Source organism: Acinonyx jubatus, chromosome A2, assembly GCF_027475565.1.
Source record: "Acinonyx jubatus isolate Ajub_Pintada_27869175 chromosome A2, VMU_Ajub_asm_v1.0, whole genome shotgun sequence".
In the NCBI taxonomy this organism is placed as follows: domain Eukaryota; kingdom Metazoa; phylum Chordata; class Mammalia; order Carnivora; family Felidae; genus Acinonyx; species Acinonyx jubatus.
The window spans coordinates 105,907,722-106,015,665 of NC_069383.1; the positions used below are offsets into that span (position 1 = coordinate 105,907,722).

At 53.7% G+C, this 107,944-nt stretch overlaps 2 protein-coding genes and 2 long non-coding RNA genes across 11 annotated transcripts; 2 read left to right on the top strand and 2 right to left on the bottom strand.

Annotated features, from left to right (window-relative positions):
* The first annotated feature begins 1,151 nt into the window (after window positions 1-1,151).
* Window positions 1,152-17,034, top strand: NPC1L1 (NPC1 like intracellular cholesterol transporter 1). Of its 2 annotated transcripts, XM_027046045.2 has the most exons (19): window positions 1,154-1,434; window positions 2,256-3,784; window positions 5,654-5,754; window positions 6,229-6,401; window positions 6,597-6,725; window positions 7,009-7,191; window positions 7,639-7,753; window positions 7,860-7,987; window positions 8,289-8,426; window positions 8,549-8,638; window positions 12,390-12,580; window positions 12,695-12,819; window positions 13,320-13,446; window positions 13,532-13,587; window positions 14,329-14,479; window positions 14,590-14,821; window positions 14,909-15,022; window positions 15,103-15,265; window positions 15,473-17,034. In XM_027046045.2, exons 1-19 carry the CDS (start codon window positions 1,381-1,383, stop codon window positions 15,667-15,669), a joined length of 3,996 nt encoding a protein of 1,331 aa, XP_026901846.2. In that variant the 5' UTR covers window positions 1,154-1,380; the 3' UTR covers window positions 15,670-17,034. The 2 variants fall into 2 exon arrangements, with proteins under 2 accessions (XP_026901847.1, XP_026901846.2); XM_027046046.2 differs by lacking the exon at window positions 8,549-8,638 and having other exon boundaries at window positions 1,152-1,434.
* On the bottom strand, window positions 9,458-20,596 carry LOC113595580 (uncharacterized). 3 transcript variants are annotated; one of them, XR_008296954.1, is made up of 9 exons: window positions 20,057-20,596; window positions 18,021-18,201; window positions 15,130-15,949; window positions 14,618-14,787; window positions 13,937-14,040; window positions 13,604-13,664; window positions 12,702-12,872; window positions 12,399-12,538; window positions 9,488-12,058 (listed from the first exon to the last, which is right to left on the bottom strand). It is a non-coding gene; the product is annotated as an uncharacterized LOC113595580 (long non-coding RNA). The 3 variants fall into 3 exon arrangements; XR_008296953.1 differs by having other exon boundaries at window positions 12,702-13,664; XR_008296952.1 differs by having other exon boundaries at window positions 9,458-12,058; window positions 12,702-14,040.
* NUDCD3 (NudC domain containing 3) lies at window positions 20,304-82,500 on the top strand. 4 transcript variants are annotated; one of them, XR_008296951.1, is made up of 7 exons: window positions 20,310-20,802; window positions 25,830-26,128; window positions 58,421-58,553; window positions 71,432-71,575; window positions 78,890-79,078; window positions 81,148-81,376; window positions 82,381-82,500. XR_008296951.1 is itself a non-coding variant. In XM_027046049.2 (6 exons), the coding sequence occupies exons 1-6, from the start codon at window positions 20,611-20,613 to the stop codon at window positions 78,891-78,893; spliced, it is 870 nt and encodes a 289-aa protein (XP_026901850.1). In that variant the 5' UTR covers window positions 20,304-20,610; the 3' UTR covers window positions 78,894-78,908. The 4 variants fall into 4 exon arrangements, 3 of the variants coding, with proteins under 3 accessions (XP_026901850.1, XP_026901849.1, XP_053074752.1); XM_027046049.2 differs by lacking the exons at window positions 81,148-81,376; window positions 82,381-82,500 and adding an exon at window positions 78,084-78,181 and having other exon boundaries at window positions 20,304-20,802; window positions 78,890-78,908; XM_027046048.2 differs by lacking the exon at window positions 81,148-81,376 and having other exon boundaries at window positions 20,307-20,802.
* On the bottom strand, window positions 67,477-71,433 carry LOC128314836 (uncharacterized). 2 transcript variants are annotated; one of them, XR_008296956.1, is made up of 3 exons: window positions 70,857-71,433; window positions 70,561-70,645; window positions 67,477-70,236 (listed from the first exon to the last, which is right to left on the bottom strand). It is a non-coding gene; the product is annotated as an uncharacterized LOC128314836 (long non-coding RNA). The 2 variants fall into 2 exon arrangements; XR_008296955.1 differs by having other exon boundaries at window positions 67,477-70,645.
* Window positions 82,501-107,944: the final 25,444 nt, after the last annotated feature.

The following is a 107,944-nucleotide window of genomic DNA, read 5'->3' on the forward strand; positions in this document are numbered from 1 at the left end:
GCCTCCTTCATTTCTGCATGGCTCTTCCGTCTCTGGGGCCTCCATCTGCCAGCCTCTGCTGGGACACAACTAGGACTAAGGGGGCAGTGGCTCCACACACCAGAGAAGCCTGGGGCTAAAGCTGTCACAGGTCCCCAACCGGCCACTGGAGGAGATGCGGTATGTGCCCCACAGTCTCCAGGAGTCCCTGGCAAGCCCCGGGGTGCCCATGTGGCTTCCTGCCCTTTCCCCGTCCCTGCTGGTCCCATGTGGGGTCGCCTCTCAGTAAACTATTTGCAGGGAAATCCCTGTCTCGGGTGGGCTTCTTGGGGAGGGTACGCAGGAGCAGAGACAGAGACCCCAAGTGGGGCTGGGGTCTCAGCATCTGGCAGCAGGTGTACAGGGGGCTGGGCCCACAGGGAACTGGATGGCGGCCGGCAGCCAGCACAGCCCCGGGCTGGGCCGGATTCTTCCCCAACCTGTGGCTGACTCAGGGCCTGGGGAGGGGCCTGAGCCCCCTCAGCTTGTCTGGCTTGTCAGCTTGCATGGCTCCTCTGAGTCAGGCCAGGATCCATGAAATACGTTTCCTTCCTGCTGTGCGGAGGCGGGCGGGCGACAGGAGTCGCTCCCCACAGGCTCCCTTATCAGCTCAGCCTTGGCATGGGGGCCAAGGTCTGGCCCATCTGGTGATAGGGAGAGCCCGGGGGAGGGAGAGAAGGTGTCTGCTGCACACCTGGGGCTCCCGCTGACACTCTGCCCCTGTAGGGACAGTAGAGAGGGGGACGAGATGGGAGAGCCGGGCAGGCAGAGGAGGGCTGTGGCTGTCACATCTGGGACCTCTAGGACTGTCAGACCCCTCGGGAGATGGTCTGCCCCCTCCACCCAGAGGGGGCTTTGTCACTGGTCACTCCACCCATAACAGTCCCCTCTGTTATCAGGCTGTTAATATTAATTAACTGTTGCTAAGCTTGACGGTGCAAAGGTGTGTCCCAGCTGGAGCTGTCTGGCTCCCAGGACGGGGCTGAGAGAGAGGGGCTCTGGGCTGGGCTGGGTGAGGGGGGGCAGGCTGTGGCGAGCAGGGGTTCTGGGGGCCAGTCCTTGCTTTGGGAAGCGGATGAAGGGGAGACCCCAGCGCCTCCCCGGGAGGCTCGTGGAGAGGGTGGGACTCAGGTGGGAGGGCAGGAGAAGGTGGATCATTAACCAGCTGGGAGCTGTGGGGCTCAGCCCCATTGGTCCCCGACCAGTCAGGTCAGGCCCTCCCCAACGGGGACGCTGCCTTGCTGAGCACCCCCGGGTTAAGTGTATGTGCTGCCTGGATCGGCGCTGTGTGTCCCCAGGAGCCAGCCCTCAGCTGTCCCCGTGGCCTGGCCCCTCTCCCCTAGACGCCTTCCCAGAGCCAGGATGGCGGAGGCCGGACTGAGGGGCTGGCTGCTATGGGCCCTGCTCCTGCACTCGGTGAGTCCCGGTGCCAGTGGTCACCCCTCCACTGCTGCCCGCAGAACTGTCGGGCAGGGGGCTGCTTGGCCACAGTGAGAAGGGCCTGACTCTGAGGGGCTGGTCTGTGGATAGATGAGGGACCCCAGGCGCCCCAAAAGAGGAGTGTGGGCGGGGGTCCTGGGTGGCCCATAGCTCAGGGTCATAGGGTGAGGTGGACACGAGTGCTGGGGATGGGGGGTGCCTGTGTGCCTCCCATCCCTGGTGCCCGCGGATGTCCTGGCCTCAGGTGGCCAGTGGAGGGATGAAGGAGGGTCCCATCGTGGGATGCCTTTGGGGTGGGCTGGGGGTGCATGGGAATCACCCAATGAGGGTTGAACGCTAGGTGGGGAGGAGTCCCTGGGCTGTGGCACGTCTGGGGGGGGCGGTTGAAGGTTGTCAGCCCCAAGCAGGTGAGGGAAGGTCTGCACAGAATCTCCCAGAGGGGCCCTGGGCCCCCAGATGCAGCCTGCAGCCCCCCAACCTGTCGTGGCTGCCGTTTCTCAGCAGGACTAGGTGGCAGCCTCCAAGGGTGTCCCCGCCCTGCTCCGCCGTTCTCCCCACCTGTTTCCTCACCCTCCGGCATGACCTTGCTAAATGCAGGTCTGCCGGTCACCTCCCTCTCCTCAGTAACCCCATCACTTGGGACACAGGCCTGGCTTGTCCAGTCATCACGCCCTGAAAACTGCGGGAGCGCCCGTCCCTCCCCAGGTCCCCGGGCTGTGCACCCCATGCCCGCCCCTGCCCCGAGGCCATCCGCTGCGAGTGGCGCTGGGCCCCATGGTGATGGCATCCCGCCGTAGGCCCGGGCCGAGCTATACACACCCATCCACCGGTCTGGCTACTGCGCCTTCTACGACGAGTGTGGCAAGAACCCAGAGCTGTCCGGAGGCCTGGCTCCCCTGGCCAACGTGTCCTGCCTGTCCAACACACCCGCCCGCCTCCTGGCCGGCGAGCACCTGGCCCTCCTGCGGCGCATCTGCCCCCGCCTGTACGCTGGCCCCGACACCACCTACGCTTGCTGCTCCGCCAAGCAGCTGGTGTCCCTGGAGGCGAGCCTGGCGGTCACCAAGGCTCTCCTCGCACGCTGCCCCGCCTGCACCGACAACTTCGTGAGCCTGCACTGCCACAACACCTGCAGCCCCAACCAGAGCCTGTTTGTCAACGTGACACGCGTGGCCCGGCGTGGGGACGGCCGGCCGCCGGCTGTAGTGGCCTATGAGGCTTTCTACCAGAGCAGCTTTGCCAGGCGGACCTACGACTCATGCAGCCGGGTGCGTGTCCCTGCAGCAGCCACGCTAGCTGTGGGCACCATGTGTGGCGTTTATGGCTCCGCCCTCTGCAACGCTCAGCGCTGGCTCAACTTCCAGGGGGACACAGGAAATGGCCTGGCCCCCCTGGACATCACCTTCTACCTCTTGGAGCCTGGTCAGACGCCGGGGAGTGGGGTGCAGCTTCTGAACGGGGAGGTGGCACCATGCAACGAGTCCCAGGCGGACGGCGCAGCCGCCTGCTCCTGCCAAGACTGCACCGCCTCGTGCCCCGCCATCGCCCGGCCCCAGGCCCTGGACGCCACCTTCTACATGGGCCGGATGGCAGGCGGGCTGGCCCTCGTCATCACCCTCTGTTCGGCCTTTGCTGTACTTACCGCCTTCCTGGTGGGGCCCCGCCTGGCCTCACACTGGGGCAAGGGCAAGATGCGGGACCCCACGGTGGGCACCAGCCTCTCTGACAAACTGAGCCTGTCCACGCATAGCCTCCTCAGCCGGTGCTTTCAGGGCTGGGGCACGTGGGTGGCCTCGTGGCCGCTGAGCATCCTGCTGGTGTCCATCGCCGTGGTGGTGGCCTTTTCAGGAGGCCTGGCCTTCATGGAGCTGACCACAGACCCCGTGGAGCTGTGGTCGGCCCCCAGCAGCCAGGCCCGGAGAGAGAAGGAGTTTCATGACCAGCATTTCGGCCCCTTCTTGCGGACCAACCAGGTGATCCTGACGGCACCCACACGGCCTGGCTCCAGCTACAACTCCCTACTGCTGGGGCCCAAGAACTTCAGTGGGGTTCTGGCCCCCGACGTCCTGCTGGAGGTGCTGGAGCTGCAGGAGACGCTGCGACACCTGCAGGTGTGGTCACCCGAGGAGCAGCGCAATGTGTCGCTGCAGGATGTGTGCTTCGCGCCCCTCAACCCACACAACACCAGCCTCTCCGACTGTTGCGTCAACAGCCTCTTGCAGTATTTCCAGAACAATCGCACGCGCCTGCTGCTCACGGCCAACCAGACGCTGACCGGGCAGACCTCTCAAGTGGACTGGAGGGACCACTTTCTCTACTGCGCTAAGTGAGTCCTCGCTGGCTGGCCCTGGGGAGGGAGGGGGACTGCCAGGTGCAGCGGCGCTTGGCCCGGCCCCTGGGGTCCTGTGTGGCCCCGCGTCTCTGTCTCAGGGGCTGCAACACACCCTTCCTCTCCACACTCCTCCCTGCCACCCCCGCCGTGGCTCCCACTGGCTGGCGTGGGTTTGCGCGTGGCCATCATGGCCTCCCTGGTTCTGACCCCGCTCAGACAGAGCAGTTGCCTCCTTGCTGTTCTTTCTTTGAGTGTGATGGAGCGATGTGATGTGTGTGCGTCCATGCAGGCCCCCAGCACCGCAGGGTCACCCAGCAGGGGCTGGGTGCCCCTGTGCAGGGTGCAGACACACACCGTGGTAATCTTGGGGTCTGGTCCCCAGCTGCCTCCACTCTGCTGTGCTGCAAATGAGACAGTAGTGAGACTGCTGGGCCTTGGGGTTGAGAGTGAAGGCTCACCCGGGCGGGCAGTGGCCGAGGCTCCCTGAGATTATAGCGTGCAGAGGTCCACAATGCCTGGTCTGGGCCTGCTGACACTGTCACAAGAGACCGAATACCCCGGTTTGCTCTGGCCCAGGTAGAGGCTATGTCTACTGACATCCACCACATGATGAGACGACAGTAACAAGCCCCATTACATGTCAACATGAATAGCATACTTTTATACAAAATAACTATTTTCCAAACAAGAAGAGTCAGTGATAAGAGCGACATTGTTTTACATCTTTACAGATCTCTTTGTTGTCTTGTTTAATGGGGGATAGCTGGCTTCTGGCTTCTGCGTGTGGCCTGCTGGCTGGGGCTGTAGTGAGAATCTCTGACGTCACGCCCATGTGGCTGGACGAGGGGGGAGCGTCATGAGAGCCTCCCCATGTACTTGGCGGTTTTCTTTGATATACACCCAAACTCAGCATGTGGTTTTTCCTAAATGTTACTTGCGATATGGACTCTGAAGGCGCATCAGCAGACTGTCTCTATCCCTTATACCCGATGGCAAATGAAGGGGAAAAGGTGGAAAGCATCTTATATTATTATGAGATTGGTTTTGACCTTGCAGACCCTCGAAAGGGTGTCTAAGACTCCCGGGCCCTGACACCGCACTGAGAACCACTGCATTAGGTGAGGGACCCAGGGTTCCACCCCTCGGGCTGCTTCCCAGAACTGGTGTCTTGGTCCTGGCTGGCGCTCAGAACTGGCGAGTCAGGGAAGGAGCTCTGTCCCCAGGTCCAGTCCTTGTGTTGGCATTATTTTGATTTTGGATGTTCACAACATCTCTGGGGTCGTCTGATTATCTCCATTCCAGAGACAGGAAAACTGAGGGCCAGGGGTGTGGTGAGCTGCTCAAGGTCACATAGCAACCGGCATGCCCAGGATAGCTGGTGACCCACGTGCTCACTCACAAAGACCACTTTGTCAGGGTACCCGACACGCACTTGCAGGAAGGCTCAGTAGAGACATGTCCAAGGGGTCTGGGCTAGTAATTTTTGCACAGAAAGGAAGATCTGGTCTCAGGGCCTGGGGGTTCCAGGCTGGCGGGGGTACAGGCTGAACACTGCGAGGCTGTCTTGTAGGAGTGGAGCTTGTGCCAGATTCCCAGGGCTAAGTCCTGGTGACCCCCGGCAGTCCACGTGTGTGACGCTCATGGACCTGCCTTGTCTGGGATGTGGTCTCGAGCCTGCAGAGTCCGCAGGTGTGAAGGGAGAGCTCACACAGCCCTGGTCACAGAGCTCTGCTCCACTCTGGGTCGGGCTGAGGGAAATTTTTTGGGGAAAAGTGGTTCTGACCATGGGTCAGGGGACAGTGCTGGCAGTCTGGGGCTGGCAATGGGCACGGGGCCAGGAAAGGTCCTTCCTTCTCCCCCCAGTGCCCCTCTCACCTTCAAGGATGGCACAGCCCTAGCCCTGAGCTGCATGGCTGACTACGGGGGCCCTGTCTTCCCTTTTCTTGCTGTGGGGGGCTACAGAGGTAAGCCGGGTGGCTCTGGGGAAGGCCAGTAAGGAGGCAATATGGGGCAGGGACGGTGGGTGGGAGGGTGGGAATACTGATGGGCTCTCACTGCCTGGGGTGGCCAGGCTTGTGGGGGGCTGGCTGGGGCCAAAGGACTGCTACCTTTTTCATCTTCTCCCAGCCTGCTCAGGCCCTCTGGTTCTGTGCCTGACTTCACAGGCTTGCCCTTGGCTAAAAGAGGGAAGTGGGGTGGAGGGGTAAGACAATGACTTGGATATGGACGGTTGGGGAGGGACGAAGGGGTGCTGCTAGAGGCGGGGGGGCAGGGGTGAGGCTGGAGGGGGAAGGGGAGCAGGGGTGAGGCTGGAGTGGGGGAATGGAGCTGGAGTGAGCAGAGGTGAGGCCAGAGGGAGGAGGTGAGCAGGGGTGAGGCTGGAGTGGGGAGGGGAGCAGGGGTGAGGAAGGAGGGTGGCTGAACATTTCTTATCCCAGGGAAAGACTACTCTGAGGCAGAGGCCCTGATCATGACCTTCTCCCTTAACAACTACGCCCCTCGGGACTCCCGGCTGGCACAGGCAAAGCTCTGGGAGGGGGCCTTCTTGGAGACGATGAGAGCTTTCCAGCAGCGGACAGCCGGCAGGTTCCAGGTCACATTTATGGCGGAGGTAGGCTTCAGGCTCCCTGCCTCTGGAGGGGCGGGCGACCCAGGTGGCTTTGGTGGGTCACCGTGTCCCCCTCCTGGACCCCCCACCCCGGGCGACCCTGGGCCTGCAGCTGCCCACGAGGAAGACAGGACCCAGCGGCCTGGCTGGGCTCACGGAGCCTTCAGGTCAGCGGGGCCGGGGGGTATGCATCCACAGCGCTCCCTGGAGGACGAGATCAATCGCACCACGGCCCAGGACCTGCCGGTCTTCGGGGTCAGCTACATTGTGATCTTCCTGTACATCTCCCTGGCCCTGGGCAGCTACTCCAGCTGGCGCCGGGTGGCGGTAAGGATCTGGAGGGGCCCAGTGGGGTGGGCTTGCCTGTCGGGGCATCCAGAACCTTCCACAGAGCAACCTGTAGACATCCCCGTAGTGGCTCCCCAAGGAGTGATACTTCTGCTCAAAAGGCCTCATGATCGATTCCCATCCTCCTGGGGCAGGACCTGTGCTGGGGGATGCGGGAACGCAGAGACCCCCAGCACGCCTGCCCCAGGCCTGTCACCCTTCTCCAGCTCGGGGTGGGAGGCACCTGGGGCAGCTGAGGAGACTGAACCCCGCTCCATTGCAGGTGGATGCCAAGGCCACGCTGGGCCTGGGCGGGGTGGCCGTGGTGCTGGGAGCAGTCATGGCAGCCATGGGCTTCTTCTCGTACCTGGGCGTCCCCTCCTCCCTGGTGATCCTGCAGGTGGTGCCTTTCCTGGTGCTGGCCGTGGGTGCTGACAACATCTTTATCCTAGTGCTCGAGTACCAGGTGAGAGGGCGGGGCTCTCTTCTTTTCGCAGACCCAGCCCTGTACGGGTTTGGGCCTCTGGTGCACACCTCTTCTGCACCAGCATTCGTGTCCACAGTCTGTGCAAAACGGAGCATCCTGTATCTTGCACACACGTGCGTTCCTACCATGTGTGCCTCCTTGCCCTGTGCTGAACGTCATGAGGCACTACTTGGCCTCCTCTGTAGCAGTCCACGGACATGCAATCCCCGTGGATTTAGCCTCTCCCACTGGTGCACTTTTAGGGACCCAGGGATGTATTGGAAGGAGTGTGCCGTGCATGGCCTGGAACACGCCAAGCACATCTCCCAGCCAGACCCTGAGAAGCAGGGTGTTCGCAGGGTCTGCTCCTCACTGGGGCAGGGCCTTCCTGCCAGGGCTGTGCCCTCCCTGCTGGCCCTGGATGCTGTCCCTGGTGTCCCCACACAGAGGCTGCCGCGGAGGCCTGGAGAGCGGCGAGAGGACCACATCGGCCGCGCACTGGGCAGGGTGGCCCCCAGCATGCTGCTCTGCAGCCTGTCTGAGGCCATCTGCTTCTTTCTCGGTGAGGCTGGGCAGACCCTCCCCACCGGGGTGGTGTGTGTGGGCGGCCCCTTCCCTCCACTGTGGCAGCAGATGCCGCGCCCTGAGATTTACCCCTGCACCCCCAGGGGCCCTGACCCCCATGCCAGCGGTGAGGACCTTCGCCCTGACCTCCGGCTTGGCTGTCATCCTGGACTTTCTGCTGCAGGTGTCAGCCTTCGTGGCCCTGCTGTCCCTGGACAGTAGGCGGCAGGAGGTAGGGCTGGGGCAGGACCTGGGACCTGCCCAGCAGAGCCGGCTCACAGAGCGGGGCTGGGTGCAGGGACGGCATGTGGGGTTGTGCGGGCCACGCAGTCCCTAGGACCCCACGGAGAAGCAAGTTTGGTTTGATAACTTAGGGGAATAGGATCAAATCTGCAAGGTACAAAGGGCCAAGAAAAGCTAGAAGTGAGATGTTGAGAGGGACAGTGCAAAGTGTGGCGGTGTTTCATCACCGTGGAAAGTAAAAGTTGAGAACACAGCACGCTGGCATGTCCCCCCACCCTGCGCCCCTGCAGGCCTCCAGGATGGATGTGTGCTGCTGTGCTGGCGCTCGGGAGCTGCCTCCCCCGGGCCAAAGCGAGGGGCTCCTGCTGCGATTCTTCCGCAAGGTCTATGTCCCACTCCTGCTGCACCGGGTCACACGTGTGGTTGTGGTGAGTGGAGCGGGAGGGTCTGCCTGCCCGCAGGGACCTCGAGCTCGCCCGTGTGCGGGGTGGTTGGGACGCCATCAGCCCAGCTCCAGAGTGCCCCCCCTGCCCCCCCCGCCCCCCCACAGCTGCTGCTGTTCACGGGCCTGTTTGGAGCCGGGCTGTACCTCATGTGCCAGGCCAGTGTGGGGCTGGATCAGGAGCTGGCCCTTCCCAAGGTGAGCTGTGCCCTGTGACCTCCGCTCAGTGGCCCAGGGTTCAGGGGGGACAGGGCACACCCCCGGGGGCCAGGTGTGGGCGGGGGGACCTGGTAGGCAGTGTGGGGCTGTTCACGACGGGGACCCGGGAGAGCAGCTGAGCCGGTGTGTGGATGCACAGGGGCGGCGCCAGCCCCAAGGCTCCTGGGGGGCAGAAGCAGGCCATGGGGGGCTGGCCGTGTGGGGCGAGCATCCAGGCAGAGTGACTGACGGCTCACCTCATGCCTGCCCTGTGCTGGCACACCACCTCCTCGGGCCCGGGAGACATGGAAGGTCAGGGGCTCTGTGGAAGGTAAGACCTCCATGGCTGGAGGGGCCAGATGGCCTCGTGAGTGGAAGAGAGGCATGCGAAGGATCTGAGGAGGATGGCAACGAGGGTGACTGCACCGACTCCCCCTGCCCTACCCACCCTGGTACCCACCGTGTCCTCTCTGTCTCTGTGGACTGGACCCCTCTCAGGACCCCCCCCCCCCCCCGTTCAGTGCGTGTCCTTCTGTGTCTGGCTCCTTCCACTTGGCGTCAGGTTCTCCGGTGTCAGAGCGTCCTTTCCTGTCAAGGCTGACGATGCTCACACATTCATGCGCACGCGCACACACACACACACACTCTGCATTGTCTTTACCCCTGTCTCTGCACAAGGCTTCTGTCCTGTCTCAGTGTTTGTAATGAGGCTGCTGCAGACGCAGGTGCACAGAGATCTCTCTCCAAACCTGCATTCCATTCTTCCGGGTGTGTTCCCAGAGGAGGAACTGCTGGGCCACGTGATAACGCTAACTGTAATTTATTTTTAACTTTATTTATTTATTTTGAGAGAGAGAGAAAGAGCACAAGCAGGGGAGGGGCACAGAGAGAGGGAGACAGAATCCGAAGCAGGCTTCAGGCTCTGAGCTGTCAGCACAGCCTGACGAAGGGCTCGAACCCACCAACTGTGAGATCATGACCCAAGCTGAAGTCAGACACTTAACCGACTGAGCCACCCAGGCACCCCCACCCCCCCTTTTGATAGTACCATCCTGCTCGGTGTGAAGGGGCATCTCACTGAGGTTTTGATTTACATTTCCCAGATAATCAGTGATGCTGAGCATCTTTCCATATGTTTATTGGCTATTTGTGTGTCTTCTTTGGAGAAATGTGTGTTTAAGTCTTTTGTTCATTTTTTATCAGATTGGTTGTTTTTGTTTGTTTGTCTCTTTGCTCAGTTTTGGGAATTCTCTAGATATTCTGAGTATTTTTAATCAGATACATGATTGGCAAATGTCTTTTCCACTTCTGTTGGTTGCCTTTCTACTCTATCAGAAATGTCTTTTGATGAACAGAAGTTTTCAATTCTCACAGCACCTGGCTGGCCCAGTCGGAGTGTGCAACTCTTGATCTCGGGGTTGTGAGTTCAGGCCCTGTGCTGGGAGTAGCGATTACTTAAAAATAAAACCTTTTAAAAAACTTTTTAAAGTTTTCATCAATTCCAATTTGCCTATTTTTCCATTTGTTACCCAGGCTTCTGGGGTCATTCAAGAAATAATCACCAAACCCAGTATCTGGAAGGTTTCCCCTGTGCTTTCCTCTCCGGGAGTTACAAATTCAGCCCTTAAGTGTTGGGTCCGTTGGAGTTAATTTTTGTGCATAGTTATGTATATTTTTGAAGGTCCAACTTCATTCTTTTGTGTGTAGACGTCCTGTGTCCCCAGCAGCAAGCGTTGAAGAGACTCCCCTTCTCCACAGAATGGTCTTGGCACCCTTGTCAGAGTCTATGTCGCCATACACGCAAGGGTTTACATCTGGGCTGTCTTCTGTCCCATCGGTCTGTGTGTCTGTCTTTATGCCAGCACCTCACTGCTTAGATTACTGTGCTTTTGTGGTCAGTTTTGAGATCAGGAAATGTGAGTCCTCCAACTTTTATTCTTTTTAAAGATTATTTTGGCTCTTTGGAGTCCCTTATGAATTTTAAGATGAATTTTTCTATTTCTGTAAGAAACGTCATTGGGATCTTGATAGCATCACACTGAAGCTGGAGGCTCCTTGGTGGCCTGGATAATATTCATCCTCCCAGCTCGTGGGCACAGGCATCTCCCCATTTATTTGTGTCTTAATTTCTTTCTGAGATATGGCATGGCTGTCAGCATGCGGGTCTTTCCACCCTCGGTAAAGTTAATCCCTAAGTACTTTATTCGCTTTATGCTCTTATAACTGCACTTCCCTTGGCTTCCTTTTTGGGTTATTCATTGTTCGTGTATAGAAATGAAACTGATTCTTGCGTGTTGATCTCGTAACTTGCCACTTTGCTGAATTTCTTTACCAGTTTTAAGGGGTTTTTTGGTGGAATGTTAGTTTTATATACATACCATCATGTCACCTATGAACAGAATTTTTCCTGTATTTCTCCTTCTCTCCAGCTCTGGAATTTGTTCCTGGTCTCCGTTTTATGTCTTCTATTTGGTGGTCTTTCCACTTTGTCCATACTTTCTTTTCTTGACTTTGTCCGTATCTTATTTTAGCTCTGTAAGCATTCCCAAGACAGATGTTTTAAAGTTTCTGTCTGATTCTGTCTGTTCTTTCTCAAGATCATCTGTTGATTAGTTTTTGTTCCTAGGTATGGGCCACACTTTGATTCTTTGTGTGTCTTGTGATTTTTGTTGTTGTTGAAAAACACACAGTTGAGTTGTATCATATGGTAACTCTGAAGATCAGATTCTCCTCCCTTCTCTAAGGTTTGCTTTTTTTTTTTTCCCCAAATGTGACGTTGCTGTGTCTGTGTCCGGGAGATTAGCCTGTGGTATAAAATTAAAGTCTGATGAGCCTGTGCCTTTCCCTGGTAATGTGCGGTGACTTCGGTATTTGCGTTTGAATGTCCTATTCCTTAAATGGCTGGCTCCCCAAAAGAGAAAAAAGGGAAACATGAAGCGGAAAATAAGCCAGTCACTTGCCATTTAAATATCCTGGCAGTCGGGCCAGCTGGAGGCGGGGGAGACCACGGTACAGCCTGACTCTGCACCACCGAGATCAGAAGCTCAGTGACCGGCAATCAGAACGCAAATCCGCCCTGTATAGAGTGCGGGGTCCTTATGTCCCACGCTGGACCCCGCAAGCGGTATACAAACTGCCCCTGGGACACCTGCATGTGCTGGGAGCTGAAGGTGTTGACACGAAGCACAGTTCACCATCCAGGCCTTTCCCTGGAAGCTGCGAGCCCTCAACTGCCCCCAAGGGCTGCAGACCCCATCAGATGGGTTGTGCAGTTGTGTCTAGGTTGGGGGCGGGGGTGGACTCCTGGCTTCTCGTACTCCGTCTTCTCTTCCAGCGCTCAGAGGTTTTGGGAGAAAGGAAAAGGCCATGCAGGTGCCTGACACACCGCCTGTCTGCACGTGCACACGCCTGTGGGCTGTGCTGGAAGGGAGATAATAGGAAGGGATCGTGTTACACGTGCATGCATGTTTGTATGCCTGTCAGAGTGTATTCACGTGGGGCGGAGTATGTCGCTCTGTGTGTGTACTGGTGATTAGGATACGATGTGCACACGCACCTCTGTGAGCACGTCTCTATGAGCAGGTGCGCCCATGTGTGTACCTCCTGCACACACTTCTGTGAGTGTGTACGGACCTCTGTGAGCATGAGCTGGATCGCGCCCCTGGGTGTGCGGCAGACCTCGTGAGCACCAGCTGGAGTGCGCCCCTGGGGTGAGTCTGGCCCCAGCCTCACTGGCCGTCCTCTGTTCCAGGACTCCTACCTGCTCGACTATTTCCTCTTTCTGAACCGCTACTTTGAGGTGGGGGCTCCAGTCTACTTCGTCACCACTGGAGGCTACAACTTCTCCAGTGAGGCAGGAATGAATGCCATTTGCTCGAGCGCAGGATGCGACAGCTTCTCCTTAACCCAGAAGATACAGTTCGCCACTGAGTTCCCCAACGAGTGAGTGGCCAGCTGCCCCCTCCTGACTCTCCGAGGAAGCCCAGTACCTTGGGGCCACCAGAAGAACTGCCCACCTGGTCCCCCTACCCCAGCCTCCTCTCTATGTGCCCTCAGGTCTTACCTGGCCATCCCTGCCTCTTCCTGGGTGGATGACTTCATTGACTGGCTGACCCCGTCCTCTTGCTGCCGCCTGTATGCCTTTGGTGCCAACAAAGACAAATTCTGCCCCTCGACCGTTAGTGAGTGCAGGGCCTCTGGGGGCTCATGGCCTACCTAACACAGCTTGGGGAAACTGAGGCAAGAGAGGAGCGGACTGGCGAGGCCCACTTGCAGGGTCGATTGGGGTGGGGGTGTGGGCTCAGAGCACACGTGTGGGTGACCACGCCCCACTGTGCAGGCGCCCCCTGAGTGGTGATCTCTGGGCACACCAACACTCGAGGGTGGTGGGTGGTGGAGGGCCAGGTTAGCATGTGGCTCTGGTCCCAGAGCAGCTGCGCTTGTAGGGGAAGTGGGGAGGCCCAAGGGGGTTGTTTCTTTGCCCTGCACATCTCTTCCTCACCTGCCTACAGCTGCCAGCAGTTTCCACAGCCCTGTCCTACAGAGACAAGGGCAGACCCCTCCAGACCACACGTGTCACATGGCTGTTGGGTGGTGGAAGTATGTGGGGACCTTGGTGGGAATGGAGCCAGAGGGGGCTCTGTCCAGACGCCTCTGCCCAGAGCCCCCGCTCTCTTTGCAGACTCCCTGGCCTGCTTGAAGAGCTGTGTGAACTTCACTCTGGGCCCTGTCCGGCCATCAGTGGACCAGTTCCACAAATACCTGCCCTGGTTCCTGGAGGACCCACCCAACATCAAGTGTCCCAAAGGGTAAGCCTGGGGTGGGTGCTGGCGGGGGACGGTCCCCGAGTGTGGCCATGGCCTTGATGAAGCCTTCGCTCTGACTTTCTGGCAGTGGACTGGCAGCGTATAGCACCTCCGTGGATTTGGGACCTGGTAACCAAGTTTTAGGTAAGCGTGACCTCACCTGGCAGGGAAGACCAGAGTCAGCTGCTCCCAGGGCAGTGGCGGGGGTGGGGGGCGGGTCCCTGCAAGCCCCGGGGAAGAGCCTCTCAGCCTCCAGTCTTCTCTCCTCCCTCCTTCGTGGGGGCTTTGGCCTGCCCTGGCCCTGTCCTCAGAGGTCGTGTTACCTGGCTCCACGTTCTCAGACTTTACCCCTGTGTGCCCTGCTTTTTTCTCCCCCACGCCCTGCCCCAAATCCTCAGTCGGTGAGACATTCACGGACTCTCACCAGTTGGTGCCGCACCAAGCCACCCACACCCCTTCCTCACATGCACAAATCACGCCCAGAGGCGGTCACCTGGTTAAGTGAATGGCTATTGCACCTGTCCAGGGGTCACCCACAGCACAGCCCTGTCAGGTGAACTACTTGCAGGGTTTTGTCTCCCTTTCTGGATCTTCCCTCTAGGAAGATGCACATCGAAAAAGTAATTGAATTAATCTGAAACATCCGATGCATGTTTTGAAACCCCGGACAACAGCATCTGGGTTTATCTTGGTGTCTTTAGGCTGTGCCCATGGCAGTCAGGCTGGGCGGGCCTCCCACAGGGGTGCAACCCCCAAAGGCAGGGCCCCTCGCTCACAAGTTAAGAATTCCATCCTGGTGGTTGCCCAGCCCCATCCCCCAAGTGTCCCTGGGGTTTGAGGGCGCCTGCAGTGACCTTGACCTTCCTTGGCCCCGCGGGGGCGCAGCCTCGAGGTTCATGGCCTACCACAAGCCGCTGCGGAACTCACAGGATTACACGGAGGCCCTGCGGGCGGCACGTGCACTGGCGGCCAACATCACCGCCCACCTGCGGCAGGTGCCGGGCACCGACCCGGCCTTTGAGGTCTTCCCCTACACGTGAGGCCTGTGGCAGGGGTGGGAGGGTCCCCGGGGAGCCTGGAGCCTGAGCCGGAGGCGGGAAGTGGCGAGCCCCCAGCAGTGACAGCGCTCCGCTGCCCCGCCCACAGGATCACCAACGTGTTCTACGAGCAGTACCTGATGGTGGTCCCCGAAGGCCTCTTCATGCTTGCCATGTGCCTGCTGCCCACGTTCGCCGTCTGCTGCCTGCTGCTGGGCATGGACCTGCGCTCCGGCCTCCTCAACCTGTTCTCCATCGTCATGATCCTCGTGGACACCGTGGGCTTCATGGCCCTGTGGGGCATCAGCTACAACGCCGTGTCCCTCATCAACCTGGTCACGGTAATGCACCACGCCGGACACTCTGCTTCCTTCCAGAGATCCCACGCCCCGGCCCTCACATGCCTTAACGCCCCTCTCTGCCCCCAGGCGGTGGGCATCTCCGTGGAGTTTGTGTCCCACATCACCCGCGCCTTTGCCATCAGCACCCGGCTCACCCGGCTGGAGAGGGCCAAGGAGGCCACGATCTTCATGGGCAGCGCGGTGAGTGGGCCGGCCACCCCCCTGCAGTTCCCGTCCCCCCCCACCCTGTGCCCCCGTCTCACGGGGCCTGTGACCCCCAGGTGTTCGCGGGCGTGGCCATGACCAACCTGCCGGGCATCCTCGTCCTGGGCCTGGCCAAGGCGCAGCTCATCCAGATCTTCTTCTTCCGCCTCAACCTCCTCATCACCCTGCTGGGCCTGTTGCACGGCCTGGTCTTCCTGCCAGTCGTCCTCAGCTTCGTGGGTGAGTGCCCAGAGGCCTTCCCGCACCTGCTGGCCTGCAGCACAGCAGGGCCCCTCCCCCACCCGCTCCCAGCAGTCCCAACCCAGGGGCCCTCCCCCACTCACTCCCAGCAGTCCCAACCCAGGGGGCCCTCCCCCACCCCCGCACCATCTCCTGCCCAGCACGTGGCCTCCCTGATCTTGGGCCTCTGGGGCTGTTCCTCTGCAGGGCCCGATGTCAATGTGGCTCTAGTGCTGGAGCAGAAGATGGAGGAGGCCGCCAGGGCCAGGGTGGCCTCCTGCCCGACCCACCAGGCCCCGACATCCACAGCCAGCAGCACCTACATCAACCATGGCTTTGAACATCCTGCCAAGAGCATGGGTGGTGCTGTCGGTTCTCTGTCCCGCGGTGGGCAGGAGTTCTGAGGAGGCCGGAGCTCCTGTCCTGGCTCACCAGCCCTGACCCCTGGGGCTGTGCAGCTTCCCTAATGGGGGTCCCTTCACCCGTCCTCCCACTCAGGGCCTAGGAGAGGCAGTGGCCATGGGAGTGCCTAAGGCGGGTGGTTGGTCTCTGGCCACCAGGTGGGACCCAGGAGGACAAGATTAGGATGAAGGAGGCATGTGGCAGCATGGGTGTGGTCTGTTCCTGTCTCTTGAAGTTGACGTATGTCTTCCCGGAGCAGGTTTTTACACTCTAATTCCGTGTCTATATGTGAACAGAGATAGAGAATCATTCCACGTTTAAATGTCTTCCGTAAATGACTTGACACATCCCTTCACTAGCTTCCCCCATGCCCCATGCATTTTGCATTTATTCACGTTGGTCCCTGTGGTCCAGTCACTGCGACTGCCCTGGATTATTCCATTGCATGAATGAGCACGATTGCTTTATTTTTAGAGGTTTCATTTCTAATCCCTCCACCCACTGTGGGGCTCGAACTCACAACCCTGAGATAAAGAGTCAGGTGCTCCACCGACTGAGCCGGCCTGGCCCCACGAACACCATGATTCTGTTTGTTCCCTGCTGATGGGCAGATTGGTCCCAGTTGTTTTCCAGTACAGTGCCAATCACTTCTGTGGAATCTCCAAATCCCCAAATCTCTGCAAACTGCGTTTGCTTTTTTTCTCTTGTACATTTGGGACAATCTCATTGGACCAGATGAGAGGTGTTTATTTATACCTTTACGACTGGGGTCCTTACGCCCTTTGTCTCCTTGATGTGAGCGGTCAGATATTTTGGCACGTTTGTGACTTTGTGTGCTGTGTGCAGCCCCAGGCCCTGATGGGGGGTAATATCTAAGGCAGCGTAAGCATCAAATTACTTTCCTAAAAACCTTCTGAATTCTGAAATTCATCACACCAAGGGGATCTCAGGTGCAGAAGATGAAACTCTGTGAGGCTGAGCAGGCATTGATGTGTCTGTAGGTGTGGGAGAGCTGCCTGGAGGCAGTGTCGCCGAGGGACTGCAGGGGACCCACAGCTGCCTCTGGAAAGCGCTGTCCTATTCACACCCCACCCGCCGGCCTCGGTGAGGGGCCTCCCTCCCCGTACCAACAACACTGTATGTCCACTTGCTCTTTGGGGGAAAGGGTAGCATTGTGGGTGATAATCATTTTTAAATACATTTTTCAAAAGAAACCTTTTTACAATTTTAGAATAGTTTTAGATTTACAGGAAAATTACAAAGATAGTACAGAAAGTTCCTGCATACTTCACGTCCAGTTTACCCTATCAATATATTAGTATGGTACATTTGTCAATATACAATTAATAAACCAGTATTGATAATTACTACTAAAGTCTATACTTTTATTTAGATTTCCTTAGTTTTTATCTAGTGTCCCTTTTTCTGTTCCAGGATCCTGTCCAGGAGAGCATGTGACATTTAGTTGTTACGTCTCCTTAGGCTCTTGGCTGTGACAGTTTGTTAGACTTGTTTTTGATGACCTTGACGGTTTCGAGGAGGACTGGTTGGGCATTTTGTAGAATGTCTATCCCTCTAACGGGATTTGTCTGGTGTTTTTCTCCCGATTAGACCAAGGTTATGGGTTTTTGGCAGGGAGACCTCAGAGGTGCAGCACCCTTCTTGGCACACGTAAGGGGTGCACACTGTCCCCATGACTTCCCACCATTGGCATTGAGTCTCCTCATCTGGCCAAGGTCATGTCTGCCTGGCATTTCTTCCACAGTTATCCTTTGCCCCTGTCCACACTGTCCGTGCTGTGCATCTTGGAGGGAAGTCACTCTGCACAGCCTACACTTAGGGAGTGGGGAGTTACGTCCCACCTTCTGGAGGGTGGAGTATTTACATAAATTTGGAACTCTTCTTAACAGAAAGATTGTCTATTCTCCTGCATCTATTTATTTATTATGACATATACAGTATGGACTCGTGGATACTCATTTTTGTGCTTTGCGTTCTAATATGGCACTACTTTATTTTCTTGCTCAGATCGCTCCAGCTTGGGCTATCGGGAGCTTTTTTTTTTTTTAAGTTTTATTTATTTATTTATTTGAGAGAGACAAAGACAACGCGAGCAGGGAAGGGGCACGCAGAGAGGGAGAGAGGATCCCAAGCAGGCTCTGTGCTGCCAGTGCATATCCTGATGCGGCGCTCGAACCCACAAAACTCTGAGATCATGACCGGAGCCAAAACCAAGAATTGGACGCTTTACCAACTGAGCCCCCCAGGCACCCCCCCCAGGGGGCTCCTTCTGTTGGCTCCTGTCCCTTGTCACACCCCCAGCATGGAGGGTTTTCCCATTTTGAGAACTTACCTTGCTTTCTGGCACTACGAGTTGGTCCAGGCTCAGCTTGTATATTTTCTGCCCCCGTCCTAGGATCAGTCATTTCTCTAAGGAGCCCTGGCCGTTCTACTGGAGATGGGATTAGAACCCAGGATCTGGTGTTCCATGTGTGCTTTGCTGCTGGGGCATTGTTGCTGTTGGGCTCTCTCAGCTGAGACAACAAGGAAATATACGTGTGTCTGAACCCACACATATATGTACACATTTCTTAAAAAAAAGTTTTTTTTAATGTTTATTTTTGAGAGAGAGAGTGAGTGAGTGTATGAGCGGGGCAGGGGCAGAGAGAGAGGGAGACACAGAATCCGAAGCAGGCTCCAGGCTCTGAGCTGTCAGCACAGAGCCCGACGCTCGGCTCTAACCCACGAATGGTAAGATCATGCATGACCTGAGCCAAAGTCGGACACTTAAGCGACTGAGCCCCCCAGGCGCCCCTATATGTACACATTTCTAAAAATATTCCTATACGTAGCCATCTATAGCTGTGTTAAGCTAAATTGGAGTTCCTGCTGATGCCTCCAGGGGGAATTCATCACCTCAGGAATACTTCTAGACTTCTCCCTTGCTTCTCTGTAACCTCTCCTGCCAACAGCAAGAAGCCTGGCTTTACCCCCAACTCGATCTGCCTAATTGTTGCCTTCCACTGTATATGCTTAGTGTTTTCAGAGATGACAGCCCACACTGCCATGGCAAACAGCTGTAGAGTGAAGCGGCCCTTTTTCATTCCTTTTGCCCTTTGTCTTAGACTCCATTCATTACCAAAGTCACTTAGGTCAGCGTGTTTTCCTACCATCCTCCTCACTGCTTCTTACGTTTGTAACACAGTTCGATTGTTTTGTCACATTCTGCATTCCAGTCTGGTGTTACAAAACCATGCATATAAAAGATCCATTCAAAGTGCAGGACATACCATGGGTATGGATATTGTTTCAGATTCCGTATTACCACTGTTGAGAAACTACCACCTGTTCAATTTTGGTTTAAAAAAAAATACTTTTATTTGAAAAGACAATTAAAATATTCCTCTCATTTCCAATTACAATCTGTGTGAGACTGGGTTTCTTCGTATTTTTCAATCAAAACAACATATTGCAATTCAGTGCATGCAAAAGATGTGAGAATCTTAAAGAGATTTGCAGAAATGTAAAACTATGCTATGCTTCTCGCTACACTTCATTGCTTTGAAGAACATTATTTCCTCACAAAAATGTTAACATGTGGGGGTGCCCGGGTGGCTTAGCCAGTTAAAAGTCCAACTCATTTGATTTTAGCTCAGGTCATGATCTCGTGGTCATGTGATCAAGCCCCCAGTTGGGCTCTGAGCTGAGCATGGAGCCTGCTTAAGATTATCTCTCTCCCTCTCTCCCTTTCCCTCCCCTGCTTGAGCTCTCTCTCTCTCTCTCAAAAATAAACATTAGGAAAATGATAACACACTATGGTAACTATAAGCACAACCCACATCAAAGGTCTTTGGAGTCTTCAATAAATGTTTAATTTTTTAAGTTTATTTTGGGGGGGGGGAAATCCCAAAAGCTTAAAAGTTTATTTTGAGAGAGAGTCCTCGCTGTCAGTGTGGGCTCTCACAAACCGTGAGATCATGACCTGAGCTGAAATCCAGTGGTATGCTTAACCGACTGAGCCACCCAGGTTCCCCTGGAGTGTAAATGACTCAGAGGTTTCAGGACCATTGCCCTAGGGTGATTTATCTGGTTCTGGTTCTGACTTTATTTACAATTAATTGGAGCCCGTTTACTCTGAAGATAGGTGTTCATTTGCAGACCTTAGTCCAGTTGTCATGGAAATCATTTGTATCCAGTAGAAAAGGTAACCTACGGTTTTATTATTTTGCGGGACACCGGCCAGCTTTGTACCCATCCTAACGATCTTACTCGGTTTCCTCGAAATGTTTATGAATACCCGCTTCCTGCCAATACTCTTGGGACCCGCTTTACCATATTACTGGTTACTCGGTTAACTCGATAGTCCTCTGGCATATGTTTATCGGGTACCTGAATGAGGATTATAGTGACAGACACTGAGGACACGATGCACGCCGCGCGTGTTCACAGATTCTGCCACACTCGCGTCCACACGTCGCGCTCGCTCGACCTGCACGTCACTGGGAGCCTGACACACCGCCAGCCCCATCCAGGCAGACCCGCCAGCCTCCCCCCGGCAAAGGGCGGCGCCCCGCCCACCTCGTGACGACACAGGGGATTACATGACGCTGCCCGAACAGAACCTCTTTCGCCCGCTTGCAAGATGGCTGCCGGGCGCTCTCTGTCCCGCCGCCCCGGGCCTTCCCGCGCCTAGCAGCCACTTCGGGGCCCAAGACCGCCCCTTGGTGGGGCCGCCCGGGAGAGCCGGCCGGGAGGCGGGGCGGGGCCCTCGGCGGGGACGCTCCGCTGCCGCCCGACCCGGCCCGGCCGCGGGGGGCTGGAGCGAGCGCGGACCGGAAGTCGCGCCGGGCGGCGGAGCCGTTAGCGCAGCGTGCCGGAAGTGGCCGTGGGCCGGCGTCCGGGCCGCGCCCGCAGTGAGCAGAGTCCCTCCGGCCGGCGACGCCATGGAGCCCGGAGCGGCCGAGCTGTACGACCAGGCCCTGCTGGGCATCCTGCAGCACGTGGGCAACGTCCAGGACTTCCTGCGAGTGCTCTTCGGCTTCCTCTACCGCAAGACCGACTTCTACCGCCTGCTGCGCCATCCGTCCGACCGAATGGGCTTCCCGCCCGGGGCGGCGCAGGCCCTGGTCCTGCAGGTAACGCGCGGCGGGCGGCTCGGGCCCGGGGCCGGGTGGGGGTGGGGGCGGCGGAGCCCGGCCTCAGTTTCCCCTCGGGCGCCCCCCCCCCACCCCCCGGACCAGCCTCCCGCGGCCGCGCCTGCGAGTAAGCCGAGGCGCCGTTCGGGTGTCGAGTTACCGTCCCGCGGGAGCGGGCCTGGCTCGGCGTTCGGGGCGCTCGGAGGTGCCAGGACGGCCCGGCAGGGAGGGGGGCCGAGCGGGACGCCCCGGGGGCACCTGTGCGCCCCACAGGCACGACGCGTGGAGGCGGGAGGGGGGCCGCGGAGTCGGCGGTTCGAGGCCGTGTTCGCCGTCCTCCTCTCACGTGGGGGCGAACTCGCTGAGCGCTGGACGGGCGTCGAAGTCGACCGGGTGCCCAGGAGCGTCCCCGTAGTAAGCAGGTGCTACACCGCAGTTGCCGCAGGCATTGGAGGCGCACAGTCCGAGTGCACGGCTCCGAGTCTCCTGCGACGTCTTCCTTCCTGTCGGGGAGACAGAGCACAGACAGGGACAGAACTGTGTGAGGCCGGTTGTGTGACAAAGCCCATTGCCGGGAAGGGGTCAGACACGTGGTGTGGAAATCAGGAAAAAGGGCTTGTAGGGGAGGTGGAGTTTTTGACGGGATTGGAAGCAGGTCTTCAGCCAAGCTTTGAGCCTGGGTAGATGGAAATGCTGGTAATACCTCCCCGGGCTTTACAGATTGTGTACAGCCTGAGCGAGTGGTCAGGCTGTTACTTTCTCGGTGGAGTGTCCAGTGGTCAGGCCGTGACTTTCTTGGTGCTCCTGTGGAGAAGCGAAAGCTTAGGGTGTTTGAGTGACTACTGAAGATGAATCGGCGGTGTTGGTACTCTGGGTCGGAACTGAGGCTGTTTCTCGTGCCTTCGGTGGCTGAGTGTCATCTGGGTGATCAGAGGACCGTCAGAGATGGTTTCTGGCAGACTCCTAAGGGTGGCTTATCACTTTCATGCAAGCCCCAGGGAAACAGGGTTGAATTTTATGTGAGATGAGGGTGCCACTTCGGCAAGGTTAGGTGATTGGATGGAACTTACTGTAGAGCTGGAACTCGGAACTTCATCTTTATGGGTCCAGATCTTAACATAGTAGAGCGGGAAGACTGTTGTTTGGCGTGACAGTAGCTTGCAGAAAAGATGTGGAGGAGAAAGGAACACTTACTGAGCAGCGGGTATGTACTGGTTAGCGTGCTGGGTGTTAACCTTGTTTAGTACCAATATTCTGAAAGGTGGGTCTTTGCCCTTGTCTCACACACGAATGGGCAGAGGGAATTCATTTTTCTAGTAACAGGGATGAAGTATGTCCGTACCTGGTGAGCAGTGTAAGGAAGAGGAGGTGGGGAGGGAGGAGTCACAAATGACCCATGGTTTCAAACTTGGAATAATCATGCACTAATTGAACTGTCCCCTGAGTTTAGGGGGAAAAGCTTAGTTTCAGACAAGTTAGGATTGAGATTGCAGACAGGAGTCCCTGCTGGCAGGCTCTGGAACCACGGAATGGAGGAACCAGAGTGGTTTGAGGGGAAGAGAAGAGCCGAAGGTGGAGGGCAGCATTTTGAGGGGTGTCCCCAGTGAAGGGATGGGAGAAGCAGGAGGCTGCCTGAGCAGCAGTAAGGGAGGGGAGGAAGTGGGCAGGGCAGTACCCAGGGGACACTTCCTAGTGATGGTTAAGAGGAGCGGTGTTTCTGCAGTTTGTTCCCAGCAGTCAGCAATGCCTGAGGGACTCTGAAGAAGCAGATGTTCCCAGGGCATTTTGTTGGGTGGGTGGGGGTGAATCCTGGGGGGACTGTTCTGGCCACAGAGGCATTTGGCAGGAGACTCGTGAGTTCAGTGTTGGACGGGAGTTCCGTTGTGGGTGGGACATTAAGATGCTGAGTCCCACTGAGTAACTTGCTGTGGCACGGTGTTCCTTCCTGGTGTTGTGTCCTCCTGACCCCCCATCCCTGCTCGTTTGCCTCTTAGGGGTTTTCTTCCCTGCACCTGACTTGATGGCAAGAGACCCCTTCCTGAGGTGGGCAAGAGACCCACCTCAGGTGGGTGGTTGGAGTCTGTCCTGAACATAGGCAAGCAGGGCTCGGATGGGAGTGCTGGGGTGCTCCATTCTGGAACTTGAAAGTGTCCTGATATATTGAGGTTGGACTGTTGGTGTGATGCACGATTTTTTCTCCTAATTCTAGGGGCTTGGCCAGCCTGGGTGCAGAGCTTGAGGGATGACCTTCAGCAGGAAAGATGCATGTGCAAGTTGTATTCCTTGCCGTGATATTTTAGTGTATTTTTTGTTTGTTTGTTTATTTACTTAGCATGCGTGTGAGAGGGAGAGAGGGAGAGAATCCCAAGCCGACTCTGCGCTGTCAGCACAGAGCCCTATGTGGGGCTCCATCCCACGAACCCTGAGGTCATGACCTGAGCCAAGATCAAGAGTCAGACACTCAACTGACTGAGCCACCCAGATGTCCCTTTTATGTGTTTTAAGAACAAAATAGTTTACAGTGACACTTCATTCATTTGATACTTTTTGCTTTTCTTGGGTCCAGTTTGAGAAGCCTGCTTAGTAGAAGGTCTCTTGCCCCAGAATCAGGAGAGCCTCCCCACTTGTCCTCACCAGACCTGCTGGGAGGGTCGTCTCCTCTCTGTCAGTAGAGAAGTGGATTGGAGGTCACAGACCTCTCCTCCAGCTCCATGGTGCTGTGGTCGTACAGCAGGCGCCTGGGTCTGTAACGACCGGAGCCAAGGACAGGGGAGGCGGGTGGCAGGTTAGAGGAGGTAGGGGGCTGAGTCAGCAGAGGTGGTGGATGCAGCGAGGAGTACCAGGCCCAGGGGCCGGGGAGGTCCCGGGGGGTGAGGAGACAGAGTCCTTGCTGTTCCTTTTTTTTGTGAAGTTAGGATGAGGGTCTCGGGTGTCCGGGGCTGTATGGCTGTGAGGGTGAAGTCAGGTGTTGCAAGCACGGGTGTGAAATGTTGTCAGGCTCAGGTTCTCTGAAGGAGTAGAAATGGGTCTGGAATTGTTGCCTTGTTTCAGCTTTAGGGTTTTGCTTCTTTCTGCCGACGTGGCCTTTTGATGTCAGTGTTCTTGTAATATTTTTGTTTTCCTCTTTCGCTTGCAGGACTCAGACAAGACACTTACCTCCTCTGAGCTTAGTGTTTCCTCATGTTGGTAATGTCAGTGCTGTCTTCCTCACAGCATCTTCGGGAAGGTTTTGGGGAATCTGAAAGCATTTGGCATAGTTCAGTAGTTAGTTAGAGACCTTTTGTTTTGTCTTCCTGCTCAGCACATGGAACGTGGAACATGATTATTTAACGTATGTCTGCATTCCTGTCCTTTGGAAAGGGACTCCGACCTGCTTCTGACCATTCTTCAAGAGCAGTTTTAGGTTCAAGGCAAATTGAAGGGGAAAGTACAGAGGTTTCCCATGTACCTCCTGTCCCCTCAGCCTCCCCTGTTACCTGCATCCCCACCAGATGGTGCCTGTGGTACAGTTGATGCACCTGTGTTTCGTGTCAGACTACCCAAACCATAGTTGGCTTTAGGGTTCAGTCTTAGTGATGTCATTTTATGAGGTAGGGACAAGTGTTTAACTGGTGTCTGTCACACAGTATTTTTCATGCCAGGAAAATCTGCCATGTTCCACTCATTTCTCCCTCCTGCCTCGTTCGTGGCAACCACTGAACTTTTTACTGTCCTGTGGTTTTGTCTTTTCCAGAATGTCATAGAGTTGGAATCCTACAGAACATGTATGGGCTTTTTTGATTGGTATCTTTCACTTGGTGATATGATTTAAGTTTCCTTCTCATCTCTTTACGGCTCCATAGCTCATTTCTTCTTAGTGCTGAGTAATACTCCACTGTCTGGACAGACCGCCATGTGGTATCCATTCACCTGCTGAGGGACATTCTGGTTGCTCCCAGGTCGTGGCAGCTACAACTGAGGCTTCTGTGTGGACCTGTGGGGAGCAGGGCTGCTAGCTGGGCCCCTCCAACCTCCCAGGGAGGCTCTCCCAGTCTTCCCGCCTCCAGTTGCCAGAGGAGCAACCCCCTCCCCCCCATGGCCCCACCCCTCGGAGCTCTGGTCTTGCCCCTTGTAGCCCCCAGGGTAACACGTTCCTTTTCTTCAAGGTCTACCCGAGCCCCTTCCTTCCAAGGAACTTCCTAGATTTCTGGGACCTGCAGCGAGCATCTGTGCGCCCACGGTGAGGTACCGCAGCGGTTCCTCACGGTCTCTCCCGGTGGCGCTGTCGTGGACGGGTCTGTGCTAGCCATGTTGGAAGTTTTGTGCACCCTTGAAAGGTGCATATGAAATGCCATGTTTCTTGTGTGCTCTTTGTGTGGAGAGTCCCAGCGCTTGTGTGGGTGTGACTGTCCCAGACAAGAGTAGGGGCTGGTCCTCATACCAGAATGTTGAGTTCGTAGAGGGTAGGAGCTGTTACTTGGATTTTTTGTGTTCCTTGTTCGTTGTAGACACGGCGTGGTTATCTGGGGGATGAAATTCCCACGTTTTTTAAGAGCCACACCCCTTCCACCTGTGCATTGTGGGAAGACGGCAGCTGTCTGGTGACTCTGCTGTACTGAGTGGGTTCAACTTGATTTCCTGTTTTCTCTTCTCGAGTCTGAATTGTTGGCGTCTTTATAGCTCTTGCTACCAGGACGGTGTCTTCTTCCCGTGGCAAGCAGGTCTCACCGGGGGCTGTAAAAAGAACTAAGGACAGGTGAGACCATTTAGTTACGTGTCCTTTAGACCCAGAAGTTGGCCGGTGGGCGCATAGGTGCCATGAGCGTTGGCTTACCTGGTTTCCCTTCTGCGCATTTGGAACTCCTGTTAGAGATTCCTTCACGGCAGCTCCTGGTGAAGTTGGAGTGCGTTTGCGTTTTGCCAGGGGGAGCACGTCTGTGGTCTACTAGTTTTCCATTCTCTACTTACCACGTTTGACCACCTTTGCATGGCATGTGTGGCCCAGTACTGGTCGGGAAACTCACGGCCAGTTTGCTGTTCGATTGTAGGTGTTCACAGCCTTTGAGCACATGGCGCGCCAGGATGACGAGAAGAGGAGGAAGGAGCTGGAGGAGAAGGCCAGGAGGAAGGAGGTGGAGGAGGCCGCGGTGGCCGCAGCCGAGCAGGAGCCAGTGCCGGCCGCGGGGCAGGAGGTGGAGGTCGGCCCCAGCACAGACCCCGGGCCTCCAGGACCACTGGGACCCCGGGACGCTGAGCCGGCGGTGGCCCCCAGCTCGGTGGAGGCAGAGCCTGCAGGAGCGTGTGCAGGTGCCACGGAGGCTGCGAAAGGGCCACCAGCCCTTCCCAGGTAAGAATTCCTCCTTTGCGGTTTCTTTTTTGCTCAACATCCGGTGGGTGGCATGGTCGTCCCTGGTTCCTGCTTGGTACCACACCGACTCTCCACCTTAGGTCCCAAGCTGCGGTGCGTCCCAGTAGTGTGCCCATGTGGGGCAGGAGGCCAATCTGCTTCTGTCCTCATCCTCTTGTCCTCCCCATAAGGCGGGGCCGTGATCCACCCCACTTGTGCAGCCGGTTGAGAGCTAGAGCCGGAATGAGAGCACCAGGCTCCCAGATTCAACCCGCCTGTGTGGAGGCTGTGTCTTGGTGCCGTGGGGACATGTGCCCACTGTGTACCTGGAGTCCCCTGGGAGATGGCCATGTCGTGAGTGGGGTGGTTGGCAAGTAGCCAACCTGTGTGTCAGCCTTCTCCCCTGTGGAGCAGAGGTGATAATGCAGCACCTGCCTCGAAGTCCTCTGTGACTGTCACTTGAGCCTGGGGTCTTGCAGCCTGTGTGTAGCCATGCTGGAATCCCCCCGCGCCTGGGGCCATACTCTCCTCCCTTTCCAGGGGCTCTATTTCCTGGCACTGAACAGTGCTACACCGTGTGAAGATCTGGCACCTCCTTGTGTGCAAGCGAGGTGGTGGCAATGGCTGCTTCTGGCCTCCTCTCTTCTAGCACAGTCCGCTCTCCACCTCTGTCCCTTCTCCCCCATAACTGCTCCATGCTCTTCCCTCTCGTCGCACTCTCTGCTGCAAGTGAGAGGGTCTGTGAATGGAGCTCTTCGGTAACGGTGACAAGCAAAGCAGACAGCCTGCGGCGACACAAAATGTAGGGTAGGGAGGGTTCGTTCCATGAGATTAGGTGGGCGAGACTACGGGGTCATGACAGCCGTACTAGGTAGGGGGGCTCACGGTCAGCAGTTGTCGGGGCAAGCCTGTTGATGAAGACGAGCAGTTCTTGCAGGTGGATCTTGGGTCAGAAAGGGGCAAGATGGGGGGTGCCTGGGTGGCTCAGTCGGTTAAGCATCTGACTTCAGCTCAGGTCATGGTCTTGCGGTTTGTGGGTTCGAGCCCTGCGTTGGGCTCTGTGCTGACAGCTCGGAGCCTGGAGCCTGCTTCGGATTCTGTGTCTCCTCCTTTCTCTGCCCCTCCCATGCTCGTGCTCTATTTCTGACGGTCTCTCAATAATAAGCACTCAAAAAATTAAAAAAAAAAAAGAAAAGGGGGCAAAATGGGGCCTGGAAGTGGAGGGGTCTTGGCAGAGAGTCACCAGGTCTGGCCGTTTCCTTCCTCCTCTAACGTTTCCTGTAGTGCAAATCTGCTGGAGATGAATTCCGTCAGCTTTTATTGGTTTGCAAATGTCTTTCTTTGATGCTGATTTCTGAGAATACCTCTGTGGTCTGTAGAATTCTAGATAACTTTTTTTCTTCAGTGTTTTAAAGAATGTCGTTTCATTATTTTGTTGTCTTGTGATGAGAAGTGAGTGAGTATTCTCTGTTCCCCTTGGTGGGTCCCCTCTCCCAGGTGCTTTTAAGATATTTATCACTAGTTTCAGGATCTGATTACAGACTCCTGCGGTGTGGTGTTCTCCGTGTTTGTACCCTGGGGGTTTCTCAGCTGCCTTCTGCCTCTGTTGCATTTACACCCTTCTGAGATCCTTAGTGCCTCCTTTGGAACAGTGTCTAACTCCCTGTCTTCACATTTACTCGTTTCTCCTTTTTAGTGTCTAACCTTCAGTTAAATTCATCAGCACGCTTTTTATTTTCCAGCTCTCCAAATTCCTATTCATTCTTTTTTATGGCCTCGATCTCTACCTTCATTGTTTTTCTCTAAACACATTTCATATCTCATAAACATGATAGCTGTGTAAAGCCTTTATCTGCCAATTCCATCATCTCTGATTTCTTGGTTTGTTATTGGCTGTTTGCTATTGCTTTCTCCTGATTTGGGATTACATTTTCCCGCTTCTTGACATATCTGGTAATTTTTTACTGGATGCCTGACATTGTTGATGTTATGTAGCTGCATCTCTGGATTTTGTTTTCTTCCTTTAAAGAGTGCCAAGTTTTGTTCTCATTTTTTTTTTTTTTTTTTAGGTTTATTTACTTGAGAGAGAGATAAGGAAAGAATCCCAAGCAGGCTCTGATGCAAGGCTCTAACTCAGGGCTCCATCCCACGAACCATGAGATTGTGACCTGAGCTGAAACAGAGTCCAGGACCATTAACCGAGCTACCCAGCCACCCCTGTCCTCACAGTTATTTATCACAGATTAGTATGATTTTTCAGAAGCATGTTTTTCAGCTTTGTTGGGGGTGTGTCTAGAGCATCTCTTATTCCAGGGCTATCTCAGTCCCTGTCGGGATTGCACTCCAGGGGTGCCTGTTTCCCAGAAGCTGTGTTCCCTCCCTGTTGGGGTTGCGCTCATGTGGGGCCAGTTGACTGTTTGGCAAAGACTCAGAGGGACCCTGGGCAGTTTTCTGAGTTTTTGTGTGTGTAGCTGCCTACTTCCTGTGGTCTTTGCATAAAATGTTTGGGTATCAGACGGAAGACTGAGCGTACAGAGTTACTCATGTTTATAGACTGTCTTAAAAAAGGTGACCAATGTGGGTGTTGTGATGGCCCGTTTTACGTGGTGGCCTGGTGGGCCCCATCCCAGGGGTCGCTGTGGGGCATTCTGTGGAGGTCACCGGCGCCCGTAACCACTGGACTCCAGGTGAGGGACATCATCCTTGGTGACCTGAGTGGGTCTTATCAGTGAGGTGAAGCGCACTGGAAGCAGGGCAGAGGCTTCCCTGAAGCAGGAGACATTCACACCGTGGAACAGCTTTGCCCCATTCCCAGAGAGCCCGCTTGTGGCCTGCCAGCCACCACAGCTACATGAGCCCGTTCCTCGCGGGACTCTCCGAGTGTCTGCATGGCGTGCTACTGGTCGTGTCTTTGTGGATGAACCCTGCTGCACACAGATACTCCTGTTGTATGATGTTATGTGAGAAAAGCAGTTTTCAGTGTGATGCCGAATTTGAAAACCGTGAAGTTATACGCACGCAGAGAACACAGCCTTCGAGGGGATAAATGGTGAGTCCTGGTTATCAGAGAGTGGTGGTTTGGGTTTTTATTATCATCTTTCCCCCCTTACCGTATCTTCTAAGTTTCCTACAATGAGCATACGTTTTGTTTTACTAAATTTTTTATCTCATTTTTAAAAATAATTCAAAAAGCTTTTTTAAAAGAGGGGATTTGTTTTTAATTTGTGGGTTAGGGTTCGAATGGCTGCTTCATTCACATGTTGAGACCCTATTTTTCTGTTCTCGAACCTACAAGTTGTATTCTGGGCTGGAATCAGCCTGAGTTGTGCGAGTTGCGCACCAGTGTAGGTACAGAGTGAAGACTGGGGTGTGTTCCAGGATCCTTGGCCTCGTGCCGCAGGACCAACCCTTCCAAGGATGGGCACCTTCTTTGCCTTCAGGTCCTAACTGGCTTTCCGTGAGCGGATCAGAAGTTGTGGCTCCCACGTCTCTCATTGGAGCGGAGCCGCAGGGCTGTGGCAGTCCTGGGGAAGGAATGGAAAGCCACCCTTTCCCGGTTCTGCCGTTAGTGGCACCCCACGTCCTTCCGGTCAGTGCTCAAGATCGCTTGTCCTATAAACTGTAGCTCTCTGGGGTTGTGCTGAGTAGTGTAATGACACAGGGGCCCTGCCCAGTGTGGGCCGTCTGTTCACAAGCAAGTCACCTGCACTCTGGGTCTGAGCTGGCTGATTTCTGCTCCTCCTGTTTGCCACCCGTGTGCTGGCAGTCCTGCCCGGATTGGCAGTGATGACGGGAGACTCTCCCTTCTCTCGTTGGACAGGAAAGTCACATATACACTTACTGAATTAAACAGATTCGGCATAGGCACCAGGGAAAAACCAAGTAAGAGAGTGAAAACCTATATCTTTGTGTCTTACGTGTGTATGTTTGTCATCAGCTATTGGTTGTGGATGGTAGAGGGATGTTTTGTCTTGCTGTGATGTAGTTCACCCCGCAGCACAGTTTGCTCGTTGGCAGTAGTTACTGACTTCTGCAGGTGCGGTCTTGTGAGCGCCATCGTGCTTCAGACAGGGTCCCACCCAGTCCCCCATCTGGACCTATGCCAACCACGGGTCTGTTCTTTTTTTAAATTTTTTTTAATGTTTGTTTATTTTTGAGAAAGAGAGGCAGAGCATGAGAAGGGGAGGGGCAGAGAGAGAGGGAGACCAGAATCCAAAGCAGGCTCCAGGCTCTGAGCTGTCAGCACAGAGCCCGACACACAAGCTGTGAGATCATGACCTGAGCCGAAGTCAGATGCTTAACCAACTGAGCCAGCCAGGTGTCTCCATGGGTCTGTTTTCTTCCCCCCAATTTTTGCAGTCTATGTTTTTATTTGTCTGTAATTGCATACTGATTTTTATCTTAAAGCCACACATATGGGGTTTTTTTGGTGAATGCGGGGTTATTTGAGGGAAACTTGAATTGGATCTAATTTTCCCGTGGCTGTGAATTTCATTCTCGATGCTGCCCTGCTGTCATTGTCAGGACTTTTCCAGTGAAGTTCAGGAATGCCCCTCCCCGCTGCTTAAAGTGCTTAGTTTTGTTCTTTAGCGGAGAGAGGACGTTTGGGCGCGCAGATGTCCCTGTGCACACAGCAGCTTAGCATTGAGAACATGTCTGTGTCTGCAAGGAGCGTCCACAGTAAAGACTGGAGGAGGTACTGCCCGAGTCCTGGCGTTTGCCCCGTGCGTGGCCCTGTGCCCTGGGCTCGGAGGACTCCCGGGGTGCTGGGCAGCTTTCAGAAATGCCGCCCGCATCACTGGTGCTGTGAAAGGACAGGGGCTGAATTCCAGTAGCATCAAAGGCCTCTGAGGCCCCTCTCGGAGCTCTGGGGGTCTCCCCCCTCTTGCATTCCGGGTCTGGGGTCTCCTGCAGCCCCCCTCTTGGCCAGCAGGTGGCGCTGTAGGTAATGCAGTGATGGTTGCATTGGCTGCTGCTGGCGAGCCTAGTGGAATCCGCAGAGGCTGTGCCTTGTCTGGCTTTTGCCTTTAGAAGTCACAAACAGAACTCTTTAAAAGAGAAGAAAATAAAGGAATAATTATCAGGGAGTAAATGATCACTTGGAAATAGTGTCTCTGCCCTTAGAGCTGTGCCTGGATGAGGGACAGGGTGCTCCCAGGCTGCCCATGTTGAGGGTGGTGTGTGCCCCGGGAGCATCCAGGCCATCCTTCCCTGCGCAGGAAGCACTCCACTGAGTGGCGGGGGGTGGGGGGGAGGGGGTCTCCTGGAAGAGTGTGGTGCGTTGGACAGCTGCTTGCTGCGGTCCCTGGTTTTGGTGGCATGGCCCTTGTGTCCTGCTGTGGGACAGATCCAGGTGCTTCCTGGGATGGGGACGGAGTCATTTGGAGGAGAGCTTTCAGGTTTCCTAGCGGCACTCTTGGCAGTTGCTTTGTTTCTGTCCTGGTTTGGCTGCCCCCAGACCTGGGCGCAGCCCCCTATTCCTCCGTGCTCCCGTCCACGCCCACACTCAGCAGAGCCTCCTGGCCGTCTGTCCTCATCTCACGGTCCACTCAACGCTGGTGGTTCCGCCGTGTTTCAGCATTGGGGCAGCAGCCTGCTGGACATGTGAGCTGAGCCCGACAGGTGTACTGACTCGGTTTCATAGCGTGTCTCCCGTGGTCCTGTGCCCTAGGGGTGCTGCTTCCTGCCGGGGCATCCACTCCTGATGAGCTGGCTTCTTGGCTTTGTCTCTAAACAGGTCCTTTGTCTGTTGGCCCTGGCCTCTCCGGGTGCCCGTGGCAGGAGGCCCCTTGCCAGAGTCACATGGACATGCCAGAACACCACCCCACAACACCACCCCACAACACCACCCCGTGTAGCCGCCCCGTTGGCTGCATCACACCTGCTGAACGCGGATCCCCGCACATAGTGAGCGGGCACGAGCTTCTGCGAACAGTATTCCTTCTCTCACATGAGCCACCCGTCTCTCTCTCCGGCCCATCTGGGGTGGACGCTGCTGTCGCCCTCCAACCATTTGCTCTGAAACTGCCCCTTCTCCGAGCCCCCCTCACGTGCCCTCCACAGGGTATGAGTTCTCCAAATCCAGAGAGTCTGATTCAGGTTGTTGGTTACGAGTACTTTTTTTCTTTCTAGAAGCTGCAGTTTTGTCTTTGTTTTGCAGTTAATTTGTAGCTTACAGGCTTCATCTTTAGAAGAGGTTGGCCTGTACATCTTAGAACACTGACTTGTACTGAGTGCGTTGGGTACTGAAACTGTGTGGGAAAAGTGACCTTGCATCCTGGCCTGTGGGGTGGAGGCCAGGGGGGAGCGCATCTGTGTGTTGTGGGGAGGCGTGTGGAAACCCGGGGAGCTCGTCCCCCTGGAAGTCTGCTGATTTTTACAGATAGAGGGATTGGGATGTAAGTGCCGAAGATTTGCTTAAAACCTTGTGGTTAGAAGGCAGGGTTAGGGTTAGGGTTAGGGGACTCGAAGCCTTAAGTATTTGGTGCTCTCCAAGGCCTGAACTTGGATGTGTTTGCTTTGCTGTGTTAAGAAAAAAGTAGCTGGGGCACTTGGGTGGCTCAGTCAGTTGAGCGCCAGACTTCGGTTCAGGTCATGATCTCACACCTTGTGAGTTCAAGCCCTGTGTCAGGCTCTGTGCTGACAGCTCAGAGCCTGGAGCCTGCTTCGGATTCTGTGTCTCCCTCTCTCTCTGCTCCTCCCCTGCCTGTGCTCTGTCTCTCTCTCTCTCTCTCAAAAATAAATTAAAAAAAAAAAAAAAGAAAAAAAAAAAGAAAAAAGAAAAAAAGCAGCTATTACCAGATCTGAGAAATACTTTTCAGAAGTAAAACAACCAGCTTGTAGTTAAACATATTTCTAGAACATTAAAGAATGTAACGTTTTATGCTAGCTGCTCTTTTTTTTCATTGAAAAGGAAATATATGCACCTTGCCAAAAACGCATCAGGTAGAATTTAAACACGGAGGAGAGCAGACAGCGTGTCATAAGGAACCCACACACACTTGTTGCCGGCCACCAGCCTCGGCACCTGACACGGCCCCCTGTGGAGTCATTTTAAAACAAATTCTGGGGCACCTGGGTATCTCAGTCCCTTATGTGTCCAATTCTTTTGATCTCAGCTCAGGTTGTGATCTTGCAGTCGGGGGATTGAGCTCCGCATTGGGCTCTGTGCTGAGCTTGGAGCCTGCTCAGGATTCTCTCTCTCTCCTCCCTTGCCCCTCCCCTGCTGGCGCGCGTGCTCTTGCTCACAAAATAAATGAAAACAACAAAAAGCAAATTCCACTTCATCTGTCAATATTTTCTTTTTTTTTTTTTTAGAATAGTTTGGTTTTTTTTTTAAATTTTTTTTTTACCGTTTTATTTATTTTTGAGACAGGGAGAGACAGAGCATGAACAGGGGAGGGTCAGAGAGAGGGAGACACAGAATCTGAAACAGGCTCCAGGCTCTGAGCTGTCAGCACAGAGCCCGACGCTGGGCTCGAACTCACGGACCGCGAGATCATGACCTGAGCTGAAGTCGGCCGCTTAACCGACTGAGCCACCCAGGTGCCCCTGTCAATATTTTCAACTAGCGTTTAAATTTCCAGCTTTCTTCTATGCCCTACTTTAATAATAAAGATTTGTTTAAATCTGTAAATAAGGCTCCAGCCACATACCATTTGTAGCTGACCTACTTATTTTATTTTCTCACAGTTGATTTGTTAAAAAAAAAAAAAAAAAAGAGGGCACTCAGCTGGGTCAGTTGGTGGAGAACTTAGCTCTTGATCTCGGGGTCATGGGTTCAAGCCCCATGTTGGGCATAGAGTGCACCTAAAAATAGCAAACAGGTTGTTGGTATGTTGTTTCCCGCTAACTGATTGTTATAGGGTGAAGTAAATTGGCAGTTACGTTTTGGGTGAACATTTTGGAAAGTTACAAGAGTGTGTAGTGGAAATGAGTTCTCCCTAATAGGAACCATTGTCCATACTTTCTTTTGTGAAATGCGCATGTTCTCTACAACTTTTATTTTTTACGTTTACATGTATACATATGTCTGTGTTGTGTCCCTCATCACATATGCTGTGCTGCGTGTGGACTTTCTGTTTCACCTGCAAGCGTGCTGGGGTCTCCCTGCTGCCAGGCACTCTTCTCGCTTGGGGGCTCTGTTGTGTCCTCACGGCCCCCACGTCACGCAGGTAAGGACCCGCCCGAGCTGGGGCTGCGTTGGAGATGAGCAGAACCTGGGTTTGCCTTTGGCGGGGAGGGCAGTGTTCCACTACACAGCCCACAGCCCTGCTGTCGTGTAGCCCTCCCCGCTCCCCAGCTTGTCCTTGAAATCACTTGTATTTGGGGCTTTAAAAGCTGACTCCTGGACCCACTCCTACTGATCTGATTGAATTGCCCTTGGTGGGAAAGGTGGGGGGGAAGCATGTGTTGCGATTTTCAGGAGCTTTCCAGGTGACTCTGTTGCCAGGTTTTCTCCTGACTGCCTTCAAGTATTCCACCTGGTGGGTGTAGCGTCACTAACCAGGGCCCTCGTGGGGAGTGTAATTAGGTGGTTTCTGGTCTGCTGCCGTCACCGATGATGCTGCAATGAATACGCTGTGTGTGTTTCTTGGAAAATGTGTATGAATATCTGTTGGATGAATTCCCGGGACAGGAGTTACTGGGTCAGAGGGTGCAGTGTGTGTAACTGTGACGGGTATTGCCGTATTGGCCCCAGAGAGAGTACCAGTTTTCCTACTGCCAGGCTCTCGGTGGCACCTGACCCACCCTGGACGCCCACCGAGGCCCTGGCCCGCTGCTTGGCCACTCTCGCTTTGTTGCGTTGTTTTATCTGACATATGTTGGGTTCTGATTGGCTTTGTGTATGTCGCTGTGTTTTTTTTTCCTTTTCTGTTCTGTTTACTCACAGGTATTAAACGCTTTGTTTTATTTGTTTGCCAGGACTAGGCTATTTTGTTTACCAGCACTTTATTATAACACGTTTTCGCACGTGGTGGACTAGTGGTTTATCTCCCTGTCCCCTGCCCACCGACCCCCCAGCTTTTCTGGAAAAATTTTCCATGTAAAATTCTGTTGAAATCTTCATTGAAATACATTAAATTTATGTTTTACATTAGAGGTAATCGACATTTTTACATTATTGAGTCTTTTTGTTTGAGAACAGGCTATGTCTTCATTACTCGTCCTGTTTTATGTTCCCCTGTAGAACGTCAGTGTAGTAAGACTTTGTCTTCTCTGGCTGACGTCATTGTAAAAATGCAGCATATGACACAGGGAACATGCAAAGTATGTGTTAACTGACTGTTATCACCGAGGCTTCCAGGCAGTGGTAGGCTGTTACTAGGTAAGGTTTTAGAGAGGCAGAAGTCAGAGGTGGATTTTCCACTGCAGGGAGCAGTTGGCGCCCTTAACCTCTGCATGGTTCAGGAATACAGAATAGTTAGTATCTATTTCTTAATAACAACTGTATTTAGTAATAAGTTATATACATTTTTAATATTTAGAATTTTAAATGTTCCTGCATTTTTTCTCGCCCTTGAAATTTGCCCAGCGCACCTGGAAGGATGGGGCTGATGGTTGCTGAGGGAAGAGCAAAAGAGGGGCTGGTCCTGGGGGCCTCGGGTTGGGCCAGGGCTGCCTTGGGTCTGAGGGGCTGAAAGCCGTGTAGGGGCAGCCTGGCCTGGTATAGCGATTCAGCAGTTCCACATATCATCAGTGCTCATCATGACCAGTGCCCTCCTTAGTCTCCATTAGCAGTTTCCCCTCTGCCCCATTGACTTCCCCTCTGGTGGCCAGCAGTATGTTCTCTGTAGTTAAGAGTCTGTTTCTCAGTTTGTCTCTCTCTCTGTTTCTTTTGCTTGTTTTATTTCTTAAATTCCACATATGAGTTAAATCATGGTATTCGTTTTTCTCTGACTTATTTTGCTTTGCATTATATTCTCTAGATCCATCCCTGTTGTTGCAAGTGGTTAAGATTTCATTCTTTTTTATGGCCGAATAATATTCCATCATGTATATATATCTCATCTTTATCCGTTCATCCATCGATAGATACTTGGCTTATTCACATAATTTGGCTATTGTAAATATGCTGCAGTAAACATAGGAGTGCATATATCTTTTCAAATTAGTGTTTTCATAGTCTTTGGGTAAAATCCCAGTAGTGGAATTACCAGTTCACATTTCTATTTTTAATTTGTTGAGGAACCTGTATACTCTCTTCCAGAGTGGCTGCACCAGTTTGCCTTCCCACCAACAGTGCTCGAGGGTTCCTTTTCCTGCACATCCTCACCATGTTTTTTTGTCTTTTTGATACTAGCCATTATGTACAGGTGTGACATGGGATTTCATCATGGTTTTGATTTGTATTTCCTTGATGATGAGTGATGTTGAGCATCTTTTCATGTGTCTGTTGGCCATCTGGAGGTCATCTTTGGGGAAATATCTGTTCATGTCTTCTGCCTATTTTTAATTAGATTGTTTGATTTTGAGGTGTTGGTTTGTATAAGTTCTTTATATATCTTGGACACTAATCCTTTATCTGAGATGTTATTTGCAAATATTTCTTCCCATTTTATATGTTTTCTTTTAGATTTAATTGATTCCTTTGCTGTGCAGAAACTTTTAATTTTGATGAAGTCCCAATAGTTCATTTTTGCTTTTATTTCCCATGGCTCAGGGGACATATCTAAAAAAATGTTGCTATGGCTGATGTTGGAGAAATTACTACCTGTGCTCTTCTCTGGGATTTTTTTTTTTTTTTAAGTTTATTTATTTATTTTGAGACACAGAAAGAAAATGTGAGCAGGAAAGGGGCAGGGAGAGAATCCCAAGCAGGCTCCACGCTGATAGCAGAGAGCTCAATGCAGGCCTTGAACTCAGAAACTGTGGGATCATGACCTGAGCTGAAATGGAGTCAGATGCTTAAGCAACTGAGCCACCTACGCGCCCCCCTCCTTCAGACTTTTGATGGTTTCTATCTCACATTTAGATCTTCCATCGTTTTGAATTTATTTTTGTGTATGGTGTAAGAAAGTGGTCCTGGTTCATTCTTCGGCATGGTGCTGTGCAGTTCTCCCAGCACCATTTGTTGAAGAGACTTTTTCCAATTATATATAGTTTACCACTTTGTTGAAGATTAATTGACTGTATAATTGTGGATTTATTTCTGGTTTTCTGTTTTGTTCCACTGCTCTGTGTGTCTGTTTTTGTGCCACGACCACACTGTCCTGACTACGGCTTTGTAATATAATTTGGAAGTCTGGAATTGTGTTGCCTCCAGTTTTGTTTTTCTTTTTCAGGATTGCTTTGGCTCTTTGGGGTCTTTTGTGGTTCCACACAAGTTTTAGGATTGTTTTGTTCTAGCTCTGTGAAAAACACTGTTGGTATTTCGATGGGGATCGCATTAAACGTGTAGATTGCTTTGGGTAGTATGGACATTTTAACAGTGTTTGTTCTTCTAATCCAGGAGCATGGAATGTCTTTCTGTGTGTTAGTATTGTCTTCAGTTTCTTCCATCAGTGTTTCATGGTTTTCAGAGTACAGGTCTTTCACCTCTTTGGTTAGGTTTATTCCTAGATATTTTATTATTTTCAGTGCAATTGTAAATGGGATTGTTTCCTTAATTTTTCTTTCTGCTGCTTCATTATTAGTGTATAGAAATGCAACCGATTTTTGTACGTTGATTCTGTGTTCTGAGATTTTACTGGATGTGTCAGTTCTAGTGGTTTTTTTGGTCGAGTCTTGCGGGTTTTCTATATAGAGTACCATATCACCTACAAAAAGAAGTTTGACTTCTCCTCGCTGCATTGGATGTCTTTTATTTCTTTGTGTTGTCAGATTGCTGAGGCTAGGACTTCCAGTACTATGTTGAATAGAAGTGGTGACCATGGACATCCCGGTCATGTTCCTGAACTTAGGGGAAAAGCTCTCAGTTTTTCCCTACTGAGTATGATATTCTCTGAGGGTTTTTCCTACGATGGCCTTTATCATGTTGAGTTATGTTCCCTCTAAATCTACTTTGTTGAGGGTTTTTATCAACGAACGGATGTTGTACTTGGTCAAAGGCTTTTTCTGCATTCATTGAAATAATAATATAGTTTTTGTCCTTGCTCTTAGGATGTGATTTGTGAACAGTGAACCACCCTTGAATCCTGGGAATAAATCCCATGTGATGGTGGCGAATGATTTTTTTTAATGTACTGTTGGATTTCATCTGCTAGTATTTTATTGGGAATTTTTGCATCTGTCTTTGTCAGTGATAACGGTCTGTAGCTCTCTTTTTTAGTGGGGTCTCCTCTGATTTTGGAATCAGGGTACTGCTGTTGGCTCTGTGGGTCTTGTCCACTCTGTGTCCTGTCGCCTGGAGCATACCTGGCACATAGTTGGCACTCATACCAGTTGAGCGAATGAATGATTCCAGTTTAAAGTCACATTAGAACATGATAAACCCTTGAGCTTGAGCACATCTGATGGATGCCATGACCTAGTAACGCTCGGCTTCCCTCGAGTTTTCAGAGTAATGGCGCTTGCCTTACGCCTGCTCTCTTTCTCCTGTCGTCTTTTATGGCAACTCTGTGTTCTTCAGCCTTCCTGCTGGGCCTGGAAGCCTCTGTGGCATTTCCCGGAGAGCCTCCCTGGTGGCATGAGCCGCAGCAGGCCAGCGCCCTGGACGGTGCGCCAGGGGGCCCGTCTGCACAGGCCTCAGGCTTGTGAGCCTTCCCTCGGGAGCAGGAGCGATCTGGCCTGCACGCGTCCTCCTGGAAGTGGCGTCCTCTTGGAAGCCCACAGTGGGTGGCAGGCAGAGTTGGAGCGTCCAGGGGGTGCTGACAGAGGGTGTGTGGCAGCCTGGTCGCGCCCCTTGCCGCGAGGACCCACGGAGGAGGCCCTGTTGGATGGCCGTGCTGTGAGCCAGGCCTGGAGGCCAGGGTCTGGGGCGGCGGAGCAAGGCCAGCGGGTGCTCTCCTGCTGCTTGTTTCGAGGTCTCTGAAAACACTTTGTATTTTTAGATTATTTAGATTTGCTGAGAAACCTGTTACAAAGATCTTACAGAGTTCCCACATCCCCAGATGCCAGTGTCTTCTGTGAGTGGGGGCTGCCCAGGGCTCATCTGAAGGCCGCCTTCCCACACTGCCCCTGGTCCCCGCCCGGCTGCCACCCTGGTCCTCACTCCCCTGGCCCCCGGAGCAGCTACTGCTGAGGTCCCAGACTGACTTGTGCAGGTGCCCATGGGGCTGTCCTGTGGAACAGCTTCTCCCCCCTCCCTGCTCTCTCAGCTGCCCATGTGCTTGTGTGGACGCGTCTTCACTGGTGTCCGCCTCTGGTTCTTTTGCTCAGGGTGCCCCATCCTGTGGACTTGTCCTGTTGACACGTTTTCACAGTTTCTGAGCATGTGTCCGTGTTGTCACGCCATGCGGTGTGCAGATCCTCCTGCACGGTCCCAGAACCGGGAGCTGGAGCCAGGCCTGTTCATGCCCATTGCCTGGTCTGGATTTTGTCACCCGCTGAAACCGTCCTCAGCTTTTCACTTCCTGATCACAGCCCATGTTCCCTTTTGTAAATGTATGGTGCGGGCTGGAGGAAAATGCATTCACATGCCAGTCCCATGTTGCTCAGCCGCTGGCCTCTGGGCCACTGTTTCCCTGCATGCACTGGGGGGAAGCTGTTGGCTTCCTGGCTCACCCGAGGGGCGTGTGAGGCAGTGCTCGGGCGTGGGAACCTGGCTGGGCCCGCCGCTCTCTCTCAGTGGTGCTTGTGCACTGAGCATGTGGGTCCCTTCGTCTCACTTCAGGAGTGCCAGCCCAGGGGGTCTGCTGACCGGAGGCGGTGGAGATGGGTGGCGTGTCATGGTCCCTGATTGTATGAGTGGTGCTGTTTCCCTTGGGCGGCACCGTCGTGTTGCAGGGTGGGAAGGAGCTGCTTCCCTGCAGGGGTGTGGTGTGGCTGACAGTGGGCGGAACCTGGGGGGGGGGGTCAGCGAGGGGCTGCAGGGGTGTGGTGTGGCTGACAGCAGGTGCAGCCTGGGGGTTGGCGAGGGGACGTTGGAAGGAAGGCAGCCATTGCTCTCAGGTGTCCACGGCAGTGGCCCCAAGTCCCCATGTGCTTGCATAGCATCTTCAAGGGGGGGGGGGTGTCATGCTCCCTTCCTGGCACCTGTAGGGTGGGGGACAGGGGACAGGTCTGGGTTGCTCCCCCAACTGGTCCCAGTGCCCTGCCCGGGCCATCCCTCTGTCCACATCCCCCCCCCCCCCCCCAGCGTCCCTGTGCAGTCAGACTCCCTGAGAGCTTTGTCTGCTCCAGCGCTCTGCAGTAAGTGGGCGGTGGGACTAGCTGTGACCTAGAAACACTTGAGCGTTTTCCAGGAGGCCCCTGGGAAGCAGAACACGGGAGGAGGATGTCATTTCTGATGCTTGTGCCCTCTCCCAGGAGAGCAGACTTCGGGTCCTCGTTTCCTCTTGTGGCCGTGACCCAGTGCCTGTGCCCCGGCATGGTGGGTACTGCACAGGGTGGGCGTGGCAATGACGGACTTCCTGACCTGCTCCCGGGTGACTGCCCACCCTGCGCCCTAAACAGGAGGACCCCCGAGGAAAACAGGTCCCAGGCTCTCGGAACAACAAAAGCAGCAGAGCCTGCGTCAGAGTCAGGAAGAAAGGGAGCAGTCACCCCCCACGAGGGCCCACAAATGTGGTGCGGTCCCCTCTCTGGCGGGTCAGCACGGCCCTCTCTGGTGACAGGGTCCTCTGTGGGATGACAGGGCCATGGGGAAGGGCTCCGCCGAGCGTGGTCCTGGGACGAGACTCTGCGGGCCTGGCAGCCCGTCCCGGCTGCGGGCCTGTCTGTGCCGGCATCGTGTCCCTGCTCTGGATCTCTGCTTGAGCGCCTGGGGTTTTGCTGCTGTAGCCCTTATTTAGATCTGTTTCCATGGTAGCTCTCCAGCCTTGGAGCTTCCTTTTTCCTGAAACGTAGGTTTTTGTTGGCAATTTGGAAATGCTGCCTGCAGATACTTGAAGGGGCCGTGGTGGTGGAAGAGGGGGTGCAGTGGGGCTCTGTCTGCTTCACTGGGACCCCTGCCTTCGTCTCTCCATGGAGAGGCCTTTTGGGAGATGCATGAGGGCACAGGATGCCGATGCCTCCCCTGCTCGCCACGGGTTCTGCATTCTGGACCAGCTTTGGGCTCCACGCCTGAGTGAGCAGGTGTGGTTCTTACACCCCTGCCCACACGGGGCCTCCCCCCGTGCCATCTGCATCCCTGCTGCCCACGGTATGTCTTGCACGAGCATCCCCATCGACCTCGATGCTGCGTGTCCTCCAGGGTGGGTGCCCAGTGTACTCTGCTGGGCTGTGCTCCACGACCTGGCCTTCTTCTGGAATTCTGGCAGGGTGGGGACTATACAGATGACCACAAGGTCTCCAGAAGTGACCCATACTCATTGGGGGAAACTCGGAGATACGTATTTAAACAAGACAAAAGGATTAAAAGCGCCTCTGACACTGGTAATGACCATTATGTGTTCTCTGGTTGCTGGGGTCGTGCCCGGCTGGGCCCCCACTGAATGTCGGCCCCTCTGTCCTGCAGACACTCAAGAGTTAAAGCTTTCTGGTGTAGACGTGAGTTATCTGTCTGCACCCTTACCCCGGGGGTCCTGGGATAGAGTGATGCGTTCCCACATCAGCTGGACCACGGGGCCTTTTCTTTCCCATTTAGCCTGCTGTCCCCTTGAGGGGCACTTGTCTGGAGAAACCTAAAGTAGATTTCGTCTAGAAAGTAGATTTCTTTGCAATTTGTCATGATCTTTCCTTGACACAGGTGATGAAGCCTCTCCTGTGCAACTGTAGATGCACTTGTGGTCACGGTGCTCCCACCCGTGAAGGTGTGGACTTAAGAGAGCATGGTGGTTCTAAGACGGCTGTGGATGCTTTTGAGTCTGTGTCCCTCCCCGGTGTCACTTGGTGCATGTGGTCTGCCTGCTGCGGTGTCCTGGGCGTCACTGCTCCCTGTGGGATCCCGTGCCCTCTCCTTTCCGGGAAGCCGGCTCTTCTCAGGGTTCAGGGAACCATGGCCATGCGTTCCAGGTTCCTGGGAGTGCTGTGAATGCTGTCTCCTCTTTCTGTGGCGGTGCTGTCTCGTGTCTCTGGGGTGACCTGGGGTCGGGGGGGATCTGTGCCGGCTGTGGTTCTGTGTCAGTGGAGCCCCTGACACCAGGCATCTGTCCTCCCAGCTGGGCCTCATGCCCCCTGCTCCGGAGCTGGGCTTGGAGCCTTTCCCCCACTGTCACCTGCTCGTTCCCTTGAGTGTATAAACTGGCTGCCCCATACACACGTGTGCACACGTGCAAACATGTCTGTGAACCCGGCAGGCCCTCACCTCTTAGGTTTCCTCCCTGCTCCGCCCCTCACACTCTGCCTTCTTTGCACACCCTCTCCACTCTCTGAGCTCAGGCCTTCCTGGGCAGTGTCCCCTGCTGTCTCTCCTCTGTTGGGCAGTCTCTGTGGGGACTTCCCTGGACCTGCCTTGTGCAGTGGGGGCTCCTTCCTTTTCTCCAAGGCAGCCCCTCCCATGCCCTTGCTCTCGTTCCATTGTCCTCTTGCACATGGGCTGTGCACATTCTTGTGCGTGAGTGTCACTTAAGCTTGAGGCGTGAGGCCTGCAGCCCAGGGTCCAGGCCATGTTCTCAGGTTGTCAGGCACCGAGAGTATCACCCTGCCTGGCCTGTGCTGGCTCTTTCTTCCTTAGAGGAGGGGGACCCTGACGCTGCCTCTGCCCATCCACTTGGCAGGGTCCCCGCGGCAGCCCTTCCCTAAGTGAGCCGTGTGTCCGCTCTCCACCACACTCTGCGTCGTGGGGACTGTCCTCAGTGTCTTGCAGCTGTGACAATGGGGTTGAGCCCCGTGTCTGTCGGGTGTCTCCTGACTAACTGTGAGCTACCTGGCAGGGGTCCAGGGAGACAGGCCCCCTGAGCCAGCCTGCTGCGCCACACGCATCTGCGGGTGTGGTTGTGAAGTCCCGGCCGATGGCATTTGTACAGGCCAAGCACTGCCACAGATGACCACCTGGAACAAGGTGTTCCTCAATGAGAAATGACTGGAAGCTTCCCCAGGCCCCCCATTTTTCCCTACTGCCCCCCAGGTGCTACATTTGTGCACCCCATTCCGGTAGATGGGCACCCCAGCCCCCTGTGTGGATGGCTGTGCACATGCGTGTGTGGCAGTCTGTCCCCACCAGGGGACCACACTGCCAGGGGAGCGCGCTACACTGTCCGAGTTGTACTGGCCCGAGAGGGGCACGTGAGGTTCGAGTGTTTAGTTCTCTCGCGCATGAGGTGTTGTGTTTCTGTGCATCGAAGGGCCCTGGTATCTCTTTGTGAGAGTGCTCCTTATGTCTTCCGTCCATTTTCTGTGGGACCTTCTTATCTTGTACTTCGGTTTTTAAGAGCTCTCCGTACATACTGGGGAAATTCGATCTTCATCTGTGATGTATTTTTCTCCAGTTTGTCTGTTTTTATTTAAAAATTTTTTTTAAATGTTTTTATTTATTTTTGAGACAGAGACAGAGCATGAGCAGGGGAGAGGCAGAGAAAGAGAGGGAGACACAGAATCTGAAGCAGGCTTCAGGCTCCGAGCTGTCAGCACAGAGCCCGACACGGGGCTCGAACTCATGGAGTGTGAGATCATGACCTGAGCTGAAGTCAGACGCTCAACCGACTGAGCCACCCAGGCGCCCCTATTTAAAATTTTTAAACTATTCATTTATTCATTTATTTATTTTTGAGAGAGAGACAGAGCATGAGAGAGAGAGAGACATGAGCATGGGAGGAGCAGAGAGAGGAGGGGACACAGAATCTGAAGCAGGTTCCAGGCTCCGAGTTGTCAGCAGAGTCCGACACAGGGCTCGAACTCACAAACTGTGAGATCGTGACCTGAGCCGAAGTCAGACACTTAACTGAGCCACCCAGGTGTCCCTAATTTGTCTGTTTTTATTTGTCTGATACTGCTTGTGATAGTTTTTTTTCCAAGCAAAGGTGTTTAACATTTAAAATGCTATAAAATTCATCCTACCTTTATTTTCTTTTGTGTCTGGGTTTTGAGTTAGAAAGGTTTCCCTACACTGAGGTTATGAAGGATTTCACCCATTTTTCCATTTTGTGCTTTATTTTATGATTCTGTGAAAGTGACCTGGTGTGGTGTCACTTTTCTGTTCATGCCTGCAATCTGTGTGCTCTGTGTGTGTGTGTGTGAGTGTGTGTGCCTGTGATCTGTGTGCTGTGTGTGCTGTTTGTGTGTGTACGTGCTGTGTGTGTCTGTGTGTCTGTGTGTGCATGTGCACTGTGTCTGTGTGCTGTGTGTGCTGTGTGTGTGTGTGTGTGCTGTGTCTGTGCTGTGTGTGTGCTGTGTTTTGTGTGTCTCTGTGTCTGTGTGCTGTGTGGTTCTCTGTGTGTGTGCTGTGTGCATATCTGTGCGTGTCTGTGTGCTGTGTGTGTCTCTTTGTATGTGCATCTGTGTGTGTGTGCTGTGTGTGTGCTGTGTGTCTGTGTCTCTGTGTGTGTGTGTCTGTGTGCTGTGTGCGTGTGTGTGTGAGCCCCATGTTGCTGTTGGCCTGGCACACTTGTTAGGAATCGTGTGGACCTCCCTGAGGCTGGCCGGGCCACCGTGCTCCCCTGTCCATCTGGGTCAGGCTGTGTGCCCACAGACCAGCCCTTGTACCAGTGCACGTCTCTGCTGCATGAGTGGAGGGTCCTGCCGGCTGGTCCGAGGTCTTCAGCCCAGAGGCCGTGAAGCAGTGTGAATGGTACCCGTCCTTCCCTGAGCCGCTGCATCTTCTGAGTCCTGCGGACACTGCTCCTGTGCGCTTGGAGGGCTGGCTGGCAGGTGGCTCTGTCCTCAGGGAAGAGCTGGTGGTGTAGACCCCACGGCAGCGTCCTTCCTTAGGTCTTGTTTTGCCGTGGACACCTGTGTGTTTATCTCCAGGGGTGGTTCTCCTGCAGGCGGCTTAGTGTCTGTTGAGGATGTGAACACAAGGTTTCCTTGTAAACTACCCTCTTAGGCCTGCCCGCCCAGTGCTCCTTTTTTATAAGGAATAGTTTGCAGCACTGCCCTTCCCACCTTGAGGTCGGGCCCCTGCGCAGTCACCAGAGCAGTGCTACACCTGTGTGAGTTTCTGGAGGGCGGGAGACTTTTCGCAGAGCCCAGAATTGAACACATTTGCATGCAGATGTGTGCCTGCAAAAGTCACACTGTGGTGAGCTGCATGAGAAATGTTAGGGTTTCTGTCTACGCTGAGATTATCTGTACACAGGCTTCTGCCTACTGGTGTCTGGGGTGTGGGTGGGGGGTGTGGGGCGGAGGACAGCGCCCGGGGCCCTGGAATCGCCTGCTCCCTCCAGGCCCCCGGCGCTCGGCAGCGCCCGTCGGCTGGGACACGTGTGGGGAGCAACCTGCTTCAGGGTCCTGTGCTCCATGGGGAGTGAAGGCGGTAGGTCCACTGGTGAATTCCTACTTAGAAATGTCCCCCGAGACACAGGGTGCAGGCACTTCCATAGCGGGCATGCTGAGGGTGCTGAGGATGCAGTCCAGAGCCTGGATGGTAAGCTTTTCGTGCGAAATTCCACAGCAGTTCACGGAATGTGGTGTTTGTAAGCAGAATGGGTCTGGCTGTTTGATGAAGTCACTTTATACGTCCTCAAGGAGGCAGAGGTAAGACACGTGTCTCTGTGTCTCCCTCTCCCCTGTGTGTCCATGTGTGTCCATGCAGACCCGTGGCTCAGGGCTGTGGGAGAACTCTGCCTTTGCCCCCACGTTGCTCGTATTCTTGGTCCACGGTGCCGAGTACCTCCCTGGGACACCACCTGCTTGGCGGTTGGGTCTGAGCACCAGGCTGTTGCTGTGGAAGCCCCATCGTCACCTGCTCATCGCACTGCTGGGCAGCTTCCTCGTGGCCCCCAGCAACTGCCACATCCCTCTGTCTGGGCTTGGTTCCCGGGCTTCCCTGTGTCCTTCCGTTCCGGGCACCGGGGGCAGGGGGGTAGTGGGAGATGTAGGAAGGGCTCACCTCGAGGTGGCACAGACAGACAGCCTCAGTCTGGACCGCGGATCCAGCACTCTTCCTTCCTACTTCTTCCACTGAAGGTGGGCTGGGGAGGCCCTGGGGAGCCATGTGGGGTGGGTGGATGGGGGTCCAGAAGGAGCAGGTGCAGCCAAGGGAAAGAGTGACGGCGCACTTCACACGGGCCCGGAGGAGACCACGCTCTTCCAACAGAGCAAACGGGAGGCCCTCCCCGTGGGCTTCATGGGAGGTGTGGTGGCCATGCCTGAGCAGCGGTGACCTTCCCCGGAGCGTGCTGTGCTCTGTATGGTGTCGCGAGCTGTGGTTCTCTTGTACCTGGGCCTTTTCCCCCCACAGTTGGAGCATCGGCTCTGTCTCGCCTTTATTTTCTCAGTGCACTTCTAGTCTCTTCTCCCGTGTCCTTGGTGCGGGACAGGAGTCACCAGGCCACAGTGCTCAGAAGTGTTTTCTTCTGATGGCAGGCTTTTGTCTTGGCCAGTGTGGCTTAGGTGGTAGTGGTATCACCCGCACTGCCAGTTCTTGAAAAGGGCCTGTGGTCGTGGTCTGCTCTCTGCAGACGGGCTGTGGGCGGGCCGGGGGGGGGGGGGGGCGGGGTGGACAGCACGTGGCTTGAGACGGCACCCATGCACGTGTGGTGGCTCCTTACACTTTGTCCTGCGTCCGTTGGAAGAGAGCTGACATGTCCTGCACAGTGACTTGCCCTCAATGTTTGCTTCTGTTCATTACTCCAGGGCCTGGAATCTGTCTGCTGCCCTTCGGGCCAGTTTTACAAATAAAACTTAGCGTGTCTTCTTACGCACCACTTTCCTTTTTCCGGTTGGTCCACTGCATCCTGGAGAGGATTTTCCCAAACAGTGTCTTGTTTTGGGTGATTTCCTTTGTGCTACAATGTAGCAATTTCTGCCTCCCTTCACGTTGTGGGGTGGATGTACCCTTCTGTCATCTACAGAAGGACTCCAGACTGTTCTCTAATATTGTTTGATTCCTTTAAAATTAACACCACTGTGACCAACTTCTGTTTTATAACCTTGGGTTCTTCAGTTGGTATCCCAGTGAAACTGCGTGTTAACCTGAAGACTGTCACTGGCTTAGTCTTATTAACTCTGCTACTGAAAGCTGGTGTATCGTTGCATTGTTTGTGGTCCCCATTTCCCTCCTTTCCCCTTATATTCAGTTACTGACAGTTGCCCTGCAGAATTAGGTACAGATTTCGTGTGTCCTGAGTTCAGTTAATACCCAGGTATTTATTGTTTGTGCTGAGTTTAGGAATGGTATCTTTCCCACTGTGTGTTACAGCTTGTTAGGAAAATGGTTAATTATAAAAGTAATAATAAAAGCAGGTTTTAGAAAATTTGGAAAACAAAATTTCTCTGGTTTCATCATTATTAGTATCTTGTTAGATGTCCAATTAAAAAATTATATTTGCTATATATTAAAAATTATAAAATAATTTATATATAAAATAAAAAAAAATTTTAATGTTTGTTTATTTTTGAGAGAGAGAGAGAGAGCGTGCGTGGGTAGGGGCAGAGAGAGAGGGAGACACATAACCTGAAACAGGCTTCAGGCTCCGAGCTGTCAGCACAGAGCCCAACGTGAGGCTTGAAGCCACAAACTGTGAGATCATGACCTGAGCTGAAGTCGGACGCTTAACCAATGAGCCACCCGGGTGCCCTAGATCATTTTAATATTAAAAACTACTTGGCTGTTGTAACAGGAGAGTTGTAAGTACGTATGCATAAAAATAAATTCTCCTAATTCTGTAGCTAATGTTACACACCACAGAGAATATCCTCACACAGGTTTTAGAAATGGGGACATAATCATCCACATACTGTAAAAGTACTTACTGTCGGGTACAGTTCAGTGTTTAGTGTATCTGTAAGGCTGCCCAGCCATCACACGGCCTCATTCCAGCCATCGTTCTTACCCCAAAAAGAACTCCCCTCCCCATTTCCTCCCTAACCTCCCGTCCCTAGGCAACCACCAGGTTACTTTCTGTCTCCATAGTTTTGTCAGTTCTGGCATTTTGTGTACTTGGAATCAAGCAGTCTGTGGCCTTGGTGTCTGGCTTCTTTCACTCAACATAGTGTTTTCCAGGTTCATCCGTATTTGTAGCAAGTATCAGGGCCTCATTCCTTTTGTTGGTCAAAACCTCATTGTACGGATGGACCACACTTTGTTTACTAGGTCATCAGTTAACGGACACTTGGGTTGTCTGTTACGAATAGTGGTGCTGTGAATATCTGTGTACATGTTTCTGTGTGGATGCATGCTTTTGTTTCTCTTCAGCATATACCTGGGGGTGGATTGCAGAATCATACAGTAGCTCTGCGTTTGACCTTTTGAGGAACCATCAGAGTTTTCCACAGCTGCTCCAGCCTTGCATACCAGTACCGTGAGGGGGTTCCCGTCTCTGCAGCCTTGCCGATGCTTGTGATTATCTGTCTTTTTTGTCTTGATGGTTTAGATTTGCATTTTCCAGTGACTAAAAATGTTGCACATGTTTTGCATGTGCTTATTGACTGCGTATCATCTTTGGAGAAATGCCTATTCAGGCCATTCACTCATTTTTAATTGGGTTACCATTTTACTGTTAGATGGAAGAGTTCTTTATATATACCGGACACTAGGCCCTTCTCAGATAAATGATTTGTCAGTATTTTCTCCCATTCTGTGGGTTCCCATTTCTCTTTCTTGACAACGATCTTTGATGCACAGAAGTTTTTAATTTTGATGAGGTCTGGTTTATCTAGTTTTTCTTTAGTTGCATATACTTGTGGTATCGTATTTAAGAAACCATTGCCTACCCCAAGATCACAGTGATTTACTTTTGTATTTTCTTCTAAGAGTTTTATAATTTTAGCTCTTGCAATCTCTGACCCTTCTGAGTTCGTTTCTGTGTGTCTGAGGTTGTGGTTCAACCTCAGTGTTTTGCATGTGGGTATCCACTTGTCCCAGCATCACAAACGGACTTGGTTTCCCTGTTGAGAAGCAGTTGGCCGTGAACTTGAGAGTGCGTGTTTGGGCCTTCAGTTCTATTCTGTTGCCTCTCCATCATGTCTGTCCTCATGCGGGTACCATGCTGTCGTGGCTGTCGAGGCTTGCTATAAGCATTGAGGTTAGGAAGTGTGAGTCTTGCTGTTGGTTTTCCTTTTTTAGGATTGTTTTGGCTATTCTGCCCTTGCATTTCCATATAGATTTTAGGGTCAGCTTGTCAGTTTCTGCACAGAAGCCTGTTGGGGGGTATTGACAGGTACTCATTTATGCATTGGCTGTAGATGAGTTCGGGGAGTTACCGCTTACCAGTATTTAAATTTTCTAGTCCATGAACTTACGAGGCCTTTCTGTTTTAGTTCAGTTTATCTTCAGTTCTTTTCACCATGTTTTGCTGTTTTGGAGATTAATTTTTTTGTGAGGTGTTTTTGCTGTTAAATTTATTCCTAAGCATTTTATTCTTTTTCTAAATTTTATTTATTTAAGTAATCTCTGTACCTGACTTGGGGCTTGAACTCATGACCTTGAGATTAGGAATTGGACGCTCAACCAGCTGAGCCATTTAGGTGCCCCTGGAATTGTTTTCTTCTTAGATTGTTCATTGCTACTGTATAGAAATGCAATTAATTTTTACATATTGGTTTTGTAAGCTGTAACTTTGCTTAACTCATCAACTGTAAGTAGTAGGCTCTTTTAAAAACAATTTTTTTTAATGTTTATTTTTGAGAGAGAGCAAGAGCATGAACAGGGGAGGGGCAGAGAGAGGGAGACACAGAATCTGAAGCAGGCTGCAGGCTCTGAGCTGTCAGCACAGAGCCTGATGTGGGGCTTGAACTCATGAACTGCGGGATCATGACCAGAGCTGAAGTCAATGCTTAACCGACTGAGCCACCCAGGTTCCTGAAAGTATTTAGTAGGCTTTTAAGGATTTAATGTATTTATGCAAGGCCATATTATCTGCAAATAGAGTTTTACTTTTTCCTTCCAATCTAAGTGTTTTACTTGTTTATTTTCTTGCCCAGTCACCCTGCCCGGTACCTCCAGCAAAGTACTGGATGGAAGTGGTCACAGCGGCCCCTTGTCTGTTCCCTAGTCGTGGGGACAGTGCCTAAACTCCAGTTAAGTGTGATGGGAGCTGGGGCCCTCGCTCTTCCCATGTCTCATTCAAGAACATCCTCCAGCACCTTCAGCGGAAGCGACCATGACAGGAGGCTGTTGACATCTCACCACCTTACTGATTTCCTGGGATTAAGGGCATCTGGGGATAAGGGACTTCTAGTTTGACAGGTGGGCGGTCTGCCCATCACCCAGTGGGGCTCCAGTGCACAATGAAGGAAGCCTCCTGGGAATCACGCAGGCCATCGGAGCTTCGCATGTGTGAGGTGACTGTGTCTTTGGGGTATCGGGGTGGTGGTGACCTCCCAGGGACTTGGCTGTCACTTGGACTCTTGCTCCCGGTGGGCCCCGGAGCATGTAGGTGCAGCTCTGGGTCAGACCCTGGGCGCCTGTCAGCCTGTGGGGGCATGTCCCGCATTTCCACTGACACTCCTTAAATTCTTTCTGCTTTTCCTTTCCCCTTTATTTTCTTTTTTTTTTTTATTTATTTTTTATTTTTTTTTAAATATTTTTTTAAATGTTTATTTATTTTTGAGACAGAGAGAGAGACAAAGCATGAATAGGGGAGGGTCAGAGAGAGGGAGACACAGAATCTGAAACAGGCTCCAGGCTCTGAGCTGTCAGCACAGAGCCCGATGCGGGGCTCGAACTCACGGACCATGAGATCATGACCTGAGCCGAAGTCGGAAGCTTAACCGACTGAGCCACCCAGGCGCCCCTCCCCTTTATTTTCTTTATCTTCATTTAGTTTTTCTGTTTTTCAGGAACTGTATTGCCAGCTCCAGTGTCCCAGCTGCTTTCTTTTGTATTCTGTCATTTCAGTTTTTTTTTTTTTTCTTTTTTAGCATTTACTTACTATTGAGAGACTGAGAGAGACAGAGCGTGAGTGGTAGAGGGGCAGAGAGAGAGAGGGAGACACAGAACCCGAAGTGGCTCCAGGCTCTGAGCTGTCCGCACAGAGCCTGACGTGGGGCTCGAACCCACCAACTGTGAGATCATGACCTGAGCCGAAGTTGGAGCTTAACTGACTGAACCACCCAGGTGCCCCTGGTTTTGTTTTGTTTTTTCCCCTGGGAAACTCATGCATGCTTCCCTCCACTGTAGCTGCTGGTCCTTGTGTTGGGTTGGCTTTTTCTTTGTGGTCATGCCTCCGTCCCACAGTGTGTGTTTTCTGAGTGGGATTGTAGCCGCTGCTCTCATTTCACAGCTGCAGGGTCATCTTACGGGCGGGCGGATGCACACAGGAGGACGGAGACACGTGTGGGTGCGTCTGTACCTCCAGTGCCATGTGGAAGAAACCCTGGGTCGTGTGGCTGGGACGGCCGCCTCTTCCTGGACACACTCCTCGCCCCTGCCAGTACTGACCCCACCTTTCCGCTCCTTATGGAGCCTTGGAGCTTCTGTGGTGTAAATTGGTTGCTTTGTAAGTTTGTTTTTCAGTTCAGAAAAGAGTTCCTAAAACTTTGTTTTTACTTTGGGATAACAGAGTTTGACCTGAGAATTCCTGACTTAATTTTTAAATTTTAAAGCCTGAGTTAAAACCTTTCCTATTCTTGGATGGGTCTTGTTTCTATATTTGGAGGTAGGAAGGTTTCTGCATGAAATTTCTCATGCATCTGTCTTGAGAACACCTGTTGTGTTTGAGATGAGAGCAAATCCAGGCAAATTTAAAACCACGGCTTATTGCAAGAAAATGGACTCTTGGGGCTTTTGCATGAAGGAATCTCCCCTCCGCCGGGCACGCTGTTTGTGAACATGCGTTAGTGCGGAGAAGGTGTTCATGTAAGGGAACCCTGTCGTTTATCATTTGTGTTAGAGAACGGTGCTGGCGGCTGTCCTTCCTTCTGAACTGCTGTGAGCAGTGTGTCCTTGTCTGGATGCTTCCACTTGTGTGTGCTCCTTTGTTCACGGACGGGGAAGGGGGTGCCCGGCGTCCGCGTTTCCTAATAGTCCGTTCCTGCAGCGGCTCACATCACTCTTCCTGGGTCATGGTCCCCGTGCAGACAGGGACTGGGTGACACTGCTGCTGGGAGAGGGCGGAGGCAGTGGGATCGGGCCGGCACGTCCCCCCTCTTGATACCAGGTGCTCAGCTCCCTGGGCCTGGTGTGCTGATGTCACCTGTCTGGAGCCCTCCTGTGGTGCTGCTGCTGGTAGCATCTTGGGAAGGGTGGGGGGCTGGCCGAGGGGCACATGGGCTGCGATGTGCAGGTGCAGTGCAGGGCTGGCAGGAAGCGGGTGTGAGGGCCAGGCAGAAGGATGGGGCCACATGCGTCGTGTGATGGGGACCTGAGCATTCCTGCAGCAGCGGGCACACTAGGTGGGACTGCTCCTTCCACGGGTAGGGAAGGGGTGTGTGGTGATGAGAGGTGATGACAAACAGGTCCGTAGACTTGCTGGCTGCAGGGCCACCTACTGGTGTGTCCCTGGCCTTCTGTGCTCCCGCGGACCCCATGAGCTGGCCTGGTCTCCCTTCCCACCCCGCCCTGTGTGTGCTGCCCCTGCTTGGGCCACCCATCCTGGGTGTCCCAGCGTTCACCAGTATGGGATGGGCTGCCCCTCCTGGGCGCCAGGATGAGCAGAGGGTGGGCTGTGTGTGCCTGAGGCTCACCCATCCACCCTGACGTTTTTGCTTTCACTCCGCTTCTGGGCCTCCCAGTGTCCTTCTGCCATGTTTTCTTGTTTACTTTTAATGAGACTGATACCTGCTGCCCCCCCCCCCCCCCGACCTTGGCGTACCCGAAGCGGGCCATGGGGGGCAGAGGGGTGGCCCCATAAGAAGTGGGTCTTGCAGAGTGAGGGTGGGATGGGGTCCTGACCCTGTAAACCCTGCTCCCTGGGGAAGCCACTCTGGGGTTTCCATGGTACCCCCGGCCTCGCCTCCTGCCATCAAGGGCTCTCTGCATGCCTTGGTGGATGTTTGGGCCTTTGGCCCTCCTGTCCCTGCTGTCGGTGAGTGTTGGAGGTCTGGTGCAGTTTTCTTGGGTGGGATTACTGCTCAGCTGGGGAGTCTGTTGAGAGCAGAGGTAGTAAAAAAGCTGGTCATGACTTGTTTGATTTTGGATGATGAGGAGAAGAAAATGGAGTTAAGACTAAGATTTCAGCCTTCTCCACTTGTCATGTGTGTGCAGGTTACCTCATTTTTGTTGGAAAATGTTTCTCTTGTCAAAATAATTAACGTGAGGGACATTTGGGTGGTTCGGTCGGTTAAGCGTCCAACTTCGGCTCAGGTCATGATCTCACGGTTCATGAGTTCGAGCTCCGCGTCAGGCTTTGTGGTGACAGCTCAGAGCCTGGAGCCTGCTTCGGATTTTGTGTCTCCCTCTCTCTCTGCTCCTCCCCTGCTTGTGCTCTGTATCCCTCTCCAGCAAAATATAAATAAACATTAAAAAAAATGTTTTTTAAATGACATGATTTAAGAGGAAGTCTTGCTGTAAGAAACCTGCACTGCCGGTTAATGAAAACAGCATATAGTAAATGTGGATGGTGTTTCTGCGGGCTGACCTTCCGAGCAGTTTGCATTAAAACCTATCAAATTATTCATGGGCGTATTATGAGGGGCTTCAGGTATTTCAGGTGAATCATCTGGTATTTTTAATTTTGCTCCATAATTAAAATGTTAAAGGCAGATTATCAAAATATACTTTGTGACAAGAACTTTGTATCAAACGCTGATGGTGGTGGTGGAGAGTCTCCTGGGGGCAGAGTGAGCGGGAGCTACAGGCCGGGGGCATCAGTGCCCTGGGTGTCCCCACGGCGGCACACTGTTGTCCCGTAGGCTTCTGCTACGACTGGTCAGGAGCAGAAGCAAGAACGCAGGGGAGCGAGGTAGGACATGGGCTGATGTTCTCAGGGCACAGGGATGGAAGCCGGGTGGGGGGTGGGGGGGCGGCAAGTGTGTCCCGAGATGGGCCTCCGGTTAGTGCGACGCCGGGAGGAAAGTAGGAGGCAGCACGTGGGAGCTGCAGAACCGACAGTCTTTCCAGCACGTGAAGAGCACTTTTGCGGCCAGGGAGCACCGACAGAGGCTGCAGCGCAAGTGGCTCAGAAGGAGCTCGTGTGGCCAGTAAGCACGAGCACACAGGAAGCCACGAGACTCCTCTCTTGTGTATTCGGGGAGCAGGACCCCTGCCTGGGCATGCCGCAGGTGTGGGGTGGTCCTGGGCCAGCAGGTCCCCCGCTGGGTGCTCAGACCGACCCTTAGGTTATAAAGATTCCACGAAAGGAGAGAGTGGCACCATCCATGCCCTCGAAGCTTCCCTCCACTTCCTTATGTGGCATTCTCGACTCCTGTCTTGTCTCCCTGCCCCCAGACATGACAGGACACACCCAGAAATCACAAAACTTCACCGTGCATAAGTCAGTAAAACGAACACTTAAGCTTAATGTGATTGTCGTGAATTTCAGTGCCCAGTCTGTGTTCATGTTTTCCTGAGGGTCTCTGTCTTCTCATGGCTGGTTTTTCTGGACCAGCGTTCCGGCAGGTCTGCCGAGCCTTCTGATTTAGAACTCTTCCGCTTTCCTCTTTAACTGTTGCTGTTTACTTGTAAAGAAACATGGAACTTTGTTGTAGTTTCTAGCATTCTGGACTTGGTTCTGGTGAGAATGTTCTCTGCTCCTCTGCCTGCCGTACGCTGGCGGAACGGGATGGATTTTAGGCCCCTTGTTGGGGCAGGATGGTGACAAGCCTCTGCCTGAGCCAAACTTTCTTTCCAGGTGGGAGTGCGCTGAAGAGGGTGGCGACCAAGTGTGAGGGGGACAGTGGCCCGGGCAGGACGGGGTGTCAGGCACCTGGAGCGTGGGACCCGAGGTCATGGGCTTCTGCTGCTCAAGGAACCTGGAAGAGGTGGCAGGAGGCTGTGAGCACGCTGGGCCTGCCTGGTGCCCTTTGTGTGGGTCACTGTGCACAGACTGTGCGGTCCAACCCTTCCTGTCCAAGGTGTGTGGGGAACATGGCCGTCACGTCTTGGTGCTGAGATGGGGCCCACGAACCTGCTTGCAGGCTCCCGAAGCAGGGCATTGGCCTCCAGGGTGGGTTCCCCTCACCCAGCTCGGGAATGCAGGAGCCCACAGGAGAGTCCCTGTGCCTCTACCTGCTGTGTCCCCTGCCCAGGTCCTGGAGGCAGTGGGGTTAGTGAGGGAGGTCGTGGGAGGGATGGAGGTGGTGGGAGCATTGAGGGGGTGGAGGTTGTGGCAGGGACGGAGGTGTCCCACGAGGGGAGAGGGTAAACTGCCTTAGACGTGCCACACTCCACACGCTCATGCCACACACATGCACAGGCCCTGGTCCCTCCCATGGGCACACTCTGGGGAGCCACCCCCACTCCTGGAACCTTGGAAGGGGCCCGAGGGTGGCCCCCGTGCCCCCAGTTAGAAACCATGCCCTACGGTGCTAGCTCCTGCTCAAGCGCCTGTAGAGGCCGCGACTCCTTCGCCTACCACTTGTCACGTTGGCCACTGCTGGAGGGGCATTGGTTTCTGCCCGCGCAGGGGTATGGAGGGGCGGGAGTGACCTGAGCAGAGCTTCCACCCCGGGGAGGGGGTGCTGGTTGTGGCACAGGAGCCCTGCCTGGCAGCTCCTTTCACGTGGCCGGCCGTGGGCTCCTGGGATGCCCACACTGCAGGGAGGCCTGTGTGCTGACTCACGCTCCTCCCCTCCCCTCCTTTCCCCTCCCCTCTGCAGCTACATCTGCAGCTGCAGAGGTGTGGCTACGGCCAGTCAGGGATGATGGGGCAAGGGGGCCCAGAGCACCTGCACATGACAGCAGGCTTATTTTTACACATCGTTGACTGCAAATAATCCACTTTATTTAAAGAGAATGTGGATTCCAAGTGTTAAAAAAAGCACCCAGCAGGGTGCCGGGCTCTGTGGTGCTGTGTGAGCAGAGCCCCTCTGTGAGCCCACAGCTCTGGGGTGCAGGGCACCCCCGAGCAGGAGCAGCTCTGGCCGTGGCTGAAGGCTCAGCCTTGTGTTGTGGGATGTGGCTGTCCCTCCTCTGTGAGGGGTCCCGAGATTTGTCTCTGGATTTCTGCCAAGTGCCAGACCATGTTGGCCTCTGTTTTGTGTGTATTTTATTTCTGAGTTTCCATAACTTGGATGGTTTTGAATAGTTAACGCACACACTCCGTTAGGCCGTGCGGCAGGCTGTGCAGGGAGGATGACACCCCCCACCCCCATCCTGGCCAGGCCCTCGGGTGCTCGCTGCACACTCCAGCATGGCCGTCACGCCAGGGCTCTGGAGCTGCATCGGGTGCTGGCGGGCCCGGTGCAGGTGTCTGGGTGTCAGATTGCAGGCCGATGGCCGCCTGGTCCTGGGGACACAGGCTGGATTGCCGCCTCCTGTCCAGGAATCCTGAAGAAGAGCCTTTTTTCTCTGGATAGGATGTCTGTGTTGCAAGGATGTTAATGGTTAAAGGAACAGAAGAAAGCCAAACTTCCTGTTCGTCTCCCACCCGAGACACCACGGAGACTTAACACTCTGGCGCTTGCTTTTACCCACACGCCCATGAGTGTCTCTTAGTAAATGGACCCACGCCATACTCAAAGCCGCACGCTTTCCTCATGTAGCCCAGCGGCCTCTGCAGACTTGTGTGTCCTGGCATCCGTGTCAAGCCTGCCCGGTCTTGACCTTTCCCGCCTCTTCTGCCCTGCTCCCTGGGGCTCTCTCCCGAGCTTCCTTCCAGACTCTGGGTGGGGTCCTCCGTGCCTCTGTCAGTTTCTGGGGATGTGGACAGCCACTAGCCCCTGGCCTGCAGCTGCCCGGCTGTCCTCACACCGCTGTCCCTTTGCATGTATTTCGTGTCCTGGTCTCCCCTTGTGAAGGACCCAGATGGGACCAGGGCCTCCCAGTGACCTCATTTAACTTTGTTTTTAATTTTTATTATTTTTAATGTTTTATTTATTTTTGAGAAAGACACAGAGCATGAGAGAGGGAGGGGCAGAGAGAGAGGGAGACACAGAATCTGAAGCAGGTGCCAGGCTCTGACCTGTTAGCACAGAGCCGACGTGGGGCTTGAACCCACGAACCGTGAGATCATGACCTGAGCAGAAGTAAAGACGCTTAACCAGCTGAGCCGCCCAGGCGCCCCCTCATTTAAACTTTTAAATAAGGCACATTCTGAGGGCTGGAGGGTAGGACACCATAGAATTTTTGGGGTCACGCTTCAACCCCCGATAGCAGCCAGTTATCAGCTGCGAGAGCTGGGCAATGATGGATGCCAGCCTCACATATAAGGTGTACGAGGCAGACCCACAGGAGGTACACACGTTACTTGCGAACCACCACCTGACCAGAGATGGGGGGCTGCGGGGGTGCTCGTGTTCCGACCCTTTTCTGCGCGTCTTCATCTGCACAGATGAACATGTGCTCGCTTCTGTGTCTCCCCATGAGTGCAGCCTCGTCCTCGGGCCTCTGCCTCCACGTGTGGGTGCCGGGCTCCCTGAGGGCTGGAGAAGGTGGGCGAACTGCACCTGTTGTTGGGACGGCCTCACTCAATGGTGTCGCCTTGTCCACAATTAGGCTTCTGTCCTTAATTTAGATCTAAAACTCACGTAGTAAGCTTGAGAGTCCAAACGTTTCTATGTGGTGTTTATGCTATTGTTAGCACTGTTAAGTTTAACAGCAAATCTCTCCTCCTGTTTTATTTGTAATGTCAGCCAAGGCGCTCGGCCAGGCCCGTGTGCACCTGTTTTGGGTTGGCCCTGCAGGGACAGTGGGGTGTGGCCGACGGGTTTTTCAGGCAGCTCCAGCACACCACTCAGGTCTCAGGAGAAAGCGGGGCTGCGTTTGGGTTTGTGTGGAAGCTGCAGGCGGAAGTTGTTGGACAGTTTCTGGGGGAGCAGGAGCCCTGGGGCCGTATTACCGAGGCCCTTCGCTTGAGGGACTGAGCAGCGTTCTGGGGTCCACAAAGGCCGGCAGGCTAGGCTGTGCCGTTGACCGCGGCCACATACCCCGTCCCCGGCGTGCTGCATTCGTGGACTTCTCTGCAGCATGGCCCTTTGTCCCTGGGTTCCCCGGGAGGCCTGAGGAGGAGGACCAGGAAGGAAGTCACCCTGCCTCAGAGAGGGAGCCCCTTGGGAGCTGGAGGTGGGGCGTGGCTGGGGCGTGGTGCTATCTCACCTGTCCTTCTTCCCCAGGAGGCAGGAGCAGTTCCAGAGAAACCCCGACAGCTACAATGGCGCCGTGCGTGAGAACTACACCTGGTCGCAGGACTACACTGACCTGGAGCTCAAGGTGCCGGTGCCCAAGCACGTGGTGAAGGGCAGGCAGGTAACCTTGGGGCCCCTCCAGCTCCTCCACACAGCTTTCTCTGTGGCCGCGGCTGTCTGGTGTGGGCTGCGCTGGAGCCGACTGGCCTGTCCTGTGGTCTCCACTGTCCTTCAGCCGCAGACATGACTGCCAGCCCTGCTGTGCTGCTGGGGTGCACCTGCTGCTGGGTGTTGAGCTCCAGTGTCCTCCCCCTCCCGTGGTTCATTGCGTGGCGTCCCCACAAAAAGCCTGACAAGGGAGGCAGGGTGATCCACGTCACGCCCATTTCACGGATGGAGCAGGCGCCTGGAGAGGCAGGGCGGAGATCCCCAGGTTGTGCAGTGGCCCATGGTTCCTGGGCCTGTGCTGTCTGGAGCACTGGGTGGTCACGGGGTGGGGGGCGGGGGAGGGGGGGGCGTTGGCCTGAGCAGGGGCGCTCACAGCCTTAGCTGGTGTCTCTACTTGAGAGCAGGAGTAGAAACGTAACCTTTGATGGGGAGAGAGAGAGATGTTTACTCAGTAGTTGTGCACGTAGGGAGGCCTCACTTTAAAGGAAAAATCCCATGTAATTTGTGAGGTTGTCCCCTGAGTGTTGTTTGCCGGAGAAGCTGTATTCTTGCTTCTGTCTTCACAAGACGCTTCAGCCTGTGCGGTAAGCAGTGCCTTCCGTGTTTCGTAGGGGAGATGGCGGGGCCAAGCAGTTCCTCGCCACCCCCCCCCCCCCCCAAGTGACACAGGTGCCCCTCACTTGTGCCTGGGATCACCGAGTGCTCTGGGAACTTGTGTGAATTACTGCGGTCAGCACAGGTGTGCTGCCTCTGAAGCTCTGAAAAGCTCTGAAGCTTTTCAAAGAGCAGTGCCGCTGGCTTCTTTCAAAGAGAAGGTTCCGGAACATGCAAAGTAGAGCTTATACATGGCTAGCTCCTACATTTTCTGGAAATGACTGCCATGTGAAGCGGCACCAGCTTCGGCTGGCTTGGCTGTGTGTGAAGAAAACCAGGCTGGGTGGTGAGCTAGTCCCTCTAGGGCCCCTGTCCTGAGGTGCTGACCCTAGACTGCCCAGGCTGCACCTGGAACGGGCCCAACCATGCGCAGGACACTGGCAGGGGCCAGGCAGCCCCCAGAAGTTGCACTCCCACCAGTGTCGGGAGGGAAGGCAGGAGCCCCGAGGCTTCTTGGCTCCATGTGGTTGTGGGTCAGGGGTCTTGGGCCATGCTAGCTGGAGCACTGCGTCCACTCATTTCTCCCTCCTCCCTCTTCCCACCTGTGTGCAGAGATGTCACCAGGGCACGGTGACCCCTGTCACGTGGACTTCAAGGTCTGTTAGACCTGATGACCAGGGGTCATCCACACAGCATCTCTCTCTGATGACCATGTCCCCTCCCGTGTTGGTAGGTGCAGGCCAGTCTTCCTGTGGGGGGGAGAGGGGACTTTGCCCAGTGTACCCTGGGGCTCCAGTGTTGGTGGGAACTTGGATCAGTGTCTTCTGAGGCTCCAGTGTTGGGGGGGAGTCTTGCCCAGTGTCCTCTGGGGCTCCAGTGGTGGGGGAGGGGGGACTTTTCCCAGTGTCCTCTGGGGCTCCAGTGCGGGGGGACTTGGCCCAGCATTCTCTGGGGCCCGGTGGGGCAGGCGTCATGTTGTGTTGCAGGTAAGTCAGTTAAGAAAAGCGCTGGCTACAGACTTTGCTGAAGATAGCTCCAGCTTCCTGGTCCACTTCCTATCTTCCTACTTCTCCACAAACTTCTGGAACTTTCTTCAGGAGAATTTGTATCAGGCCTAACCTGAAACTGGTTATTTTCTCTTTGACTCTGGAGACCCAGATCACCTGGTCTCTGGCTGTACTTCCCACCCCAGGAAACATACATGCTGACTCTCCCCCAAGCCCTGTGTCTTGAGGGTTCTGTGCCCTTCATCGTGTCCCCTTAGGGGACAGGCTGTTGCACCTGGGGGTCAGATGCATGTGTCGTGACTTTGATATGTCCTTACTTTCACCAAGGGTGGTTCTGGATTGTGCTCGTTCCCTCCTGAGACCTTGACTGAGCATGGGATGGTCCCCAAGGCTTGGACAAGATTGCTGCTCTGGGGCTGACCTTGTGGGGTGCAGGCAGTGACAGCCGGCACTGGTGTGGCAGTTCCAGGGAGTGGTGGCTGCCCGCGGTGCGTCGGCCGCTGGTGCATTTGCGAGACCAGCACGGTGCTGGAAGAAGGTGATTTCTGTGTTGGCATTTTTATGACACCTGATGACCGTATTTCTGCCGGCCTGGCTTCATCTCTGACGTGATTCAAGTTTTCTTTATCTTCTTCGGGAGTATTTTTGGTCCATGTTACGGCTTTTTTTTTTTTTTTTTTTTTTTAAAGAAATTGAGGTAATATAGGCATACTGGCTTCTGGTGTGCAGCATGGCTATTTGATATATGTCTGTGCTGTGAAATGACCGGTGTAGTAAGTCTGGTGAACACCTGTCACCTCACATGGTGACACTGTTTTTCTTGTGATGGGAACTTCTAAGATAATCTCTTGGCAATCGTCAAATTCCCCGTTATTCCTATACCGAAACAGGGGAGGGGTAGAGACGGGGAGAGAGAATCCTAAGCAGTCTCTGGAGAGCCCAGTGTAGGGCGCTTGAACTCACAAATCGTGAGATCATGACCTGAGCTGGGATCAGCCCGACTGAGTCCCCCAGGCACCCCCTGAAACCTTCTTGTGAAACTCTGTGGCCTCTCACATTTTTTAGTGAGCTAAGAGTTTTACCTACAGTTCACTTAAAACTTAGCAATAGGTTTATTTTGGATGTCTTGGCTTTTGCTGGTCTCAGGGGTTTTTCCCTTGGAGTAGTCAGTTTCTTTCTGGACTGGCTGCTTTCCAGCCCTTCCCCGAGGTGCCTGTCACAGCTACCTGTCAGCAGTGTTTATTTTAGGGTTTTGACTGTGGCACCTGTCAATCATCGTGGAGGTGGTGGCTGTGGTCGCAGCGGTCCAGTGGTGAAGTCACGGTGGTGGGTGTGCCCGTGGCACTGAGAGTGCATGAGGGGGCAGCAGGGGTCCCCGGGCCTCCTGCCCGGCGGTGACTGGCGCCAGCAGCAGCAGCAGAGCGACCGCTGTCCCTCTGCGCTGGTGCTCGGGTGCAGCAGGCGGAGGAGAGCGCATGCGTTGCCCTTGGCGGCCAGGGTCCTGCCTTTTCCTGTGGCCTTTTTGCTGGTGAATCTAGAGCCAAACTCTAGAGGCTTTCGCCTCGAGCAGGAGTGAGTGCACTCAGCCGCCCTTCGCCCGCTGTGCCAAGGAGCAGGGGACGTCTGCGCTGGGGTGGAGGTGCCTCTGCCCCTGCTGGCATCCCCCGGCACCAGTCACTCCTGGCATCTCACCGAACGCCAGGACTTGGCCGCCGGGAAGTGGAGCTCCGGAAGTTTTGAGGCCAACCCCCTGTGCAGACGAGAGCCCCCGGGCCGCTCCTGCCCCGTTAGGCCATTGCCCTTGGCCGAAAGCGTGCGGACAGAGTCCCGGCTGGAATGCATGACCCCCCTCCTCCCCGGGGACCACGTGTGGTCTTTGCTGAGGATGAGTCCTGCGCCTTCGCCACGGGAACCTCCCACCGCGGCACTGGCACTGAGGCTCCTGCTGTGGCGCTCGGCCCTGAGCCGTTGGGGCTACCTGTGGGATTTGTCCTGCAAGCGCTAAGCAAGCGAGCAGCGGAGCTCCCTTCTCGGAGTGGGGAAGAGCTGTGGTCCCAGGACCATTTTTATCTACTTCATGCAGGGGCGTGTGCGGTAGGGTGCTCACATGTGACGTTTTCACAAGGCCTGCCCCTGTCCAGCTGTCCTCCTCCAGTCCCTGCCCTGGCCTCAGTCACCATGTCGTGAGCTTCTGGGTCACGTGTGAGTGTGCGCTGCCACGTCCTGGGCATGTTCAGGGGCGGGCGGTTCCTGACCCCACCTGGTAGCTGGCACTGCGGTCATTGCCAGTGTCTTGCTGTTGGAGACGGGGACGCAGTGAATGCCCTCTGGTGCGTTCCATACTGCACGTGCGCGTGCCACGTAGCACGCGTGCCGGGAGGCGCTGTCGCACGTGCAAAGGGTGCAGCATCCCTTCAGGACTGCTGATGGCCCCCGAAGGGGTGGGCACCGATCCACGTTCCCGTCGTCATTGTGCACAGGTTTGGGGGTGGTAGAAGCTGGATGGGTGGAAAGGGAGCTTCTGGGTGTATGTGGATTTGTATTCCTCTTGGGAGTATGGTTAAGCATGTTTTTACGTGTGCTGGTTAGACGTTAGACCCTTTGCCCTAATGATTTCTAGGAGCTCTTTATAATCTCAGGTCAGCCCCCGGTCTGTGGTGTGTGTTGCAGACCTATTGCCTCATTTTGTTACTAATATTTTGAATTGGCTTCTGGTATTTTTTTCCTTGGGGAACTTAATTTATTTTATGTAGTCAAATTAGTCTCTTTTCTTGTGGCATCTGGAATTAGAACGGAGTAGGTTGTGTTTTGATGGAACTTCTTTGAACCTTTGCTGCCTTATAATCCACTTGGATTTTCTCGCCCCTTTTGAGCAGTTTCGTCTAAATTCTAATGGTTTCTCATTCAACTGTTACGGAAATGAAATGATTTTTCTCTTATGGAAGGCACTGCTGTGTGGTGATCTGGGCCTTATCTCATTGGTTACTAACCAGGAGCCTAACTAACACAGTATGAATTTTGTCACTTAGGAAGTTGATTATTGTATTTGATTAGGTGGAGACACTCCAGAAATGCTCCTGTTCAAAAAGTACAGGGAGAACTTGAACAGAATTAGTTAAAACTGAGAATGGAAATGGACACTAGTGTTGATTTTTAAAAATGTTATTTTAAGGAAAGGCTCTGCTACAGATCGCTGTGTGTGGATAAGGGTGGTGGGCGTGCTGGTGAGGAGGGAGTGCTCTGGGTTTTAAAGCAGGTCCTGGGTGGGATGGAAGGTTAATCATGCTTAGTAAATGTGGATGTGTTCTCTGGATGTGTCCACACAGTGCGTTCGCATGTTTTCTTTATTTATTGTTCAGTAAGGGACACATCTCTCAACCTTGTGGGTGTTCTTGATCTCATGGGGGCTTCCTTGGTAGGGTCCTTGTCAGCACCTTGGGGTGATGGCCTCTGGCCTTTGACAGGACATTCCTGAACATGAGATTTTTTTCCAGGGTGGTCTCAACCTCTGTTTCTACATTGGGACCGCCTCCCTGGTCCTTCCCCGGCATCTCAGGCCTGGTCACTTGGGATGAGGCAAGGGAGGGGAGGAGGCATCTCTGCCCTTCCCACTGCGTACCCACGTGTGTCAGCCCTGTCTTTCCCTCTCTCCCCGCCCGTGGACACACATTCTCAGTTCTCAGGGGTATATACCTGGTGCACACGGTAGCAAAGGTAGCTTCCTTTCTGAAGGGCTGCAGACTGTATTCCAAAGTGCTCGCACCAGCTTTAACATTTTACATACCCACCAGAAGTGTGTGCGGGCTCCTGTTCCACGTCCCTGACACCTGTTGTCACCTGTTGTCTGCCTCCTGATGACTGCCCGGAGGTATCTCGTTGTGGTTTCCGTTTGTGTTTTCCGGATGACTCATAGTGTTGAGCATCTTTGCATGTGCTTATTAGCTATTTGTATGTCTTCTTTAGAGAAATTTGTATTCAATGTCTTTGCCTTTTTAAAAATTGCTTTCTTTTTATTGTTGAATTGTAAGAGTTCTTTTTAAATATAAATATTATACCCTTGTCAGATAATTTGTAGATATTTTCTTTTGCTCCATGAGTTGTCTTTTTACTTTCTCAAGAGATGATGGGTTTTTTGTTTTTTTAATTTTTAAAAAAATGTTTATTTTTTGAGAGAGAGAGAGCAAGCCAGGGAGGGGCGGAGAGAGAGGCGAGAGAAATCCCAAGCAGGCTCTGCGCTTTCAGCACGGAGCCCAGTGCGGGGCTTGAACTCAAGAACTGTGAGATTATGACCTGAGCCAAAACCAAGAGTCAGACGCTTAACCGACTGAGCCCCCAGGCACCCCAAGAGATGATGTTTTTTGAAGCACAAAAATCTTTATAAAGTCTAGACCGTATTGTCTGTTTATTTTTGGTTGCACATGCACACCTAAGAAACTGTTGCCTGATCCATGGTGTGGATATTTACGTTTTTGTTTCGTTCTGAGAGTTTTATGGTTTTAGCTCCTACATAGAGGTTTTTGATTCATTTAGAGTTCATGTTTGTAGAAGGCAGGAGGGAGTGCTCTGACTTCATTCTTTTGCATGTAGACATCCCTGTCACCGTCCTGTTTATTGAAAAGACTTTTCTTTTCCCCATCGAATTGCCTTGGCACCCTTGTTTAAAATCAACTGACTATAAAGCTTATGGGTTTATTACTGAATTTTAAATTTTATTCCAATGATCTGTATGTCTATTTTTATGCCACTACCACAGTTTTGGTTATTGGATCTTCGTAGTACGTTTTGAAATTTTTTGTTCCTTTTTTCCTCCATGACTGCTTTCTTTTGTGTTAGAGATTTTCTAGTGTAGTATTTTAATTACCTTATCTTTTGGGGTGCCTGGGTGGCGCAGTCGGTTAAGCGTCCGACTTCAGCCAGGTCACGATCTCGCGGTCCATGAGTTCGAGCCCCGTGTCAGGCTCTGGGCTGATGGCTTGGAGCCTGGAGCCTGTTTCCGATTCTGTGTCTCCCTCTCTCTCTGCCCCTCCCCCGTTCATGCTCTGTCTCTCTCTGTCCCAAAAATAAATAAACGTTGAAAAAAAAATTTAATTACCTTATCTTTTATTAAACTGTATTTTGGGGATTATTGTCTTATTGTTTTTTCTGGATTACAGTCAATATAGACTTAACTTCAGTGTGTATGCAGAATTGGCTTAAAAAAATTTTTTTTAATGTTTATTTATTTTTGAGAGATAGAGACAGAGCATGACCAGGGAAGGGGCAGAGAGTGGAGGAGACAGAATTGGAAGCAGGCTCCAGGTTCCGAGCTGTCAGCACAGAGCCCGATGCGAGGCTTGAACTCGTGAACCGTGAGATCATGACCTGAGCCGAAGTCAGATGCTCAACCGACTGAGCCACCCAGGCGCCCCCAGAATTGGGTTTTATATGGTAATTTCTGTTCTCTGCTACTTTGTGTTGCAGCTCTTTTTTTTTTTTAAGTTTATTTTTTTATTTTGAGAGAGAAAGCGTGTGTATGAGCAGGGGAGGGGCGGGGGTGGGGTGGGGAGAGAATCCCAGGCAGCCTTCACACTGTCAGTGCAGAGCCTGACACAGGGCTTGATCTCACAAAATGTGAGGTCATGACCTGAGCTGAAATTAAGAGTTGGATGCTTAACTGACTGAGCACCCCGCCCCCCCCCCCCCGCCCCAGTACAGCAAGCGCCCTATGGTACAGTTCTTTTAAATCAAATAGGAGAGAAGAAGAGTTAACAAACGAAAGGCACACTTACGCTGTCTTCTGTATTTCCCTTTACCAGCACTCTCTATTTGTTCATGTGGATTCAAATTAGTGTTTAGTGTCCTTTCATTTCAGCTTGAAGACGGCTAGTGTTTCTTGCAGGGCCTGTGCAAGGAAAGATGAGCCTGTTAAGTGAATTCCCTCAGGATTTTTGTTTGTTTACTCTGAGAATGTCTTAATTTCTCCTTCATTTTTGCAGGATAGTGTTGCTGGGTATAGAATTCCTGGTTGACACTACTTCTCTTCACCCTTTGAGTACTCCCTCCCACCACCTTCTAACCTGGTTTCTGGCGGCGGACCAGCTGGTGCACCTGCTGAGGAGCATGCCTGGTGTTGAGTGGCTTCACATCCTGCTTTCAAGATTCTCTCTCTGGCTCTGGCTTTCTTGACAGTTTGATCTGGATGCGTCTAGGTCTTGGTCTCTCTGGATTCATACTACTTGGAGTTCATTGAGCTTCTTGAATGTGGGTTTTCAGCCATGTTTCATATATTCTTTCTACTCTTTTTCTCTTTCCTTCTGGGGCTCCATTATGCACGTTGTGGCATGCTTCTTGCCATCCCCCCGGTCTCTGAAGCTCTGTTCAGTTTTTCATTGTTTCCTTTCTGTTCCTCAGACTGACTACTTTCATTTGACCTATCTTCAAATTTTCCAGTTCTTTCTTCTGGCTGCTGTAATTGGCTTCTGAGACCCTCTAGTAGATTTTTTTGCTTCAGTTCTTTTTCCCCCAGTTACTTTTGAATTCCAGAATTTGTATTTGGTTCTTTTAAAAAAGTAATATCTATCTCTTTATTGATTTTCTTATGAGATACTGTTCCCATACTTTCCTTTAGTTATTTATACATGGTTTTCTTTAGCTCTTTGAGTATATTTACCATAGTTGATTTATAGACTTTCTACTAAGTTCATGTCTAGACTTCCTCAGGAATAGATTTTGCTTGTTTTTGTACATTGTGTATGGGCTGTCTTTGTTTTTTGTGAGTCTTATAATTTTTTTTGTTGAAAATTGGGCGTTTTAACTAACAATGTGGTAATTCTGGAACTCAGACTCTCCTTTTCTCCATGGTTTGTTGCTGTTGGTACTTGATGGAGTTCTTGTTTGATGACTTCTTTTCTTTTCTTTTCTCTTTTTTTTTCTTTTCTTTCTCTCTTTCTCTCTCTGTCTCTCTCTATTTCTCTCTCTCTCTCTTCTCTGTCTTTCTGTCTTTTTAAGAGAAAGAGAGAGAGAGAGCCCAGGAGCAGGGGAGGGGCACAGAGGGAGAGAGAATCTTAAGCAGGCTCCATGCCCAGTGCAGAGCCTGACGTGGGCTCGATCTCACCACCGTGAGATGATGATGTGAACTGAAATTGAGAGTCAGATGCTTAACTGACTGAGCCACCCAAGTTGCCCCTGATGACTTTTCTGAACTAATTTTCTAAAGTGTGTATTCTTTATCATGTGTGGCCAGCGAAGTCTTTATTTGGTGAGCTTAGTGATCAGCAAATGATTGGACAGACTTACTTTTTTTTTTTTTAACATTTATTTATTTTTGAGAAACAGAGTGAGACAAAGCGTGAGCAGGGGAGGGGCAGAGAGAGAAGGAGACACAGAATCTGAAGCAGGCTCCAGGCTCTGAGCAAGTGGTCAGCACAGAGTCTGATACAGGGCTTGAACCCGCAAACTGTGAGATCATGACCTGCGCCAAAGTCAGACGCTCAACCGACTGAGCCACCCAGGTGTCCTGATTGGACAGACTTTCTTAAACACCTAGAACCAGTGAATCTTTCTTCCATGGAGCTCCATGTACATATCGGGGCATGCCTTTAACACTTAGCCTCGCAGTTGAAAAGTCTGCCATAGACTCCATTTCCTGCTCATGCAGAGTCTCAAAGTCAGCTGGTGGTGAGGGGTTAGGGCCTCACCTAAGGATTTTTCCTAAGCTTGCACACGGCCTGCACATTCACGTGGCCCAAATGTTCAAAACCTCCATGAACATTGTATTCCCCAGCGTTTTTTTTGTTTGCCTCAGCTGTTATCCAGTATTGCAGTCCACAGTGAAATTAAAATACTTGCCTGTAATTGTTTGCAGCAAACACTCTCTGGGGAAAAGGCTTTTCTGAGTCCATTCAAAACCAGCCTAACAGGTGGGATCTTCCAGGGAACTGTCACATAGGACAGGTACTCACAGTTCTTTAGGAATGGAGTTTTGAAGGAGCCCCAGCCCCTTTCTGCTCTCTCAGGTGTGCCATACTGTGCTGGGAGCGTGGGTTACCAAGGGACTGGAGAGTGAGAATGGGTCTAGGGTAAGTTAGAAGGTCACAAAGCTTGTGTTGCTTGCATAAATGCTCTCTGGATTCCTGCAAACCTTTGGTTAGTTTCCAAAGTTTGGAAACTACATATTGACAGTTTTCACCAGTGTTCTTGTTGCTTTGAAAAAGAAAGCTTTTTCAGGGTTTTACTCCATTATTTTCTGTTTCGGATCAGGAAATTTCTTGTGTAGCTTCTTGTTTTCCTGGTGTGTTTCTTGCTTTCTTTTTCTTGTAAAAAATAGTATGCTTTCATCATAACCTCAGAGCCACCCAGACTCTCTGGTACAGTGTATTGTCTAGAAACCACTTTCCTGAGGTCCTTTCACCTCTCATTCCAACCTGGGCCGATTGTGTTTGAGTTCTGTACAGCTCCCATCCAGGAACTTCCTTTCACCACACTTCTAGATGAAATTCAGTATGTTGGGGATCTCTGTTGCACCTTCCTCTTCCCCCTCCCCCAGTTTTAGTAAGATATAATTGACATATAATGCTGTTACTAGCTCGGGTGTGTAGAGTACTGATTTGAAGTCCGTGTGTATCATGGGATGATCACCATGGCAGGTTTGGTGGCCTCCTTTGCCATACGTAGTTACGGTTTTGTGTGTGTGTGAGGAGTGTTTCAGTTCTGCTGCCTTAGCAACCTGCGCACATGAGACAGGGATGTGAGCTGCGGTCACCAAACTGTGCAGGAGATCTTCCTCTGGTTTAATTTTCTTCTCATTTTGCTGTGGTTTAGCCTCAAGGAACTTTCTCAAGATACGTTATAAATCCAGAGATCTCGAATGTTTTAAAACGTAGTTATTTTAAACCTCTGCTTATTCTCTGGTTTGGGTATGAATAGAAATCTAACTTCACGAAAATTCTCCACTTGGAAGATGGAAGGCATGGCCTGCTTGTGCTTCTGCATCCAGTGTAACTGATTCTAGAGATCTTCCATTCAGGTTCTTTGTGAGTAAACTTTTTTTCCCTGGGGAACTTTCGGGGCCTTAAACACCTGAGGTTATGAAACCACGAGTTTGTGTGAGTCATCTTTCATTCGTTCTGTGTAGCCCTCAGTGGGTTTTTTGTCAGCAGGCACGTTTTCCTTCAACTCTGGAGCGTTGTCCCGTGGCTGCCGTGGTTTATGGCATGCCACACTGACCGCCTGATGCATCTTGTCTCTCCCTTGATGCTTTCCAGCCTTGCTGTTGGGAGTTTTATTTTAGCCTCTGTGTGTTTAGTATGTGTGAGCATTCTGTTCTCCTGTTTCTTTTTGCTTCCACACTCCTCTCATCTCTCTGAGGGTGTGTATTGGAAATATTTTGGAATTTCCTTTCTTCCTAATTAGTTCTCTAGTCTTTGTGTTCCATGCTGCAGATTTTCCTTCAGGATGCAATTCTGAGTTCCCTGGTTGTTTTTTATTTAAAAACCCATTTTCCACATTCTTTAGGGTAGGGGATGGTGTTGATGATTTTCTCCATATCGGTCTGAGGTCTGCTCCTCTCCCACCTAGGAGGGCTGAGGGGCTGGCCGCCCACATGGCCCCCACACACTGCCCGTCACACTGCTGACCAGGGTGTTTGGGATGGCGCCCCGCGCTGGTCTGAGCCACGGTGTGTTCTGTCCTTTCTGATGGGTCCTCGCCAGCACAGCCGTCCCCGGGCTGACCCTGACTCTGAGCTGCTTGGCGTCTGCCCTCCCTGCCTGCCGACTGCCAGCCGGAAGCCCCAGGTGGCCACGGCCCCCAGGTGCAGACCAGTCTTTTGTCCCTGCTCCACACTGTCTGTCCCCATGCTCGTGCTGGTCTCCCTGGAGCTGCTGGAAGCTTATCTGTGCTGGTCTCCCACCTCCTCCCTTGTGCCGTCTGGGCTTTTCCTCTTTGTGCTTTGTTTCTATGGGTCGCAGAGGCTGGGACATACTCACCCCTCCCAGAGTGACATCTCGAACTGGAAGCGTGTCCTGTCTGGGTCCCCTCGGTGCTTTGGCCCATCCCCTGTTGTGCAAGACCAGCAGCATGAGCAGCTTGCCCGAATTTGGAGATTACGGTTATGTAAGGCCGGCTGGGAGGATTTTATTAAAGCGAGCTTGCTCCTGGGGTGCCTCCACTGCAGCCCAGGTTCATGGTCAAGGACATCTGACGGGCCAGTGATTGGATCCCCCAGGAGTGTGCTGGGTGCCGGGTAACGCCGGGTTGTACCCGTGTCTTCACGGAGCTGGCCGAGTCGACAGTAAACCCTCCCAGAGGTTAGGTGCGGGGCAGTCGTGCCCACAGGATGCTACCCAGCCTGTGTGCGGACACGTGTGGGCAGTGGCTCACCCGTCCCCAGGTGCGGCCTGGAATTCTCCTTGTCTCCGAAAGCCAAAGTTGATGGAATGGCATCTTGCCACGGGCCATCTTCCACCTGAGGGTACTTCACGTTAGGTTACGGCAGTTAGGTTACAGCAGCCAAGCCTGAATATCTATCTGTGACTCTCAGAGTTTGTTTTCAACACTTTATGTTTAATGAGCACTTGTGGAGTCACATGGCGGGGGGGCGGGTGTCGCCTCCACACAGAACCGGATGGAGCCCACCCTTAGGAAGGCCTGGGTTCCCACCTCCAGTGTCCCTTCACCTGATGCATTCTTCAGGTGCGGTCATGAAAAGACTTTGCATTATAGACACAGATTTCAGAGTTTGAAAAGGGACAGGACTGGTTTGCTCTCCTCGTCCAGTTCGTGATCTGATGAACCTCCAGGGGTTTGGGAGCACTGGGTGCTGGCCAGCGAGGTGGGTGCCTCTCTGCTTGGTGCAGCCTCAGCAGCTCCTGGAAGAGGGCATGTGGGGGGGCTCTGCACCCCCTGCCAGACGGCGGGATGGGAGAGGGAGGCACACCCCAGCTGCGCCACCCACGCCTGCCTGCCGCATGGGGCTCGGTCCCCTGATGGAGTAGGGGCTTTGGTGGGAAGCCAGTGGTTTTCCCCATGTCATCGTTGCGCACGTGGAAACAGAACTTGCAGTACATTTCCTTGAAGGAGATTGATGCGCAGGCCTTCTCAGGTGTCCCTTGGTTGGGACGATGGACTTCGTCCAGCTGCCTGCTGCCCCCGGGTAGTCCTGTGTCGTGTTCTGGTCTGCACCCGGCTCCTGCTTTGGAGTGTGCTGGGCACCCATTGGGGTGCCAGGTGACTCCCTTCTCCTCGGTTCCAGGTCTCGGTGGCCCTGAGCAGCAGCTCCATCCGGGTGGCCGTGCTGGAGGAAGCTGGGGAGCACGTCCTCATGGAAGGGAAGTTCACCCACAAAGTCAATACTGAGAGCTCCCTCTGGAGCCTGGAGCCTGGGAAGTGCGTTCTGGTGAGTGTGGGCATCCATGCTGGGCTGCGGGAAGGAGTGGGGGCTGGGGGCAGTGGGGGGGTCCTGCGGTCTAGGGCGCCTCTCAGGGCGCCTTTGCTGGCCTCAGCCCTACAGGCCCCCACCACTTGGCACTCTGAAGTGGAGCCACGTTAACATGAGACCCACGGTGGTCCGTCCTCGGGCACACGTGGTGGCTGCACTCGGTGAGCATGGAGAGGTTCCTGGCAGGGTCATCCCTGCATGGCAGAGCTCGCTTGGATGTGACCCCTGGTCCCAGAGGCTCCCGCTTGCCAGGTCCTGGGTCATGTCGGAGGCAGAGTCAAGTAAGGCGAGGATTGAGAGGCAGGTTGAATTTCCGGGATGCTGCACCAGAGGACGCAGAGCACAGTCGGACCGCTCGTTGGACAGCGGGGGTCTCATTGAGCCACTCGGGGCTGCAGAGCCCCAGCAGGAGCTTCAGTGCCCTGTTTACTGGAACCTTCCATGGCTCCGCCCCCTCTTCAGGGTCTTGGCCTGGTCGGTGGGTGCTGCCCAGCGGGACCTCGTATGGCACGGGGTGCCTCACCAGACAGGAAGATACCAGGTCTTTGGACAAAACCTGAGGGTTTTAAAGGCACGTTCTTCACGTGTGCCAGAAAGGAAGGAAAGAAGAAAGCAAAAAAATGTGTGTTTTGGTTTTATGAAGATCAGCATCTCCGCGGGATCGTCAGGGCCGTGGGGTGGAGAGGGGTCTGTCAGTGCTGGGGTGCTGGAGTCCCTTGGCACATGGGGCCCCTCCACGTGACGAGGACAACGGGTCGCAGAGCATAGGCCCCTCCGCATGACAAGGACACCGGGTCGCAGAGCACAGGTCTCTCCGCATGACGACGACACCGGGTTGCAGAGCACAGGCAGGTCTGCTTGGCCCTTGTTCTGAACCTAGCTTTGCACGTCCTTGTCCTTGCGAGGCTTCTCTCCATGAGACCGCCTCCCTCTCGTCAACCTGGGGCTCAGCCCTTCTGGCCGTCAGGCTGTGCCTCCCATTCGCCCCTCCTCCCCCCAAAGCCATCCCTGCACCCGGCCATGTGGGCGGCGGTGTCTCCAGCTCCTCTCATTTGCAAAATACCTTCACGATGACGGCCTTACTTCCCACGGTCGTGGGAGGCACAGTCAGGGTCTCTTTGCCCCTCGCCCCATGACAGCTGCTGGCAGCTCCTGTGGCACAGGTGGAGCTGTGGGGCCGGAGCCCGTGGACAAGGGGTGCAGTGGCTCCAGAGCAGTGCCCAGGGTGAGTCCTGGTGGTACCGTTGCTGTGCTCCCCAGAGGAGCATGGCTGGGAAGCCCTCACCATGCAGTCTGTCTGCCCTGACACTTCCTCTGGGATGCACGAAACCATGTCCGTACAAGGACAGGCTGGTCTCACAGCCACTGTGACTGGTGTACCTGACATCACTGCTGTGGAAACATGCTGCTCATGACTCGGTAGCCCGTCTCGTAATGGCTTTGCTTGGCAGAGGTGACTTTGACGTCCTCGTGGCCATGTTGTCTCTGTTTTGTGCGCGTGTGCCTAAGCGGGGCCGTGGCCAGGCCGGAGTGCGATTCATCGTCCCGGCTGCCACTTGCAAGCACACAGGGGGCCGGGCTCTCAGAGTGGCCTGGTAACACGGTAAACTCTCTGGAAGCTTGCTTTCTGGACACGGACCCTGCACCTGGAAGTGGCTCACCCGAGCTGAAGCCTGCCTGTTCCCTCCCTGTCGGCCTTCCCGCTGCAGGACGCCCAGGACGGGGCCGGGAGGAGTGCCTGTGGCCGGTTGGAGGCCTTCCTGTGGTCGCCCTCGCCATCCCGGAGCTGGTGCACTTGTTGCTGCCAGGAACACGGCTTTGAGGAGTTTTCCCTGTGGACCTCCTGCCAGCAGGGTCCATGTGGAAACCCTGGATCCCCGGGTGCCGGACAGGTCCCTCCCCACTGTCTGCAGAGTGCTTGGCTGTCTGTGCTGGAGCCACGTGTGTGCGGGCCTCACCGCCTGCCTGTCTGTCCCCAAGCTCACTCTTCAGCCCGGCCATGGCATGGCAGACGTGTCCTGCCCATGGGATGCAGTCTTTCCCCCGTGTCTCCTCGCTCCGGACCACAGGCCGTAGTCTGGGTTTGATAGTTCATCTGTGGGTGATGTTTGGGGTCATGCATCTGAGATGATACCGTGGCTGAGCTGTTCTGACACGTGAAGGCCCTGCTTGTGTTTGCTGCTGGGAACAAGCCCGTGTCGCTTGGGCATCGGGGGCAGACGGCAGGGCTGGCGGGGCCCCTCCTCTGGTCAGCATTGCCTGGCGTTGGGAACCTCATCAGCCATGGGAGCTTGGTTCCTCACCCTCGAGATGAGGCCGAGAGCCGTGGTCGGTCACTCTTGACATGTGGGCCGCTAAGGAACATGGTCAAGGGCCCCTCTCCTGAGGGCTGCAGAGGGCCCCACATGCCCTGGTGTCCTCACCAGAGCCTGGAACCTGCACTTGCTACCTCACGGGAGACGAGAGGGAAGTGTGAGACAGAGGAGGATGTGCAAACCAGTAGTAACATGAAGACAGGCAGAGACTGGGGCCACAGCCCATCCCTGGACCCCTCGGGAGGGGCCGGCTGGTCTCACCCGGAGAGGGCAAGTGTCCCCCGCTGCCCTGGGGCAGTGGCACAGGCCTCGGGTGTCAGTGTGTCCACGAGGGCCTCACAGAGCAGGTGGGCACCCCAGGACTGCCTTCACCTCAACAGAGTCCTTGGTCCGCGCCCCTGACCTCCTGACAGTCGAGGCCGCCTGCTTCCCAGCCGCCCCCCTCGCCCAAGTGGTTGCTTTCGGAGCAGGCAGGGGCGGCAGCTAAAACCGGATGACAGCTCTTGCCTCCCTCCCTCCCACACTCGAGAATGCCTCTCAGGCAAGAGACGTGAAGTCAGCGCCTCCCCCGACCGTTCTGTCCCAGAACCGCCCGGCACACTGTCCTCGGTTCCCCTCCAGGTGGTGCTGGTGGCTTGGTGCCGAGGGCTGGGGGCTGGGGCAAGGGGGAGGGTCTGGGGGTGGAGGGTTGAGATGCACCCCAGGCCGGGGTGGTCCATCAGCTGACCCTCTAGCCATTCAGGTTGGCTCAGCAGGTGCAGGGTGTTCTGGGGCGCGTGTCTGCTCGGGGGACACGGGGGTGAGCATGTGTACATGCTGTGCCTCCGCATGCTTGGATGACTGACTTAGGTCCTTAAGTTCAGTTCTCAGAAGCAGAGTTGCAGGCTGACTGTGGTCCTTGGCCGTTTGCCAGGGGCTCCCCCCCTGCGCTGTTTCTGTGGTGACCTGGGTCCCTGTGTGTCCTGACTGCTGGTCCCCCTGCACTCCTTTCTCTCTCTCTCTCCCTCTGCTGGTGGGGATGTGGGTTTCTCAGGAAGGGCCTTCCCGTTGCTGTTTCCTCGCTGGTGGCCACCAGTGTCACAGAGAGCGTATCCTTCTTCCTCCCAAATGCAGGTTAAATAACGTTAGCATTTTGGCGTATGCCGGAAGCCTGAAAACCAGTCGCCAGAATGAAATGCAGGCCCTTGGCTTTCAGCACTCTCATCTCCCGGGGTCCTGGGAGTTTCTTGGGACAGTCAGCACCTTGGCACCACCACAGGTGTCCCTGAGCCCCAGCAGGGAGTGGGGGCGGGGGGCCAGGGCAGTAGGGATGTGCTGACAGGACCGGTGGGCCGTGCTCCCAGGGGACCCAGATACCGTCCCTCTATCCCGCAGAGACCCCGCTCAGCACCACCTGGCTGCCCTGTGCTTTCAGCATGTGGGTCCTCCCACCTCCCCCACACCTGCACCACACACTGTGGCCCTGTCCTGTTTGGCCCACGTGGTGCTTTGATTTGTAAGCTTAAAAAACTTGTGGACAACATGGAACACCAGGAGATTGCCCATCATGGCACCGCCTCCAGCAGGTTCTAGATGTGGATCCCGTCCCTCATGGTGCGCCTCCGGCAGGTTCTGGAAGGTTCTGGATGCGGATCCCCATCCCCTCACAGAAGCGCCTGCAGAGGGCAACTTCCTGTCATCTGTCCTGGGCTTGACGCGCCTTCGCGGAGCCCCTGTCCACAGCTTTCATGGTTGCCTCCCCAGCCTGCACTGTCCAGAGGGCACCTCAGCAGGCACTTGGCCGCCTGCTTGGACACGGCTCTGCCATGGAGGGGGGTGGGGGAGGCAGAGGTGGTGACTCACCCGCACAGGTTGTGGGCGTTATGAGCTCGTTCATGTGGAGCTTGAAGTTTCTGTGAGGACATTTCAGGAAGCTGGTTCTGGGTCTGGGACCCAGTCTGTACAGGATCCTGGAGGGAGGCCAGGTAAGGGGGGGCATGTTACCAGGTGGCAGTGAGCTCGCTGGCCTGTCAAGCCAGGAGACTGAACACCAGCGTAGTTGGGGACGGGAGTGAGTGGGGGCCTTTGAAACACTGGGCGTCCAGGAGGAAGCTGTCGTGGAGGAGGAGGCCCCTGCCACCAGTGTGGGGAAGATGGGGTCAAGGAGGAATGCACAGAGCATGTGGCTGCATGACGTCTGTGCCTAAACGGGGGACATGCTAGGAGGGCACAGCATCACCTTTGCTGTGTCCTGTTGGGGATGCTTCTCTGAGTTTAATCAGGAGGAAACACCAGACAAACCCCAAATGAAGAATGGTCTTTAGGAGAGGCCGTGGAATGTTCCAGTTGAGTGGGGACAGGACCCCAGCGCACATCCCATGCTGGAGGGAAGGTGAGCTGCGGTTCTAGTAGAGGAAGGAGGTCCTCATGGAAATACCAGGGGTCAAGGGTCAAGGTGGTTCAGAAAAAAATCCTGGAGTTTGCTGTGTGTTACGCATGTCCTTAAACAGAGAGGGTTCGTGTGCAGACTCGTGATGATAAAGCATGTTGCTGGGAGGTCCGGGGAAAAGCGCACGGATGTGTTTGGAATTATTGTAAGTAAAGTGTTCAAAAAACCATGATGGCAGAGAAACTTGAGAACAGGTGCTTGCACCCTCGGTCGTCAAGGACTCGTGACCCGGAGCTGCTGGCTGTGTGGCTGTGTGTTTGTCGGGGCTCAGGACGTACCCCCAGACTGCGTCTCCACAAATCTGATTTTTAGGAAAGTAACAATGTTACAGTGAAAAATCAAAACCCCACGTTGAGCCATCAGGCTCCTTTAGACCCAGGGCCTCGAGCTCTGTCCCAAGGGCGTCTCCTCAGCGCCGTCTTGTTTTGGCCACTGCAACGTGGATGTACCTCGAGGACACCATGCTGAGTGCAAGAGGCGGGGCACTGAAGGACACGTGACATGTTTCAGGGCCGGGAGGAGGGGCTGCTTGCGGGAACAGGGCTCCTTTTGAGGTGGTGACCCCGTTGCGGAACCGGATACAGGTGGAGGCTGTACAACACTGTGTATGCACTGACACAGACTCGTTGACTTTAGTTTTTTGAAGTTTATTTATTTTGAGAGAGAGAGAGAGAGAGAATGAGTGGGGGAGGAACAGAGAGAGGGGGAGAGAGAATCCCAAGCAGGCGGCACACTACCAGTGCAGAGCCCAGCGTGGGGCTCCACCCGGTGACCCTGGGATCATGGCCCGAGCTGAAATCAAGAGTTGGACGCTCAACCAATGGCCACCCAGGCGCCTCCTGTGAGCTTCACCTCAAAAAGAATTTTTTTAAAGGTGGTGTTGGGATTGTTTTGGTTTTTGTTGGGTTTGCAAAGGGCCTGGGAGTGTTTGCTGTGTGGACCCAAGATGCGCGGGCAGTGCAGCCCACTGGGTTCTTTGCAGCATCAGCCCGTCCTATCCCCAGGCTGCACGGGGCCTGGTCATGCGTGCACACCTGCCCAGACACCCTGCATGTGGTTCGTGGTTCGGGTGAGAAGGGCTAGCGGCGGAGCCTGGGGCAGGGCAGGGCTGGCTCCTGGAGCGGCGGCCTCCAGGGTGTCTGCAGAGACCCCAGCCAGGGTGACAGCGGAGGGAACACAGAATGAGCCTAGAGGGCCTCTGTTTCCCGAGATGGATCAGCACCTTGGGCATCTCTCCAGGAACGATGAAGATGGAGTATGCTTCCACTCGGGAGGTTTTCGTTGCTTTGGAAGGAACACAGATTTGCACCTCAGTGAAGATTCTCAGTGTTGGGGCCTTGGCCGGGTCGGGTCCCCAGGCCCAAACTGAGGAGCAGAGTCCGTAAGAAGCCAGCTGAACGGAGCATCTGGAAACAAAATCCACCCCACATGCAGACCACGGCATTGGCGGGGAGAAGTCCTTCCTCTGCTGGGCTGGCAGGCGAGGGCGCTCAGAGCCCCACGCCCCCTGGGACAGTCGGTGCGGAAGAGGGGAGGCTTATTTCTGTTGTGCTGACGTTGATGCCACGCTGTCACCGTGCTGTGATCCTCTCACTTGTGGCCTGCCCTGTATCAGTGCCCACAGCCCGAATCCATCTCAGGGACCTCGCAAATGTCACTGGTGGGGACCAGGTCTGGGTTTGTGGTGTCATGATCGCTCTCCAGCCAGTAACCCTCTTCCCAGGGTGCTGCCCCGACGTGGACCTGCTCTGGCTGCTGGCTGGTCACATCTGCTCTCCCACCTGGCCCTTTGGGTCATGACGGGTTTCAGGCCATTGGATGGTAAATGGACAGTGTGAGGGAGAGTGGGCCGCCCACTTGTCAGTTCTTGGCCACCAGTCCCCAGGAGGCGTGCAGTCTGGGCCCTCCCCATATGCAGTCCCGACACTGGCGTGTGCCGGGTGAGCCGGCAGGGCCGGGCCGAAGGATGTGGATAGAGGCTCCTGTTTGGGGTCCAGTGTATCCCTGGTGGTGCAGGGAGGCTGTGAGAGGGGCTGGGTGGGGTCCTGGGCTTCAGAGAGGATGTGGGGGGTGGGGCAAGGCCTGATCCCCCGGGCCCCTGACTGGTGCCCCGTCCCCCACACTGAGCCCCCTGCTCCCCGCCATGTGCTCCCTGACTGGTGCCCCCACACACGCTGAGCCCCGTCCCCCCCACAGTGTGTCCCCTGACTGGTGCCCCACACACACACTGAGCCCCACCCCCCCATGTGCCCCCTGACCGATGCCCCCCCCACACACACACACGCACTGAGCCCGGCCCCCCCACATGTCCCCTGACCGGTGCCCCCACACACACTGAGCCCCATCCCCCCCACGTGCCCCCTGACCGGTGCCCCCCCCACACTGAGCCCGGCCCCCCCACGTGTCCCCTGACCGGTGCCCCATACACACTGAGCCCCGTTCCCCCCCCATGTGCCCCCTGACCGGTGCCCCACACACACATGCACTGAGCTCTGCACCCCCCTGCCCCCCCCGCCCCATGTGCCTCAGGTGAGCCTGAACAAGGTGGGTGAGTACTGGTGGAGCGCAGTCCTGGAGGGTGAGGAGCACATTGACATCGACAAGATCAATAAGGAGCGTTCCATGGCCACGGTGGACGAGGAGGAGCACGCGGTGCTGGATAGGCTCACCTTTGACTACCACCAGAAGCTGCAGGGCAAGCCGCAGAGCCATGAGCTGGTAAGGGGGCATGTGGGGGAGGGGCTGTGCTGGGCAGGGAAGATCCGGTGGGGGCTGGTGGCGTGGCGGGGCTGTCCCTGCCGTGGCATAGCCGGCTGTCTGCTGGGTCCTCGCAGGCCGCTCTAGCCCGGTCGCCTGGTCTCTGTCTGGCATGGGGCGCGTGTTCCACACCTGGACAGAGCCCAGGTGGTGGGGCCACGACGGGCAGGTCCACACAGATGCAGTAACTCCACATGTGACCCTAGCTCTCTCCCTCCCACAGGGCTTATGGGAGTCTGACCAGGGGCCCCGCGAGGCCTCCTTCCAAGTCCCTTTGGAACAAATGTCAGAGGCCTGAGATGTCTGGGGGGCCGGCGGGAGGGGCCCCTTGTCCACAGAGGCCCACGCTGGGGGCAGAGAAGAGGGTGGGGTGGATGCATTCATTCATTCCCAAGAGCGGAAGAAAGGGTCACCTTTCTCAGGTTACTGTTTGCTCCCCTTGTTGGGAACCAGGACCCCAGTGTGACGGGGACTGGACGGGTGAGGGGATGTTGCTGGGCACCACAGCCACCCACATCCTAGGGTTTGTTTTCTTTTTCCACGTGCGTCACACACAGGAGCCCCCCAGTGGCGTTGAGATTCGGAGGTGTCCTCTGCATCCTGGGGCATTCACTGTGGTCCTGCTGATGTCGGGGGTCCACTGCTGGTGTGTCCCTTCTGCCTGCCCTGTCTTTATCCCCTCCTCCCTGTGCAGCCAGCTTTCCTGCGAGGGTCACTCGGAGTGCTGACTGCTGCATCCCGAGTGGGCTCCTGCCCCTAGTCTCCAAATCTTCTCTCAGCCGGGCTCCCTGATCACCAGGGCTCACAGGGCAGGAGGGGAGGCTCTCAGTACCTCTTGGGCCGAGTTTTTGGCTGTGACCATGGAGTTTGCGGGCAGGGGACTTGTCTTTGTGCGAGTTTAGCAGCCGGGCTAGTTTAGTCACGTGACGGTCGCCTGTGGCTGGCGGATGAAAGCTGTGTGGACGTGGACCCCAAGGGAGGGTCTAGGGTCGCTGCCCGGGAGGGGGCCGGGTGCTCAGGCCTGAGGGGGAGTAGGAGACCCTTGCTGACAGGCCCAAGGCCAGGCAGCCGACGGGGAAGTGTCTGAAGAGCTTTGAAGATGCTGCCGGCTTGTGGGATGAGCTCTGTGCCTGGAGTTGGAGGGGAGTCCAGACGGACTTGTGTGCTGGACAGCATGCTGGCCCCGGGGCACGAGTGATACTTTCTGGGCACCTTCAGCAGGCACGAGGGAGCCAGGGGCCACACGTGCCCCTCTCCCGGATGAGACGCTAGTGAATGAGTGGCACAGGCTCTGCTGTCTGGGACGCGCCCGGGCTTGGTGGGGATTCGGGGAGGAGTATGTGCAAACGAGGGCCATCCCTGCACGCGGCCATGGGGGAAGCACGGTGTGGGGGGTGGGTTTGGGCCACAAGGAGAGTGTGAGGGCCGCAGGCGGGCTGTGCCGGGAGCAGGGGAGGCTCAGAGGTGCTGAAGCCGCGCACAGCTGTGGACAGCTCAACTGGTGGCCTCTGGAGGAAAGCTGGTCCCTGGGAGAAGGGCGATGTGTGGGGCCAGAGATGCAGCAGGGCTGACTGGTGGCTCCCCGTGAGGGCCCGGGGCAGGGCTGGTGTGGGGAGCGGGCTCAGGGCCTATCCCGGAGACGCAGGGCCCATGCAAGTCATGTCCAGCGTGGAGAGAGTGTGACTGAGGAGAGGGCTTGAAAGGGGGTGGCAGGAGGGAGTTGGAGCTAAAGCAGTGGGTGGGGGGCCCGTCGTACCCACTCTGTGTCGGCTGGGGCTGGTGTCCAGGTCCCTGGTGCGAGTCTGATGTGCTCGCCCCTGCTCCGCTGGGTTTAGCGACGGGGAAGAGTGGTCCCAGTCAGGACAGTCCCTCAGCCTCATTGGACACCAGGGTTTCTCCCCCTGCCGTGTGTGTGTGGGGCGCGCGCGTGGGGGCCTGCGGTCGCCCAGGCAGGTCCTCCCGTGGAGGAGGCCGAGTGAGCACTGCTCTGGGCTGTGCGGCTAACCTCTGTGTCTGTTTTCTGTTTGTAGAAAGTCCATGAGATGCTGAAGAAGGGGTGGGACGCAGAAGGCTCTCCCTTCCGAGGCCAGCGGTTTGACCCAGCCATGTTCAACATCTCCCCGGGGGCCGTGCAGTTTTAGCGCCCTGGCGCCCTCCCGCAGGGGCTCGCTGTCTGATTGGCCCCTGCCAGCCTTTCTCTCAAGGGTGAACCCGTGGCTCCCAGCCCCGCATCTCCAGACTGTTCCGGAGCAGTGTGGGGTGAGCGGGCCGCTGGCCCCCCCCCCGCCCCCCCCCCCGCTCTCCTCTCGCTGCTGTGCGCACTCTGCTTGCTTTCCCCGTGGGGGGGCGGGGGGGGGAGGTGCTGGGCCAGCACCCCCAGGTGCAGGGGGCACGGGGTCCGAGCCTTGACCTGACTCTGGGCACGCACGTGTGGTCTCGCTTGGCCTTTGTGTGTGTCCGCTGCCTGCTCAGACCCGTCGAGGAGCAGAGTGGGGTCTTGGTCGCCGCTTGGGGACGTGGGCCACAGGCGCAGCAGGAACTGTCCTCTGATGTCCTCCTGTGGACCCGGTCCTTGTAAGAGAGCCGACTGGGCGCCCTTGGGAGATCACAGAGACCACGATGCGCGGCCCCTCCTCTTCCACTGAGCCCAGGGCCACTGCCACCTCTGCTCTGCCAGCCCTGTGGCCGTCGCCGTGGGCCACCTTCATGGGCTCTGCCCTTGGGGCTGGGGAGAAGGACTCCTTCTGGGGGTGGTCCTTCAGGAGACCCCTCCTTTCACCTGAGTAGCTGGGAGCTGGCATGTCACAGTCATGTGGGGACAGGTTTCTGGTTCAGGGTGGCCAGAAGTGTGTGGGGAACCCCTGAGTCTCCTGATCGACCAGGCATCAGGTGGCTCTGGTGCCATCGAGGGCATCGCCAAGCTGCTGAGACCCCTCTTCAGGCCCCCCGGATTTGCACGCCTGTGTGTTGACGTGCGCGTGTGAAAACTGTTGGTGAGGGTGTGCTACTTGGGAGATGGGGGGGCCGTGGACTCTGTGGTCACGTGTCTTCCTTTGCCCGACTTTGTTTTCAGTGTTGCGTTTCTGCCCACCCTGTCTGCCGTGACCATGTCCCACCCACGTCTGGGAGCGGCCGGTGGGGCCAAGGCACCCGTCCACGTGGCTGCTGCTGGGCCACCCTTGCCCTTCCATTGGGCGTCCTCTGCCCCTCGCTGCTGGCCTGGGCCCTGGAGCCCGTGCAGCCTGCGTGTTTTCTCTTTTTAGACACGGCAGCCGCAGACCGGCTACTGAGCTCTGTCAGCGGAGGTCCGAGGAACCGCGGGGTGCCTGCCTGCGAAGTCCCCCTTCTCCAGTGTCTGTTTGCAATAAATCTGTATTTAAGCACTTCAGGGTCCCTGTGTGTCATTTGAGACGTTGTCTGTGTGTGTGTGGAGGTTTCTGGGACTCCAGCCACAAGGTCCTTGGCTCATGTCCACTGCAAACCACCGAGAACGCCTCGGTGTCTTGTGAGCCAGGCTGGTCTCTGACCTGTGGTTTTCGGAAATCTGATGAGTTTTGGATCAAGAGAAAAGGATTGTAGCTGCAGGGCCCCCATCTGTCTGTGGCAGGTTCTGGAAACCCAGGGTGAGCAGAGATCCCAAACTGTGGCCAGTGGACCCTCACGCCCACGTTCCTGTGCACTCTGTTGCGGGGGGGACCGCACTCAGTGGGCAGGGCTGGCGCTGTTTCCTGGTTTGCGATGTTTGAACCAATGGAGGGGGCACATGACCCCATTACGCACAGATGCCCAGGGCCAGAGATAACCCGCCAGGGAGGAGTGGCCCCATCTTTCACGTTTGCCCCAAGGTGTGTGGGAGGGGGAACAGGGTCTGCGATCTGTGTGGAAATGCGTCCATGGGGCCGTAGCTCTTGCACAAGGACATGTGTGCCCAGAAACGTCTGCCCCATGGGCAGGCCCAGCTGCTGCCTGTGAGTCCCCTGGACAGCAGGTTGGCGCTCATGTGGACATGGTGGGGACGCCACGGTCCTGTGTTGACACTGTCACGGCATCGGGGGGGTGGAGATGTGGGGAGTTAACCTCTGTCACTTCAGGCTCTGCTCCCCAAGCGCCCAGCCGCACCAGCCTGGCAGTGTTCTTACCTGGCGGGGTTCTTTACGGTCGGCCTGCCCACGCAGGTCTGCCAGAGTGCGGCACCTCCTGGACGGGGTCAGGGGACAGGACCAGGTGCGCGGACACTGCAGCCCATGCCGGGAGAGTCTGGGCTCCCGGGACTCAGTCTTGTTCGTGTCGAGGGGAGGGGGTCACACAGTGGGATGGGGGCACACCCCTGCTGTGGACAGCAAGCCTGGCAGCCTGACGTGGCTGTCCTGGGTAACTGGTGTCCTGCCAGGCAGACCTGAGACCTCCATCCTGGAGAAGGAGCCCAGGCCTGGCCTCCTGCTTCCCAGGCTTGTTTACCAAAGCCGGATGAGCTCTTTTCGGTCCACACAGTGTGGGAGGCCTGCAGAGGTGACACCCCTGAGGCTGGAGCTAGTGCCCGCTCCTGCCCCATGCCCTGCGGGGCCCACCGGCCTCTGCTGTACACGTGGCACTGGCCTGGCAGTGGCCGGGTACTCTGCAGGTGGGGGTTAGGCCCCCAGCGTCATTTGGCGACAGAACCCCCACAGCCCAGATGTTCCAAGAGGGGCCCCTGAGATGTGGCTGACCACTTCCTAATCTGGGTCTGGGCCAGCTGCTCTCCTGGGGCTCCTCCCTAAGTAGGGGTTCCAGTGTAGGTGTAGAGATGGTGGGGCCAGAGGCCAGGGGGAGCCCACCCGTTGGGCAGAGTAGTAAGGAAGCTGGCCAGGTCAGGACCATCCTGTGGCCTGGGGTGTGGCCCCCGGTGGGCCGTAGTGGGGAAGTGCAGAGCCATCCAGGGTGTGCTGTCCTCAGAGGGGTTGATAGCAGCCACAGGGGGGCCTGGGGACAGGAGACCTTAGACCGGGGCTCAAGATGCTAGCAGAGGCACTGAGGGAGGAGGAGGCAGGGACTTGGAAGGAGAGAACGGTCCTTGGCCACCAGGTTTTCCCTCACCCAGACAGGTGACCTCTCCCCATTTAAACCGACACTTTGGGCCCACGTGGTGAGGGAGGGAGTGGGCAGGGGGGCGTATTGCCCACCCTGTCTCTACTTCCGGTGGGGAAGGGGGCAGGGCCCGCCCCTGCCTTCTGGAGCGCCAGCATCCTCAGGGACACCTGGCAGGGTCAGGACTGCCCCGCAGGCCAGGTGCGTCCCTGTCCTGGTCTCTGGATGGGTCAGGTGTGTCGACCCCCTCAGTTAAGGGGAGGCAGGCTGTGTTTCTGGAGCACCGGGCACACTAGAGGTCACAAAGTGCATCCTGGGACTCGGCAGGGATTGTCATTGCCCCTGATAGTCACAGGACGTGTGCACTCTGTGTTTACAGTTGAGTACGCAGCCCTGTTACCAGAACCCTGGGTTACCTGGGCTCGTGATCCAAATAAAGCACAAAGATCTGGGGTGAACGCGACTGAGGATGGATTCTGCAGGCCAGAAGAGCCCCCAGTGCACCCCAGGGCCGGGACAAGGGGTGGTGAGGTCTGCTCACCTGCCAGGAAGGTGCAGGTCAGGGCCCAGGTGCAGGATGGCAGTCTTCCAAAGCTCCCTACTGACCCCTGTGGGGGCGTTGTGGCCCCTGCAGAGGTGGGTGCACCTGAGGGTCTCCCCAACCTCACCCCAGGCCAGAGGGTACCACGGAAGTCTGGAGAGGGCCCCTTGCTCCTCAGTTTCCGCAAGAGAACCCTGTCAGTGCCTGTGGCCCCTCTGGGGGTCCCACAAAGAGGGCTCAGCACTGGGGGACGCACTGTCTGCTGCCCCCTTGCCTCCAAGAGCCGGACCTCCCACCCACCCTGGACCCTCCAGACTCCTGCCCCCTTGGGAGCTGGACCACGCCCCGGACCATCTTCCTTGGACCCTTGACCCCACCTTCCTCAACTGTACCCTTGTGACACCAGAGAGTCTGACAGCCACCACCAGCACCCTGCCCTTCAGGGACCCCCACTGCTGGGCCTGGTTCCCTCGGCCCCCTCCCCACCTCCTCCCCCACCTCCAGGTGGGAGGTGACCTGGCAGCCATGGCCACAGCTGTCAAGAGGCCACAGCTTTTAAAATGTGGTCAAAGCCCCAAACCTAAAGCTCACCGGTTAACCGTGTTTGAGTACGCACCTCTGTCACCACTGTCTGTCCTCAGATCTTTCTCATCGTCCCAAAGTGAAACTCACACCCATCAAACTATCTGCATTTGTTGCTGGTGTTGAAAGGGAGATTTTACCCAAGTTCCAGTTTCTGGGCGCTCTTGTAACCTTGGGAGCCAGGGAGTGCTGGGGCAGGGGATCTGGCAGGCAGAACTGACCAGCATGGCCCCACCACTGCACCAGGCAGTGGGGAGGGGGCACCGTTGTGACCCCAGCTGACCTGGATGGAGCAGAGCCAGCTACCCTGGCAGAGGGAAAGCCCAGATAGTGTGTGTTGGGGGCTGGGGGGCCAGGGCAGGAATGTGCTTGGGGCACAGGGGCCAGAGCCAGGGGCCTGGGGTGCAGACCGGCTCTGGGATTTAGGTCCCGGGCAGAGGTGGGGGCTGGGCTGCAGTTCCCGCCCATCCAGGACAGGTGAGGGGCCACTCAGAGCGGGGGCTGCCAGGGTGGGGGGAGGTGGCCAGCAGCACAAAGCCCCCCACCCAGAACCGGGGCTATGTCCCCTGACTGTGCTAACAGGGACTACAGCCAGGTGGTAGCCCTGGGATGAGGTGGTCCTGGACTATCCAGGGGCCCCGTGTCCTCACAGGCAGCCCCTTGGGCAGGAGGGGCCAGGTAGTAGAAGGAGACATGGCCACAGAAGTGGGTGTGGGGGTGATGTGCTTCAGGGGTGGGGCGGGTGGCCTCTGGATGGTGGGGGGTGGGGATGCTGCCCCTCCTGATTTCAGACTTCTGACCTCCAAACTCAGGACAACTTGTGTTCTTAAGCCCCTGAGCCTGCCGGCTACAGCAGCCCCAGAAACTCCTGTGGGAGTGGCAGGGAGTGGGGGGAGCTGTGACCTTGGGGGCCGGGGGTTTCTGCACGCGTATTTGCCCAGTGGTGCTGGAGGGATTGCCCCCTATGGCTGTTGCTTCCCTCCTGGATCCTGTCTTACCCGGTCCCAAGCCAGCACAGCCTGGCCTGTAGGGTGGTCGCCAGCTGACCTCCTGGTCCACCTCCCTCCCTCCCTGTCAGCGCAGAGACCGACGCGGGGCTTCAACCCATGAGAGCTTTGAGATCATGACCTGAGCTGAAGTCGGATGCTTAACCGACTGGGCCACCCAGGCGCCCATAAAAAAAATTGTTTTTAATGTTTATTTGGAGAGGGAGGGAGAATCCCAAGCAGATTCCGAGCTGTCCGCGCAGAGCCGGACTCGGGGCTCGATCCCACAAACTGTGAAATCATGGCCAAGAGTCAGACACTTAGCCAGCTGAGCTACCCATGCACCCCTGGGGTTAACTCTTGACTTCTGACGTTGAGATAATTATATGGTTAGCCCTCCAACAGCACAGGTGGTGACGCTGTATAACCTGGGACCCTCTGAACTGACTACTGATGGTCCACTGTTGACTGGACCCTTACCAGTAGCGTAACGGTCAGTGAACCTGTGTTTTGTGTGGTCCGTTATTACATGCTGTATTCTCACAATAAAGGAAGCCAGAGAAGAGAAAGTGTTATTAGGAAAACCAGAAGGAAGAAAAAATAACATTTACAATTCTGTGCTGTATTTATCGAAAAAATTTACGTATAAATGGATCTGCACAATTCAAACTGTGTTGTTTGAGGGTCAAAGGAGTCTGTGGCGTGTCCTGGGCCCCGTTCACTCAGCCCCTCCCCCAGTGCCTGCAGGACAAGGGCAAGCCAGGGGACTGACTGGGACAGCCCACGGAACTCGGATTCCCAGCGCTATGCGTCCCCAAGCGTGTGCAACGCTGTGGTTTCATCACATGACGCTCTGTGCATCTGCTCTGTTCATCATGGGGTGGCCACAGGCTCCTGGACCCCTGGGAACCCCCGTCAGTTCTCGGCCACCGCCATCACGGGCGTGCTGAAGGCTGTGCTCCTGGATCACGTGGTACTTCCCTGAGACCGCCGTTCTCAGCTCGAGTTCATGCCAGCCGTGTGAGTCAGGAGCTGACTCCTTGCCGCTGCTGGTGCGAGGCCCTGGACGGGAATGGGCCGCGCACGGGGCCCAAGACGTTCTGGTTCCCAGTTTGGTCTATTAAATTTTTTTTTTAAATCTTTATTTATTTTTGAGAGACAGAGCATGAGCAGGGGAGGGGCAGAGAGAGAGGGAGACACAGCATCCGAAGCAGGCTCCAGGCTCTGAGCTGTCAGCACAGAGCCCGATGTGGGGCTCGAACTCACAAACCCTGAGATCATGACCTGAGCCGAAGTCGGACGCTCAACCGACTGAGCCCCCCAGGTGCCCCTCCAGTTTGGTCTATTAAATAGAGCTGTTCTGAGTGTTCACGTGGAGGCTTTTTGTGTGAGCACAAGTTTTCATTTTGAAACCAGCCACTGCTGGCCGTGAGCCACCCAAAGTGGGCACCTCTAGAAGGTGAGAAAGGCGAGGAGAGGGGTTCTCCCCCAGGCCCTCCGAAGCAATCAGCCCTGTGGACACAGACTCTAGTCCCGTCTCAGGCTCCTGCCCTCCAGGACCATCAGATAATAGCTGTGTTTTCTCAAGCCGCTGAGTTGCTAGTACTTTGTCACGGCAGCAGCAGGACGCTAATTCAGGCAACCTCTCCGACAGGTGTGTGCTGGCGTGTCGCCAGGCTGGCAGCTGCATTTCCCCGGTGGCCAGACGGCTGGCCTTGTCCGGAGCTCTCCAGCCGCGCGTCTTCCTCAGTGAAATGTCTGCCCTGTCTTTTGCTTGGTTTCTAATTGGATGGATTGTTTTAATGTTAAGTTTTAACTCTTTAAAATATATTCTAGATAAAAGTCCCTTGTCAGATGTGTGATTTGCAAGCAGTTCCTCGTAGTCTGGAATTAGTCGTCTTAGCCTTTTAACTTATTCTTTCTCAGAGCAAAGTTTTTAATGTCATGAGGTCCAATTTATTGAACTTTCCTTTTATGAATGATGTTTTCAGTGTCTAAAAGAGTCTAAAAAATCTTTGTGTGGATCTCAAAGATTTCTCCTGTTTCTTTTTTCTCTGAGTCTTATAGTTTGTGTTTTCATTGAAGTCCATGATCCATTTTGAGTTCATTTTTGTCAAGCGTGAAGCTTAGGGTCAGGTTGGCCTATGATAGTCCAGTTTCTCCGGCATTTATTGAAAAGACTCTTTCCTTCCCTGAATTGTTTTTGCTCCTTTGCTGTAAATTAACTGGACGCAATTATGTGGATTGGCTTCTGAGTCTTCAGCTCTGTTCCACAGCTCTGTGTGCCCGCCCCCCACCAGCACAGCCCTGCCTTCCTCCCTGGAGCGGTGTGCTCAGCCCTGACCCTGTGGGTGCTATCCTTCTTATTCATCATTGTTTCGGTTATTCCAAGGTCACTCCCTTTTCCTATAAAGTTTAGAATCAGCCTCTTCATGTCTACAAAAAAATCTCACTGGGCTTTTGGTAAGAACTGCATTGAAACTGGACCAGTTTAGGAGGAATCACCATCTTTGCCATGTTAAGTCTTCCGATCCTTGAACGTGGTATGTCTCTCCCAAGCTGTTAGATCTTCCGTTTCTTTCATGGGTGTTTGTAACTCTCCTCATGTAGATTCTGTACACATTTTGCTAGATTTTTTTTTAAAATCCTATTTCTGTAAGTATAGTTTATGTTTTTAATGTTTATTTATTTGGGGAGAGAGAGAGGGAGGGGCAGAGAGAGAGGAAGAGTTACAATCCCAAGCAGGCTCCACGCTGTTATCACAGAGCCCAATGTGAGATCATGACCTGAGCGATATCAAGAGTTAGACGCGTCACTGGGTTAGAGCCACCCAGGCGCCCCACATTTTGTTAGATTTATGCCAAGTGTTTTGTGTTCTTTGGGCCAATTAGTAGTGGTGGAATTGCATCTTTACTGTTGGTTTCCTCATTTGTTGTTAATATACAGAAATGAAATTTACTTTTGTCGGTTTGGTATCTTGTGAGCTTACTCCATTCGTTTATTGTAGGAGTTTTTGTACATTCCTCGGGATTCTGTTTCTATGTAGTCTATCATGTCATCCACAAATAAAGATAATTTTATGTCCAATCTGGAAGCTTTTTGCTTAATTATACGTCCTTATTGCAGGGGCTAGAACTTCCAGTACTATGCCGGGCAAGAGTGGCAAACCCAGACTTGCTTGCCTTGTACCAGACCTTAGATAAGCATCCAGTTTTTCACCATTACCTATGATGTTAGCTTTAGGGTTTTGGTAGATGCTGTTCATGAGGTTGAGGAAACCCATCTCTGTTCCTAGTGTGCTGAGAGTTTTTTCATGAATGAGTTTTGAATTTTGTCAAATGTTTTTTTTTCTGTATAAATTTATATGATAATATGATCTTTTCCTCTTTAACTTGTTGGCATGGTATATTACAATGATTGATTTTCGAATATTGAACCTGCCTTGCATACTTGGAATGACTCACATTTGATCTAGACCCTGCTGAATTCAATTTGCTAATATTTTATTGAGGATTTTTTTATGTGTAGAAGTTGACAAGAGATTTGTCTGTGGTTTTGTGTGTCTGTCTGTCTTTCTTTCCTTCCTTCCTTCCTTCCTTCCTTCCTTCCTTCCTTCCTTCCCTCCCTCCCTCCCTCCCTCCCTCCCTCCCTCCCTCTTTCTTTCTTTCTATCTTTCTTTCTTTCTTTCTTTCTTTCTTTCTTTCTTTCTTTCTTTCTTAATGGTCATAGGACTATTTAGGTTATCTACTTCATCTGAGTTTTTGGTGGTTTGGAATTTTTGAGAAACTAGTCCATTTCTTCTAAGTTGTTCAATTTATGAGAGTTAATGCGTTAATGCGCTCACACCACCCTCTTATTCTCCTTTTAATGGCCATAGGGTCTGTCATATCCCACCTTATTCCTGATATTGGTTATTTGTGTCTTCTCTCTGTCTTTATCAATCTTGGGAGAGGCTTATTAATTCTATTGATTTTTTTGTTTTTGAAGAATTAGCTTTTTGTTTCATTAATTTTCTCTATAGTTTCTGTGTTTTCTATTTCATCGATTCCTTCCATCTTTGTATTTTCTTCCTTCTGCCTTCTTTGAGCTTGTTTTGCTCTTTTTCCAGTTTCTTGAGGTGGGAACTTAGGTAATTGGCTTAAGATCTTTTCTGATGTAAGCATAATGCTATAAATGTCTCTGTCAGCACTGCATTAGCTGCACCCAGCAGCTTTCACTTTTGGGTTTTTTTTTTTTTTCATTCATTTCTACTTATCTTAATTTTGAGATTTCCTCTTTCAGAAATGTGTTGTTAAGTTGGCAAGCAAGTGTTTGGAGATTTTTCTGTTGTCTTTCTCTAATTGGTGTCACTTTAATTCTATTATTGTCTGAGGGCATACTCTGTGTGATTTCATTTCTTTTTTCTTTTTAAGAGAGAAAGCATGAATGTGAGGGAGGGAGGAGGGGGGGAGAGAGAGAGAGAGAGAGAGAGAGAGAGAGAGAGAGAGAGAGAGAGAATCACAAGCAGCCTCCATGCCCAGTGGGGAGCCAGATGTGGGGCTAGATCTCCCGAACCTGAGATAATGACCTGAGCCAAAATCAAGAGCTGGACACTTAACCTACCGAGCTACCCAGGCACCCCAATTCTTTTAAATTTCTCAAGGTTTGTTTTCAGGCCCAGGATATGGTCTATGTCAGTGAGTGTCAGTGGGCACGTGAGAGGCATGTGTATTCTGCTGCTGGGTGGAGAGAGTGTCCCATAGATCATTCGATCCTGATGGTTGATGGTGTTCAGTTCTGCCATATCGTGGTGCATTCTTGATTTTGTAGTGGTGTCAGTTTCTGAAAGTCCCCAATTTTAACTGGATTTGTCAGCTCCTTTCCACCCTCCTGGTTTTGCTTCATGGATTCAAAAGCTCTGTTGTTTGGTGCACACGCATTCAGGACTGTTGTGGCTGTTGGGTAGATCGGCTCTGTCCTTGTTTCTGGCAATTTTCTTTGCTCTAACGTCTACTTTACCTCAACATAAGGCAGCCACTTCTGCTGTATTGACATAAATAATATTTTTGATTAATATTTATATGATGTATCTTTCCCCAGCCTTTTACTGTTGGTCTGTTTTGAAGTGAGTTCCTCAGAGGCAGCATATAGTTGGGTCGTGTTTTTATTCATTCTGCCAACCTGTCCTTTAATTGGTGTATTTAGACCACGTGCGTTTAAGGTAATTAGTGCTAAGTGAATAAAGACTTTGCCACTTTATTATTTGCCTCCTGTTTGTTTTCTCTGCATCTCATTCTTCTGTTTAGTGTTTCTTGGCCTGCAGATTTCTTGAGCCTTTTTTACAATTTCCTTCCAGAGTATCTGTCATGTTTTTAAATATATGTCGCCTTGTATAGTTTTTTAGGGATTGCGTAGGCATTCCCATAGACATATAGGACTGCCATCATTTTGAGTGAGTGTACAAACCTTACTTCCGTTAACGTCCCTTTATCCTCCAAAACTTTAAAGCGTTTCATCTACATTGAGGCACATCAGATGGTGAGAAAACTTTTGCTTCATAAGACATGATTACAAATATTCACGGAACGAAGGAGTCTATTGTCTGCCTCCACTTCCACCCTTTCCATCGTTCTTCCCGTGAAGACTTGTCTATGGACCTTCCGTGAGACATTGTCTGAAGAAAGGTCTGACGACAACAAATTCACTCAGTTTTTCTTCATCTGGGGATCTCTCTCTTTCCCTTGCACTCCACAGGGACACTTTCACTGATGGTGGAGTGTGCAGTTGACGTTCTGTTCTTTCAACACTCAAGGAATGCCGGGCCACACGCTCCTGACCACTGTGGCTGCAGGTGAGAAGGCCGCCACCATTTGAATGCTGCTTCTCTGCCAGAACTTGTCATCTCTGTCTGGCGGGGTTGTTTTTTTTTTGTTTATTTATTTATTTATTTTTTTCTCAACGTTTTTTATTTTCATTTTTGGGACAGAGAGAGACAGAGCATGAACGGGGGAGGGGCAGAGAGAGAGGGAGACACAGAATCGGAAACCGGCTCCAGGCTCCGAGCCATCAGCCCAGAGCCCGACGCGGGGCTCGAACTCACGGACCGCGAGATTGTGACCTGGCTGAAGTTGGACGCTTATGCGCCACCCAGGCAACCCCTGTCTGGCGGGGTTTAAGATGCTCTTCTTTGTCATCAGTTTTCAGAAGGTTATTATTTTTATTTATTTTTATTTATTTATTTCTGAGAAAGAGAGAGTGAGAGAGAGAGAGCATGCACACCGTGGGGGAGGGGCAGAGAGAGAGGGAGACACAGAATCCGAAGCAGGCTCCAGGCTCCAAGCCATCAGCACAGAGCCCGACGAGGGGCTTGAACCCATGAACCGCGAGATCGTGACCTGAGCTGAAGTCAGATGCTCAACTGATTGAGCCCCCCAGGTGCCCCCAGTTTTCAGAAGTTTAATTATAATGCATCTGGGTCTGGATCTTTTTAGGCTTTTCCTGTTGAGATTTATTCAGCTTCTTGAATCTGTAGGTTTATGTCTTTTGTTAAAATTGGGACATTTTCCGATGTTATTTCTTTAATTTTTTTTCTGCCCCCCCCCCCCCAATTTTGTCTCCCTGTCCTCTGGACTCTGATGACATGAAAGTGGGTCTTGTGTTATTGTTCACAAGTCTCCGAGGCTCTGTTCACCTTATTTTTCAGTCTGCTTTCTCTGTGTTGTTCAGGATGAGTAAACCGTGTTGGTCTGGCCTTCAAGTTTGCTGGTTCTGTCTTCTCTCATCTCTACTCTGCTATTGCGTCCATCTGGCAAGTTATTTAACTTGGTTAATGCATTTTTCAGTTCTATTAATTTTTTATAGAACATTTTTTTTTTAATTTATAAGGAAGAAACATACAGCTTTTTTACTGTAGGGCGCCTGTATGGCTCAGTTGGTTGAGCCTCTGACTCTTGATTTTAGCTCCAGTCATGACCCCCGGGTTATGGGATTGAGTGCCACACTGGGCTCTACAATGAGCATGGAGCCTGCTTGGGATTCTCTCTCTCTCTCTCTCTCTCTCTCTCTCTCTCTCTCTCCCCCAGTCTCTAACAAAACAAAACAAAACAAGACAAAAAAACTTCTTTGCTGAGATGTTCTATTTCTTTATTTGTTTCCAGAGAATTTATACTTGCTTGTTGAAGCATTTTTGTGGTGACTGCTTTAGAACCTCGTGTGGTAACCCCAGTGTCTGATTTATCTTGGCCTTGGTATCAGTGGGTTGTCTTTCCTCACTCAAACTGTGCTCTCCTGGCTCTGGGGTGATGCAGGATTTTCTCTTGTATCCTGGATATTTTGGCTGCTAGTGAGGACAGTCTTGACCTGGTTTCAGTCTCCTATTTTAGCAAAGCAGTCCCCCTTCCTCGCCTCTGCGAAGGTTCTGGCCTCTTTTCATGGGCCGTGGTCCTGGTGTTTGCTTTTCAGAGTGCTGCTGGGCCTGGCTTCACTCAGCACCGGGGATACAGGGCTCCGGGATGCTGCCCCCTGCCCCCCACCCCACCCCCCGAGAGCAGCTCTCCTGTCCTCTGTTTTGTGGACGCTGGATGGCAGCTCCAGGTGCAGGCCGCTGTGCCCAGCCTGGGTTATGTGGGGGACCCAGCAACACATGGCACGCGGTTCTCCAGTCCTGAGGCCCCTGGCTCGTCTGCTGTCTCTTTTCCATCTCAGGGTCTTTGTGATGTCTGTTGGATTGCATCCAGGGAGGAGGAGCTGGAGAGAGTGCCCCACCCTCTTCTAGAACTAGAAGCTCCCAGTATCTTCTCTAGAGAAGCAGGAACCAGGATGGCTCCTACAAGGAGGCTTTAGGCTGCAGGCAGGCTCGCATCATTGTGAAGGTGGCAAGAAGGGCGGCAGTGGAGTGCGGACGTGGTCCAGAGCATCCTGTGCAGAGCAGGCCCCGGGCCCGCAATCCCTTCCCCACGGAGGACAAAGTGTCAGGGCTGCGGTGACACGGGATGGGAAGTGCAGAGACACTGGGATGCGGAGGCGAGCAGGGCGGGGACCTGGGGCTGACACTCGGGAGGCTCTGAGGACCCACCCCCCATTTTGGGGCTCAGAGACCCCCCCGGCAAGTGAGAAGGGAGGGTGGAGCGGGGTCTGGGGGACGGGTCCCCAGGTGGTACGGGAGGAGGCTGTGGTTTTTAGCCGTTCATCCCGGAGATAAAAATAAGTTTGCAACATCAGCTGCTGATCTTGTTGCTAGGTAGAGTTCAACCCCAGAGCTGCCATTTTGTGCTGAGTTTGGCTGCACGGCTTTTCCTGGGAGCCAGGTGCAGGCCTTGGAGGGGGCGCAGGGACACAGGTGCTGTGCACGTCACCTTTCATGGGGACATCCTGGTTATTATCCCGCCAGACAAACGGACAGGGGCACATATCATACCCAGACTCTGGAGGGGCCAGGGCCTGGGTGGGTGGGCAGGGGGCAGGGGGACCCCACTGAGGGGACCTTCTGGGATGAAACGCCCCTGCCCTCACCTGGTCACTGTGGCCTCTGCACAGGGCCTGACCCCTGAGGCAGGGTGGACATGAGCGGGGAAAGTGCACTGAGGGGTAGCACCGTGGGCCGGGAGCCCTGGGGAGGCAGACGAGGGGGTTGGGAGTGGGTGGGGGCCCCTGAGGTTGAGATGCTCGTGGGCTGTGAGTGGAAAGGCCGGGAACTGCTGACCTGGCTGCAGCACGTGGGGGCATCTTAGTGACTGCAGGTAAATCCAAGGCCGGTCTGCAGCAGCCGCACCGTTGCTGAATCCAGATGGACAGATGGAGAGCTGCAGGTGCGTGAGATGAAGGACACGGGGCCAGCCTGGGTCCTGTGCCTGGGGCTGGGAGGGCTTTGTGCCCTCTGGGCCTGGTGGGGAGGGCCTCTGCCACACCCAGGGGGCCAGCGTGTGCCAGGGGCAGTATGTGGTCTCTCCACCACTCTTCACCCGATGCCTGTTTTCTCCTCCTTTTCAGCCCTTGTTGTCCACGTCCTCTTGAAGGCCACCAAGGCCACCCCTCCGGGGCCCTGCTAACAGTGCTGTGGGAGGATGCGGACTCCTGCCCAAGCCACCGCCCCTCTGAATGCAGGAAGGCAGCGGGTTGTCTGTGGCCTCTGATGTCTAGGGGCCATGCTGTGCTCTGCACAGAGAGAACTTACCACCCCCTGCCCACAAAAGCACCCCCAGAGACACCTCATCCGGTCGACCAGTGCCAATCTGGGCTCCTGAGAAGCCTCCCACAAATCTATATGTTCAAGTCCCTGTTGGAACCCCAGGTGGACTGGTCAGCATGCCAGCCCATGCCCACCACCAGTGGGAACACACCCAGATACCTGCCAGCTGTCATGGCAGGGGACAGACCAAGTCCCAGCCCCTCCTTCCACAGAGGGGACCTGGGCTAAGCCAGGCCTCTGCCTCATCTGGGAATCCAGCGACTCCGGTGCTTGGCGCCCCCAACACCCCCCCCACCCCCCCACCCCCCACCCGGAAGAGAGGGGGGCACAAGGCTGCTGCCTGTGGCCTCTTTCACGCTTGGGACTGATTTGCCAGAAAAACTGGCTGACAGCAGCATTTGGGCTTGGGGCCAAAGTGGGAGGAAAATTCATGAAAGAGACACTTTATTACCTAACATGTGGCCCCGAGGAGGAGGAAGAACCTGGCCTGGGCTGCATGTTTGGTGCAGGAGCCTGGCCGGCAGCCACAGGGGCCATGGGAGGGCAGCCGGGCCTGTCCCCTCCTACGGGCCACCAGCTGTTGTGTTTGTTTGTTTTAATAATAGCCTTATTGAGGTATAATTCACATAGCATAAAATGCACCATTTTAAAGGGTACAGTTCAGTATTTTTAATGTATTCAGAGTTATGCAACCATCACCACTGTCTAAGTTTAGAATATTTTCTTCACCCCCCAAAACCTCACACCCATCAGCAGTCACTTCCTATCACCCCGCAGACCTGCGGGCCTAGTCAACCACTAATCTACTTTCTGCCCCTGTAGATCCACCTGTTTCATAGGATTAAGTTGGACCCCTACCTCACACCACACACAGAAGTTCACTCAAAATGGATCAACAACCTATATGTAAGAGTTAAGCCATGAAACTCCTAAAACAAAACATAAATCGTCATAACTTTGGATTTGACAATGGCTTCTTAAATATGGCAGCAAAAGCACAAGCAAGAAAAGAAAAATCTAGACAAACTAGACTTTATTAAAATTAAATTCTTGTGCATCAAAAAGGCATTATCAAGAAGGTGAAAATACAACATATAGAATGGAAAAAAGTAAGGGTTTAGTATCCAGAATGGAGAATGAAGTCCTACAATTCAATAATAAAAAGATAAACAATCCAACTAAAATATTGGCAAGGGGCTTCAATAGAGTTTTTTTTTTAATGTTTATTTTTGAGAGAGAGAGAGAGAGAGAGAGAGAGAGAGAGAGCACAAGTGGGGGAGGGGCAGAGAAAGAGGGAGACACAGAATTCAAAGCAGGCTCCAGGCTCTGAGCTGTCAGCACAGAGCCCTATGTGGGGCTCGAACCCATGAACCGTGAGATCCTGACATGAGCCGAAGTTGGACTCTTAACCCACTGAGCCACCCAGGTGCCCCGATAGATATTTATTTAAAGTAGGTACACAAATGTTCGATAAGAACATGAAAAAGTCCTCAGTACCATCAGTGAATAGAAAGATGTGAAAACCACAATACGATACACGTCACACACCCAGGATGGCTGTATTTAAAAGAAGGAAGAAAGGGAAATACCAAGTGTTGGCAAGGATGTGGAGAAATCAGGGATGTATTGCTCATGGGGATGTGAAGCAGGACGGTTGCCGTGGAAAATAGTGTCGTGGTTCCTTTAGAAGTTAGACACCAAGCTACCCTATGATGCAGCAATTTCACTTCTAGGTATGTATCCAGATGAACTGAAAACAGGGTCTCCAGCTGATGGCCACCCACGGTCATTCACAGCAGCCAAAAGGTGGAAATAACTGAAGTGCCCATCACCTGATGAGGGGATAAAGAAAAGGTAGTGTGGACGTGCATGGAACATTGCTCCGCCATAAAAAGGGATATGTCTCTGACACCTGCTATGTCATGGATGAACTTTGAAAACATTATGCTGAGGGAAATAGGCCAGACACAAAAGGACAAATGTTGTGTGGTTCCACGAGTCTGAAGTATCTGGAACAGATGGGTCCATAGGAACAAAGTAGGTTAGAGGTCCCTAGGGGCTGGAGGGTAGGGGGTGATGAGTTTCTGTTTGGGGCAGTAGAAATGTTGTGGAAATAGACGGTGGTGGTTACATGACACTGTGAAAGTACTTAGTGCCACCGAATTGTACACCTAAAAGTGGTTGAAACGGCAAGCTTTATGTTACATATTGCTTTATCACACACACAAAAAAAACAAACCTTCTAAATTCTTTTTCTGTGTATTTGGATCCTGGGAACAGACAGATGCCCTGTACTGATTAATTTACCTCTCTAACCTCAGTTTCCACATCTGTAAAATGGGAACAGACATTACCTTTTTCATGAGGTAGCTGCAAAAATCAAACTGCACATGTAAGCACTTAGCACAAAGTCTGTTACATAGTAAAGAAACCATAAGCGGAGCTGTCATCATTATTTTTATTATTTTTACTCTAGACAGACATCTGATTTCGTGCCATCTATGAAATGAGCCTTCCTTGAGTTTTCACTTGTAGTTATGGTGGAGTAGTTGGGCAGATCACTGCCTCAACAGAGAACAACTAGAAAATCTAGATGAGGGGCGCCTGGGTGGCTCAGGTCATGATCTCATGGTTTGTGAGTTTGAGCCCCGCATTGAGCTCTGTGCTGACAGCTTAGAGCCTGCTTTGGATCCTCTGTCCCTCTCTCTCTCTGCCCCTCCCCTGCTGGTTCTCTCTCTCTCTCTCAAAAATAAACATTAAAATTTTTTTGTTGAGGAGCCATGTCTCCAGAGAAAAGAATCAGAGGGAGGTGAGCAGACTTTTCACACACCATCTACCTACCCCTCAGATGTTTACTGATTCTTGACTTGGAAGAGAGGCAGGAAGCTGAGCCTGGGCTGTCACTGCTAACAGGTAAAGGAGCCAGCAGAGCCTCAGCAAGTTCATGGAGGAGGAGAGAGAATTAATTATAAGGCTGAAATGGCCAGAACTCAAGAGGCTGGATGCCCCAAACTCACGTCTTTCCCCCGAAGCCTTTGCCTGCATATCAAATACGTGCGACGAGGCTAAGAAGCTAATAAGATAGTTGGTGAAAAGCTGAGTGGTGTTTTCACCAACTGCATGGTTATGAAGAGACAAAAATGGGAGTTCAGGATCTGAGCTGGGACCCAGGGACAGCTACACCCCAGGGATGGTCGTGATTGAGGGAGTCTGCCCACACCTGGCTGCGCCTGATGGACGGAGTGGACCCTCTGGAGAAAGTCTCTGTAATTTCTCATGGACAATATCCAACTTTCAATTATGAATTACTAGATGCACCAAGAGAAAACAGGGGGTGGATTCTCAGATGACACAGATACTGGAGTTATCAGACTATAAAGTAACTACTATTAATATTTTATTTTATTAAAAAAATTTAATGTTTATTTTAAGAGAGAGAAACAGAGCATTAGTCAGGGGAGGGACAGAGAGAGAGGGAGACACAGAATCCGAAGCAGGCTCCAGGCTCCGAGCTGTCAGCACAGAGCCCAACATTGGGCTTGAACTCACAGACCGTGAGATCATCAGCTGAGCCAAAGTCGGAAGCTCAACCGACTGAGCCACCCAGGCACATCTTTACTATTTTATCTTATTATTTAAAAAAAATTTTTTTAACGTTTTTATTTATTTTTGAGACAGGGAGAGACAGAGCATGAACAGGGGAGGGTCAGAGAGAGGGAGACACAGAATCTGAAACAGGCTCCAGGCTCCGAGCTGTCAGCACAGAGCCCGGCGCGGGGCTCGAACTCACAGACTGTGAGATCATGACCTGAGCCACAGTCGGCCGCTTAACCGACTGAGCCACCCAGGCGCCCCACATCTTTACTATTTTAAAGAAAATAGTACCATGAGGAATTTCACTAGAGACAAAACACATTCTAGAGCTGAAAACACCATGATTTATGTTTAGAATACAATGAGTGGTTTTAAGATGGGATTGGAGGAAATCTCAAGGCTGATGCACGGAGACGGGAGAGAGAGAGAAAATACAAAGGTCTGTGGGACGTGTTGAGAAGTTCTGAGGTCCCAGAAAGAAACCAGAAAAGAAAGATTTCTTCCTGGAGCAGAAGAAATGTTGGAGGACATAATGGCTGAGAATTTTAAAGACAACTGAGTGTTGTCAGTCCACTGATTCAAGAACCTCCATGAACCCCTCCAGGCAGAGCACAAAGATTGTCTCAGAGAGCTAGGGTGACCAGCAGGAACTTCAAAAGAGTAACAATCAGGGGCACCTGGAGGGCTCAGTCTTGATTTCGGCTCAGGTCATGATCTCTCGGTTCGTGGGTTCAAGCCCTGCATCGGGCTCCGTGCTGACAGCACGGAGCCTGGAGCCTGCTCTTGATTCTGTCTCACTGTTTCTCTGCCTCTCCCCGGCTTGCGCTCTCTCTGTCTCTGTCTCTCTCAAAAATAAATAAACGTTAAGAATTATTTATAGTAGGAGCGGCTGGATGGCTCAGTTACTTAAACGTCCAGCTTTTGATTTCGGCTCAGGTTATGTTCTCATGGTTCATGGGTTCAAGCTCCACGTCAAGCTCTGTGCTGACAGTGCGGAGCCTGATTGGGATTCTCTTCCTCTCTCTCCCTCTCTACCTCTCCCCTGGTCGCAGGCTCTCTCTGTGTCTCTCTCAAAATAAATAAGTAAATTTAAAAAGGAATTATTTATAGTAATATTTAAAAAAAATCAAATACCAAAAAAAAAAAAATCAAGTACCCAGTAATAAATCTAACAAAGACAAACGTCCACACAGGAAATCATGAACTTTATCAAAGTAAACTGAAGCTCACCTAAATAAATGGAAGGGTGTGTACCATGCTTGTGAGTTGGAAGACGCAATAAGGAAACACTTTTAATTCTCTATAGCCTGAGCTAATTTCATGCACACTGTTCCCCCAGAACAACCGTGTGTGTGTGTGTGTGTGTGTGTGTGTGTGTGTGTGTGTGTGTACATGACAAGCTGATTCTAGGATCTACCTGATACCGTGAAGGACAGAGAACAGATACAATGAATTGCAGGACGAGGAGGGAGGAGGGCAGCCCAGCTGAGGGATGGGTCCTGACAGGCATCACACAGCAAAGCCACAGTAACTGTCCAAGGTGGCCTTGGTGCTTGGTCAAGGATAGACAACAGACCGATGGAGCAGAATCCAGATTCAGGCCCACACACGTGGGGAAAAATTAACACTTGCTTATAAATTGGGGGACGAAGTATCTTGTGCAAAATTATTGCAGGGCAAATTAAATCTGTGTGTGGAGAACAGTTCTTGAGGCCTACTCAGTACTGCATACACACGCATGCACGCACACGCACGCGTGCACACATGCACACGCGCCTAATTCATCAGGGTCATAGAATAGAAGGCACAAACAATAAAACTGTAGGAAAAAACGTAAGGGAGCATCTTTGTGATCTGTGGGCAGACAGCAGCCCCTCACGTCGAATACCACAGCACAGGGCCAGTGAGGAAGACACTGGTGAATTCAGTCCCACCGAAATTAGGAACTGTATTCCAAAAGACTATTAATAATGTGCAAGCAGGTGAAAAGGTGAACCGTGGAGCGGGAAGAAATATTTGCAGCACACACATGTGATAAAGGACTCTGATCCAGGATATGTGAAGAATTTGTCCAAATCAATTAGAAAACGACAAACAACTGGGAGAAAATTGGGGGAAAGACACAAGCTTCATGTCACAAAAAGGCCCAGATGGTCCACGAGCAAGTGGTCACTCCCGAGTTACGGGAAGGTGAAGGCTGAGGCCGCTGGCTGCATGGCTGGCCCTCCCCCAGCGCCAGCGTGGACCCCCCAAGACCCTCTCACCGTGCAGTGGGAACAAGACCCAGTATCGCCGCTTTGGGAGGTTTCTGCCGCATCCGCGAAAGGGGGTGGGGAACGCATACCTGGCCACCCTGAAATCCCGCCGCTAGGTACTCGCCGGCAGAAATGCACACGGTGCTCCCCGAGATGGGAGCAGGACGGGGCCAGAAGACTAGTGGCACAACAGAACCCTTGAGTATCGCGGACACAGCATTGAGGAGGAAAAGCCAGACACCAGACCGAATGCAGCCCCAACTGTCTGCCCCGTGAACAGGCCACGCTGGGCTGTGCGGGCGGAGGAGGGTGGGTGACCCGGGCACCTGTCTGTACAGACGTTAGCTCTCAGGAAAAAGAACGACCCTCCTGTGGGCTTTCTCTCTTCTTTCTTCTTGCCCCAAGGAAGCTGCTGCTTTTTAAGTGCACCTGGGTGGCTCAGTTGGTTGGGCATCCGAATTGGGCTCGGGTCATGATCTCACAGTTGTGGGTTCGAGCCCAGTGTCGAGCTGGGTGCTATCAGCTCATAGCCTGGAGCCTGCTTGGGATTCTGTATCTCCCTCTCTGCCCCTTCCCTACTCACTCTCTGTCTCTCAAAAATAAATAAACATTGAAAGAAATGTTTAAATGTCTTGTTTTGGGGGCACCTGGAGGGCTCCGACTCTTGATTTCAGCTCAGGTCACGATCTCACAGGTGGTGGGATCAAGTCCTGCGTGGACTGGGATTCTCTCTCTCCCTCTGTCTCTCTGCCCCCCCCAAATAAATAGATAAACATGTAAAAAATCACATGTCTTATTTTGAAATAATCTCAAATTCATAGAAAAGTTGCAACAGCAGAAAGAGCTCCTGACTCTCCCTCCGAAGCCCCAGAAGTTAGCACGCGACTGTGCTTCCCTTACAAGTCTTTCTCTCCGTGGGTTTGTACTTTTCGGACGCATCTGACAGTGGGCCGTGGGCACGATGCCTCATTACTCCTTCATGCCCTCATGCGGAACAAGGGTCCTCTCCTGTGTAAACGCGGCTCAGCTGTGAACGTCAGGCATTGGTCTCGCTCCAGTATCACCTTCTGCTCTGCTGACCCCAGGCCAGGTTTGCTGTGACCTGAATAATGTCCTCTGGCTCAGCATTCAGCCCAGCACCCCACTGCCCCACCAGCAGGGCGTGAGCGGTGGAGGCCAGCCACCCAGCGCACGAGTCCTGGTTTCCTTCCCCGTGTTTCCTCCCAGGGACGCAGGGGTGATGCCGCGATGTGGCTCCGTCCTGCTTCTGGTGATGGTGCCTGTGCCTCACCCCTGCCTGCTCGTCTACCCTCAGCCCTTCCCGCAGCCAGGGCTCGGCCGTAGCCTGGGCTGTGTTGCTGCTGTCCCACCAGCAGATTCTCTTAGTTTCACTTATAGGAATGTCTTTATGTCAACCTTGTTTTTTTCAGGACATTTTTGCTGGCTGAGAATTTAAGGGGCACTTCGGTGGTTCCATTTCACCGTCATTTGGCTTTGCTGTTTCTGGCGACAAGTCATAAGTCTTACCGCTCCCGTGAGTGATATGTCTTTTCTCCCTGGCAGCTTCCAGAATTTTCTTTGGTTTTCGGAACTTTGTGTCTGTTGTTCCCTCCATATTTATCTTAATCAGGGTTGGTGCAGATTATTCGATGTGTAAATTCAGGTTCTCCACTAAATTTGGGAAGGTTTTTTGGCCACTGTGTCTTCAAATATTTATTCGGCCTCAGTTTCACACCCTTCCTCTGGGGACTCCTAGAGGACCCTGTGACGTTGTTCCGCAAGGTCTCTGAGGGTCCACTCAGCCTGTGCACTTCTTAATCTGCATATCAGGTCATGTCTGTTGATCTGTTTGGGGGCTGGCATTTCCCATCAATGCACTGAGTGAGACCATAGCTTCTTCAGCTCTGTGAGCACATTTATATAGCCGCCTTTGAGTCAGCTAAGGCCAGCATGCGGGTCACTGGGGGTCAGTGTCTCAGTTCCTGTAGACTTCTTCTGTCTTGCCTGGGGATCACATCTTCCTATTTCTTTGTATACCTAGTGATTTATTTATTTATTTATTTATTTATTTATTTATTTATTTATTTAAAATGTTTTTTTAATGTTTTATTTATTCTTGAGAGAGACAGAGACAGAGCATGAGCGGGGGAGGGACAGAGAGAGAGGGAGACACGGAATCCGAAGCAGGCTTCAGGCTCCGAGCTGTCGGCACAGAGTCCAGTGTGGCTCCCGAACCCACAAGCTGTGAGATCATGACCTGAGCCGAAGTTGGACGCTCAACCAACTGAGCCACCCAGGTGCCCCTATTTATTTTTTAGATTTATTTCTTTTTGAGAGAGTGAGAAGAAGTGGGGAAGGGGGTAGAGAGACAGGGACAGAAGATCTGAAGCAGGCTCCGTACTGACAGCAGCGAGCCCAATGTGGGGCTTGAACTCACGAACTATGAGGTCATGACCTGAGCCAAAGTCAGATGTTCAACTGACTGAGCCACCCAGGTGTCCCCCTAGTGATTAATTTTAGTTGAACAGTGCAATTGATTTAAAAAATAAAAAATAAAAAAAAGGGGGCACATGGGTAGCTCAGTCAGTTAAGGGTCTGATTTCAGCTCAGGTCATGATCTCTCAGTTCACGGGTTCAAGCCCCACATTAGGCTCTGTGCTGACAGCTCGGAGCCTGGAGCCTGCTTCAGATTCTGTGTTTCCCTCTCTCTGTGCCCCTCCCTGCTCACACTCTGTCTCTCTCAGTCACAAAAATAAATAAACATTAAAAAAAATAATAATTGAAGCGTGGACATGGCGGCTAATATGTTGTGAAACGCAAGATTCTGTTAACTTCTTCTGAAGAATGTTGACTTGCTTTTGTAGGTAGTTCAGCCACTGGCTGATGACCTTGAACTTGTTCAGGCTTGACTTTGTGCTTTGTTATTGCAGATCCCAGAAAATCTGAGGTGTTTCCCGGGCCCTGTAATTTGGCACAACCCAGTTCCGTGCTGTGTATGGACACCTGAGGACTCGTGGATCCCCACGTGTGGTTTGGGGACCATCCCTAAGTTCTCCTTCCCCAGTGTCCTGCCCCACACATACCCACTGCTTCCCTTCCGTGGCCCCAAGTCTGGTCTCTGCCTCATCGGGTCCATGCGACCTCTGCGCCGGCGCTCTGTGCACTGTCAAGCCCAGCTGCTGTAAGCTGTCCCTCCCTCGGGTCCTCCAGCCTGGCACCGTATGGTGTTCAGGCCTGGGAGCAGGTGTCGTACATCCTGCCCAGGTTATGGTGGGAGGGCTGGGCGGCTACCAGCGAATCCATAATTTCCACAAATGGAAATCACCAATCAGCTTCTTCCCAGAGGAGAAAGGGCTGCGTCCCCCCCCCCCCCGCCGTTCCCCTGCTCCCCAGCCACTGTCTCCCCACCCAGTGACACCTCCCTGCCCAGAGCTGCCTCAAGCCTTGGCTCTCGGGGTGGCGTCTGTCCTGTTCCCTGACCCTCTGCCTGCCCCTTCTCAGGCCTCCCCTCCGGGCCGGCTTCCCCAGAGACCCGCCGCTGGCTTTTCCTCCCGTCCTGGCAACATTCACCAGGCTGTGGCTTCCACCCGCTTCTCTGATGGTTCCTGTCCCTCCACATCCCTGAGCGAACCTGGTGTCTCCACCATAAACCTCCTGCCACCCCCATGCAGCCCTGCAGCCCATACTCACCTGTGTGGCGTCCAAGCCCTGATTCCAAGGTGCCCTTCCAAATGGACCCTTCTAGCCCCTGCCAATGATGGTAGCTGTTACTAGCATCATTAATGTCAACACTGTGAAGGAGGGGAGATATGCAGTTTTCGGGGTGTGACTCCCGTTTCTCTCAGGGGCAGGGGAGGGTTGGGGAAGGGGAGACCCTGGGTCCCGCAAAGGTCAGTCACCTGGTTGCAATGATAGAGGCCTGATTGGTGGTGGCCGGGGTCAGGGGGAGGGGGGTGTGCTGCCGCTGTCCACCAGGCCCAGGAGCCGTGGTTGTGTGAGGGTGGCTGACCCAGGGTGACCACAGCTAGACCAGCTTTGTCGTGAGGGCCCAGGCTCACAGGCCCATCTGTGGACACCCCGGCTGAGGTCCTGCCCTCCAGCCATGTGGAGAGGGACTTGGTAGTCACCTCCCTCAGGGAGCCCTCCTCTTGTGACTGTGCTGTGTGGGAGCCCTGAGTGCTGTCGCCTGCCAGGTGGGGGGTGTGGTGTAGGTGGGGCAGGGGCCGCGGCCAGGGCAGGGCCAGGCCCGGGGTCCCCCTGCACCTCCCTCCACCCACTGATGGATGAGCATCCAGAAGCCCGGGAAGCCCCTGAGTGGAGACAGTCAGAGCGTGTGGAGCATCTCAGAGGAAGGATAATTCAAGCAGGACAGGGTGGGGGGAGTGATACTTCACAGGGGGTTTGAAGTGTCACCTCCCCTCCTGCTCCTGGGGGCCCAGCACCCGCATTTCCCCTGAAGGAGGCGGTGAGCTCAGAGGTGAGCATCGCATCTCTGGGCAAAAAGGCCTGTGATCTTAAAGTCTGTGTCCATTGTTCGGAGCCCTGGGCAGGTGGCTCTGTACAAACGTCCCGCGGGCCTGGCAAGGGCTGGGGAGCCCTCGGCAGACAGCTGGCCCCTCACACCCCCTTCCTGCTGTTGGCTCACCTCTTGGAGCCCTCGTTCGCAGAGGCCCCACCCGCAGGAGGGCTACCCTGGGGTTGCTCCCTGATTTCCCGCGGCCTTGGCCTGACACCTGTAAATGAGCCCATGCCTGCAGTGTCCCATAATTATGGTCGCTGTGTGCAAACTGCATTATATTTGGCTCTCCCCACGCACCAGGCTCTTGTTGCCACTGAGCTCCCCCTCCCCATGAGTCACGTGGCATCTCCTTCCCCCTCCTCTGTGTATCTGCCAGGCCAGTCCCTGCGGGGGCGATTTGGGTTGTTTCCAGTTTTCTTGGTTATAAATAGCACCTCTGTGCATGTCTTTATTACAAATCCTTCTTTCCTCTGAAACCCTGAATAACTGAGCCCCCACGGGCACCCAGGACTCAGCCAGCACATCCTACAAAACCCCGCTCACTTCCTGGCATGTCCCCCACCCTGGGCTGCGGGGACGCCCTTGCTGTGGTCAGTTGCCCTACAGGTGGACAGAGGGCGTGGGGGCAGGAATGGGGGTTCTCCCAGGTTCGTGGGCGTAAGTAACACTGATGAACGCCGAGGAGAAGTGCCCTCGATGTCAGGAAGAAGTCCCGGGGCACCTGGACAGAGTGGCTCGCGGGCCTGGCTTGGGTCGCTCCCTCGTCAGGGCTGCTGGCTTTGCTCGCTCGTGCTCCCTCGTGGACACTCTTCACTTTTGAAAAATATAATAAGTGAAAGCATTCTTATTGTGCAGAGTTCACAGCCTTTACGTTTCTTTTATGGCATTTCACTTTTTTTGAGTCAGTATGTGTAATTTTATATTTTCCTAGAAAAATTTCCATTTCAACTATGTTTTTCCATTTATTGGTAACATGCTGTGCCCGGTGCTCTTTTATAATTTCTTTATTTCGCTTCTGTCCCCCTTTTTCTACCTCCTTTTGGGGCTTATTTTTTGTTATTGACCAGACTTGTCAAAGATGTATTTTTGTTGTTCACACAAATTTTTTTCCAGTGGCTCCTGGCTGGCTCAGTTAGAGGAATGAGGACTCTTGATCTCGGGGCTGTGAGTTCTACACCTACAATGGGTGTAGAGATTGCTTAAAAAAATAAAATCTTTTATTTTTAATAAAGCCCCTGGGGGGCTCAGTCAGTTGAATGCCCAACTTCAGCTCAGGTCATGATCTCACAGCCCATGGGTTTGAGCCCCGCGTCGGGCTCTGTGCTGACAGCTTAGAGCCTGGAGCCTGCCTCGAATTCTGTGTCTCCCTCTCTCTCTGCCCCTCCCCCACTTGTGTGCATGCGCTCTCTCTCAAAGAATAAATAAACATTAAACAAATAAAATAAAATCTTAAAACCTTTCTTTCCCCCAAAGATCTAGCTTTTGATATTGCTGATTACCTCTGCTCTGGGTTGCTTTTCATTTCACTAATTTCTATCTGGTCTTTAGTACATGTTCCCTTTACCTTTCTTGGGGTTATTTTGTTATTTTTTGTTTTCTGGGAGGTCGAACTGGCCCGTCTCCTCTGGGGCTGCGTGTTGTCTCGTGCGGAGTGTTGCGGCTTCCCGTGGGTCCCGTCGTGCGGGTGTTTGGTGGTTTCCATCGTCTGACGTTTTAATTTTCTGCAGGGTGGGTTTCCTCGGCTTCCTTCAGTTATTTCTTTTCTACTGTAATGCACTGTTGTCACTGAAGCCTGCCTCTCTAAGATTCCATGGGATTTACTTTGTCCCCTCATGTCCCCGAATGGGACACCAGCACCAGTGACACCGATGCAACTGACGTGCAAGTTACACTGACGGACGGAGGCACCCATTTTAAGTGTGCCATTGCTAGGTTTGTGACAGCCGTGTCCACTGCGAAAACCCAGAGCACATCCACCATCCCAGGACACTCCCTCGGGCCACGCGGAGCCTCTGCAGGCACAGCCACTTTGTGGTTTCAACAGCCGTGGCTCTGCTCTGGAGTGATGTGTTCTCTGTCCAGCCGCTTCTGCTCAGACATGGTCCCCACGCCTCACCCGA

Excerpts from the sequence above, each read along its gene's own strand:
- NPC1L1 (XM_027046045.2), top strand. The coding sequence starts at position 1,381 with ATGGCGGAGGCCGGACTGAGGGGCTGGCTGCTATGGGCCCTGCTCCTG. Across the intron at positions 7,192-7,638 it reads TCCTAGTGCTCGAGTACCAG|AGGCTGCCGCGGAGGCCTGG; the intron begins GTGAGAGGGCGG and ends GTCCCCACACAG. Across the intron at positions 14,822-14,908 it reads CCCTCATCAACCTGGTCACG|GCGGTGGGCATCTCCGTGGA; the intron begins GTAATGCACCAC and ends CTCTGCCCCCAG.
- NUDCD3 (XM_053218777.1), top strand. The coding sequence starts at position 20,611 with ATGGAGCCCGGAGCGGCCGAGCTGTACGACCAGGCCCTGCTGGGCATC. Across the intron at positions 58,554-71,431 it reads ACGTGGTGAAGGGCAGGCAG|GTCTCGGTGGCCCTGAGCAG; the intron begins GTAACCTTGGGG and ends CCTCGGTTCCAG. Across the intron at positions 71,576-78,889 it reads AGCCTGGGAAGTGCGTTCTG|GTGAGCCTGAACAAGGTGGG; the intron begins GTGAGTGTGGGC and ends CATGTGCCTCAG.